At 43.7% G+C, this 144,179-nt stretch overlaps 1 protein-coding gene across 1 annotated transcript; it reads right to left on the bottom strand.

The window, feature by feature from the left end:
* Positions 1–42,673: 42,673 nt before the first annotated feature.
* Positions 42,674–135,550, bottom strand: PHF2 (PHD finger protein 2). Its single transcript, XM_075713526.1, has 22 exons — positions 135,438–135,550; positions 84,440–84,525; positions 79,268–79,382; positions 76,188–76,348; positions 73,738–73,879; positions 70,715–70,901; positions 69,967–70,129; positions 68,413–68,500; positions 67,701–67,807; positions 66,407–66,498; positions 64,973–65,062; positions 63,273–63,644; positions 62,211–62,330; positions 60,490–60,608; positions 59,661–59,839; positions 59,350–59,423; positions 57,442–57,599; positions 49,843–50,120; positions 47,998–48,093; positions 46,969–47,078; positions 45,496–45,757; positions 42,674–42,762 (listed from the first exon to the last, which is right to left on the bottom strand). Exons 1-22 carry the CDS (start codon positions 135,533–135,535, stop codon positions 42,674–42,676), a joined length of 3,186 nt encoding a protein of 1,061 aa, XP_075569641.1. The 5' UTR covers positions 135,536–135,550.
* Between the last annotated feature and the right edge of the window lie 8,629 nt (positions 135,551–144,179).

The following is a 144,179-nucleotide window of genomic DNA, read 5'->3' as shown; positions in this document are numbered from 1 at the left end:
TCCTAGCAGCGCACAAGCACACACCTGTCAAACTGTGACAGCACGGACTTCTCATGCCACATGTGCTGGAGAAAGACCTCACTCTCTAGGTTTTGTTATCCTTTATTTGCAATTTAAAAACTGAAAGGCCACCAAAGTTTTAATTACCTTGGACTCCGTCTTTTGAAAACCAGAATGCTACAATCTGTTAAATGTAAATATTGTCAGCTTTCTGTACTGCATTTTTTCTTTGAATTATTTTTTTGTTGCCAGAGTTGAACTTTTTTCCTCTCTCTAGCACAAAAAAACAGAGGTTGTGTATCTGGACTATATAGGATGGAGGTATAACAGCTAATGCTTCTAAAGAACTGCTGCTGCCCTGTTCCTGGTCCAATATAGTTGGTCAGTACTTCTGAAAGCACAAGTTTCAGCAAATCCTTAGCTGACAGCAGAGGTCTCAAAACCAGCACAGCCATTTTAAGACACATATTTCCCACTGAAAACAGACAACACTTCCTAAAAAGATAAAACTGAATCTTGCAGAATGTACTAAATTTGCTCTAATATCATGATTACCAGCTTTGTAGAGCACTGTTCTTCCTGAGACAGGGATATAGTTGCTGTAATGCAGTTAGTGAACAGCACATTTTTTTCCTGTTTAATGACAATAATGTAATGACAATAGTTGTAATTTAGTAACAGTAATGACAATAGTTTCTGTTTTAGGGCCTTGGGCCCAGTTCTGTACCTGTGCTCAAGCAGTGCTTAGTCCAGCAGTAAGCGTTTGTGGGCCTGAAGGCATAGGGTTACTCTCTAGGTAGGCATGCACTGAAGTGCTTGCGTGGGTCATGGCCAATGTGCCCAGCACCTTGAAGGACTGAGCTCTAAAGAGGTGTTAAAGTGCTTACTCTTCCCCTAAGCACTTTAATTTCAAAAACTAAGTCTTTTTACTAATCGTGGTGTTCAGCACAGCACTACTGCAGCCCCACGAGCATAACCATGCTGACCTTCTCCTACTGTCCTGTTCATCACCGAATTGCAGTAAAATCCTTTAGGTTATAGTTTTGTATAAATAAAGACAAAAGGCACTGCTTTGAAAAGTGCTTCTTTTGGGGGGAGGGAGAAGGAGGGTGGGAGGGTGGGTTAAGGACAGCCAAAAAGAGTGAAATGTTTTTAAGCCCTTCCAAACTGCTGCACACACTTTCACTCACATGGGTCCTTTGTGGGAGCAGAATCCCATTAGACTTCAGCACTTTGGAATAGTTGCTTTTCTGCAGGTCCCTGTAAAAAATAAACATCAGTCCTGTGTGTAATGTTAAAAGCTGGAAGTGGCGCCACTGTGCAGTGTGCTGACATTTTACTGCAACACCAAACCCCCTGTTAGGCTGGTAACTGCTGCACCTCTCCTGCACTTTTCATGACATACATAGAGAAAAGGAGAGGTGAGAGAGTTGCCACAGTTATCCCATCATGGGAGCTCATTATTCATCAGCTTATAATACTTCTCACTGTTATAAATGAGAACTAAAATCTCACTGAAATGCCCTGGCAGCTGTTTTTTTCCTCACTTCTGTTTAACAGCTGGAACAGTTTGGGCTGGTGGAGAAAATGGGGTCTCTTCATTTCAGTATTTTTCTGTGTTGGCCTTTCTTGCATCAATCTCTTCTTCTCTTTTGCAATTTGTGGTGTTGGGTTTTGTGCACTCCATTTTTCTTTCAGCTGTGTCCATCCTTCCCGTGGGATATGCAGCCCCTGCTCTGGGGTCTGCGATTCTGCTGGGGTGTGTGCTTTAGGCCAGCTTTTCTCTTCCCACTTCAAGGCAGACGATCAGCTGTTCCTCAAGCAAATGGAAACTAAATAAGGTATCTTTGGCCTCTGCTCTGGGGTGCTGTGCTACAGGTGTGCAGTATGTCAAGGTGTCATTGTGGATCCAGCAGGTTGAATATATGGAGCTGTAGAAATGCTGAAGAAATGCACACACCCTGGAAAAGGATTCGTGTCCTGTTTTCCAGTCTGATATTGTGCTTATAGGATCAGAAAGATGTATTTTTTTTAAAATTGTCTAGTTTAAAGTTTATGGTTAGTTGGGGTTTGTTGGGTTTTTTTGGACTCTCAAGCTGTAACATAACCTGCCTCTCCTTCCGTAACCTACCTAAACAGTGTGCAGCATCTTTGCCCTGTGGGCATGGCATCTGGGCTTTCATCAGGCTATTGCATTAATTAAGAGTTTTTCCCGCCTACAGAGTGTGTGGTCCTGAGTAAGCTGTGCTAGAGGCCTGGTGCATCCGAGTTTATTGATCAGTTAAAAGCTAATTATACAGTCAAAGGTTTTTCATTCTGAATGATAGCTGAGGCTGGTTTAACAGCTGACATTTTAGAGCTGCAGACTAAAACAAACTACTTCAAGCTGGCTTCAGGGGGGGACTGGTGAAGTATTGCCAAACCAGCACATTTCCCACCGACTTCAGCTAGGAATCTGAACTTCAGAGTAATTGCCTGAATGATGGGGAGAATAGCCAGAGCCAGGTTATTTGTGGGTGTAGCAGCAGTCTTACCTCCCAGCTGTATGTCCACTGGCTTAAATGTATTTGCTGTATATTAATGTGGGTGCTGGTTGGTGCCAGAAGTGAATGGTAGCGTGGGTTCTCCTCCCACAACTAAGAAGCAGAGCTGCAGTCCCAATGCATGTGCAGCACAGGGACCTGTCCCGGCACTCGGGAACTGCCTCAGCATCCACGTCTTGGCTGGCAGGAGGGGCTGTGCTCACAGGCTTCCCTTTGAGACCAAATTGGATATGACATGGGTCACAATCCGAGGTTGAACAGCAGTGGATGGTTAAATTTTGCTTGCTGTAGTTTAAGCTTTGCAGCAAATTGGCAGTAAAGAACAAACTTTATAGAATTCTTAAATACATGTGATTATGGCTCCAGTGCTATGCAAAATGATGAGGAAACCTAAGAGAGAGGGACATAAAACAAGGGATATGCCAAAGTGATTTTTCACACTTCTGTGATAATTCATTACATTGCAAACAGTGCGAGACCAGGCAGGCAGGACTGTCTGTTCCTGTTCAAAGTGCAAAAACACTTTATTATTTAGATCTCTAATTTTTTGTGTCATGAATTTCTTCATTCTAAAGAAGAAAATAACAACTTAGCATGTTATGAAAAGATATTAATTGTATAGTGCATAAACTAGATACATTAATGTATTGCAAGATGATTGCTATGCATTGGATTGGGGCTTTTGCATCTACTGTATAAACATTTAACTTGCAGTGTCATTGCTCACTTGCACTGTTTGGTCCTATGATGAGAAACGTTATGTTTTAGCAACAATACAGTAAGTTTTCTGCAAGAGCTGGCAATGTATCATTATTTTTTTCCTTTTCTTTTTTTTATATTTGAGGATTTTATAGGAGCCACCACTCAAAGAGTAGCCTGACTGTCCTTAATAATGATCTGTGTCATTATTGTGCCTTAACGTCACTGTGATACTATTTCCTACTGGTAGCTTGCAGCTTTGCCCCTCACATCTTGTATGGGGGCTCCTAAGCTTCACCTCCAGTTTAGTATGCTGTGTATGGTAAATAAGCACTAACAGATAACATCTTGAGTTATTTCCAACTTTGAACATTTTTCCAAGAAATACAAAGGTCAAGTGGAACGAAATTGTTTTTAAAAACAAACAGGCCAACAAAGAAAAGAATTAATTGCAGGTTTGAAATAACATAATGACGTCGGAAAATAGCAAACTGGATTTGTAACTTGAAATCTTATTTCAAATGATTTATGTTTGTCATATTTCTGCTTGTAAACAGAGATTAGAGAATAAACTTAATAAATCTCCCACTAAGGCATAGAAAAGCACATGTGCATTGCTAATGTTTTAAAGGTTCCAGTTAAAGCTCTAGATTTTGCTAACAAGCAGACACATTTTTTGTAATGAAAGACGAGTAGAAAATACTTTCCTGTGAATTAATGAGCTAATTTTTGGATTACACTCACAGCTGTTACTACATGGGCTGGCTTTGGTCATTATAATGTGTTCTGATAGTCCCCCTAGTAACAAGTAAAGCGGTCTCGCAAGCTAGGAACAGTTCAAAGCTTTTGATTACATGCCGGTCCTTGAAGCTCCCAGTCACCCACTCTCTAGGATGCATGCTCTCCATCTGTGAGAGCATCCACATGACAGAAGCTTGCGAGAAGGCCTGCTTGAGCAATGCTTTCAAGATGTCAGTAATCAGCTAACAGCAGACATTAAGAGCAACTATTACAGCCCTTGCCATCTAGGTTTGGGGATTTCTGTGTTCCTTCAGGCATGATCAAAGTTAATCTCAGTAATATAGAGCACAGCCTCTCCAAAAGAGATCCAGGCTTGTCATGTGTCACACTGTTTTCTCAAGCCAAAAATAAATATTTTTTTTCTTTCAACTTCTACGTTTCATCTGCTGAAGCATTTGAAATATAACATGTGCACCGAGCGGCTGTGCCGGTGAACCTAACCTTGCTGCCTTTGTGCAGGCAAGGCTTTAAATGGGAATTGTCTCCAAGAAAGGCCTGAAGCACTGACCTGTCATTACATTAACTTCACGAATGGTCAGAATTTGTCTTTCTGTCCCAAACTTTACTTCTATGAGCCCTCAGGTCCCCCTCATGCCTTGTGCCTTATACACTTTCCATTAACAGATGCCACATGTTAACAGCTTTAATAGAACTTACTAGGTTTAATGGGACCATGGTAGGGAAGTAGCAAGCAGAATGATGGATAGTTGCAATTCATCCATTAAGAAAGCTTACTTTAAAAGTCTTTGTCGGTGTTTTACCTGTGTTTAAAGCATCTCTAAAGTGATCAATTAGCCAATAACTTTTAAACAAAATCTAAACCTCAGAGCTGACTTGCAGCCTAACAGAAAGTATGAAAGATAAATGACTTTTGGAGCACCCCAGCATTTAAACTAATGTATGTGCGGAGGGTAATTGCATTAGCTTACAGGCTTTCATTTACATAAAAAGGAAAGCAGTGCTTGACATGTAACAAAGTTATGTGAGAAATAACCACAATCTGCTGTACTGCACACTAATAAAATTCCATTTGTTTAAAATGGTTTGTTCATGAGACGGTTATTTTCACAAACTGATAATATAAACAAAGAAAAATACTTCATGATTCGTTTTTTTTCTTGTTCACTCCAAATGCTGTGTATGCTGCAGTGCAATTTATAGTAAAATACTTTGGGCTTATACATTTCATAAATAAAATAAAGTGGCTAGTAATCTACCTTGCAACCAACTTTCTTCATTGAGAAATTATAGGGAAAAGATCTTGTTACTGTATTTGAATGTAAAGCACCGTACATTTTTTTTTGGAACCAAAGAACCGATTATCAAATTGAACTCTTTCTTTGTATTTCAGATTTTTAAAATGACATTTTTAAAACATTTGCCTGGATTCTTTCTGGTGTTTTTTCAAGGTATTGTCGGAGATGTATAAAAGTGCAATAATTCAGCTGCCTATTGTCCAGTGAACTTGAATAGTCATGAGCTACTCTCCTTACAAGCTGTAACCCAAGATGCAAAGCAAAACACATTCTCACTACTGCCGTAATACTATGCCCCATTGACAGTAGACAGGTTCTGTAAGAAAATTTTTTCAGGGAGGGTCCATGATCCCTGATCCTAGTTCATCTTTTCTGTTTTTTAGCTAAGTTGTTGTTTTTGGACAAACATGTATCCATGTTTCCATGCACTGAGGGCTTCTTGCATTCTGCAAGAGGAAAACCTGGTCTTAGTGAGAGGCAATGCTAGTGCAAATTTAGGCAATATATGATTTGGCCACTTTGAGGCAACAGTACCTTTAAGTAGAGCATCAAAACCAGAAATTACCTTAGCTTGCATTTCACTCATCCAATTCAACCTTCTCCTAAAATTTTGGGGACATTCAGAGGAAGAGTTTTGAACTGAGTCACATTCCAGTTACATGGTTTCAGTACACTGACAGCAAAAGCATTGGTGCATCAGAGTTTAAGAATAATTCTTCAGATTTCTTCTTGAAAATAATTTTTATCTCTTATTTATCTGAAAAGGTGCAATTGTTACTCTGGGTAAGAATGATTCTGTTATTTATATCACAGAATATGAGTAAGGGTTTATTTATATCCAGGCAGTTCCTTAAATGGGAAACAATGCACTGGTGTTCTAATGCATTATTAATATCAGTCTGCTGGATTTCTGTTCTTCTAGAGTATGAACCTATTGTCGAGAAACATCAGAATTTTGTATACATTTAAATATATACAGATTCGCAAAGTTTGAAATGATGATTTGTGCTCTTTGCAATATATTTACCTAGAAAGGTTTGGCTCAGACAGAGCATCTGGTTCTCAGTGTGTTCCTAGTTTTAAACTCAGTTTCAGTTTTGACATAAGAAGACCAAGTGACAGAAGGTCACATATTGAGCCTCTGACTCAGCTGGAATGGAGAACCAGGATCTTTCTGCCTGCCTGCCTTTTGCTCTATGTGCTGCAGAGCAGCTCTAGTGCCCGTAGAGGAGAATGTGCTTGTGCAGGTCACCCCATGGAGATCAGCAGGACAATTCATGTTGATAACAAGTCACCAGCAACAGTGATCCTGAATCAGAGATTAGCACTGCAACCCCAGGTGTCTTTTGGGGTGAAAAGTAGCAATAACTTCTCTGTTCATAGATTTTCTGTTTACAACCCAGATCCTAGCCAGTCTCAGGTGGGACATAGGTATGATATTTATTCCCCTTTTTATTATGAGAAGTGTAAAGATTCTGGTGGCTCCTGGTGGACAGACAGTACAGGAGCATATGAAGCAAGTGATGGAGACTTGGTGGTCTTTGTGATCTTCCTATATAGAAACAGCCATATATTAATGGTTAGAAAAAGCATTGGGAGCTTCTAGGGGGTTTGTAGAGTGAATTTCTGTGTGTGTATCTTTATGGGTATGGTGCAGGGAGAGGGAAGACTTGTTCACAGGTCTAGTCTGTTGTCTGTAGACTAGATCTGAAGAGCTGCCTATGTGGGTGTAAGAAAATCTAAGTTCAGGTGATTGAATTGAATATAGTAACTGCCTTTTTATTTCAGTTTTAAACAGGAGACCAGCATGCCGGGAACAGATCTTCAGCTCTGTAAGTGCAACTTCCCTTCACGTGAATGCAAATGTACAGATTTAAGCAAGTTTGGGCTCTGAGCTTATTTTTTAGCTACATTTCAGCTAGAAATTTGTATAGTAAAATCATACTACTTTCCCAAAGCAAGCCATATTGCTTCTATGTCATATCTGCAAACAATTAGTCAAAAATGGTACTTATTTGAACTGTAATCGTCTTAATCTTCCTGTGCTAGAAAATTCCTAAACTTTGAGCCAATATTGTGACAGTTAGTTTATTATTTGATAACACAGGCATTCTGTATAAGAACATTGCTCTGGATGTGGAGCGTCCTTTAATCAAGTGCAGGGCTGGAAACAGAAATCGTAGATGCATCAGTCTTGTAAGTGATAGGAAGTCATCAACACTGATTTGGTCCACGGAAAGCACATAGTCAATGTAAAGTGTCTCTTTTTTTCCTCTAGAAACTACCTAGAGTGCCCATACCAGTGCTCGGAGGAGCTTTCCCTTGCCCTGCCACTTCCTTTCTCCCCTTCTTTCCCTCTCTGAATGGGAGCAGATTTCCATAGTGCCTGATTAAGGTAAAGTTCACATTTGCTTCTAGAATTACTAGAAAGAGAGATTGTCCTTTAGGAAATACACACATGGATGTGACAGCTATGTGTTAAATTTTGGTGCAGATCATGAAGTAAATTTGACAGGACTCTAAAATAAAGGACAATCATTGGACCAATTATCTGCTTCTCCACTATTTTGTCTTCCCTAAAATTTGTTCTAACCTCCCAGGCACTGAGGAGTTTTAGGTAGATGCTGCTTCTTGACTATGGTACTGATGATGTTCATTTCTCAGCTAACAGCTTTGCTCTGCCTAAGGGTGTTAAACCTTGCAACACTGATGACCTGTTCTCCTGCAGAAAATGGGATCCTTGCATACCTCAGAGCCTGACCATCTGAGCCAAAAAATGGCTGCAGTGTGAATGAGGTCCAGCTTTTGCAGTCATTAACAGCTTTGTAAGCTGGTTGAAATTGTTGTAGGTTTGCTTTTCTTCTTTTAAAACAGTAGGTATTTCAAATTAATGCACAGTATTGTTGATGTAAATTCTACCAAGAGCATGTCAACACATGTAATACTGTCCTCTAATGATAGCTCATGGTGTCTGATATGCTTGACATTTATTTGGAATGGCTTCAACAAGACATCTCCAGGCTTTGCAGTGAGGTGTGCAGGAGGTGCGATGATGACTCTCAGCGAAGAAGAGGAAACCAAGACCTGAATGAATGCAGCATCACTTCTGCAGGACTCAGCTGTGACAATGCTACTGACAGATTCTCAGCTCAGGAGAATCTGTTGGAATGGATCCAGAAGAGGACCACAAAAATGATCCGAGGGCTGGAGCACCTCTCCTACGAGGACAGGCTGAGAGAGTTTGGGTTGTTCAGCCTGGAGAAGAGAAGGCTGCGGGGAGACCTTATTGTGGCCTTTCAGTACTTAAAGGGGGCCTATAGGAAAGATGGGGCCAATATTTTTAGCAAGGCCTGTTGTGACAGGACAAGGAGTAATGGTTTTAAACTAGAGGAGGATAGATTTAGACTGGATATAAGGAAGAAATTGTTTACAATGAGGGTGGTGAAGCACTGGAACAGGAGGCCCCATCCCTAGAAACGTTCAAGGTCAGGTTGGATGGGGCTCTGAGCAACCTGATGTAGTTAAAGCTGTCCCTGCTCACTGCAGGGGGGTGTGGGCTAGATGACCTCTAAAGGTCCCTTCCAACCCAAAGCATTCTACGATTCTATGATTCTATAATTCTTCTCACAGGGAACTTGAGGTGCTCTGACTGCTGTTTCTCAGCAGCCACTGAAGCCAGCAGCGATGCTGAGCATGTCCGTACTTTTGCTCTGTTCTTCCTTTTCATTTTGGCATGAGTTTCTCAGCTCTTTTTCCTTTTGGGTGGACACATCCAGCCATTTTTTTGCAGGGGGGATTGGCCTTGTGCCTGGGAGCTGTGCCGGATAGGACCACCCTGAGATGGTGTGGTCATATTTAGGGACCCTGGCTCATCACTGACGTAGGCAGGGGAAGGTGGCTTCTGGTTCATGATGTGTCTGAAATGGTCTTGAGCTTTGTCAGAAGTGCTCAGGCTGTGGCTGAACAGAGTCATGTGCTCAGCCAGCAAAGGTCTTCTGTGTGTGAGCTGGGTTTTGGTGGACCTATTCGGGGTGTAAAATGAAACATTTGCTGGGGTTTTTTGTTTTGGTCAAAGGCCTTAGGGTTAAAACAATTCAGTGAACATGTGCTAAGAGAAAAGAACCAGAAATTTAGTGTTAATCATCCTTTCTTGAAGCTTGGTATCAAATCTAGTACTGCAACCAATATAGCACACTGGAAATCCTTAAATGTTGGATACGAATGCTGACGGTCCAAATAGGCATCATCAGCCCTAAAGTTTGCAGACTTTGGGATGTGCACAGCATTTCTGCACATCCTGAGCTTGGTTAGCATGGAGAAGATGGGACCTGCACCTGGCGATTCCAAGTGGTGCAGTACTGTACTGACATGGAAATTGTTCATTTGCTTCCCAAGTCTGGAAATTCCTGCTGACAAATTAAGTTTTGGGATTGCATTGCGGGTTTAGGACATACCTCCACAGACACATTCTCTAATAATTGACAGCTAACACACAGTATTTTTACTCATTCAGAAACTGATATTCTGTTGCTTTCACAGCATTGTCTAAAAAAATTATCTGCTAAGATCCCTCGTAAATTTCTATAGCACATTTATGTTCCAAATCTGCATTTAATTTAGGTTTAATAAGACATTTATAGTATAGCATATTCACTAAATAATAAATTATTATTAAAACCTGTGGAGGATTAACAACTTCATAGCTCATACTGGAGATACCTACATCAGCTATTAACTTGCTTGTAGATATACCACCACTGCTGAGCTGGACTGAGACCCTTAAACCAACACCTTCCTCCCAAAAGAGGCACCCCACACCATGCACGTAATTTCCCTTTCTGCCCTGGACCAGAAGAGCCGATGTGATGGCCAACCTCCACTGAAGTAATGCGAGTTTTACCACTCAGTTGCAGAAAGCCAAGATTTCATCCCCCAGATTTCCTCATTTTTCAAGGCACATTGCAAGGTTGTCTTAGTTTTAAAGGAAACAGCCCAGACTAGTGCTATAATACTGATATGATTGTGATTGTTAATTGTTCAAGAAACATGTTCTGTGTTTTGTACCCCTGTAAGGTCTGGAGGATGGGCAGAGTAGGGCAGAAAAACGAGGGACTGTGTGGACCTCTGGATTGCAGCATGCACTCTGTGGTGAGAGCTTGCTGGGAAGCTTCAGCCACCTCTCCGGAGTTTACATATGACATTACATATATTTATAAATTAAGATAATACTGGAAATCTGTTAAATGATGTAGGATACACCTGTAGCTGTTTCAAACCAATGACCCATTCTGCTCTTTGTTTCTCCTCATGCTTGGTGAGCAACTGTTGGACTTGCTTTGTTTCTGCTGGAGAGTGCTCAAGGGTCTGGAATGGCCCTTGGTATATTAAGACAAGAAAAATTATTACAGGTAAATTATATGGATCTGCCATGTGAGGCATGGATACAGGGTCTTGTGTCCCTGTGGGCAAGCAGGACAAATACAAGGCAGTGCTGGTCTTCCCCAGGGAGGGTTGGGTGATGGGGAGGAGGACCAGGAGCACCCTGCCAACACATGGCCATGTTTCTCCTTGATAACAGGAGGATGCATGTGGCCTGGCCCTTCAGCAGGGGGGATTTAATAATTTTTATAGTCCTTAACTGAAATGTTTATGATACAGCCAGGCTGAGCTGGTTCTCCCAACTGAGAGTTAATGGGCACAACTGTAGGTTCAGCATCAAGGCTGTGGCTGGAATATGCACGTTTGGTGTTAAAACTGCATTGTTTAAGGGTTTGCATTGAAAAGTGAGAATATTTGCCTAAATTGGAGTACATTTCTTCAACCCACAAGTATTGTCTAATAGAAAAATGAAGCAGACAGTACTTTTTTGTCTATGTAATTTGCACACTGCTGCATCAGCTGCACTCCTGCTTTAACCAATCTGCAATACAATAGACAAAACATGAGAAGTATTAGACAAAATAACAGAGGGAAAACTTAAATTTCCTTGTCAAAATATCTGTTTATGCAAGCCTGACAACATCTCCTGGCATGTGGCATGAAAAATAGGGGTTATTTCTCTGGGCGCTGAAGAGGGGACACTGCGTCAGTCAATCAGATCTGTCTGGACACGCCGAACTCTGTTCCACAGCCCGATAACATCAGGTCATTTAATCCTGCAAAATACCTGCTAACAAGTCAGCAACAGGAAGCCGTTGAAGTGTAGACGAAAGAGCAATAGCATCATCTCACACTGTTCATAAAATAACAATACTTTTTTTTTTAACATGAGCTAGGCACTAAGTAGCATTTCCCTAGCCAAGTTGGAAGAGAAGCCTTTGTTTAACAACTGGAAAAAGTACTTAAATCACTCATAAAATATTACCCAGGTTTGACAAGTTTATCTAGTAGTACTGTTGATTTCCTCAACAATGGTGTTTCTGCAGTGAAAAAAGAGCATCTGATATAAGGGTGGATATATAATTTTTGAAAGCATTAATAGCAGTTTTATGTGATACTTTCATTCTGTCTGTCCTGAACTCTTAACCACATCTGTGTATTTTCTGAGTTACTAAAGCCTCTGTCGTGCCTGGGAGTGCAGGTTGTGCTGTTTAAGCCAGATACATATTTACAAGGTTGTAGCTTGGCTGGGATTAGCAACAGACCAGAGGGATGGGCTGTGCTTGAAGCCACGCACAGAGCAGGGCTGGGGGCGTGCAGGGAGTTTGGTGGGGACAGGGACCTGGGAGGGAAGGGGGTCACAGCCTTTGGGCAGGTACACTGAGTATCCCTGTGGGATATGCGACCAGACTGAGTGTCTTTGGCTCATCCATCCCCTCCACAAAGCTCCTCAAGTGTCTGCTACTTGTTAGGATCCAGGGAAGTTGGCACCATCTAATGAGCACCGCGTATGTTGCAAGCAGTGAGATTCGCCTCCTAGCTCAGCCATGGGCTCCTGCAATGAGCTTAGCTCAGCGCTTAGCTGTCTTGTCCTTTACCGATACATCTGTAAAACTGCACTTTATTTTTATGGTTTTATGAGGATATTGTGGTGTAAAGGATTGTGTTTGAAGCTAAAAATAACCAGAAGCCAAAAGCCAGGCAGTGCCGTACTGGAGCAGACTCAGCACATCTGTGTGCAGAAACCCCACAGCATTTGGTCCTTGCCCAACTGAATACTTAATTTAAATACTAAATAGGCAATTAAAATACTACTGTTGGCAGATACGTAACTACTAGTAACAAAGTGGGTACTGGAGAACAGAAAAGCCCGGGATGGATGGGTGATGACTCAGTGCTGCTGATGACCGGCTGAAGCAAAGCTGCTGTTGCATGGCTGCTGTGTGAAAGCCAAGCAGGCAGTGGGTTTTTGGTTCCCCTGCCTGCTTTGCAGCATTTTGTCTGCTGTGAATTATGGTTCAAAGTTACACCCATAAAGAAATTGTAAGCGTATTTTCATTTCAAACCATTGGAAATACCCTGATCAGCTGTAACTAAAGCCTGAGGTCCCTTCCCAGGGCAGTGAATGTGAGTAATTCAATAGATTCATCACAATGAGCTTGGGTGAGGAATTAATATTAAAGAAATTATTTTCATTATCTTTTCATTAGGATTTATTCAGACATTCAATTTTCATTACTGTCTGTGGTTTCTGAAATTTCATTCTTGGATTTTCTGTCAACTGTTCTTGAACCCCTGGACAGGGGAAGGAGGACTACGAGGAGGCCTGTTTAGTTTTTTCTTCCCCTTTAAAGAAAGAGAGAATTACCATTGTGTAATATGCCCCAACAAGGAAGTCTGGGGGCTCGGGACAAGCCGGTTCAGCCAGTTAACAACAGATTGCTTTCATTGCTTCAGCATGTCAGTGATTACTCTAATGCTGAGCTCTGGTGGGGGCTGGATGATGATGGCGAGTGCCTGAAAACTGGCCCCCAATTCATTATTCTCTGCAAGCACAAAGGTCAAGCGCCCACGCCCCGGTGATTGGGCACCTTATGCAAAGTGCATGTACTGGGAGGAGCCCCTGACATCTTTGATTTTTCCCACACACAAACTGTTGGTACAAGATGTAATCTGGGAATGAAAGGGCTGTGGACAGGATGATTGGGGACAGCTGCTCCCCAGAGGCCTCCAACGGCACTAAATACCCTCAACTTTCCATGGCCTCAGGACAGAATAGGTGTCAGGCTACAAAGAAGCACAGATGGAAGTGAATAGGATTAAGCAGTGCTGATTAACTATAAGTATTTTTTCAGTAAGGTAATGGCACTTAAAAAAAAGGGGGGGAGGTGGGGATAAAAGAAGGAGGATATGCCCTCACCAGCTTCTTCCATCCATCAGCTGAGGATGACCAAGGCTGCGCCTGCAATGGGTCACCCATGTCTGTGGGCTCATCCCCGCTGAACCATCGCTTGGGTTTGAAGAAAATGAGTCTTGAAGCAACCCTCCCTGCCCCGCCTCTGCCACTTTAATGATTAATAGAAGAAGACATGCTCCTTTATACAGATAAATCTCAAACCCACTTGACTTAGCAGCAATGACTCTAGTAGGTTTTGGATCAAGTCTATGCAGTGCAAGAGCATCTTCATTTTTTTCACTAAAGTGCATGGGCATTTTTTCATTTCTTCTGCAACAGAGGTGATTCCAGCAGATGTTCATTGCTTCTGTGCTAGCTCTTCTCTGGTGGTAAAGGCCATGTGTGGATAAATCCTGCTGACCTCTAAGTGGAAAGACTTTTTGTACATCACACAGGGTTTTCCCAATTTAATTTCTTTTATCAAATCTTAGCTATAATAAAGATGGATGAAGAATAAACATAGCTTTTGCTTGATTCTGTTCTGATGTAAATGGATGAGGTTCAATTTTTTTATAATTGGTTAATTTGACACTATAATAACAGCTCTTAAATCTGAGGAGACAGGTATGTTTGAAAGAACTGTGTGAAGAATCCATAATGTTGTGGTCAGAGATCTACGGAAGAGATTCCTGATGTGCAGAATAACTGAGCTGGTTTCTGATGTTTTGATTAATCTGTGTCACATAATGGACTTTGGCTCAGACCGACAGTTAATTTTAATTAACCTAGAATGCATGTTTTCTATTGGCATGTCAATGTCTCTCCCCTCAACAGCTTTCTCTGTGCTCATGAGAATGTAATGCTTTGGCTGGCAGCGGAATCTGATACTGAAGTGGTGATGCCTTATCTTGTTAAATTTCTATTGTTTATGTCAATTCTCCCCACCCCCTTAAATAACCAGTTAGATCAGGATCAGCCTACAGGTGGTTTAATTTTCCTCCCAGTTTACAAAGGCACCTGTACAGGGAGGTCTTGTGCTTTCACACCTGGAGTAACTGGGAGCAGTGAGAAGCTCCTGGATCAGGCTCCCACACTGCGGATCAGTTATATGCTAACCAGTTGCTTCTGCTGGTATCAAAACCTTCCTTGCACTTCACCGTATACTTACAGGTTGAATAAAAAAGGCTGAGCTAATCCAAAAGGGGAGGAATTTCCAACTCCATTAACTTTACTGTAACCTGAGAAAATTCTTTCCAGATTGTTTGTGGGCAAATTGCTCTTGCTAATGGCCAGAGTGGAGCTGGCAATATTACCTTTCCTATTGCTGCCAATCCCCAGCCTATTCACGTGTGGCCCTTGCTGTGTAGCCCTTATTCTTTCTAATCGCATGACAAAAAGGACCAGGTTTTTAACTGAGCAAATACAAGTTCATTTGTATCCTACAATTCCACTGCCAGTGATGTGGTGCTGGATCTGCTGGCTGTCTGTGAAGGATGACAGCGGTGTGAATCTCCAGCCTCTATTTCCCAACATGATATCCTAGCATGGGTGATGTTTCATTATTCTCATTACAGAGTAATATTATGGTTTTCAAATAAAATGCTTACACAGAAAATTAGTTGCTCCCTAGGGGATGTGAATGTATGATGAGAGAAACTTTCAAGAGGAGGAGAAGAATGCTGTTTTCATGCACTCAAGTGCTGCACTTGCGAGTGTGTAATAGTGGCTGGTTTGATTCTGCATTTGTACATGAAGCTGGAAAGAGAGCAGGGCTTTCACACTGAAACTGTTCATCTACCACAGAAACTTCGTTTCCTCCAAGTTCTGCTTTGTTAGGCGCTAGGAAGCAACAGTCTGCTCCTGTAATGCTGAAAAACAAGCACAGAAAATCTCTGTTGGCATAATTATCATCAAAGCCCTGGGTATCTGGCTTTGCTACATTCCAGCTGGAGGGAAGTAAAAATGGGGAGTTCTGTTTAACATACACATCATGAATGTAGCATGGAGGGAATGTGCCTGAACAGAAACTGGGAGAAAACCAGCTCACACACACGTCTTCTGAGGAGGCTGGGCAGTGGTTTCAGACTCAAAGTCAGTAACTTTGATCCCATTCCATAAATAAACATGACAAACTCAGCAAGGCATCAAGATTACAGACCAAAGACCATTGCGGATGTAGGGGTAGTTACTTTTAAAGTCATATAAATGTGGAGGCAGGACTTCCGTCACCATGTACACTGTTGTCGAAAGCAACATAGGATTTCCAAATGGTTGTGGTACCAAAGCCACAGGACAAATGCAAGACCCCCATAAAAATCTGGGACTAAAGTACATTCCCCACTGTGTAATGGAACAAATTCTGATTTCTGGTTAAGCCAGGATGAGTTTGCACTTTGTTTCTTTATACATTCATAAATTCAGTACAGGTGGAATCCCCAAATTACTATGCTGTTCCCCAGGAATTAGCAGCCACTCCACTAGGAAAAAAAAACCCAAAACATTTCAGTTGGATTAGATGATAAGTTTTCCATCTGGAATTGTGATTATGTTGTCTTTATTATAAGAGGCCCAATGATAAAGTTCCCCTTACTTGAGAAGAGAAAAAGGCCAGCAATTTCCGTATCTCTAACTCTCAAAGTATCTTTTACTTTGCCTCCTTATTGGAAATGCCATTCCCCCATCGAGCAGATGATTTTAATGTAGGCTGGATTTTGAAAGACAACAGTCCAATCACCGGATCCACACAGCATCTGGGTAGGAGTCAGAGCAAGTGGAGGACTAGAGCAGAGTAATTTAATAGGCTTAATAGCATGATTATTTTTATATCATGTTACATAATGCTTATTTATTTACAGACAATTTAAGATCATGAAGTCATATTTAATACAAAATCTGCTACTTCAGCTCTACAAAAATACATCTTTTATTTATATAGTTATATATGGTGGATACATGGATGACTTACTCCAGGGAAAGGAAACCTCCATGCCTAATTTGTGATATAGCATTCAACAGTTCATTAACATGTTTAATTTTGCAGTTTAGAAAACAAAATGTCCCTAATCAGACAGGTCAGGGACTGTTTGGAGCACAATATTGTAACAATCACAGTTATGTCTCTTGTGGATACTGTAAGATCAGTGGTTAAAGACACTTGAAACACATTGCTTAGCAGTGGATTTCAGTGAAATATCAGTTTATCTATCTACATGAACTCCCCAAATTTTGGCTTCCCTTTGCTGAAGGGGTAATGTAGCCAGATCAATATATCATGGAAATATAATTACCAAGTTTTGAACAAGTCTAAGGTATGAGTAAGCCTTCAGAAGTTTGAGGACTTTTCTATAGCATCTTCAAGCCTTTTAAAGCTGAAAGGTTTTCTTGAACAAGTATTTTTATAACATATTAGCAATTATGAAGGTAACAATCAGCATGAAGAACCTTTCTCACAACAATTTAATTAATTCGGCTGCATCCTTACTTTGGATGGAATTCTTAGATAAAGCTGGATTTAAAATAGTCTCCATAATCTGTTTTGATAATTCCACCTGCAAAAAAAAAAAAAAAATCTATTTGAATCACCAGCTCTGCCATGGCTGTGAGTATTTGCTAATTCTTTAGTCTTTTATAGACTATAGTGGAAAAGTGTTGCCCCCTCAACATCAAGTCCCAACCTTGCTTCTGCATGCTGTGCTGTGACTTTGCACACCCCATGGAGAAGATGGATAGTGTAAAGGAATTCACAAGTGGTACAATACAGAGTATTTCCATACCTTGTCCTCTTGGATTATGTCAGTGAGGAACAGGGAGGTTTGATTTAGTTCCTTCAGTAGCTTTAACTTCTACCTGCAAATGAACAGAAAGACTTGCTTGGAAGCAAGTGTTTATTAAAAGGAGCCTGAGTAACACCTATACACTCACAGTACTCAGCTTGGACAACTGCGGTACAATCTGATCCCCAAACTGCCATGCTGAAAACAAGAACTTGGATGGCATCTTCTTGTGCCTGTTCTGCCATTGAGGTGCAAGCAGAGATGGCTCTGAGGGCTGGCTTTGGCTGTGCTCACAGGACCACTGGTGCCTAAATTCATGGCGGGGAGAAATGTTATAAATGGCAATGCTTTATCCACTGTCAAATACTAGTACAGAAATGCTTAGTCCTTTCATTTGACAGAAAAATATCTTTCTTCTGCCAGCAGTTCCCTCTGCTCTGCATGGATTCATCCCAGCATCACTGAAACACTGGCAGTCAGCATATACACCCACATCGCATGCAGGTCAGGCAATTAGCTAGGCTAAAGGCAAAAGGTAAAACTTTCCAATTCTATACAATTCAGCACATTACATGTAGCATACATGGAGAAAATGGAGAAAAAAAACCCCAAACAAACAAACAAAAGGTTTATCTCTGCAGTCATCATGACCCAAGAAGTCCCCTATGGCGTCCCACCTTTGCACGTCGCAGCAATGAAATATGAGTTGACAAAGTCTCCTAAAGGTGAATCCAAACACATCAGCCATCAGAAATCTGGCATTATGTCTCAAAAAGGGCTTTTACTTTGCAGGTGGGTCCCACGCATTTCTCCGTAGGTCACAGTGGAGATTACATTTCAGGTCAGCAGCATAATGAGGAGTTGCTCTGCCAGGCGAAGGAATGCCATATGGCTTTTTTTCCCATTTGGAGCTGTCTTGGATTGTTGAGAGTTTGTGGGGTAAATGGGACTAAACGTGCAATTCAGTTCGTGAACAAATGCTAACAAAATTAGTTTTGTACCAAGCAATATTGTTTTTCTGCTGTTTTAACAGATTCTGACAGTTATTGTTTAGCATAGCTTGGCAGCATATAAAAAGATTTGGACCCCACTTAATTGTTTACCAGCATCTCCTTTTCTGTTTAATATAAGTAGAGGCAGCTTCCACATTTGTTCTGCCAAAGGAAGAAGGCATTGAAATAAGCCTGATGGGTAGGTTATCCTCCCAGATATTTCCAGGGAAATTAGTCATTCACATACTGGACATTCCTTGTCCTGTAAATATATTGCGATCAAAGGGCTACAAATCTGGAGCACAGGTGCTGCACGTTGCCGCTGTGGGAAGAACTACCTAAAGTTTGAAAGTGAAAAGAAACCAATCTGGGAAAAATCAGGGATGGGTTTTTGAGACTGCCTTGAGTTCAGCTGGTATATACCTGACAAAAATATTAACGTCCAAAAGACTTAAAAATTTAGACATCATTATTATTTTTTTCAAATTTTGTCAAAGCTTTTTTTGGGTGCTCTCTGTCTGTCTGTGAGTCTGTCTGCCTGTTTCCCTCACTTTCTCTTCTTGAGTGGGGGTTTGAGAGGTTGGCAAAGGGATAGACTCCAGATGTCAGGGAAAAAAAGAAGGAAAAAAAAAAAAAAAACCCAGAACTGATCCCAACAGAGAATGTTCTGAATCAATGGCCTCCATAGTCTAACAGCCCATGGACCCCAGCTCCATTTAACAAAGGCATTATCTGTGCCAGGAGTGATGCTGCCTCCTGACTGTATTTGTACTACAAGCTTATTCATATTCAGAGGAAGTGCCCTGGGTCGGTGCGTGTTCAGCTAGGTAACCCCAAGGTCAGGTTTAATTGCTCTAAAAGGTGGCACATGGCAATGAATGAGCTCTAATGATTTAGATAGTATCTATTTCACATCAAGAAGTTTCCACTCTGAACAGACCTAATCGAAAGTAATTTGAAAATTAGAGAAAATAAAAACCATGCCCACAATGACCTAAATACCTATTTCCTTGAATTTTATGCCCTAAATAACCTCATTCCTGGGAAGTTTAATTTTTCCCTTCTGCTAAATATACAATTGCCTGGGAGAAATGATTGGTCATAATCAAGCTTTTCAAAGCTGCAACTGTTAAAATATTATTGTTCTACTAAGAATTTTGGAGGGGAAAGCAGCCAGTGTAGAGGAAGGGAGAGAATATCCCCAGGCTGTCAGAGCAAATATCCATGGGAACTCTACTCAATGCAGTATTGCTTTCACATTTTTATATATGTGTATGTTTATATACTTATATATTATTTACATATTTATATATCTATGTATATATTTTTATATATGTATTTGTATATACATACACACACGAGGTGTGTGTTTATATATATATGTATGCAGTGTGGGGGGGTTATGTGTGTGTATATATATGTTTAGATATGAGACATTTAGTATCCTTAGTTTCATGTCCTGCTTTCACAAATAAATAATGATGTACCTTGTCAGAGAAAAGTGTGATCCTTTCTCAGCCTGACTTAAAGAGGAAGAGTGAAAAACCAAAAGAGAAGGCAACGTGCACATGCAGATGGTGCCGGTGCACTGGGTTGTGGCGTGATCAGGACTGGCACAATGTTTCTGTCAGAAGCAATGTTCTTGTGTCCACCAGGCTCTGAGCCATCACCTTCTCGCCATACATGTCTTATGCTTGTGCTTTACACTCCCTCCCCAGCCTCTGCACCCTTGCATCTTTAGGCAAAACACGGATTTTGCATGGACTATGTGGTCAGGAGAGGGCTATTCTATGTCCACAGCCAGATGGGAAATGTTTTCTGAAGACATAGAATCATAGAATCATTTAGGTTGGAAAAGACCTTTAAGATCATCCAGTCTAACCATTAACCTAACACTACCGAGTCCACCACTAAACCAATTAAGGGCAGAGTAACAAATTAATGTTTCCTGGCTTGGTGGCTGGATTATTTATAATGAAAGTAAAAACTAGGAATCATTAAGGTTGGAAAGGATCTCTAAGATCACCAGTCCAACCATGAACCCAACACCACCATGCCCACTAAACTATGTCCTCAAGTGCCACATCTACCCATTTTTTGAACTCTTCCAGGGATAGTGACTCCACCACCTCTCTGGGCAGCCTGTTCCAATGCTTGACTACCCTTTCCGTGAAGAAGTTTTTCCTAATATCCAACCTAAACCTCCCCTGGTGCAGCTTGAGCCCATTTCCTCTCATCTGATCGCTAACTACTAGGGAGAAGAGACCAACACCCACCTCACTACAACCTCCTTTCAGGTAGTTGTAGAGAGCAATAAGGCCTCCCCTCAGCCTCCTCTTCTCCAGGCTAAACAATCCCAGTTCCCTCAGCCACTCCTCATAAGGCCTGTTCTCTAGACCCTTCACCAGCCTTGTTGCCCTTCTCTGAACATGCTCCAGCACCTCAATGTCTTTCTTGTATTGAGGGGCCCAAAACTGGACATAGTATTCCAGGTATGGACTCACCAGCGCCGAGTACAGGGGAACAATCACCTCCCTGCTTCTGCTGGCCACACTATTCCTGATAAAAGCCAGGATGCTGTTGGCCTTCTTGGCCACCTGGGCACACTGCTGGCTCACGTTCAGCCGGCTGTATACCAACACCCCCAGGTCCTTTTCAGCCAGGCAGCTTTCCAGCCACTCTTCCCCAAGCCTGTAGCATTGCATGGGGTTGTTGTGACTGAAGTGCAGGACCCGACACTTGGCCTTGTTAAACCTCATCCAGTTGGCCTCAGCCCATAGGTCCAACCTGTCCAGATCCCTCTGCAGGGCCATCCTACCCTCGAGCAGAGCGACACTCCCACCCAGTTTGGTGTCGTCTGCAAACTTACTGAGGGCGCACTCAATCCCCTCATCCAGATCATTGATAAAGATATTAAACAAGGCTGGCCCCAAAACTGAGCCCTGGGGAACACCGCTTGTGAACTGGTTGCCAAGTGGACTTAACTCCATTCACCACAACTCTCTGAGCTCAGCCACCCGCCAATTTTTTACCCAGTGAAGAGTATGCCCTTCCAAGCCATGAGCCACCAGCTTCTTTAGGAGAATGCTGTGGGAGATGGTGTCAAAGGCTTTGCTAAAGTCCAGGTAAATGACATCCACAGCCTTTCCATCATCCACCAGGTGGGTCATCAGGTCATAGAAGGATATCAGGCTAGTCAAGCAGGACCTGCTTTTCATGAACCCATGCTGAAGACTTCACAGATGTGTTCTGGCAACCCTGACAGGTTAGCCATCTCTGATCCAGATATGTGCCAGCAGGGTCAGGACAGCTCCATTTTTTTGCTTGGTGCATTATTGCACATCAGATGCAAACCCATAGGGAGCAGAGGTTTTGCACTGTGTCTGTGCCCTGCATATACTCTATACATTTGGTCAGGCATTTCCAGATAAACGTGACGCGCTGATGTTCAACCAAGACATGTGGTCTGACACTTTTGGACTTTCTGTGCCAAGTAATTGTGTCATGTGTACATTTGTGCTGGGAAATCCCAGGCAGAAACATGTTAACCCTCTAGTCAGACATACAACCCTACACCCATAACCGAAGAAGTTGTGGGATTTGGTTTGCTAGCAATTAACATATTGAAGTATTTGTTTGGAAAAGCTAGTGATTTCTTTATGACCTTGAGCCATCAAAGACTAAGTACGCAATTAGATTTAGCTGCAGCAAGGCATTTAGAGTCAAGCATGTGTTTTAGTGCTTTGACAAATCAGAGCATAGCAGAAACAAATTCAAAAATAAAAAATATACAGAAAGTTGAGAGGAAAACCATTTCAGCTTGCAGTCATGCTATTTTTACAGGATACTCATGTTACACAGCTCTTTTGCTTGACAACGATATTGTGCACTCCAGTGATGTGATTGTCTGTATGTGGATAAAGCTAAATATGCTCTGCCATATTGCAACACTGGCAGAGTCCAACTAGCATTAACCCCCTGTTGTGTTCAGCCCAGAGCTATGTAATTCAGTGCAGGAGAAGCTGAAGGGCTTTGAAGAGGCAGAAACATGATCTTGTGTTACCTTCAGGTACAGTTGGAACTGTCTCTAGTTTAAATTTTAATATCAATTTCAGCAGAGGAAAATTATAACCATGAAGATGGTTATAACTGCATAACCATTATAATCACAAAGATGGTTATAACCATAAATGGCCTTAGGGGTACAATTAGTACCTTAGAACTTTCCTAAGAGGATTTCATGGCTATTCATCTACAAATTAATAGCACCTAGACTTTCAACAAGTTGTCCAGAAGGCCCAGCTGTGGGGAAGAAGGTGGTAATGGCTTATGTGCTAAAATAAAAAGACCTTGCAAGTCACCGTGGGGACACTGAAGATGAAGAAATGCTTACAGTGTTTTGGCTGGCTTCTGCAGGGAAGCAAAAGGGAAGTACACAGTGATTGACCCTATGCATACAAATGTGCTATGTGCACCACGGGAAACCAACACAATCCACTTATTTCAGTGGTAATTAATAATTTTCTTACAGTCTTTTGTCATGTTGAATTTCACACTAGTTGCTGTTTCTTCTCACCTGTGTAATGTCTTGGTGCTGTTGCTTATTTCTTTATGGCATTCCTAATGTAAAGTCTCTAAGGAAGCCCCTTCCTTCAGCTCATTCTGGGGTGGTGATGGTGTTGCAACCAGGGAACAGGTCAGGATCCAGTATGGCATGGCCACAGGCCTGGGGTAGCAGCAACCACTGAGGTCCAACCTTTTACAGCTCCCTCTTCTGTAGGGAAACAAGAAAAAATAACACAACCCCAATGGGTGAAAGACATTGTCTTTTCTTTACAGAAAGAAAGAGGAATTTAAGGGACAATTTAGGGGACAGAGAGGCAAATGCTCTTGTCTGACTGAAATTACACTCCTGTGCCTGGATGTCTGTCCTACAGCCAGTGGTCCTTAGGCGTGGAGGATGCTGCTGGTGTGTGCAGTGTGATCCTGTGACACAAAGCATGTTAAAATGCCACTTTCTTTCTTCCTCTGTTACCATCTAGGCATCTTGTTGCAAAACATGGACATTTTAAACTATAATTTGCCTTTGCTGAGCTATTGATCCTGATTGTGTCTGAGATTTGGGAGTTTCCCAAATACAATAAGTGTGTTTACATGCAGTAGTCAGAGAGGAAATTATATGTGAAAGCACTCAATAAGGAGATGGTATTTTGTTGCAATTATACATAAGCCTTGTGTTTACATGGGGTTTTTAAGGAGAATTCAAAGCATATCTCCTTTTTGTGATGCATCAACAAGCATATCAAATGATTGTTCAAAAAGCTTGTGCCTTTTGCAAAAATAGAAACCAAATGGCTGAGTAATTTCCAACAGAAAAAAACTTGCTATAGCAATTCCATGGTCTATTTAAAACTCCTTTATAAAACCTTTTAAATAATAAAACTCTACACTCCCAATTAAAAAAACCTATTGGTTCTGCTGGTTTCATGTTTCTAAACATTATACATTGTAGAGCCATTATATGAACTGCATATTTTTCCCCCTCCAAAGATTGCATGTTCCACTCTTTCTCTTCTGCAGTTGCTCCTCTGGGATGACCCTTTCCCTGATGGGGTTATGGTCCTATGGGGCACTCCATGCCCTATATCCTTGGCACTGCTCTGGAAGTGACTGATTGTCTTTGAAGTAATTTTCAAAGAGAAGGAAAGGAAAGGAAAGGAAAGGAAAGGAAAGGAAAGGAAAGGAAAGGAAAGGAAAGGAAAGGAAAGGAAAGGAAAGGAAAGGAAAGGAAAGGAAAGGAAAGGAAAGGAAAGGAAAGGAAAGGAAAGGAAAGGAAAGGAAAGGAAAGGAAAGAAAAGAAAAGAAAAGAAAAGAAAAGAAAAGAAAAGAAAAGAAAAGAAAAGAAAAGAAAAGAAAAGAAAAGAAAAGAAAAGAAAAGAAAAGAAAAGAAAAGAAAAGAAAAGAAAAGAAAAGAAAAGAAAAGAAAAGAAAAGAAAAGAAAAGAAAAGAAAAGAGGAGACAAGACATGAAGGTTGTAAACATTCAGCTAAGCAGGAAAGGTCTCTTTTGGGAAGGGGTGATTGCAAAATGGAGGCTGATGCCAAAGACATTCAGAGGACTTTTTTTTTTTTTTTGCTTTATATTTCTTTCATGGAGAAATACAAGCTTCCACAGCCATGGGGTTCCACAGCACTGCTGCAGTTTCCCCTGACTGTATCCCTCGCCTGTGTCTCCTGGCCAGCCTGAAACTGAAGCTTGTCTGTACAGCCCGAGCCAGGAGCGCTGAGCATGGGGCTGTTCCTGCCATACACATGCAGAAAGCATGGAGCACAGAGCATGTGTTTATCTGTAAGTGATGTAATGAATTAACACCTTTTAATTAAAACCTCCTTTGTCATATTAACTGTCTTTTTGGTGGCCACTACAAATTCGCTTTCGAGTGTCACACTTGAACCTCAGCTAGTCACAGGCTACAGTCAAAGGACGCGTCTAACCCCTGGGTTCATGTTACAGAGGCCCCTTGAAAACAATTCTCTTTTTCCCTAAGAGAAAGGTCTGGTAATTTAGCCTCAAATCAAAAAAGTTAAACACATTACAAACTAAACCCATGATCTTTGCACTCCCATTACAGCAGCAGGCCAGCTAACTTTGTGCATAAACAGGCAGATTGGCTAGTTCTCTTGTACTGTAAACAGGATACATTACGTTGTGCAGTGACATGGCACCTCTGCTTTTGCATCCGTCCAGTTCAGCAGGCTAGGATGTGGGGTCTGGAGGTGGCGGCATAGACTCCCTGAGAGTAAAGAGATGGGATCATACACAGTTACATGGGGTCAAGTTGATTGCCAGGTTTGTAGCAATGCATGCACAAGCTGGGGTTTGAAAACAGCTGTCCATCTGCGCAGCAGTGGATTTGCCCGTGCTCCCTCAGGTGTTTGTGCATCGCTGCTGAGCTCAGGAAGGACATCCATGCCTGGCATGTCCCCATGCCCAGGTGGCTGCTCTGCAATGGAGTGCTCTGCACGTTGCTCTGTCTGCTTCGCCTGGCCTGATGCATTGCTTACCCCTCTCAGGGCATCCTAGTAACTGAAACAGGGAGGTGAGCCACTAAGTCTGCTCCTGCTGGAGACCTGGATGTGGCCTGTGGGTAGCAGAGCATGTTGGACTGGAGCGGTTTTGTGGCAGAAAAGGTGATGAAAGCTTCTGCGGGCAACCCCCCAGCAGGACAGCCTGGGCCTGCGCTCCTGCCCCCACTTGCAGCTGCCAGAGTCTTGCCGGGCTCAGGGGATCTAAGCACCTTTGGAAAGTGCCCGTACCATACCCACCTGACCAGGGTGGGCAGTCCAGGACACACTTCCAGCCCTCTGAGCTTCACAAGCATTTTTCTTCCCTTCCAAGTGCTTTTCTAAAACTAACCTGAGTCCAGACATATGTACAAGCAATCAGCATTAGGCAGAAAACTGAGAGGAAATCTGAGGTGTGCTTACCTGTGTAGGCGCACATTTATTACAAAAGAATCAGTTTATATCTTCACCATGAAGATAGAAATCAGTTTATATCTTCACCAGATCTTGCACTGACAGCTGCTTCAATCAAATGAGGTCTCACTCTTACAGGTCTCGTGGCTTTCCCCTGTCATGATGTCTCCTAGTGACTTGGCACTGATTTCTACATGAACAGTGAAGATCCACAATACTCATTTGTCAGTCTCCAAATTTCCAGCCCTCTTTTTTTGACTTCACCTCTTTGCTTGGAGGTATCAGTGCTGCATGCGAGGAAGCTGAGCAAGGTACCATTCCATATACCCAGTGCTGGTTGTAGTAAATCAGAGGAAACTTTTGTGATTTAAATCTTCTGGCATGTTTCTATGTTTAATGCTGTTTAATGAAAGCTCCTTTTCTTATGTGCATGTGTACACACACATTTTTAGCCATATTTTTCCAATTAGTTTCATACAGCAGATCACATTCAAATGGGACTCTGAGTCTGGACTGATGGTAGCTAAAAGCACATGGATTTTTGCACGCACTTACGATATGCTAAAATCTTTCAGTTATTAACAAAGCCACATTGTTGATAATTTTCTTTTGCAAGGGAAGATCTGGTGGCCTGGCTGTTTAGATAAAGAGGAACTCCCATGTAGTCCCAGACTCAAAACCATAATATTTCCTTTGCTGTGTACTGGGTAAATTCTCCTGGACGGTGCAGTGGTCTGCCTCAAAATTAATGAATGCTAATACCTCTACCCCTACTTGACTGAGGCACAGCTGACAGTGCAAGCCAAGACCTGGAGTGCCCTTTCCAGAGGAGACACAGTGCCATCTACTACCTCATTTGAAACTCACAGCAAAGTGCAAGTCACCTGGATAGTCTCAGAGTGCCAGGTGTTTGGTAGGATGGAGCAGTGCTCTTGTTTCTGGAGTCACTCTAGCAACCCTGAGCTCTGGAGGAAGTACGTGATGGTGGTGGCTATCCGTATCTAAGCACCTGCAGAAGACAGCAAAGCAGCAACTCAGGGCGGCTGATGGAAGTAGCAGATAACTATCTGTGGGTGAAGACAACATGTCCTTTTCCAGATCCATTATTTTTCCTTTCCTCCCTTCCCTCTTTCCTTTTCCCCAGCAGATGCCCAAGTTGTGGAGCCTGTCTCCAGCTCAGTATAAGTTACAGACTACGTATTTGATTGTCCTTTTTTTAGCTGTCTCTACTCACTTTCATTCACTCAGTGTAGATGCACAGCAAATAGGAGACATACTGGGATGGGGCTGACAAGCATGACCTCATCCATCCTACCCCAACCTGTAGGCCAAGTGGCATTTGAATGCTGAGCGCCTGCTTTTCTTTGAACCTGAGATGAACAGAAATGTGCACGTGTTCAAAATAGCTGTGCATCTCAAAGGGCAAAACATTTTTCTGATTAGTTTCAGGTTCATAACTTACAAATTCAATCAGAGAAAGCATTTCTGCTTCTTAAAACCAGACTTTTCTGATCATCCTCTTCCTCCAGTCATGGTCATTTCCAAGCCACCAGGAGCACGCTGGCAAGTGCTGTTGCTGTGGAAGAAGGGGCTTAGAATGTACTTGGCAGTGTGGTCTCAAGAGGAACCTCATACCGATAGCTTCCACTTTTAATTTTTGTTACCTAAAATGGTCCCTACCCTGGCAGTCCTTAGAAATGTGTCAGCTTGCCCAGGGACAGCTACTAGTCCATGCTGGGGGGTGGCTGCACAGTGGAAAGGCACTTAAAAGCTCTCTCTGCCCACAGAAGCCCAGTTGAGCTGTGGTCTGGTGCCCAGGCAGTCAGCTGGGAGCCCCCTCGATTTTGGCTCAAGGACCATGCTGGGCACACCCCAGCCACCCTCCTGCTATACTTCATGGAGAAAATGACTGACGTGTGGTTTCTTGTACAGCAGATGCAAGGAGAACTCTTTTCTGCTGCGGTTTCCATACTTTGGTTGCAGCTGAGACACTCCTCATACCCTGGATCGCTGCAGAGTACTCTTCTGAGCAAGCATGAGCAGCTGGGGAGCCAGCACTAAGGCTGTGAAATAACAATGCCCACAGCAGCACTTGCAGCCCGCAGGTCCGCCAGTGCCGCTCAGCCTCACAAATTTGTCTTTCCCAACCTCCGATCCCCAAAAAAGTGCAAACACAATGTGTTCGTTTCACATCCCCCCCAAGTCCCCAAAACAGAGTGCCACATGCCAGGCTCAGGTTAATACCCCAGTTTTCATAGAATCATAGGCTGTTAGAGCTCCAGGAGCATCATTCTGACAGGGAAAGCAAGCTGCTTAGCCCACGCCATGTTTGTCTGCAAGGAAATGGGATGTTTATGTTTATTCAAATTGATACTGATGGATTACACTTTTGTTCCATTTAGCAGCTGTTTGGACCATTTTATACCACAAAAGGAGATTAAGATCCAAAGTACTGTAGGGCTGTGTTATGAATAACAGCCGTTCAATAGGAATAACAATGAATAAGAATTTGAAGTATGGCTTTTAGCTATTGTTATGTCTAAGGTTAGCTTGTTTTTCCTATATATAAATACCTATATAAATAAAATACATATATAAAAGGAACATACATAAGGGCAAAGAGAGGTCTTTCCAGATAAAAGCCCCCAGCTATTCTAGATTTCTCATCCTAGTCACTCATTATGGAAAATAATGTTTAAGAAGCAGTGTAGTGTGTCTTGTGAACCTGTAGGTAGATCTGAGCTTGGGAATTCCACCGTGGAGCCGTGCAGAAGGGCTGCAGCCAAATCGCACATGTGTCCATCAGCCACAAGCACAATGTCTCATAGCACATTTTTCAATAGCACATTTTTCAAAAGCACATTTTTCAAAGAGAAATGCCTCTTAAATACTGTGTCCTGCCACTCTGCCTTTGGTACACAGAATTAGCTGCTTGTTCATGGGATGCTGGTGATAACAGTGCTCTAAGAAACAGCACACCTTTAACTATCAGCAGCAATGACACTTCTCTCCATTGGAATCACTGCATAGACAGCAACTTTTTTCTGTCCCTGCTCACCTCTTAGGGCTGTACCCTGCCAGAAGCCCTGCATAGCCTGTGGGAGATGCTGCTGGGGCTTCTACTCTCCTTGCTCAGATATGGCACCTGAGCCAGGGTCTGCCTTGGGAAAGAGACCTGGGCCAAGGTTTATCTCACCCAGCAGAATGTGTAAATAGGGAACGATGCCTGTATTTGAGGCACAGAATGGACTATTTATTTATGCCTGTACAAATCTATACTGTGCAAACATAGCAGGATTAATGTGACTTCCCGGGACAGATGTGTGTGTATGAAGTGCCTCGTCTGGCCAAGCAGTTACTGACCATTTAGGGCCAGAGTGGAGAGAGTTTTCAGAAAGAAATCTCCCTTGACTTCTGCATGTAAATAAATTGCCACTGACAAGAAATAACTATAATAGAGTCTGGTTCCTTGTCATTGTTGGCTAGTGCAATGAAGAAGATAACAGTTGAAAATACAGTTTAAATGTGAGGCACTCTTTTATTTTGTACAAATACTCTAAAATTAGACCATATAGAGAACACTAAAACATATGACTATTACATTTTAAATGACTGGTTAAATCCAAAGAAAAAAATCCTGGGTTTTTATCCTGTCTGACAGGTGGCTTACTTCTGATCCCAGCTCTTAATCTTCGAAGTCATGTTTTCTTTCAAACTCAGTTATTCTGTTTTAAAAGGAGATTGGGTTATATAGGACAATGTATTATGAAGCATAGAGTGCACTGCTGGCAAAGAAAGTATTTTTTAAAAAAGAAATTCAGGATCAATTTGTTGACCTGGTGACACTGCAAGACATATCCATTTCAGAGGTTTGAGAGGTTGTGGTTGGATAATTTTTATATATTTGCAGTATTTAACATGCATGGAATTGTGCACAAGTAATGAGCTACAACGGGATCTGTTGGTAACATCCCAAACAAACCTCTTGCTGCTTTCTCTGCAGCAGCGTTCCTGGTAGCATGTCGCACACTGCAAGGACATTGCACTCCAAGTAAATGCGACTGCGAGTGCTGCTGAAGTGGGCTGGCCTGCAGCACATTAATGAATGAGGATGATGGTTGGGTGGGAATTTCCTGGAAAGCATCGTGCCGATCATATGGAGTGAAGTCCTGGGGTTCAGGCCAAAGCTCTGCTCCTTACACAGTCCCTTACCTGCCCATTTAGTATTGTATTTATTGTGTTCCTCCTTGCACGCACAGGGCATCTCAACCATCTGAAAGGGCTCTATATTGCCTGAGGTTTACAGGCCTTTCCCTTCTGGTGGCGGATGCATGCCATTTCATGGCAATGTAGGAATATGTGGCCTCCGCTTAACAGGGTTAATTAGCAATCAACAAGAAATTATTCTGATGAGATAGCTTTTGTGGGTTTCTTCCTCCTCAATGTGCAGTTATACTGAACCCCATCCCAGCCCCTTCTCCCCTCTCTTGCTGGAAAATGCTGCTGCAAAGGAGCACATGCTATAGAGGTACAACCAATGTACGTACCCTTTCAGGGGAGGTGCAGCAGTAGGAAAGTGATGTGGGTGGTGGTGTCATGTGGCAGTCCACCCCCAGCAGCAGCTCTGATGGCAGCAATTGCAGTGCCACACTCTGCCGTTACCAGGACAAAAAGCCCTGCCAAGAACAATTGGAAGCAGATGCTCTTAGGCTCATAGTCAGTCCTCCAAAACCCAAGGATACCATTTGCATACACAGAAAGAGGCATGGTAACATTGCCCTTGCTAACAGTTTACCAGCCTTTTATGTAGTGCAAGGTAAGCATGAATCAAAAAACCACTTGCTGCCCAAGTTTTACAGATTTATTTCTCCCCTTGCTCCTCATTTAGCAAACCAAAACTCAGGAAAATATTTCATGAGGCTCCTGCTGGGTAATGATTAAGTTCTTGTTGCTCTTGAATAAAAATGATAGACAGGGGAGGTCAGAAATAGCCTAAGAAGAGTACAGCTGTTTTGCCATCTAGTTTTGTGAGTTACAGGTTATCCAGCCTTGCCAAAGCAGAGGGATTGGGGGAGATTAACTGTGGTCTTTGTCAACAGTCATCTGGTTAATTAATGTTCCTTAATGTATTGCTGAGAGACTAGTGGAAGGTTTTGCAGGGAGCACTGTACAGATCTACAGTATCAATAGCATGCCTCAAACAGTGAGTTTCATTTGCCAGCAAACACAAAATCTGTAGAAACAAAGAATCTGCTCTTTTTAACTCTGGGCACCAAAATAACAAAGACGTCTGGTTTACTTGCTCATTTGCTTTTATTATAGGTGACTTAATATTCTGCACAACAAGGAACGTACTCAGAGGAACAAACCATATTTTCAGATATGGAAGAATTATTTGGAGAAATGTCATTCTCCGTCTCTCTGGTCTCCTCCAGGCTCATAACTCAATAGCTCTGGCCCACCAAAAGAACTGACGAAGGCACCCAACTCTTTGTCAGATCCTGCAGTGTGCCAACACCCTCCATTCCCAGTAATTTCCCTATATGTAACAGGATAATTTACCTTTGACGACCTGAAAACCTATGCTCTTCCTCACACACCCAGTCTTGCCCCATAACCAACCCAGCCTCTCACCTTGTGGTCCCATTCTGCAAATGACAACTCTGTGAATATCCTTTTGTTTGCTTCTCCTGGGCAATCTTTGCTTTATTTTTTTTTCTTTCTTGCAAGCTCCCTTCTGTACATGAAGTAACTTTCCTGTCACGGTCACGGGGTAGCTATGTCCTTCCCACCGAAAGGTCTGTTTTGATGTTCTCAAGAGAGGGTAGAATAGACTTTTGTGGACTTTTTAAAAATTATGTATTAAAACAGGCAGCACACCATCTATTACATGTGAGATTTATCAATGTGAGATTTTTAAGTGCTTGCTTTGTATCTCTCCCCCCTCCTTATACAGGGTAGAAAGTTAGCCACTGGGGGTGATGGCACCAGACCCTTACAATGCATGTGGGTGGTCTCCAGAGAGGTCTGGGTATTGTAGGAAGGCCTGTAACTAATAAGAACTTTTCTGTTGCAAGGAAGAATTAGGTCAGTGTGAGTCGCTATAGGTGGCATTAGCACTGTGGTACCAGCTGGGTAACTCCTGAGATTCTCCCCCTTCTGTGGGAAGATGTATGGTGAACCTAGCTGACCTCTGGAGAGCAAGAAGCTGGTGGCTGGTAACTTCCTTGATCCAAAGCCCATTGAGGTTGATGGAAAGCCCCAGCACTGTGACTCTGGCAATGTGGTGTCAATAGTTCACAATGATGAGAGTTTGGAGAGAACTTTGGGGAGTGCCCACTTGGCTTGAATGTGAAGGGTGACTCTGACAGTGAGCTTTTCCTGTCATTTCAATGGATTTAGACAGTTGGTGAGAAGGCAGCCCACACCACCACAGACACACAAGCAATCATCAGAAATATTCACCACAGCAGCATCTCCAGAAGACATATTTTATTACTTGTGTTCATATCATATCCTATGAAAAGTCGGTTTGGGGCTCTGACAATATGCAGGTACAGTAATTGTACTTTCTCTCCTTTTCACCTAGAGAGAGATGAGAAGGGTAACTTTTATCAACAGAAGAGCACTAAATGCAGAGCCAGGACAGCTCTAGAACATGAAGGGCACTTGGGCTGCACCAAGAGGACACTTTCACAGCTTTTTTCCCACTCGAAGTACACTTGGAAAGTGCACAGAAACTGGTCAGAAGGAGAACTCATCATGCTGTGTGCACTACTGCTAGTATGAAGGGTAGGTGTTCCTCCAGCGTGGCACAAACATGCAACACAGGATCCGATTGCCTGCAGGTCTGTGCTATCTAAACAGTTGAGATCTGTAGGAATCCAGCTAACCACATTGTTAGTCCTACCTGAAAAATACTCAGCAGGGCTCTGGAAGGAATAAAAGTGCAAAGTGATAATTGGGAGCTCAACGGAAATATGACTGCAATGGGGGGAGTAAGCCATGGTGTTTTAAGAAGCGTCAGACATGAGGACTGAGTCATCTTCATGAGAGAAACAACCACATAAACAGGCCCCATCTGATATTGTTTCCTCTTCGTATGCTACTGTACCCAGCTAAAACATACTGAAAACAAATAGTAGAGTTTCTTAACTGAAGTTAATTGCTTTGCCTGGATGTATTTAATTTCCTGTTCAATTTTAAGCACTGGACAAACAAACTCTATTTCCTTTTTTTTATAGCAAACATTCCTGTCAGTTCCTCAAATCATGGTTGCGACATTGTGCAGAAAATGGAGAATCACAATGTCCTTGGTGATTTACAGTGTTTTTTTTCCATTGCACATAGCTCAGAAGCTTATGAAAATCTGTGACTCTTAAGGTCACACATTACAAATCAGAGTTACTTTCTCTTTGGACATTTCTGGCTAGTGCAGGCTTTCACCAGTGCTGGAAGCTGGTGGCCTAAGCAGCAACCAGAACCTTCCTGAAACAGCCCTGGGATCAAGCAGAAGGTTGTAGATGAAGATTTAGAAAAACATTAATGAGCATCATGGATTAAATCTGCCTGGAAGTTACAGGAGCAAAAAGTCAATTTACAGTGGTTTTCAAATGGCTCTCTGATAGACAAGCTAGGATGAAAGTGACTGACAAGGAAACAGTGTCTTGGAGAAACTGAGGTGTGTAGCTAGAGAAAAAGAAAAGTTTCCTTTGTCTCAAGAGCAGAAAAGTCACCTAATGCAATGAAGGTTTAATCCCTGCAGATGGTCTAAAGCCACAGCATCTTTATTCTCTTCTCACTAGCATCTGTCAAAAAGTTGTCATCACTGCTTATGCCAAATGCCGGACAGGGAACAATTTGTGTAAAACCTGCTCAAGATAACAAGCTCGTTAATAGCTTACATTCTCTGTAAGCGGCCAAGGTACACTTAGCTATGACAGTTTTCTTTCAGTGGGCTGGGGAGCTGTTATCAGTTGTGACAGGGCAGAACGGGTGGAATGTGGGGAACAAAAGCCCCACACAAAGGGAGCACTTTAGGTCTGGAGTGTGTCTGGCTTCCTCTGGCTTCCTAGAGGCTACACAGTGACGGGCACATGGTGAGATTCTTTACTCTAATTAATATTTCATTCTCAGAGTGAGTTTCAAGTTATCCCTTGAGAGAAGTTAGAGGTTTGCACATACTGAGGCGAAGTAACGAGGCTGGTGAGCTTGAATTAAGAAAGTATGTTGAAAGGAGCTGTTACAGTCTTTAACCTTGGGCAAGGGACACATAAACCATACAGTATTAGTGTGCTTTTTTATTGTATAACTTGTTCTATGTCCTATTTCACAGTCCACTCCAATAAATTTATACATAAATGCTGCTAGGAAACATTCACCCTTTCTTCTCTTTCTACCTCCTCTGGACTGGTGCATCTGATATTCCATATTCTGCCAAGTTATTTGTTTTCCAAACTAACCCACCAAATATATCTTATGCCAGCAATAAAATAAAGTGTCTATGTGGCTGGAACTGCTGAGTTCAGCAAAGAAAGTGAAAAAAATGGCCAGTGGAGGAGAGTTTCTGCTGCCAGCAAGTGCAAGGAGTCTCGATAAAGCAGGCTGGTGGGTCATCCAGCCTTCACGGCGAAGAGCTGTGTGACACATGGGTGTAGGGCTGTACAGATATGGCACATTGGGCACTGCTGTAACACAATCACTTCAGTCATTACCAGTAAGATTATAACCACCTATGTAGCTACAGGATGAAACTGTGTCACTCATCATGGGCCTCATTTTTAGGGTTCTCTATCCAAGGGAATGGGAAAAAGAAAGGCTACCTACTGTCAAAACAGGCAGAAGCAATTCCTCTGCACTTCCCCAGCAAGCCACTGGCCAACCTGGGAATATCATCCAACTTTCAGCCCACCAGCCCAGGACAAGCTCATGCTGTCAGAGCTGGGCTGTACAGCAGCACGCTCCCACCCTTTGCCTCATGCTGGCGCTCACCGGAGCCTGCTTGAGGCTGGCCAAGGGGACATGCACCAGCTGTGGAGGGAAGTTCTCCACAGAGCTGAGCAAGACAGGGTGGTCCTGCAAGCCTAGGCTGGTTGGAGCCATCAGATGGTTACGGCACTGTATCAAAGCTGAGCTGCTCCATCCAGCGTTTTTCATTCTCTTTGCCATGGGTTATGGTTAGGCAGCAGTCTCTTAATCCAGCTGTAGTTCCTCAGAATACAGCTTGCTCGAGAGAGCAAAGTAATTACAGATCTCAGACTTGTAAACTGGAGGTACAGGAGGAAGAATGATGCCACTATGTGTTGAGTGGTTTACCTGGAGGTACAGGAGGAAGAATGATGCCACTATGTGTTGAGTGGTTTACCTATGAGCTTATTCAGGTGCAATTTGAAGAAAGCCCTCCCTGGCTGTGCACACAGAGAGAGAGGCACTTAATCCATCTAATGGCTCCCATGACATTGATATACCACCTCTTTCATTGCTGTGTTAAGGACCTCTCAAGCATTCTGCTCATGCATCACTGGATGACATTATGCTGGTCTGTTATGGCCACCGGCACACCTAGGTTAAAAGGAATGCTGTGGTGTCTCAGGGGAAACCAGTTAAATTATTATTGTCCATTAATCAAGGCAAAGCCCAGGCCCTGTACAGAATCCTTGTGTAAGGAGCTGTGCTTGCTTTATTTGCCCACTCTACCACAGTCGTGCACCTCACTTGCATGAAGTGTCTCACCTTCACGGCCTGCGTAGTGCTGCACATTTTGCTTTGAGCAAGACATTCCTACACAGCAGCATCTTGTTTGTTCAGCCTGCCAGCAAACAGTGGGGGGTATCAGTCTGCTGGGGCTGGAGGTACATCATGGTGCTACAGAAGAAAGAGAAAGGGCAGAGAAGAAAGGAAGGAAAGGAGTTTTGGGGGTCAGGGACTTCTCAGTAGGTCTGTGAGTACCACCACATTAAGGAGGGATCCAGCTCTGAGAAAGGGCCATTTGTTCCCCATCACAAATGCAGGGAAAATAAATCCTCTCTGACATAGATGGTCCTGTAGTGTAAAGTGGACCACTAATGAAGATGTGTGGGAGGGAATACACAAATGGCCTTGTGCTAAAAGTCCTCCAGTTATGTCAAAGAAACCAACACACAGACTTTGTGCTACCTTCCTGATTGAACCATCACCATAAAACAGACCCTGCACACTTGTGTGGTCCTTATGGAGGTCTGTGGCACAAGTGCAGAGTCTTTGTGAAGTGATGGCAGGTTCTGTGAGACCACAAAGCAATGTCTGCAAAAGAGCTGTGGTCACAGCAGAGGTCTGGCCCCTGGTGTGTCTACTGCCCTCTCCCAGCTAACAGCAAGAAATGAGGGATGAACACCATTACGGTACAGCATGAGGCTTGTGTGCAGGCTGGTGTGAGGAGCTGAACCAAAGATGCCTCAGTGACCTCAGGAAGAAAGGGTGCATCGTGTTTTCCTTGGCCTGCCAAAGAAATCTTTTTAAACAGTAAATGAAGGAGTAGTGTAAACACAAAGCCTTTTAAGACATGTGTCCTTGTCACTTAAGTGATTGCTAATTATTAATTTGATGGAGTTGAAGGTGAGAGGAAGACTCGTGGTCTGCACACGGTCTGCAAATGCCTACCAGTGTGCGAAGGGATGAGCTAAGGAGCTAGCTGAGCCCTGCCTGGCAGCTATAGGCTGTTATGTGCCTTTCTCCAAGAAGTGCACCATGGAGCTAAATGTTTAGTAAATACAGTTAGCTGGGGGAAAGAAGTATGTAAAGTTTGACAGAAGAGTGACCTAAAAATGGGACTCAAAGTACGTCTTCCCAGCAGACTGGAAACAGAAGGAAATTATAATTATTACACTTTCAAGAGAAGAGGAGAAGCAGACTTTCATGACGTATAGAGAACAACTTCAAAACTGTTTACACAAATGCTGTGAATTCTGCAGGGTGGGTACTACAAACCCATGTCAGATGTTAATGGAAAGAATGGCATTTGTAGTGCAAGATGGCACCGTGTCACTGTTTTAAGTAACAAACACACTCTCTGCAGTGCAATCAGAGTCTGCCCTGATCAGAGATGAAAGATGAACGCAGGGTCTATGAGATTAATGTGGGGCTGTGCCAAATGCCCATTTTTGAATGATTCTTGTCAGTTTAAAGACAGAAACAGTAGAAACCCAAATGTTGTTAGCAATCATGTACCAGGAGCAGCCAACAGCCTCTCTGCCTACACGTGTACAGAAATTACCTCCCTGGCAATGGCATCCTTTGTATATTGAGCAGTAGATTTATGAATTTCCAGTTGCCTGTCACTGTAAAAGTAAAATGTAAACTGCACTTGTCCCTCCTGCAGGTAGCTCCACACTGGCAAAAAAAAAGAATTAAGAAGTATTTCACCTGAGTCTGCAAAAGTGCCCAATACAGCACCCATTAAGCATAGTGAGACTACCTGAGGGTGTTAGATGTCCTCAGCCAACTTGGCAGGAGTAAACGTGGAACACTCTGTGGCCTCTTCAAACACCTGTGGGGAATGTAAAGTGTACCCTTGCTGCATGTGGAGCTGGGCAGGTGGAAGGCAGCAGGATCTCCGCACAGCTGATCTTGGAGCAGAGGTTTGGGGCAGCATTCGGCAAGTACAGTGGCAAGACAGAGGGGGGCTAGGACAGTCTGGGGCCTGCTAGAGGTATTGCATGTAGAGTGCAATTGTACAGGTTCTATTTTCAGTGTGAGATATTGTAAGAAAAAAAGAAGTTACTTTTTTGTCTCGCTGGCACCCAAACAGCTTTCACTCGTGCTTGCTTGGAGGCCTGCTGGAGAGCCCTGCTGAGGAGCTGGAGATTGGACCTGTACCAGGTGTCCTTTGTCTCTGATGTCAGCACGAGGCTGCTGTGTTCATGGGAAGCGCTGAGCCAGCAGCCAGCCAGAGGGTAAGTTGGGCTGGCCCCCCAATTTTCCTGTCTATGCTCTAGTTTTTGATATTACATTTGTGTAGGATAAGAACTTTGCAAATGCAGAGCCCTCTGGAGTTTTTCCAAGAAGGGGTGGAGGAGTTGCCTGGAAATGGTGTTAACTGCACAGGGTCAGCGGTCCATCTGTAGAGACAAAGACGCTATTACACTTCTACCAACCATGCATAGTGAGTGCCAGGATTGAGCTATGCACCCCGTCAGTTGGTGCATAAGCATATGACTGGATTTGAAGTGACTGGACAGAATCACAGAATGAGGAATGATTTATAATGAGCCACTGCATGTTCTTCCTAGGGAGAAGACTGAAAAAGCCAAATAAACTAGGAGGAGAATGGCAAGAAGCCCCTAGCAACCCAAGAGACCAGCAAGGCAGTCCTTTCTGAAATGTCATCATGGAATTACACAAGAAGCAGCATGTGAAGGATGTTTGCAGCACTGGCCTCAAACCTTACTTCTGGCTAAGGATAAGGAAGGGTAAGAAATGCTTTGGAAAGCAGAAAGACACTGTTCAAACTTCTGACAGCCATGCTGCATGTGTTGGAATCCACATTGTCCAGCAATTAAAGTTGCCCATCTTGCTGCCATTTGGAGGTGTGTCTGGCACCCAAGGCCAGGAGGCAGGACAGGCTGACCAGCATCCCTCAGCAGGAATGCACGAGGGCTGCATTGCCTGTGGACAGCCCTCGGCCTATGCTGCTGGAAAAGCTTTTGTGCTTGTAAATGCGGCCAGTTCGAGTTGTTGGTTAAGATGAAGCATTTGGGCTCTCCTGTCTGTGCTTTCTAAAGGCATCCAAAGGGGACTTTACGAAAGCTAGGATCCTCCCAGCTGAATCTCAGGGACATGGGCAGTCAGGTTCTGCCCTGCATTGTCCCATGCCAGCCCTGGGCTACTGCAAAGGGGAGCTGAAGCAGCAACTGTTACCTCTTGCCACTGGATGGGAGCTGCAGCTCTGTACCGATTTGCCAGTGCACGGTCTCCTTTGGGCTGTAGCACCTATGCTCTGTCATCACTTATTTCTGAGGGTGTTTTCTGCATGGACTGAACCAGAGCCTTGCAGTGGCCTCCTCGGGCTGCTGGTAGCTGTACACTGGAATGAGTCACAGGGCATCCTCAACTGCACTGCAATAAACCTGGTGAACAAAGGCTGTACGTGTCACCAAGCCTTAGGACGTGCTAGGCATTTTATTACAACAGGTCCTATTTTATGGGCTGTGGCCGTTTCCGAACTGTGAACTCCCCCAGCTGGTGAACGTCTGCTATTACCATCAGACACCTTACCTCCAGTCCAAAATGTCTCTGTGAGGACATATTGTAACACCAACCCGAAAAACTCACCAGTATTCGGGTATGTCTGGTCAGTCAGAAGCCGGAGGCGAAATCTGAGTGACGCGTATCTGCAGGACGATGTACTGATGTAGCCTACTGACACGAGCAGTGCAGTGGCACAACTGTCTCGTCTGTCATTTGTGAAGGGGAACAAGGTCAGCATGTGTTTACAGATTTGAATGCTTGGTGGGGCTTGTCTGTCTCAGGAAGTCTGAGTACTGTGGGATGCTGGATGGGAATGTGGAAAGAGCCAAACCCCCAGCAACTGCAGGCACAGCAGTTTCTCTATCAATGCTCTATCAATATCCATGAGGGAACATCACACTCAGACCGCTTCAAAGTGTGACTTCAGAGAACACAACCACAAAACCTGGTCCATGCCACACATTTCGGGCCACTTGCACATTATTTTGGGCCTTGTATGTAAGATGCTCTATACATAACAGATCACTGACCATCCCTGATGGAGCTTAAAACCTTATCTCTAACACATAAAAGCGTCAGGAACACTGCTGCATGGCATAAATGGGGAGGCAGCATGTTCGCCTGCTTAGCAGCACACACCCTCCATTGGTCTTAAAGCAGCTGGTCATGCTGCTGCAGTGATGCAAGGGCCCAAGCCAAGGTAGGAGTTTACAGCCAGCAAACATCATACTCCTGATCCACTCTGTGGTTCGTGCAGGCACCAACCTGTTCTAGCACTTGTTGGAGATGGAGGTTGCCAGGAGCCAAAACACCCTTCCAACAGGAAAATTAAACACTTCCCTTTTGGGCTCTAGGTGAGTTTCTCAGCAGCTCAGGAAGCCAATGCAAGATGCCTGCTGGGAATACACAGGCAGGAGTGGGAATGTGTGGGTGTGGGTATGCAGACAAGACACGTCCCTGCTGGTAGTGGTTTCCCCCATTCTTGGATGGAACCCCATAGTAAAGGTGGGAACTAGGTGGGATTGGGACCTCGCTTAGTGGAAAGCACCATCTATTGAAAGCACTACTGTTTTTGCCTGTGACTTTGTAAGTAGCTAAGGGCCAACGTTTGACCAAGTTCTCTGCTGGATGGCAGTGAGAGAGCACCAAACTGCTGCCTCTTTTGGTGTGTCCACCCAGGGCCTGGTCCCCTGTTCCCCACAGGAACATTCCCCGGGCCCCTGTATATACTTGCCATGCTGTCCATGGCCAAAAGATTACCCTTGGTTGAAAGTAATTTCTCAGCCTTCCTTCAGATCCCTCAGTCAAATGTGTTCTCAGAGCCTTCCCCTGGGAAACACTGTCTTCATCCACTAACCATGTGTCACCACTGCCTTCCTGGTTTGAAAGCTGACATCTAACTGGGAACACCAGACAACCACCTCTCCGGTGCACACATGGCCTTTGCATTTGCCTGTGGTTCATCACTGAGACCCAGGACAGACACATGGTGTAGATACTTTGGAGGCAAAGCCTCCCAAAAAGGAAGCAATCCCTCAACAGCACACCTGGCCTTCTGTCTTTCTTAAGGAAATACTTACAATAAAGCTTCACCAAAAGGCAACCTGACTGAAGAGATGTGGCCAGTGAAAAGATCCATATAATCCCATTGTGTCACTGTCATCTAGTAGCCAAATACAACATGATTGGGGTTTGAGGCCACATCATGCTTACCTCTAGGTAGAGGACTCTGCAATGCTAACTTCGAGCTTGCTGGGGCTGTCAGAAGGGGTAACAGATAACTGTGCAGGGCGTAGTTGGCTCATGTCACTGCCAGCATAGTGTGGCCAAGTGATAGGTAGCAGCCTAGGGGTGGGCGATGTGAATGGCCTTGTTTTAGGAAAGAGAGCTGCAGGAGCAACAGCAGTTGCACATGTCTATGGGTACCACGTTCAGCCTTTCTTGGGATAACCAAGGAGTATTTGGAAAATGGCCCCAGGGACAGGAGAGTCAATCTGGAGAAATGGCTCAAAGTAAATGGTGAGATATCTGATGTTTCAGTGAGTTGAAAGGGAGGGGAAAGCCTGTAGCACCTGGTGACCTCCAAGATGGAGGGAGGAAGCAGAGGGAAACGAGTGTGTTTGCTTGTCCAAGGGAGGTGGATGATGAGAGCAGTGCTAGATGGTGGGCAGACATGTCTGGGTGGACCATGGTATATCTTACCAGGACGTTCAAGGCCATGCCAAATTACCCAGGGTTTCTTGTGGTGCTACAGCAAGCAGAAGTCTTGGTAAGGGTTTTGGGTAGCAGATGGGGCACTGGCTTAGCACCCTGTGGTGTGCTTGTAAAGGGGCAGCGGAGACCCCACCTACCTGCTCCTGCTGAGGAGCAGGCTGAACAGGGCAGAGCGCCATGCCGGGCTGTCTGCCCTCCTCTACCTGCTGTAGGTCCCTGCCCGCTCCTCCCACCCACCCGGAGGGACTCCCACTGCTGGCTCTGCTCCCCCACCAAGCCCACGTACTGCCCCTCGCCGACCCCACAAAAAGGCCAGGCCCAGGTGGTTGCATACAAAACCTGAAATAGTTTACTTTGCTTTCTTTTTTTTTTCTTTTTGTCTTTTTTTAAACTTTGCTCTAGGTTTACTTAGATTTCGTGAACTCAATACAAGAGCATTTGATATGAATCGGTAAATAAAACACCGTCATAGATAGATAGCCACGATAAACTTTGTTAGAAATGTACATGTTGCGAAAAAATAATAATACTACTAATAATAATCATAATAAAAAAAGCCGGCGTGACGCCCAGGCCGGCGCGGCCCTCATGGCCCTCACCCAATGGCTGCGGGTGGCTCTGGTTCCCCGCGGGCGCCACACCCCGGTAATGTGTGTATATAAACAAAGCCCATAAGAAATGTACAAATATAAAAAGCTACAAACATTAATAAATTACATCGTCACAAAACACGGAAACACTCCACAAGGTGCTAGTAAAATAACTGTCTCCCTCCTCGTACAAGAAGTTACGCAAAGAGCTGGTACCGGCGGGCGGCGCCCTGGAGAGACTTTCCCCCTTATAAAAAACCGGTGGTGGTTATTCCAAAAGCTATGTACAAGCTACATTCTAGGAAAAGGATGCCTCGGGAAACGCAGCTACACAGGGCGACAGGGAGTTGCCTGAGAAACGCGCCCAACGCCTCACAGCCCAACGCCTCAGCCCAACGGCCCCCGCCCCGCCCCAACGGCCCCGGCCCGGCCCAACCCGGCCCCCCGGCTCCGGCCCGCTCCGCTCCCCGGCAGCGGCCTCACACTGCCGCCCCTCCCTGCCCGCTCGCCGGGCGGGAAGAGGCGCGGCTGGCGCGACGGCTGCCTGCCTCGCTGCTGCTGCGCCGGCGGCTCCGCCCGAGGGCCGGGCCGGGGCCGCGGCCGCGGCGGGAGGCGGGCACGCTCCTCCGCGGCCAAGATTAGTATTAACTTTTTGCGGCTAGTCACTCTCAGCACTCTGAGAAAGGACATCTATATTAAAAAATATTTATAGCAGGATTCTGTACACTCCGACCGCTGAAAGTTAAAGGGATTACTGTCGTGGTGGCAAAGAGTCAAGCGGCAGTGTCTCCGGGCGGGGCGCCGCCGAGCTGCCCGCCGGCCCCGCCGCTAGAGCAGCAGCTTCCCGTTCCGGTGGATCTTCAGGATCTTGCCGAGCCGCTGCTTGGCCGTGGCCATCCCCTTCTTCGTGCGCTTTCCTGGAAGGAGAGCGGGGGAGCGGGGTGAGGGCCCGCTCCCGCCCCACACCACCCCACAGAAACGACCCCTCCGGCCCCGGACCGGCCGCCTCCTTCCTCCGGAGCCCCTCCAGGCTGCCCCGCAGCCAGCCCTGCCCTCCTGCCCAGCACCTCCAAGGCCACCACCACCCCTCAAGCGTGGGGGCTCCCCCCCGACCATCGGACAGGGCTCGGCGGGGAGCACAGCCTCTGCCGAACCAGCACCATCGCGGCTGGGGCACTTTGCTTACCTGCACCCAGGGACACATCCCTTTGAGCACACCCCGATCAGAGGGCAGGCTCATCTCATCCCTTCTCTGCTGAGGCTCCTCCTGCCTCCACAGTGCCAGCCCTGCTGTCCCCTCACCTGGCCTGACACCTAGCCTGGCTCGCCGCTCATGGCTGACCTATTTGCCCACGAGGCAACAACAGTCACGCCAGCACTGTCCCCCTCCTCAGTGCCTCACGGGAGAGGCTGCACACGCACAGACAGCCCACAGCTCCTCACACCCGGCAGGCTGTTACAGTACCTGCCTTCACCATGAACCCACACACTGCCAAGGGATCTCTGGGCACCTCTTTGCCATCCTCTAAGGGAAACCTGCAGCACAGGGATGCTGAGCTCGTGTGCCACCATGAATCCTGGGCCAAGTGCTGCCCCGAGGACACCTGGTCCCTTGCCCACTGCACTGACACCAACCCATGTACCATTGCAGCTCCACATTTCTTCTTGTCCTCTCTTCCCCTAGCACTAGAGAAACCATCTGCATCCAGCCTTGCCAGAAGGACACTGAAAAGATGCACACACAGACACAGACACACACACACTTACTTCCTACAGATTCAGGCTAGCACCAAGGCACTACAACACACCCAAAGTGGACAGTGTTCCCTGTCCCCATACCAATGAGAGGACACCACAACCGCCACGGGCCCAGGCCCTTGCTCATGAGCTGTGCGGTTCAGTGAGGTCTGTGCTCCCTGTGTACTTGTCCTCAGGGACTGGTGCAGCTACCACAGCTGCTTGCTGCCCCACCGCTCACCAGCTACCACCTGAAGGTCAGAAACTCCCCTGGTTGCCAAGGCACCTGGGACTGCCAGGCACAACACAAACCCAAGCAGCCTTTTCTCTTCCCATCATGTCACCATTGGTGCACTCTTGTGCGATACCTGCAGAGACTCAGCTCCTCTCCCCTTTTCCCATCTGCATTAAGTGCCCCACCATGGCAGTGTGGGTGACACTTTCCATGGGTAGTTTCCTCATTTCTCATAATTTCTCATCCTTTTGCCTCACTCTTTAAGACTGAGAGACCTTCCCTGAGGAGGTCCTAGAGCTCCCTAATTCTGCTTCATCCCACCATCTCCTTCCACAGTCCCTTTATTCCCAGTGATGGGAATGGTACTCCCCAGGCTCAGGATTCTCCTATGTTCCATGCAGAGAGATGCCCTGAAGTCCCCTTGGTGCTGTCCCAAGACCCTGCACAGAAGGCCCTGAAAGTGCTCCACTCTCTGCAAGGTCAGCCACTCGCTTTCTTGGCACATGGCACCTTCCCTCCTTTGAGGACTGAGCTATACCACAGGCAAGGAGTGATCCATGTGCCTGGTCAGGCTCCCTTCACGATGCCCTGACTGGGCTACCCAGCCCACCAGCCAGACTGGGGTGCAGCTCCATTCAGCGCTCCTCCTCCCATCACATCTTCCACTGGCTTGGACCTGTTTCACTAATGCCACCATTTCACCACAAAGACACAATTCCAAGCAAATATGTTCATTCCACTCTGGTTCTGCAGACAGCCACAGGTATTACCAGCTCCTGGCAGGACCCTAGCACCTACCACAGGCTATGCACATCCTCCTGTATGGCCCATTCAAGCTGCTCTGATGTTTTACTGTTTGGTAGGACACTGTGCGCTACCTCTAATTTGCTCCATTCAAATATAGGGGAATGCAGGGAACATCTGCCATGTTGCCTCACTCTTTACATAAGGGCCTCTCTCAGTGGGATCACACACTTAATCTTCACACTACACGGTGCCTGTCCCACACACCTGCATCTGTCATGCTTTCTGAGCAAAGTTCAAGCAGAGACTAGGAGGTCCTAGCCCAGACTCCAGGACAGCCTCAGCTTTGTAACGCTTTCCCTACAGCAGACAACAAGCGACCTCTTCCTCTCTCTTGGCTTTGGTTGTGTAGCTGTGTTACTCCCAAGGTTTGATATTCCTCTGCTCCCTTGTGGCAATTCTCAAGACAGGTTTGCAGATTTGCACTGCTCTACACCTGCTGGGTACGATGTCCTCATGTACATGTCAGCGTACTGGTGTACAAACACCACCCAACCACAGCAGTGCCTGACCCAGCCCTGGGCAGAACAGCCTTCATGGATGCATCTTCCCCTGGACAAGGCTTCACCAGACAGGCTGTGATGTGACCATTGCAGGTGTTCCTCAGGAGCCTCAGGGCATGCTCAGGAGTGCTTCCTAGCATGGATGCCTCATACCCTGCAACAAACAGCCCAGCAGGAAAACACATATTTGGGCCCAGAGTGGCAGGACAGCCAAGGCCATGGGCCCTATCTCCAACCAGATCTGACCTGCCGAAGCAATTCTACATACCCATGACAGACACAACATGTGAAGGCCCTGCAAAAGGCATGGATTACATGACCAATTCACCCTTCCCCATTCCTACACCGTAACCCCAGGCGTTTCCTGGTACCTTTGGCGGAGGCATTGTTCTGCGAGGATGATGAGGGTCTCCTCTGTGTGAGGAAAACACCAGGTGCCATCGGCTGCGATCCCCTGTTAGGCTGGGCGACCCCAAAGGTGCTGGCCCCTGCGGTGTACTCGTGATCTGTGAGGCTGCTGGCATGTGACTCCAGCTTTGGCTCTGGCGAGCTGCCTTCCTGAGCCGGTTTGTTCGCGTTGTTGGTTGACAGCTTCTTTTTGGTATTTTTTTTCTTCTTGCCTTTTTGTTCCTCCTTTAAAATGACAAACATGAAGCTCAGATTAATCTCCAGAAGACCTTTAGCTATGGCAAGGGCCAGCGGTGTTGCTTAGGGTGCTGATACAACGAAAACCCACGAAGTTTGCCATGTACAAACTGCTCAAGGTCTGTTCCAATACCATCTCTCTCACAGCTCTCTCTGCTGCATGCACACGCTTGCCCTTCTTGCATCTATGTATGCGCTTTGTGCAGAGCCTCCTTGTTTGTTAACTCTGCAAATACTGCGGCGAGTGGGAGCCAGCCAGGACCAAAATGACCCTGCCTTGGGAGACCAGCGTGGTTTTGCATGAACAAACCTTTCGATGTTCCACAAAAACTGGCACCTCCTATCTTCAGGTATCTTCATACATTTTCACAATAGCATGGAGGATATTAAACATCCCACTGATTCACAGACTCTGATTCCTGCTAGGACACACACATTATCTCAAACTGTAACTGCATTTATACATACATACCATGAGAACTGTTGCCATCCTGTTTCCCTTGCCTACCTTCAATCCACTTCTTGATGAAACCCTGCTACCATTCTCAGAGCTCTTCTACTCAACTGTACGCATCACAGAAGCCCAATGGCACCAAAACCTGCATCTCCAGCAACTTGCCAAGGCATCTTGCCAACCTTGCTCCAGCAGACCTTGTCACCTTCATGCCTCATGGTGTCACATTTGTGGGGCCTATGTGCATTAGGCGCTTAGCATCTATCTGACCTCTTCAGAGACTGGACACTTATCAACACCCGAAGTGCCTCAATATTGTTGCTAAACTGACCCACAGTTACCCACGGTTCACCAAATCTTTGGAAGTAAATCCTTATGCACTACCAGCAGCCGATTTCCGCAGACAAGGCAATCACACCAGCCAAACTCTCAAACTCACATCAATATGCAGTTCATGCACACCCCTTTCAGGCAGCCTCCTTCTTTCTTAGCCTGGTAGTTATGCTCGCTCACTCAAACTTCTCTACACTTCCGATACATCATCTGCTCTGCAGCGTTGTCAGATACACTGCAACACTACTGGACTTTCATCCCATTTATTTCCCCTGAGACTGCTGAGCCTTGTGTCACTGGCATGAATAAACACTGTGGAGGACTGGCACTGCACTGTTATTTGGGTGTCACTCTGCTGCTGTGGGAGAGGGCTTTCATTTCCTGACAGCTACTACTTCTCAAGCAACCTCACCTGCTGTGACAACTTCGCGGCGGCAGCGGCAAGTCCAGTTTCAATGGAGGCGACTCTCGTGCCCTCTCGCACCGGTCTGTCCTGTCGACGCACCGAGGGGCCAACTCGTGCTACAAGGAAAGCAGATGCAGGTGAGATGTGCAGAATGTGCCCATGTGAGCAGCATAACCACACACTGGGCAGCGAGGCTTTGGCCTCCTGAGCATGGAGTGCCAGGGATGCCGCAGCCTCTGCCCTTCCTTCCCCAGGATGCATGTGAAGGCAGGAGGTGCTGACAGCCTCCAGGCACAGTGGCTTGGGGAGAAGCTGCCAGTAAAGATGTAACACAGCTGAGCAACTTCACTGGCAGCTGCAGCTACCTGAAGCCAAAGCCACAGGAGGTTTCTGCCTACACTACAGATATGAGTGACTCCAGCATGATTTCCAAATGGACAGTGTTCTCTGCCCCATCAGCTGGGGGTGGACATGCAGTGCCACAAGCTGATGAGACATAGGCTGCTTGTCACATATGCAGCAAGCCATGGAGATGCCTTGTTAGTGGGCCACCTCAAAGGGGTCTAAGGACCCCCTAGCCTGTTATTGCCTCTGGTGAGCTGCAACACCCTTCCAGATCACCAGCTTTGTCTGAACCTGGAGGAGACCATTCCCACACTCTCTCTCATTTCTCTTTACACAGTTGACACCTAAAAACCATGGCTACTCAGGTGTCTGGGGTTTCATTGTTACACCACTGCTAAGGTGGCTACCAATTGTTCCATCACCAAGAGTGTGAAGAAAAATAAACGAACAACCCACCCAGGAATGGCTTTTTCCTGCCAACTGATTGACAGAGAAAGGCTAACACTGCTTGGCATGAGTCCCAGTGCATGCTATCACCTCCCACTGCACTGGAAAGGATTAATCTTTTGCATGATAAAGAAATTGCTACTTGTGGTCTTACAATTTCCACACTCCTTGAAAAATGGCTGGCTTTTTAGGGACCTGCACAACCTAGCCTGAGCCTGCGCAGCACAGACCATACGGACTTACCTGTTGGACTATAAGGGGCATCATCTGAACTTTTCCTTTTCTTTGATCGGGATTTGAATACCGGATTATCTTCATCTGATTCAAGAGAAGGGTAAACTACAGAAGGAAACAAGGGCAATAGTTTCAGTGTAGGAAACAGCTCTACCCTACACAGAGGCCCACTTGCTCTGTACAGGTGCGGTGACTACAGACACCACATCTAGAATAGCAAGGTCCCCCAGAGGTACTACTGAATGGTGACACAGCTGCAACACTCAGGGGACTTTCTCCTGCTCTCATCCACACACTACACTTGGGAGCTGCTGTCATTAAACTGCAACAAGCTACTTTTAGGACACACAGTGAAACTTTTCAGACAGGAAAAAGCAGTCTTGTCTGTGGACCAGTAGCACAGCTAGAAGCGGCACAAATAGGTTTCCTTATCGCAAGTGAGACTGGTACTGAAGACACATCAGCCAACCGCTTCATTCAGCACCACACCCTCCTGGCCCGTATAACTCCTGCACAGTTAGGCAGAGAGAAATAAGACATAGCATGAGTATCCAAAAGATGAACGTGAACCATTCTACCAAAGGACCCTTCACAGGCCTCTGGGATAAACACCAACTTATCTGCCTAAATTTTGTCCCAGCCCTTACAATGAAGTTTCTGGTTTGTTTTTTTTTTTTCCCCACACGCATTTGATTTTCTTGCCAGTTGCCATTTGTTACATGGTACCGATTTTGGCATTACTGTGGCATTTGGCCATTGACACTAGAAGTCTGCTGATCAGATGTGGCACAAACAGCCTCTGGAAACCAAGCCTGCTCACAACACTCTCCATTCACTGGCAGCACAGACACATAAGGAACAAATCCACCCCTCAGTAGAGCAGAGCCTTGTTCATGTGTGGTGTATGTCTGTACGCCACACCCCTATCCAACAGCTTCATGGAGCTGCCCTTTCCCAAAGCACCTTCCAGCACTACCACACCATCCCTGTGCATGCAGTGCACTCTAAATGGCAGGGCAACCTTCTTCTGCAACATGTCACAGCATCTCCGTTTTGCCTTGGCATCTCTGTTAATAATGTGAAAACACACACTCCATTTTTCCAGTCATAACAGATGATTTCCAATGGCCATGCTTGCTGGGAAGACTTAAACACACAAATAGACTCTCCTGTTATGCAGCATAAACCTCCACCGTCTTCTTGCGCTCTTTGGAACTTAAGGCTTTCCAGTCCCTACCAGTCTTCACATGATTACTTTTCTTCATTTCCTCACTGTTTATATCCAAAAATGCTCCTGCAGATTATTATGGCAGAACCAATATAACTTCTGCAAACTGGCTTTGTGCCCATTTCTGCTTCAGATGCTTAAGTTCTCTTCCAACACTGAAAATACCATTGGATCCCTTTTCCAAGTACAAATTCAACTTCTCACTCATCTTAGCTAGATATTTTATTGCTATTGTGGAGATAAGGACATTTCTGCCATACGTACCAGTACCTGACACACATTTCTGGGTCAGTTTCCTGTTTCTTGGCTGACTGCTGCAGTTTCAGTGGACTTCCATGCCTCTTAAGATCTGCTCATTGTGACATGCCTCAAACACAGTCTACCCGGATGGCCATATCACCACTGGCTCTGTAATCAGTCTACCTATCATACAGTGTTTGCTTAATTTTGCCGTGCAGACCTCTTGTTATTTGCACTCCTCCTTTCCAAAATACCCAGTCAATTTCAATGTGACAGAAAGTGAGCAAGCCTATCATGAGAAACATTGGGTGTATTTGCAAACATGCACGAATATGTACATGCATACCCAGGCACACGCTCACTCAGACTGCTTTGTTTGTACTTACCGTAATCTGAATCTTTAAAACAGGCATCTAAGTGGTCCTGATCTTCATCGTAATCTTCAATGTCGATACTGTTCTTTGTGCTTTTCTTTAGTAACCGCTTGTTGGCATTTTTGTTACTGCCACCACCTGGTTTTTTAGAGTTTTGTGTGGAGATGGAGTTATTCTTCACCTGATTGGTACCCCATGACGTCTGGAGGCAGGACTCTGACGACTGGAGGTTTGCCATCGATAGCATGCCCTGGATTGCTTCTTGTGTGCTGGGTGAGGCAGGCGGCTGACTGTGGGGAAACATTGAGAAATACAAGAGCTATTAGTGATTCCAGAAAAACACAAACCCCTTACAAACAGTTGACTCCTTTCACTGCACAGTGTTTCTAGAAGAGATTTCCTGATTACTGCCCTTTGAGCATCTGGGCATGCCACAAGTGACACCAGTTATTTTTATGCTAACAGCAATATCACAGACAGCACATTAGATTTGAGCTTGTTGCCCCAGAAGCCAGGAAGCTATACACTGTGTGGCTGGGCATGTGATGGGCAGCTCCCTGGGGGCTGTTGTTGCTGGTGGGCAAGGACAGGGGTCAGGTAACTTTTCAAAGCCCCTAACGGCATTCCCAACAACTCAGTGTCTCTACTACCAACTCCGAGGGCTTATGGGTCAGCACTGGAAGGAGATGTCATGGTGGGCTTCTGCTACATACTGCCAAGCAAGTAGAGGAAAAATTTGAACAATTGGAAGGAAGCTTATGGTCACAGGCCACAGTTCACACTGGGGACTGTCACCACTCTGGGATCTGCTGAAAGAGCAACATGGTAGGGCACAAGCAATTCAAGAGATTTCTGCAGTGCATTGGGAGGGTTTTCTGATGTGGATGTGGGATGGATTGATTATAGAGATACAGATTGGATAAGTGGACTACAGGGTGGGTGGAAACCTTACTTTCATTGAACTTGCTTTTTGGTATTTTATTGCCAGTTGTCAACAGGCACGGCACATCTACTACAGAAAGAAATACATTCCTATAAACTAGGCTGAGGTCAAATGATGTGTAAATTCTGAGTGGCATGTATGCTTAGTGAGGTGGGAAAGCATGCTCCCCACAATACAGAAGAACATAGAAGAATGATAATCTCATCAGGGAACACCAGAACACATCATCAAATATTTCCAGAACTTTGGAGTTTGGGCAAATAGTGAAATGCAAAAAAACTTGCTGTGGTAATGATGTTTTTTACAATTACGCAATAGAAGCCATTAACATACAGCATTTCCCAAGTAAATTAGGAGTACCACATCGCTTTCTCTTGCTTGATCTTAATTTAATCCACTTTAAACCATTACAGGACTCCAGATAGAGTAATGTATGAGGCATAATGGGAGGTTCTGGGCACTAATTGCATTTACAAGTAATCCTGAAAATGAGTTAAGACTGGTGTTAGCAGCTAGCAACTCAACGAATAGAAGAACATAGAAAAACTTATTTAGGAAAAAGACATTTTAATCCCTTCATTATCATGCCAGATGTTTTAGCCTCCTCCCTGTCAAAGGCGTATTTTGCACCATCTATAAGAAATTAACATATTTCCTTTCAGTTTTTTCCCCCTGACTGTTTTTGCAAAGACCGGACTCTCAAAACACTGCAAACAGACCATCAAACACTGACCACTAAATAGGCAAATCAGAGAGGAACTCCCTTAAGCAACACAAGCTTCAACAAATAAATTGTGGAATACGATCAAAACCAGTGGTTCTAAGAGTCAAACCACAACCTGAATGTGTGGGTGAAATGTCTCAACAAGACAGAGCTGCACATGGGGCAAAGTGTTTCTCATTAGGGCATGCGCTTGCGTGTACTTTCATTAGATATATTTCAGCTTTCTAAGCCAAAACAAAATTCAAGAAGAATCAGGAAGCAATTTTTAAGCTCTGGAAGGCCATATCCCCTTTCTGTAGCTTCAGCAATGATATAAAAAAAAAAAAATTATGAAAGTAAAATATCTGTGAGTTACAACTATGACTTAAAAAACATTTAAAATCAGCCCAGGAGCAGGAGCAGAGCAGCCAGAGTGCTTCTGCCCCCATGCTCCTGTTCCAGCAGCCGGCTGGCAAGGGCCCCTTGAACACACAGCGAGATGGCACTTGGCGATAGCACAGACCCTGCCACTGCTCTGCAAATCCTGGCAGCCTTGCTTTCTTTTCCTCAAGATAAAAAATGATGTCGTGGATGAACAGAGAATAGGACACTTTACCAAACTGACTGGTAGCAGTTTGTTCCTTTTGCAGTGGGCTCCACTTCAGCATTTTGCATGGGATTTTAGTGTCTCCTTTTACTCTTGTAAAGACAAGGACACATGACTGAGAGATTAGTTTACTACAATAACTATTTGTTGCCTAGCAAGCATCTGGTGATTTTCAGCTCTGTATAGCGCAGGAACTGAAAGAGGTCCACACTGGAAACTGCCACCTTCCCCTGCAACACCCAGCACCGCGCAGTAAATCTTGGTGCAGCTGCTGCACGGCCTGCAGGCAAAAGAACCACACAGCGAAAAAGGCATGGCCAAAGCAGTACAGTGGCCACCTGAATGACCCGCAGGGCTGGGCCCTGAATGACGAGTCCAAGGTATGCCAGGCCCAGCTCTCACCCAGAGCCCACATTGAGCTGGTCCGGAGCTCAATGGACCAAGCTTGCACCACACTGAGCAGCCGGGAGTTGTGAGCCTGCTAACGAGCCATGTGCATTGCCATCACCAGCAACTGCCTTTCTGCTGCTGCTCCTGAGAGTTAAAACTCACAGCATGTTTTCACATTATTAACAGAGAGAAGCACCATAATAGAAGGGAAAATTTGCTGTTAAAACTCATCCCAAATAAAATCTCCTCCAGGGCTGACCAGCCTGCAGTCAGGACAGTGTGATAAGGAGCAGGGAAGGGCAGATCATCTCAGTGGGAACCTGAGGAAGGAGACATTGGTCTGTATGGCACAGATGGCTTTGCTCCCCACACACAGTGCTCTCTGCAACTATTTGTTTTGTTGGGTTCAAGCCTCGGGGCCTCAGTGTCCCAGAACAGCTTGCCCTTCAGGCTACATTTTGGGGCTTTCGCATTGCCTGTGTTACCTGCCTAGACTTGACAAGAGCATGCTTTCCCTGACAGCATGTTTCAGAGCAGGTGGCAATAGGCAAACAGCCGTGATCATGACAATACACAGAATTCAGCACAGACTAAGGTTTTACCTCCCTAGTTGAGGCTGGCCCCTGCATTGTCTGGACACAGGAATGATCCCAACACCCTGAAGCTAGGAGAGGATACCATGCAGGGAGACAGTGCCTCACTTTTCACAACCAATTCCACTACTGCCATCTCTCTCTGAGGGTTCAACATCTCTAGGCAGATCATCTCCTTCCTTTCATAAGCAATTACTGAGCCTTTCACCTATATCCTCATATTTAGAAACTGAATCTATTAATTTCAGCAGAATATTACTCAGTGAGGGGTGGCTTCTTCCCCATTCTCCATGCTGCCTACACAGACGGCTGGAGGCACTGAAGGGCAAGGCAGAGATGAGAGAGCTTATGCTCACTAATGTCTCACCTTGCCTCTGAATAATTATTGCCCAGTCTCATCTTAAGATTAGGGGAAAAATAGGTAAGGGCAAAGGAAAGTCACAGGAACCACTGAGCATTTTCTAAATGGAAATAAGTACTAACTTGAAACATTAACTATTTCATGGGGTTACAGAGAAGACAGAGCCCGACCTTGGTGGTGCATAGCAATAGGATGAAACACAGCAGTCATAAGCTCAGGGGAAATCCCAGCCTGACACAAGAAGAAAAGGTCCATACTGAGGGTGGCTGAGCAGCTCACACAGAGAGGCTGCAGAATCCCCATCCCTGAATATATTTAAAACTCACCAGGGAGCAAAGGAGATCCACATAGACCTACCTGCACTACTCCTATGTGGAGTATCCAGAACATATATACATATTTATAAATACATACATATGCCTACCCTTTATCTGCCTTATGAGTAGAGAAAGACGGGAATTGTTCCTGAGAGTCAGACACAACCACATTGGCATTATGTTGCGACAAGTATGTTTGCCTATCATGTTTCTTCCATTTTTATAAAAAACCCCACATTATGGCTGTTTAAAAAGCCGAGCATAATTATGAAATGAAACATAGTAATTTCATTTATGGGGAGCTTTTTTCAATCAAGATGCAACACACACTGCCAAAGCCTAATTTTTTATACGAGTCAAAATTGATATGACACATTCCCACTAAACTACCACACACAGTGTAGTAATTCATGCAGAGTTTAGTTATGTGACTGTGTTTGCAACTTCTATTTCAGAAACCACAAAGTCTACAAATCCACTGGGTACAGAGCCCAGGCTGAAGGGAGTTAAAATGAAAGGCCTGAGTCCTACTGAGTCCTCCATTACTGAGTGGCAGTTTTAACCCATTGCTGTCTGCAAAAGACACCTCCCAAGCAAAGAAGAGAATTTTTGAGGACCATTTCTTTAACCTGTTTTTTCCACTTATCCTGCATTTCTGCACATTGTAAACAGGCAGCGAACCATGTTATACATGGAGTGGTTAGTAGTGTAAACGTGGCCAAGGCAGATTTCTTTTAATTCTCACAATGGTTGATAAATTTTCTTATTTTATACCAAACTTCAAGCATGGGAGTCATATTACACTGGCAACTTTATTCCCAGAGTTAGATACACCTACCTACCTGCTGACATATCTAGACATATCTACCTGCCAAAATGTAAGTGTAAATTCGACATAAACACTAGTTCCATTATGAACCATAACACAGAATGGAAAAGGAATTCACAGGAACAGTCAAATAGACAAGTGCCAATGCGATTATTTCTTTTGAAGAGCAGGTGCAGAGTTGGGGCGAAATCTCAAGAGATCAGGAAAATCTAGAACCACTGACCCACCTGAGCTCAGACAACAAAAAGTATTCTATTTCCTGGGAGCTGCAGACACATCGGTACCTCTCCCCATACCCTCTGCAATCATAGGAGGGTTTTGATCAACCACTCCTTGCTAGGGGGAAGGCAGTAATGGAGGAAAAATAGGACTAAACTGAGATTAGATCTCTTCTCTAGAAATAGCAGCATTGTCAAGATATGGATAAGTAGTGACTGTGTTACTTGATTTTAAAATCATTGGCTTTTTCCACCCCCATTAGGAATGAAAAGAGAACTCTTACAGGAGACTCCGCATGCACACCTCTTCAACACGGGGATGAGGATCCCTGTCACTGTGCTGCAACAAATAATAAACTCTAAACGTTGATGCACAAAGGCAAGACTGTCTCTCACAGAGCTGCCTTATACTTCAAAACTGATGTACCCTGCATGAAGCCAGTCTATACGACATGCTTTAATCTCTTGCAACCATCTATGCTGTGAAAGAGACAACTGCCTAATAAATTGAGAAGGTTGAACCAGAAGATGTTTCTGGTTCAGCAACACTCCCTCCTTTAGATTTCTCTGTAGCTCTGTCACCACACTGCAACCTTAAAAAATTCCATCTTCTCTCTCAACATCAAAAAACCTTTTTTTTTTTAAACTCACTGATAAAATTTGCTTCTATGGTTTCCTTTGGTAACTTAATCCATATGTTCCCCTTTGACCATGAGGCATATCTTTTGGAATTCTCAGTTATGATATTCCCCTTTGACCATGAGGCATATCTTTTGGAAATCTCAGTTATGGGTTTTAACTTCCAATCTTTCCCAGGTTTAGATAATATCTTCCTCTCTGAGAGGACCTTCTCATTCCACTTTAACAGGTCCTTTCAAATTTACAACCTGCACTGTTCCTGGGTCACACGCACCCAACACCCAGCAAGGGCACAGCACAGGTGAGGAGGACAGCACCAGTCTGTCTTTGTCCAGTCTGTTCTCAACTTTCAGACCACTCCTACAGCTATTTCTACTTCCTCCACAGGTTCTATGGCTTTGTATAACCAAGGCAGACCTAGAGAAAGCAGGGAGGAAAAAGATGCTGTTGGGGTACCCCAGCAACCACTGAATGTGGTATGTGGCTTTACTACTGAAAGCAGATTTTTTTGCTGCTTTGCATGTATAAAATGGTGCAACACACCTCTTGCTTCCATGCAACATCTGCTATATGAATCATGAGTAGGATAGTTGCTGCTTCAAGCAGCCAGCCTGGAGAACCAACATGTCCTGCCTGCCTGGTGAAGGTGGTTTTCAAATGAAGGCAGAGTGGAAATGGAACCGGCTTATTAAAATGCCAAACAAGAATAGCCTTACTGCACATTTCACATCATTTCCCACACCACCACCTAGCCTGTCATTCTCACCTTTCAGAGGATAATTTCTTTGTTTGCACACAGGCGTATTTAGAGGCTAGAAATTTGTGCCAGCAATTTACTAACAGCCCACAGCTTCCAAAAGTACCAAGGCTGTGGCCCCTGTGGGGCAGTGGAAAGTGCTTAGGTGAATATCTCTGGTTTTCTACAGATGGGGGACAAATCATTCAGTTAAGACTGCAGCAGCAAAGATCTACTTAATCAGCAGACTACTATGGAGCACAGGGCATAAGACCTAGCAGTTCATGTCTGCAGTGCCATTCCGTGCACGGAAGCCACAAACTCAGTTGACATTCCCAAAACCCCTTCCTGGGGATTTGTTGCTAAGGTTTGAGTTAAGCAAGAGATTTCCATATGTGAAGAGTCCCACTAGCTTCTTTTGAAATGACACACATGCTTCTATTACCTAATTATCAGTAGTTTAAGATCAGACTTGGCCTGTAAAGAGTAGAGGTAGTGAACCCATACCCTTCTTTTGAGATACGCCCGAACAAAACCCTTGTTCCAGACATTTCTGAACTGCAGTATTTGAGTCTAGAAACCATATTTTCCAATTTTGCATTTCTTTTCTCTGCTAACTGTTTGGATTACTGAAAGATCTAGTGCTGTACCTTATTAACCATATTCCAAAACATCCAGTGTCCACCTACAGTGGTCCCATATGAAACACAAGTAAGCCCAGGCAAGCACTTCCATTTTAGGCACAGAAGTACCCATGAAAGAGTTTGGTTTTTTCCAAGCCATGTGTTTTGGTAGGGAGAAGCATGATGACCAGGGATGCAAGGGAGGGTAGATGGTTTCCTATCTTCTTCTTTCAAACATTAGACATTTGGGGAACTGTGCGGCACCTTACAATGCCTTATGGAAGGAATGATGGTCACTTAATTTATTACATTATTACTACATTAAAAAACATTATTCATGCCCTCACGCTGCATTCACTGAGCTGTCTCTTCCTTTTGAATGATTCATCTGTTATAGTATTATTGCTGAAATGGATGTTCAGCATTTACAGATGTAAAATGCCTCTACTTGTTTAAATTATACCACCAAAATCTTTCCCACACACTTTCCCTCCTCTCCCTCCAGATCACATAATAAAGGAAGCGTTTGCTTACTGCAGAAAAATAAGTTACTGAGCTACAAATTTCATTCTCTCTCTCACTCACACACACAACACCACAAACAAGCAATTTTTGTTTATAGGTAAGAGGAAAAACATCCTTTGGTGCGTACCTGTTGGTGTTATACTCTAAACCCCCAACTTCCTTGCTTGCCTGCAAAAGATCAAGAATTCCTGCTGAACTTCCACTCTCTTTCTTTACTTTGGAATTGCGTCCTGGCTTTACCTCTGTGTCAATGTGAAGCAAATCTTCATCTGACGAATCATCGCTCTGCAAAAACAAGGAAAAAGCTCAAAAAAGCAGAAACTCGCTGAGTTGGTCAACAAGAACAGCACAACAATTTCTGCAGCCTGCTGCTCCTCCAAAGACACAGGGCTAGCACTCGTAATTTTCTTTCATTAAAGAAAAAAAACCGAAGCAAACCCAGGTACACAGTAAAAATCAGTTTCCTTGAAGCCTGTAGACATGGTAGGTTTTTCTTTCCCCTTCCAATCCTGGAGAACCAGCTTTGAGATCTGATGCTGTGCGTGGGATCAAACAGCGGTGTTTCCAGGTGCTGTGTTGGCTTCTCAGCCCCTGCTCCTGTTCTTGAGACCATGACCCATGTAGCAAAGAAGTGAATGTGTGGCCATATCTCTGTCAGCCCAGATACATATCAGGGCACAGGTCTGTGTCTTGCAAAACTATTAACATAGCCAGTTCAGACACAGGGACAGACCCACTTCTGCCATCTCTGCTGCTAGAGAAGAGGAAGATCTGACAGAGGAATGGGGTAGACACATATAAACAGTGGCATCTGAGGCCACTGAAGGAAGCTACCTGCATTGAACTTTCTGGGGCTAGTATCTCTATGCACTGTAGACAGTATAATAGAAAAACTTTTTTCCCCATTCCTGCCCTGCTTTCAGGCCTTTAAAGTCCCAGCCTTTATTGCTTAGACTGCCAATCATTGTACTTTCCAGGAACTGGCCTCCCTCCTTAAGCTTCTGCACAGTGAGACACCAGCATGTTTTTCCCTGTTCTCTGTGCACCAGTCTCCAGACGTCAACTACTGACTCAGGCAAGGAGGTCTGCACTTGCTCTTGAATATCCCTGAGCCAAACCAGGATGAAAAGGATTCCTTAGTTCTTAGGGCCAAACATTTCAGTTGCCTACAGTTCTGTGTTAACAAGCTATTTTGCTTTTTCTGACTTACTCAGACATTACCATATGAATTTTTACTAACCAGAGTTGGGCAAAACATTTAATTTTAATGTCATTTAATATCATTTCCAGCATTGAGCTTCAATGCTAACACAGAGCAAACTTACGCCTGTGCTGTTCAGGTTCCTGAAGGTAAGCTATCAACAGGCACACTGACACTGCCTCAAGTTAGGGACTTGCTGAAGTATCATGCTGAGTCACAGGCATTCTAGATGTAAGCCCATAATGGGCAGAGGGATACTCTGCTAGATAGCAAACAAAACCTTTAATTGCTACATAATAGGTATTAAGGGATTCTAGTAATGTGGAACACCAAATGACAGGAGTTCAATTGTATTAGCATTACTCTGAGTTTCATCTGTCAAACATGAACACAGAAATTTAACGACCAGTGTTCAAAGCACGTGGAAATGGGAAGACAGACACAGGCTGGGAGCACAGCTTGTGGCAGACCCCTGTGCCTGTCAGCAATGTAACATAAAGCTAGGTACAACAGAAAACTCCTTCTGACCCTTCCCATTCCATCTTATGGCTTGCTCCTGTTCTTGTGTTGTGATACAACTGTCACAGTCCCCACACATGCTTCCCATCAGGCCTGATCATGTACAAGCAGTTCAAGCCATAGTACCAAATTATGCTTAGTCCTGGCAATGTCTGAATGCTACCTATTCTGGGCAGACTGTGACTGCAGAATGAAGGAGAGGATGTGACAACAGCCTGTAAGAAGGCTTTGCTACTGCCATTATGGTACTGCCCCACATACTGTTAGAGACATACAGTGGGTGCTAGCCTGTGATGGGTACAGTAATAACCATACCTTGTATGATACCGACTCCACCTTCGGCTTCTTAACAGGAGTGTGCTGCAGAGTGTCTTTTTTATCTGATAAAACTGAATTTAAAAAAAAAAAAGAAAAACAAAGTCATGGTTCTTTTCCCTTCAAAAGACAGCACTCCTAAGCCATAACTTCTAAAGCAATTAAAATCTGAATTCAAATCAAATATCCGACTGACAGTTAAGACATGGCTTTCTTTATTATAAATCACATAGATTTTAAAGATTAATTTTGGACAATCAACACATAAGACTTTGTTGTGCAGATACAGACAAAATAGGAGACATTCTTACAGGGCAGTTCTCTTTTTGTAGTGTTTTTCTTCCTTCTGATTGGAAACTCATCAATTTTTAGTTCACCATCATCTGACACATATTCATATTCATCTCGTACAGGTTTTGCTTTATCTTCTTTAAAATTCTGCAGTGACCCAAACACAGTAGTATTCAGCTGGGTTTTGACTCCTTTTGAACTGAAAAAAAAATTACAAATCAGTAACAATACTCTGATTGGAAAACATTTTGCGAATTGACAGAGAGGAAGACAATGAGTATCCTTATGTAGAAATCTCAGTCAATTTGAATACTTTCAGAGGTGCCACAGCAATTCAAATCATTTTACAAACACATTTCTGTACCTACAATTTATATTCAAAATATGATGCCAACTAGAGTAGCCTTGGCTGGCTTCAAATAAACACTATATTATTTAAAGCTGTCTCAAGGTATATCATGACATGCACAATGCACATGCAGCATGGAATTTTGGTATGCAGAGTTCATTTAACAGTTTCTTAAAAATGTACCCTGAGAAGGATCCGCACAAAAACCACTTAATATAACTCAGCTAGTATAAACCTGAAGTGCCAAAACATGAGACACTGCCTGAATACTGAAGACACTATTCTCAAGCAAACTACCAGCCTCAAAGATAGGTTGCTGCTGTTATGGCCAACTATGCTGGGTTCTACATAAAATCAAGTTCTACAGCAAAGAACTTTTTGCATAAGTGTATTTTCTACATTGACCAGAAAGTGGATTTTTCATAAAAAAACTTAAATAATGACAAGACTTTTTAAACTGCTTTTTTAAATTGATGTGTATTGTCATATTTCTTACTTACCCAAGCAACTTCTTATTAGAGAAAGAGAACGTAAATTTGTTGTCCTTATTTCCTGATAAAGGTGTCTTTTCTGATTTGTGTTCCTCTTCCATTTTTAGAAGTGAATCAGGTTTACTGTTCTGAAAGGCAAAAGACCCAAAACAAAACAATAAAATTAGTTGAATAAGTTGTTGATATTTCAGATTCCTAGGTAACCTCAGAGAATCCATTGACCTATATGCAGAGAAAAGCATGTTCCCCTGAATGTGGTAAGTAATACAGGATTATAATCTTCCTTAGACTACACGGGTTTCAGTTCAGGGACTTGTCCCCATTCAAGAAGCACTTCAGCACCAGTTTAAGCAATGCCCACCACAAACACAATGCCAAATTTAAACATTGCTTTCTTAAATTAGGACAGACGGATGTCATACATTTTGTGAATCAGGGCACAGGCTAAGCATGCTGCTCATCAGCGTCGTGCCTGTGTGGCTAAGGACAGAACCTAGCACAGTGCCTGTAACCTCACAAATATGGCTGCATTTTATTCCAAAGCTCCACTGGCTTCTTTCACACCTTCAGAAGAGATTGGATTATGAATTTAATAATTTAATATCAAAGTTGTTCAGTGCAAATGAAGCCTTTGATTATTTTTTAAGCATTGCCTTAATACTTTCCTAAGCTGTACTGGCTGCAGAATTAATTGGTACGTATTGATGTAACCACATTAACCATGACTTTTTTAACACAAAAAAATTAGATGTCTCTAATGTTAATGATTCATGATTCTTAGTAGTTTCCCCACGTGAAAAAGCATGTATTTTTGTTTTGTTTTGGGGAATTTTTTTGCACTTTTGTCATTAGAATTTCACAAAGCAGGCAAAATTCAGACAGCTATTTCTGTGAGAAAGCCTAGTGTCACCTTGTTTTAAATGGTACCTGGAGAAAAAATGTATTATTCTATGAATGAATTTTACTCATTTACTACATTAGCCTTCCAGGAAGGCAAGCTTTTAATTCATGTGGCATAATTCAGATTTCATTAACCCTAATTCTATGCCATCAAGGAGGTTGTAGTGAGGTGGGTCTCTTCTCCCAAGTAGTTAGCGATAGGACGAGAGGAAATGGGCTCAAGCTGCACCAGGGGAGGTTTAGGTTGGAAATTAGGAAAAATTTCTTCACGGAAAGGGTGGTCAAGCATTGGAACAGGCTGCCCAGAGAGGTGGTGGAGTCACCATCCCTGGAAGTGTTCAAAAAACGGGTAGATGTGGCACTTGGGGACATGGTTTAGTCTAGTCTACCCTTGATTGGTTTCGTGTGGACTTGGTAGTGTAGGTTAATGGTTGGACTGGATGATCTTAAAGGTCTTTTCCAACCTAAACAATTCTATGATTCTATCATTAGTTACTGATTTCTCTGGAACTACTCCAGACTTAAAGTAGTACGACTATGTTAAAGTGAGAATCACAAAAGAGATCAGCACTGAAAAATCTCACTATTAACAGTGTTCCCACTGGCTTCAGCAAGGATGAAGATGGACAGTTTGCCATATGCTTTTGAAGAATCTTGCCTCCCTCCTTTATCAGTGATTACTTGATTATTTTCTGCTCAAAATTTTTTCTTTGGGAACTGAAAATTGGTGCCTTGTACTCTCTGCTTAGGTAGACCTATGAAAATTTCTCCACCCTTGACTTTATCACTATGTGGCAGAATCAGCAGCAGAATTTAACAGGAGACATTACCTTATATTTCCATTTGGCTTCTGTTTTGCTTTTGTTTTGCTCTCGAACTTCAAATTTCTCCACCTCATTCTGCTTATTAGCAGTTTCCTTATTGGGAACACTTAAAACATTCTTTGCAGCCTGGGGAAAAAGTCAGCGTGTACTCTTAATGAGGATGGAGTGCTGGCATGTTACAGAAACACATTTTTTATCTGGAATACAACATGATATATTTTTGAAAACTCCTCTTCTGATTCATTGTTTTTGAACCCAAATATGAGATACAATCAAACATTGCTGCTTCAGAAAATGCAGAAGACTAGCTGCATTTCTCCTTGATATACCAACATACAAGATCACTGTAAAAACATACTAATCTCCCTGCCTATTGCTCTGTGGACAGGTTTCGCAAACTGCGTACAAACTACTAGGAAATTCAGAAGCATTTTAGAAAAGACTTATGGATACTTCTTAACAAACAGTATATAATACATTACTCCCTCAGTGCCTCAATGAAATTCTGGCCCCTACTGAAGTCAGCAACAAAATTCATGTCGAATTAAAGGACATCAGAATGAAACTTGTCCTACATGGGCAAAAATGGAAGCAAACTATTGCTTTATCTTCATTCACTCTAGAGCAAAATCTCATGCAAATAAGATGCTTTAGAAATTCGTTCCTTCATCTTCGATAACTAATTACGGAAATGCACACAAGACTGCTAATAACACTTGAAATAAGAATATAATAGTTCAAGGGGCAAAGAAAAAGCCATTAAAAATGTCTTTTAATTTTCATCTTGCTTCAGTTTGGGCAGGGAACTGGGAGCAGTTTGCCAGACTTGGCTTGAATCAATAGGTTTCCTGGAGGCTCCATACCAAATGAATAACCAAGCAAACAGTCAAATCAAATCGAACAGCCAGGTAAAAAAAGGGTGATAAGCTAGCATTTACAAAACTTTCATTCATGTCGTGGAGACAGGCTTTTACACTGTGTTGCTTAAATTATTTCTTTCATGAGACTAAGGAGTGATTTTATCCCTATTATGGCAAGAGAACAGGGAGAGGTTAAAATATGACCCACCTTCCCCTTCTTTGGCGTCTCGATCTTTGTCAAAGCCTCCTTTGTGTGTGCCTCCAGCAGGTCAAGATTTGGGATGGCTGGCGGTGAACTCTCTTTTGCCTTCTTCCCTTTCTTTTTTCCTTCTCCCTTAACTTTTGGTGTTTTGGGAGGCTTAGGGGGTTTGGGTGGCTTGGGAGGTTTGGGGGGTTTGGATGGCTTGAGTTGTTTGGGGGTTTTCACAGTTTTGGGAGTCTTTTTTTTAGGGAGCTTTTCTACAGATGGGGGCGGAGGTGTCACTTGGATGGGTGATGGTGCCTCCTCCTTCTCCACAGGACAGATCTCCTCGGCATTTGTGTTGGCACTCGTGTCTGCTTTGCTGGCTTTCGAAGCACTCTGTAGTTTAGCACAAAATGGGAAGGCATTCAGACCCACCTGTCTCATGTTAGATATTCCCCTGCACCCTCCCTTCCTTGGGGAAACAAACCCCAAAGATCTCCCCTTCAATAAAGGGGTAACTGCATTCAGAGGTCAGGCTGGCCAGGGAATGAAGACCACATCACATGCCACAGTAACACGCTGCTCAGCACTAATTCCTGCCCCCATGTTGCTCAAGCACAAGTTTGGCCTGGAGAAAGTCCAGTAGCTTCATAAGGAATGTAACTCTCACCAGATTATATCATCAGGTATGACTGTTAAATGGACAGCCCATACAAACAAATGTATAAAATGAATGGTCTTTTGTTTAAAATGCTAATCAGCTTGAGCACAAACCATTTCCATTTAATTCAGATGTGATAAATGTAGCAGAATCATGTTTCATACCCTCAGGAAAAATAAGCAGTAAAATAGCTACCCAATTAAAATTAACACTGTGTGACTAATTAAAAAGAAATTATTTTCTGCTTAACTTGCCATTCTGACAATCAGAAAACTTACATACAGCATCAAAGAGGATAAAAGGACAAGACAGATTTCAATTTTGAGGTCTTTGGATATAGTTAGAAAGGGGTGGAATGTAACACAATGTCTCCTTAAAACAACTGAACTAGCTATTGTCACCTTGCACTGTCACACATCTCCACTAAATGGAATATGATACCAGACTTAATGGATGATACCTCCATGCAACCTCCCTTTCTTGTTTTTTGGGGGTTGGGGTATTTTGCAGGGTGGGAGGGCATAATTATTGTCGCATTTGCTATAGTAACTCTGCCTAGAAGCCAGTCAAGAGCAAGGCTTCCTATTGGGACAATGTACAGAATAATAGTCCCAACCCAAGCTCAGATAATGTCATAGACAAGACCGATGAACATAAGGAAAAGGAGATATACATAGGTAGCATGATCACGGGGAAATGGCAACAGTGCTCTTTGAGTTCTATCATATTTTTGGGTAGGGAATAGGTAAAGTGAAAGAGAAAATATGGATGGAGAGCCAGGACTGTGGCCAGTCCACCTAGGAGAAGGTGGAGGAGGAAGGATGTAGGACAGGCAGACACAGCATAAAGCCAAGTAGCAAAAGCAAAAGCAAACAGAAGCCCAGAATATGTGGTGAGTCAGCCACAGACAAGAGTCCTGAGCAGTCCCCCTACTGCAAAACCTCACATGAATGCTTTTAATTGAGGGGGGAAAAAAAGATTCATTTATTTCAAGTCATTCATTTTATAGCCTAGATTATTAAAAGACCCACAATATGGTTAATATTATGAAAAGAGCACAAACCTCACTTAATCTTATTTCTTTGGCAAGGTCCTTGATAAGTTGTGCTGGTTTGAAGTTTTCTGGTAGTTCATCTTCATGTTCTGCTAAAGCCTAAAACAGAACAAAGCCAGACTGCTGTTTCTGTGCATGTTTTTTTTCAAAAATATTTTAAAAAACCCTCATTAAGTGACATATCAATATTTTACCTATGTACTGAAATCAATACTGACTGCATCAGTAGTCCAAATAAGGAAAAATATACTTTTTTCCCCTTCTGGATGTTATTGTAAATAGTTGTCGTGAGTCAATAGTCAATAGTCTTTTTCAGATATTATTGCATTTTCACAACTATAACATCACTTTGCTCACCCCCTTATATGAGATTCTGTAAGAAACTCCTTTTCTCCATCTACAAGGAGAGATTGTCTTAGGCTGGCGTCTTCAATGAGTGTAATAGGCATATACCTTGTCAGCATAGTGGTTTGGGAGCTCCCTGACAGGACTAACAACATTTGCATTCACACATCATGTTATAATATTCAAAGTTCAACTCTACCTAAATGCCAACATGGTCTCACTTCCTTTGACTCACTACTTCTCATCTGCATGGCAAGTGGAAAAATAAACAGGTGACGTAGAAGAGAGCTTCCACGCCAGTCAGTCCTTCTACAGGAAACCAGGGAGCAATTCTGAATTCAGGCTCAAGCACTGGCTTTTTGCAGTAGGGAGCAGCCAAGTCCCTGACTACATTTAAATCTGGGACAGCCACCTAACTGACCTAACTGTGTATGCAACATTATGTACTCAGCTGCTCATCCCTTCTTAAAATGTCTGAAAATCCTAAAGCTGCTAGTTCCCCTGTTCAGGTTTTATGATTGAATGGCCTGTCTCCTGCAGCAACACATGCAAGAATAACACTTCTGAAATGACTGCAGCAGGACATTCAGGCTGCAAATCCCTTTAAGCCTTCTCTCCAACCAGTATGTATTTCCTGGCTCAATTAATGTGTTGATTTGCAGGAACTGGGCACCTTGCGCACACAAAAATGCAGGCATTGTTCTAGGCCTCGCTCACATACACCACCTCTGCTTAATTGATTTTGCACATAATGGTTGGACTGGATGGTCTTAAAGGTCTTTTCCAACCTAAACTATTCTATGATTCTATGAAAATGCTCAGAGTCAGGGAGAACATTCGTTCAGTATCTTTTTGGCTGTATGCAGAATTGACTTTTTTAAAACTCTGGCGGTACCTTTTTTTCTGCTGACTCCTTGTGTGGCATTATGAAATTCCAGCTATCACCCTCCTTCCTCATTCTCCCAGTCCCTTCTCTCCGGGATTTTAGAATTAGCTACTTTGCTATGGATATGTTATTTGTTCTAGCATTTGCTCTGTTCTTCCGGTCACTGACAAACCTGAGGAACATACAATATTAAAACAGGCTGCTTCTCCTACCTGTTTTTTAGTCCATGACCTGAAAGCACCATTGAGAATTTTTGCTCCTTGGAGTAAATGAGCAGGAGGTTGTTGCCCAGCTTTATGCAAACCTAAGTAGAGGAAAAAAACAATGCCATTCAAACACTGCTAGCTAAAGTTGTTTTACATAAAAGTCTTTAATCTGAAAAAGTTTAACTGTGGAAGTTAACTCTTTGAAAGTTGGTCACCACACATGAATCCCTATTATAACTTCATGGTAGTAAGGAGTATATTTACTGTGTCATAAATCCAACTCAGCCTTCCTACACTGTGCTCCTGTAAGTTATGTCTACACTGGCAATCCTTCTGGTTCCTTTCTTGGTCCCATACTCAAGCTAGCTTCCATGTTCATACATCCTAGGCTGTGGGAATAAAAAGGTACCATCAGTGGTTCTTTTATTCTGACTGAAAAAGCAAGTACCAATATGTGGAAACAAAGGTTATATTGGGTAAAGCATTTCACTTCTGCATGAGTACAAGCTTGCCTAAACTTTTTCCCTCATTCCAGTTTTTGTTCAGAGTTGGTCACAAGGGGGCCCCCTTCCAGGCGACACTCAGAGGGACCCCTCACCTTGCTTATTAATTAGACACATTTTTCTCATTATGAAAGGATCTGGTGGGTGTGTCTAGACACACTCTCTAATAAGAGAAATAGAGGCAAAGAGCAAGGTGAGACCGAATCTGTAAAGTACATACATGCACGGATGTTTGGATCAACTCTGAAGGAATCTGACTGGAAAGACTTTGAATTACACAGAAAACTTTGGTTTAATTCTCAGTGCTCCTATTGGCCACATCTCTGATGTTCCTATGGCCCCGTGTATGTAAGACCTGCCCACATACTTCAACCAATGTCAGCAGAATGATGGGAGAAGGATGTGCTACACTATGCCTTAGGCAGACGGAGCGTGTAGTTTATTAGGTTAAAACAGGGAATGAATCCATACTTGACAGGCAGCTAAAAACTAAACAAAATGTTACAACATTGCCCCTGAGGCAACTTAAATACATTTTATAAAGAAGATGAAACCTTAGGCATAGGTAAGAGGGACAGTTAAGGTCCTTCCTAGAGTGAGATGGCAGGACATTAAGGGGAGAGCTGGACCAGACCAGCATGTTCTGATGGTATGTTAAAAGTAGTTTTCAAATACTAACAAGACTCATTTTGGCCACCTGTCCATCTTATACATGACACATCAGCAGAAATTAAGAGTAACTGTTTTCAGGTCCCCAAACCTAAGTGATGAAGGCAGGCAAAGAAATGCAGTTTTACCTTTGAATGTCTCCAGTAGATGCTTTCCCATATACCAACATGCAGTTTCGAAGTTTGGAAACTGGGTCAGACTGACAATTTTCAATCGTCTTTCTACTTCATATGCCCTGCAATACAAAGCCACATGAACTTAAAGCATAGCAGGTCACAAGTATGTTGCACAGTGACAAGCACTGCTCATAAATGCCCAAGGTTCATTTTGCAGTGCTTCATTTCTTTATGCTTCTACCACATATTCTGGCATCAGACCAAAAGCAAAACATAAAACTAACACTAGCAAGAAACCGTGCAATACAGATGTAAGATAGTTTCATTGCATATTTGTCCAGCATCGGTAAAGAACTACTTGTATTGCCTTACACTGGGCAAAGAACCCAGCTGAGCAGGTGGGGGCTTATCCAGAAGGCAAATGGCATGTTCTAGGGTAAAACTCCTGACAGTTTCTAACAGTTCTTTCTTCAGGACTTGGACACATCAATCCAAGCACCTCACATACCCTTCCATGCGCTATGCAATAGGTGTAAAGACAGCTTGGAATAACTCAGCATGGGAGAACACGGTTGAAGGGGACAAACACGGGTGCACTTTCCAAAATTGCCCAATAGAGCTACATCAACATTACTGCAAATGTAGGCTAATTAATAGGAGAGAGGATGGCCGATTTATTAAAAACTGAGCCTCTACCTAACTTTAGATTTTAAAGACAGATTACCTCATCTGCATTTCAACACTTAGACTATGTAGAAAATGTCCTGCAAATGCCAGGCAGTCTACAGGTGTTAGAGTTGCATAAATCCAACCTAAAAGAGAAAGAGTCGCAAGGATAAAAACTTGAATGACACTAACAAAGACTTTATTCGCAACATTATGTTTATACTTCACTTAGAAACTTTCTTCCTAGGTACCAATACAGCTCTTCATTCCAAGTCAGCACCAGAACTGCATACGCTTAGAACAAAAGTTGCATCTGGCCCCTTATTTGTTTTGCACGATAAAGGCCCAGCCCAGGAAGTTGCTACGCACCTTTGACACCCAGTCCCAGGACTACCGTCAATGGTGGCAGACAGTGAAAGGGGCCATACTGCTCACACTGACATTCCTTTCTTGTTCGTGTGAAAAGCAGCAGCAGCTACATAATGGTAGCTGCTTTCACATCACCATAAAAATCTGTGACAGCTCCTGACATTGACTTTATTGTAGTGCCATGAACAGGTGTTTTCCAAACACTTATTTTCATACAAAAATCTACTTAAATTAGTGAATCTTTATAAATTGCTCCGTGTTTATTCCACCATCTGTTCCACATATGGTCATGAGAGAAATACCTACTTTCCACTTTTTACAGTCAAAGTAAAATTCAAGTGTGTAAACATTTTGTGCAAGAATACACTCACACACAGAAAAATGGCACTACTGGCTGCTGCCTCCAAAACACAACTACCAGTGCTGTTATTTACTCACGCCACCTGGAAGCCTCAACCCAGATTATGGATCAAATGGGCAGTGCATCGTTTAAAGGCACATAGAGGGAGAGAAAATCCCTGTCCCAAAAAGATTACAGTTTCAATAGGTAACAGGGAGTGCTGGAAACAGCAATGCAAATGAGGACATAATTGTTGATGGTGAGAGGAAGGTGAGGGACAGGGGGAGGAGGAGAACTGCATTCATTGAAAACTCTACACTATCTGCTGATCAACTCCCTATCCTTATGACGATCCTCTCAGGAACTGAGAAAAACAGATCCACCATCCCTAACCTGCAACGAAAGTCCACGTCTATCAAGTAACCCATAAAAATCTGTGACACCCAGGTCTTCAGCCTCATGTGAAACCATAAATGCACACTCACACTCATGCAGGCACCTATATAGTTCCTTGGTGTCACAGGGAATCAATGACCTTGAAAAGGATATTGTGGGGAGTCGTGGTCAGCAAGTAATTCAACGTGAATTCTCTGTTAGATGGCAAAAAGCACCTATGTCATGGTTGGATATAGAGAGAGAACTCATGAGTAACTGCAACCCATCTAGACCAAGAGTGGAACACTCTACCTACTAGTTGTATTTCTAAAAGGGTGCTAAAATATTTACAGAAAGCAGTAGAAGTTCTGATTTTTTGGGGGAAGTATATGAAATTATACTTCTACTGAGAATTAGACTTCATACTTGTCGAGAAAGTGGTCAAATCACATTCCTTTAACATGTTGGACATGCTATTTCAGCAGCTCTAAAATGAGCAGAAAACCCCACCTGCAACAGCCCGCTCACCTGATGGAATGAAGAGTGTCTGTCCTTGTTTCACTGTGCATTTGTAACATTTATCTACTTGGTCTGCAAAAAACATCTCACTGTGGTTTGCTGCTGATTGCCAGCGTTCATAAAGAGAAATATTTGCAGAGGCTGGTTTGATGAGATAAAATATCTTTTCTCCCTGAATTAGAAAATAGAAAATTAGCAACAAGCAGCCAAACCAAGCACTGCTGCACTAGCACAGATTCATGCACACACATGCACGCGCACATGAATATTTATCTGAAGAAACATATAGCATTACATATTTTAACACTGTTGAAATAAAATTTACTCATCAGCTTTGTACAGAATGGCTGAAATAATTAAATCACTAGCTGACCACATTTGCTCAGATTTGTGGGACTGATGTTGCAAAAAATTTACAGTGCCAGATTCCATTATCCTGCAAAAGCAGGACATAGTATCTTTCAGGTCTTAGGCGACGTATGTGCAGAAGGCACTAAACAAATATTAAAATCCAAATATAGTGAAAACACACAGACAACTTCCACACTCCAAGTGGCTTCCTCGCTCAGCAGACTCTGGCACTGCTGAGAGCGTACCGACTTAGAGCTGTTAAGGCTCTGCCTATTTCTTTACGGAGACAACAGGACCATGGGGACAAAAAAACTCGAGACCTGAATTTTTGACAGAATTTTAGGATGGTGTTTGCATGTAAAATTTAGTTCGTTACTAGATACACTGCAAAAACATGACACCTCACCTTCAGCACATGGTACCATGCAGAAGCTCCTCCCGAATCTATGTGGAAATCTGTGTAGCTGTCCTTCACGCAGATCAGGCAGTACTTGGTAACTTTTGGTTTAGCCAGAAGAGCATCATCAGGCCAATAGTTTTCCACCCAGGACAACTTCTTAACTATATCTGGAGGCTCTACAAAACTGGACATCCTTTACAGAGAGAATTGAAAACAAACATGCTTCTTTTTAAAAAAGAGCACAAGGACCCTGATACAACAAAAAGTGGAGTGTGACTCTAATACTTGCATGGCAATCTGAAGCAGCTCCTTACATGTCAGTGGAGCTGCTCTTCATTCAGAAAAATTGTGAAAACTGTTTACAGACAGAGATTTAAGGCTTTTTAAGTATGATGACTTAGCAACAATCCTTTCATTTCTTTCAGTAGCAGTATTTATGATCAAGTATATGCTGTTTGTATTTTTCCAGTCCCTGCCTCTTGCTATGTAGGCTCAGTTATCAATAGCACTGTTATCACAGCCACTTTTCCAGCCCCCTTCAGAAGAGAAAGTGAAATGTGTGCTCTCTTACATAAATGGTCTGGCAAATCTTAAAAATTTGCAAGTTAAGCTTAGTATTAAAAATCCTATTAACAATAACACTAATACTGAAGCACTCTAAGTAAGTCTTGATCTGATGCTGCAAATAACAGTGATCTTTTTATTTGGACTGACTAAATTATATTAAAAGCTCAGAAGAAGGAAGAAGTCTAATTTGGGTTGATAATGTGAATATATTTAAAATAAAACATATATAATATTTATTTATACAATTTATACAAATGATATTTATTTGCATTGAGCATATATTCATATTGTATATATTTATTTACACAATTTATATATTATGTTTATATTAAATATATAATATATACTATAAATCACAGCTAAGACGATGTAGTGGTATGATAAACAGGTATTAAAAGTGTTTCACCCCAGAATGTGCTAAATTTTATATTTAAATAGTCCAAAATTTAGACTAATATTTGCAGGGGGTGGAGGTTCACTGTTGGACACTCTAAAATATCACGTCAGTAAGAGTATCTGCTCTGCACTTCAAACTAAAATTAAATGCTCCCATGTGTCACTTATGCTCACTGTCAAACACTGATAACAATAGCTCCATTTAAAATGGCAGAGAAAGAAGGAGCAGTGCATTCAATTAAAGTGTCACTGTCTATGTTAAGAAATAAAATATTTGCTAGTTAATGTCTAAATTAGCAGCATATGAGTGACAGCTCCAGCAGTCCTTCAGAACAAAAGACCTCCCATTATTCTAGGATAATGGCAGAAAGCTAAAAAAAATCTCAACTGAAGATACTGGTAATCTTTGAAGCCTGTAATTACTAGAGATGCTTTCTGTAGAAATGGGTGTGCACTACTAAAAGACTAACTCCAGGGCTAAAGGTAATGGGTTTAAAAAAAAGAGCTTGTAATTATTCATCAGCCTTCTTTTTTAAGGCTACTTGAAGTCTTCTTGCTAAAATGGAACGCTCCCCAAAAACCCCATTCTTTATGTTGACACTCCTCATCTTCTGTGTAGCGTTTGTATATAGAAGAATCTTTTCTTTTGCTGACACTTCCCTTCTAGAAGTACTAGCTACCCAGAATGACTACAAGAACTGTAAAAATGATCTGCACAGTTGCATGAAGTTCAATACATTATAGAAGCATCTGACTACTTCTGGAATAAAAGCACAGCTCAGGTGATGAATACAGCTATATAAAGCACAAGGCAATAACTTGAACTCTTAGGCATTTATATCAGCTAATTATCCTATATATAAAACATATAATATAAAACATGAGGAGAATAGCAGGCTTCCTGTCATTGAGGATTGGTGATATTCACACAGCCAGCACCATTACCTCTGGCTCACTGCAGCACTAAAGCAACTCAGCCTCAAATTCTGAGCTAATCTGTACCGTCACACCCCCCAACTTTCTGTTGAGAAGTCAGCATCACTGTAGTTCTGAACTGCTGTCATACAGATTACAGGCTAACTTGCAAAAGCACTGAAACTAAAACTAAAACACATGGATAGGATTACAAAATTGTAATAATTTCAAACTTACTTTCATTCAAGGACATCCAGTGACATGTTATGCTATGCCTAGAGCCACACCTCATCTATTTACTTACTCTCCACTACTTCAAATGGAAGATTTCAGTAAGCAATATATGATGCACTCAAACCAGTGTTATACAAGTAGGATGCTCACTGCTGTAGAACGCATTTTAAAAAAGAATGCTCTGAGATGACCATGGTCATGACCATGATCACCTTAAGCTGGAAGAAGGTCTGTTGTTGTCTTAGGTCCATCAGGATTCCCATCTCACCAGAAAAATAACACAGAATATTAAACAATAAGACTCCTTAATGTCCATGTTTTCTCATGAACCCACACACAGTTTTATCATACCTCTGTGGTCATCTTTGTCCTTCTTTCTTTGGTCTTACCAGTATTTGTCAGGCTGTATCTAATTACCTAAGATCATACTAGGAACATACTACGTTATCATTCACTACTAGGACAGGACAGACACTTTGGTCCTGGAGCATCAAGTTATGTTCCAGTTCTATGTCACTAGTATCTAGTTGCAATGAATTAACTATACCTATACTACTAGAGTTAAAATAAAACTGAAAGGTGCCAGAATGTTCTGTTCTCATATGTGAATGCTGATGGCACATGAATGCTGATGATATGCAGATGTGAATTACCATGACAAATGGTGGCCCATTTAGTCCAGTATGTACTATTCTCCTTATACAGCAAATAGCACTTTCATTTCTGTGCTTTGCCTGAACTGGCTGCATATGGACAATGCAGTGGGGAGTCAGAGCAACAGGAAGCCGCTACCCCATGGTTAAAGCAGTACGTCCTAAAGAGGGAAGTAGCAGAGAAGGCAGAGGCTGTCCAAACTCCCCCAGCTGAACCCCGCCATGTATCCAGACCCTGTGTGATGCAGCAGGCTGGACTCTTACCTTGTGTCCGAGAACTCCAGGTTGGTCACATTGAGGACCCTTTTCCTGTTTGTACTGTAGTAGTAATCCACAAATTCCTTGAGCTTCATTTTGCAGTCTTTCTGTTTGGTGACATCAGTGACATCAACACTCCTCTCTGGTCCTACAAATTAATTCAATAAAAAAAAGAGATTGAAGGGCAGCCTGACTTGCCCCATTTTGTATGCTTGGGGGCGAGTTAACATTTTGAGAAACATCTCAATCTTCTGATTTTCTGATCTTCTTAGCCTTTGTATCTTCCTTGTTGTTTATGCATGTATACACATATACATATATGTAAAAAAAAGTGTATATACATAAAACGTATATGCATAAAATGGCACTTCTGTATTCATGCCCCTGACATAATTATTTCTGTAGTTTTTATCTTTAAAGGATTAATGTTATTTTGAATCTATTAATTTCATTATGGATTTTACGTGCGTGGTGAAAATTATATGCAAATACCTGCATATCCACAGAATAAGCCCTACTCACTATACTGTAAAAGTCTTGTGATTGTAGACAGAGTGTAATATTGTACAGGATATCTTGTCAAACTGATTTTCCAAAATTGTAAGTTCTCTTATGCTCTATTTTAAATTTTTATTATTTATTAAAGCTTATGAAATCCATAACTGAGGAGTTTTGCAGGAAAATTCCCATTTTTTAACATGATACTTCAGGTATGCCACAAAAAAATTGACTTTTTGTTACTTTACCCAAAATTACACCTATCAGAAATCCATCCCCTCTGTATTAGAGTACAGAGAGTAAGCTGTTAGTACTTATACATTTCCTCTGACAGACCCTGTTGGATACAAATCTCCAGTGTTAACAGTAACAGTATTAGTCAATTAGTGGAATTTAAGACTGGGCACACCAGAGAACACATGGAGAAAGTCAGAGCTTTATAAAGAGTGTCCATTTCTAAGCACACTCTCTTATCCTTTCTGCAAGAAAAAGCATCTCTGCAGTCTTTCTTCCCTTCAGTTTTAATTGGCCTTATTTTTCCTCTCCCAGCATTTCATTCATAGCTTTTTTTCACATTAGGAGAGGGAAAAAAAAAAATCAATTTATTTTTTCATGAAATGCCAGAACAGTAATGATGTATTTGGCAGTCTTGGTTGTGATGTTTTGTCCTCTGCCACTTACTTTAGATTGTTTCTAAAAGATATTCTAGGTCCTATGTGATAAACTACAAAACAGCGAGATAAATCCCTGCCTGGGAAATCCCGTTCACATGAACTAACCCCATGGAGGTTAAACCAGCCCGTATTTGTTCCATTCACTTTCAGATCTAGTGCCAGCTCCAGATTAAACAACCCATGTTGTTCCCGCCACCTTTTCACTAACTGTTTTGTTGGTAGAGTGGATTATTTCAGCTAGAGGCTGAGAGAAAGCCAGCAGATGCAAAAAAGGCACCTAGGTCATACAAGAAAATCTAAGTGTAGCAGGTGGGCAAGGAAAATATGTTTCCTGTAGAAGCAACAGGATAGAGAGAACAATAAAATCAGGGGTCTTGAATTCTCCTTTATTCATAGTTATCTCACTGCACACAATCACTGAAAAAGCAATAGACAGTCAAGAACACCAGTGGTTGGTAATAGCACCCTCCAGTTTGGGGAACAGGTCAACGGCCTGGTAAAGAAAGTGCAGGAGGAGGAGGTGGTTAGCAGACTGTATAAGGAGATAAAGGGACCACGAAAAACAGACAGATACACTGGAGCTGGACTCATGGCTCCAAAATGATGGCGCCTTGCCAGAAGACTGGAAGGAGGGTGAATCAGACAGAAAAGCACACAGAGGAGGGACAGAGCAAGAGAGGACAAGAGCCAAGATCACACATGCTAAATCAAGAAGGATGCAGAGACAAGACAAGCAACTTCAGAGCACTTCCATGGCTCCCGAGCAAGGTATGTCTTCCAAGGTGGGATGACATGATGTGACTTGTGAGAAGATGTAGTACAATACCCTGCTCAGGTTAGAGACAGGAGGATGCTAAAATGAATCCAAATGACTACCAGCAATGCAAATAGCTCTCACTGACAGCAGTGTTAAAAAATGTACTGCTTTTGCAGAGTGGGAGTCTCAGTCTAGTAATTCCTTCAATACAAAGTGAGATGGCAGTAATCAATTAAGAAACAATTTTTTGATACTACTATGACTGTTTCTTTTAATAAGGTGCTATGGAGTACAATGCAGTCTGGCTCGGGCTCACTGTAAGATACACAAGTTGGTACAAGAACCAAGAGAGAATTAATTGCTAGTTACAAGCTACCACTATGTAACAAATACTGAAGTCAGCATAGCTCAAGACAGACAATATTTTACAATATATTTTACATTTTTTATACAAATAATACATATATTTTTTTAAAAAGCAGCTGAGCTCCAAACAGCACAATGCCACCTGCTTGCCAGATACCCACCGACGTAGTTTTCAACATCGCTGACATAGAAGGTGGATGCGGGTACAGACAAACCCAGGCCATCCTTCTTTGGAACAAGGATGGGCTCTGCAAAGCCATTTTCTTCCAAATACTCTGTTGTTAGTTGGCTGCCTGGTACTTTCATGACTATATCTTCAGCACTGAAAAAGTAAACACAGATTCAATGGTGAGGTGCTTCCACACAGAGTTTGGCATCTTCTGCATTTCACTACTGAAAGTTATGAATAAGCAATTATATGCAAATTAGCTGCATAAGACAAAATCCAAAGAGCCATTTATTGCAAAGCATGCAGGGCACACTAAAATCATCCGGAATCAATTCACTCAAGCCTCATGCACCAACTGCTGGAAACTCCTAAAATAACAGCTTATGGAGAAAAACCTTTTTCCTCAACTATAGGGATCTGTCGAGTTACCACCCATCAATGTTAAAAAAATGTTAAATGTTCTACTCTAAAGAAGGCAAGATTTAAAACGTTACATAATCTCAAATAAATTGTCCAGGAAATACTTTGCAAATCATTTTTAAGTAGTCAAATAAATTGCTCAGGAAATATTCGGCAAATCATTTTCAAGTTGCTGTGAGGGCGTCAAAGGGACTAAGGAAAGGGCAGCTTCATCAGACGACCAGCTATGTGCACCAACAACTCTGAAGGGGAATTCAAGTCCAATTTCTAGATCTTTTCAAGAGCAAACCACTTTGAATTTGGAGTGAAAAGTGTCTGTATATGAACACCCATCAGTCCCAAAAGCGCCCTGCCACCATGTGTAGTTTGTCAGCTGGGCTCCAGAAACCGTCTGGCAGGCCAGGGTCACGGCTGCAGGTGGGGGAACAGCAAAACTTTGAGTGTTCACCCCAAAAAGCGCTACCTCCCCGAGCGGGTAAGGCTAATACATGACTGCCCTCTCCTGCAGCAGTTCTGAACTACAGCTCACGTCTTCATACGGCACCAAAAACCAGCTGGAAAGGGGATGTGACTGTGAGCACCACCATGGCGGCCGGCACACTCGGGCCTCACTGCCTTCACTGCCCCATGAAGCCCAACCTGTGGCAGAGCCCCCAACACCCTTTAACTGTGGGGGCTCCCCCACATGCTTTGCTGCGGGGGCTCCTCCTTCGATCCCGCCACGCAGGGCGAACCCCTCGCCCGGACCCTGCTCAGGCCGCCCTGGCAGGGATATGCTAGGCAGGAGGTTTGAACCCCAGGGAGAACAAGATGGCTGGACACAAAGAGGGATAAGCTGTAGAAACCCAGCCTATTTCTGAGTCACCCCAGCTACAGTGCATCAGCAATGGCTAATCAGGAGGCAAGTTTAATTCATAATTAATTAAAAGGAGTGTTCCTCATTTATGTGAGCACTGGTACCTTACGCCAGCAATGTGCAAAGAACAAGGAGCAAGAAGCAGACCATGATTTACCACTAAACCTCTGCACTTAACTTTACAGTGCCCATATACATCTCGCATACTTGTTTTTTCAAGTCTGATTTGCTTCTATATGTGCCACAAAAACTTACACATAGTCTTAAAGAGAGATGAGTACCAGAGCATCTAGTAATGATTGTGCCAAAATGGAGAGTCTGGCACCTACACTGAAGTACCTGAACCATCAATTTAATTATTATTACTACTCTAATGCTATTTTGGTATTAAACATTCAGGAGCGGAATGACATGAATTATATTTTTTACCTTTTTGCTCTCTTCACTGTTCCTTTTGATCCGAGCCTCACCAAGGGACTAACCATGGGTTATAATTTACTGTCGTGTGCTGTGAATCAGCAATGATGTTTCTGTCTCTGAACCGAGACCCTCTTTTTCTGTTCATCACATTCTGACTGACGAATGTTGGGTTTTGTTCTGTGAACATCTGCAGATTTCTTTCATTTTCTTCGGAAGAAAAAATTTCTCAACAAGACTTTGTTTTACTAACGGTGCAAGTGTAGATGTCAGGGGCCTCAATCTTGGAGGCACTCCTTTTGGCTACAGACCCTTCTTTCTCAGAAACTTTAATGTGGCAGCAGGGTTTTCTTACGTGCACATTTATGTGAGAAACCAAAAGAATGAGGGACAGTACTTTTTTTACAACTTGAGAGAGACTCATGAGATCTTGCACATGTGAGTGCAATCTCAGAGTCCATCCAAGGTTACTGAAATCATTCTGCCTAGGCCTTAAACCTTTTTTCAGAAATTAGCTTTGCAACCTGTCAAATTGCTCTGTATACAAAAAAAACGCCAAAAGGCTAACATAAAAATCTAGGAGGCCCAAATAAAAATAGCTGAGCAAGTAAAAATACTTGGTCCTGAGTTCAGTGAAACACATCTGTAACTGCTGCAAACACTTTGCAGAGGTATTTTCAGCCTTTCCTTAACCAGCCTAAGACCAGTATCTGAAATTAAATGTGAAATTAAATTCTCCATAAAAAGGAAGAAGTTTTGTGTTTACCAAGTACACTTTACCAGTCTCCAAGGATTCTTCTAAAATAATCAGTCTTTAATAATTAAGGATTTATTTGGCTAAGGCCTACATTAAAGAACCAGAAGAAAATCACCACTCTTACAAATGGCTGTGAAGCAGCCTAATAAAGTGTGGAACATGTCACCTAACAATTAGCACTATTCATTACACTAAATAAGAGAGCCTTTGTCACTGTAGCAACTGAGGATGTCATTGTTCTTCTTTTCAAGATGGAGACAGAATTCAGCAAAACCATTAGTATTTTTGAGAACTGGATAATTCTATGCAATAAATTGGTTGGTTTCTTATGCAAGTGAATGTTGAAGGGGCCAAACACATTCTTGTTCTTGTCTTCGCAAATACTAGCTTCTATGGAAACCCACAGGAACTGGGCTCAGTCAAGAGTAGATTTTAATACGGCTGCACAAATATGAAAAAGGGAAGAGCCTGGGACATCTGCAATAAAACAGCACTCATTTAAACTTCATTGCTCTGTACTATATAATGCTTTCAGCAGGGATCATCATCAGCTTTGTAGGAAACCGACTGCATATGCTTTAACCTCAACAGCCCTGTCCATGCATGCTGCTGAACAACCTACCTTGGAAAAGTACGACTTCGAAGTTCCTTTATAAAGACTTGGCTCCCGTTCTGTACAGGTTTGACCTCTGTCGTCTGTCCAGTATCGTGTTTATGCCAATTTCTTTTCTTTTTCACTGAAAAAGAATGATTTGGACAGTACCGTATGTTAAGTAGAAGACAAGACATCTGAAGGAAGGACAAATCTTCATTTCATTTCTTACGTGAGCAGACGGAACCCGCACTATGCTGCACTGCAAATTTTAATATTGCTCTCAATTCACCATTAGACAATTATACTGTAGCCTGAAGATCTATTACATACTGAACAGTGTTCATTTTGTAACATAAGGGCAACCAGACGGATAATTACTGAGCTGCACAGCTACCACAGGCTTTATGCAAACACAGGCTCTGGACGTTTTGTACTTGCCAGACTACACATTTAATCCTTATCATAAAACTCTTAGAAAGCCACTTTTCTGCCTTCTTAATATGCAGTATAGACGTTTATGAATAAATTTGTCATGAATTACGTTAGTCTAAAGGTCTGTCCAGCAGTGGCAGATTCGATATCAATTTTTGATGGGCTTTGAATTATGCCCTGCACACAGCATGCACATAAAAGGAAAAGGAAAAGAAAAAAAAAAGATGCAAGGGCACCACAAATGCAATTTTTAGAACTCCTCTTATTCCTAGGTTTTGAAAGGTGAGCCAGGCTTAGGCCTTAAGTTGATGGCAGCAGACTGAAGGGCCCTCAACTGTGCTCCCAGTGGGTGAGAGATATAGGCAAATTAATCATGGAAGAAGGGTCAGCTGGAATAAGCACAAAGAAGTCAGTCAAATGTCAATGTAGTTCTGCCTTGCCTCTTTGACAGCCAGATAGTGCAGAGCAAGAAAAACTGGTCCAGCTTTTTCTCTTAGTCAGCACTCTCTCTCTCAGCTGTTCCTACTTCCACAGTCTGTCTGGACGTGCTTATTTTGGTAGTAAATTGTTTTTGTCCCAAGTGCATATTCATACCATTTCAAGCCTCCATTAGTAGAATTTTCGTATGTCACAACTTTCTTTTATTTTTCACTCCTGTTTTATATCATGAAACTCAGTATTTTACCCCCAAATCAAGATCTCAGGCTTTTATTACTGTTCAAAATAGCTAGGGAAGGAACCAGACTCCTCAGTAACCATGCATGGAGGGCACTCTTTCCTCACTCTTTGCACATGCACACACACACGCACACACACACAGATCCACATACTTTTTCATTAAGAAAGGAATCTGGAGGCCACAGCTATAAGACATGAGGTTCGGAAAAAGCTAACTTTGTTTTCCCAACCACAACCCTGTAAGATATCTCCCAATGAATCCATCCCAGGTTTTGCACAAAGCATCTTGGTTTTATTAGATCCATGCAGCTCTCCAGCCTAGCTGGATATATTCATTAAAGCTGCTAGTTCTTTATCTTAATGACTCTCAGGCTTAGTGTATTAATTCAATGCTCCTGGTAACAAAGGAAACAAGACCTACATGAATGCCAAACCTTCCTCCTCTCCTTCCCTTTCCAACAACTGCCTCCTCCCCCTCGCAGCAGATCCGAACCAACACTGGGACTCTTCACACAAGTCCCAGTGAAACAGGTGTCACTTGCTACAGTGAAAATGAAAGAGCTTATCATATTAGTGTGTCCTTTTATTACACTTCAGATAGCATGGAGCATTGAGAAATAAAAGCGGTAAATCAGTGCTGAATTAAGAAATTCACTGCAACTCTTCAAAAAGCACCAGGGAGCTATTTCCCTCAGCACTGACCACCGACAAACATCCACTTCTCACATCCACCTCTCATGCAGGGGCAACAAAGATGCCTCTGCCGCCAGAACGGTTCCCAGGAGGTGCTATCTCCTGGACAGCAGCAAGCCAGCTGCTGTAGTCCATTATACTACATCAAACAATCAACATTTGGCCCGTTTTCAGCCATTCTCTTTATGTTTCGTCTTTACCATGAACACCACAGTAAGGATTAAAGGCCCATTAACATGTGCAGCAAATACTAGCTTTGGCCGGAAAGGCCACTTTTTCTTAAATGATTACAGATTTCTTTTTCTACAGAACTTTCCGATCCAAATCTGACTGTTGGAAAGTATAACCTGCTCCTTCTACAGAAAACCCTCCAGAGGAAAAAGGGAATGTATTTTTGTGAAAACTGTATCTCAAAACAAATAATTCTCGACTTCAAAGGTATACTTACATTATTTCAAGTGTATTTATGAAGAAGGGATACCTAGAAGCACCCTGTTAGTTCTCTATTGATTTATATTACAGGTTGTAACTACTTAAAAACAGTTTCAGCCTGACTTTGGTTTGCTTGCATTTATGTAACTTCACTGATTCCAAAGAATTTCTCCTGATTTTCACCGCTGCAAATGAGACAGCAATCAAACCGAACATTTCAGATCATGTTATGAAAATGAGTCAAGTCCGCCTAAACAAAGCACTTTACATTTTATTTAAATGATGTCAGAGAATTTTGTGTGAATGTGTATATTTTTTTTCCCAAAGAGGAGTCCCTACAAATTTCATTAAACCAAAATGGCTTAAAATGTCATATGACAGGAAGCAATCTTCTGAAATAGTAGCCACTAAGCCACATTGGTAAAGTGGAAAAATGTAAGAACAGGAAAATTATTTTTAAGTTTGACATCTGGAAAACATATATTGTGGAACGTGTGCTCCAGAAATACACATATATTTTTAAATCCAGACGAGTTGCATAACAGACAATTGGTGTCTGTGTTTCCCTTTGCTAATCTTGCAATAATTAAATCCTACCAGTGAACTCCTGGCTCTGGAACAACACTGACTCATTTATTTCAAAACTGATACTGCTAGATAACTAGTTTAAACATATATTGTAACAGTTAATAAACAAATGAAAGTGATCATCTCACAGAAGTCCCAGCAGAGCACAAGTGCTGTGCAGCAGGACGCCCTGCATACAAATGCCTGACAATGAATGCATTAAGCCAAGCTGTTCCTGCCTTCATTTAATCAGTCTTTTAACTTCCCTGGCCTATTGCACTCCGCAAGGAGGGGCTACAGGATAGCAGCCTCATTTTTCAACAGGAACCACGATTCTGTGAGTTAATGGTGAAAACAGCTATGCAGCTGGAAAACCTGTGATCTGGCATTTCACCAAAACTCAAGGTAAGGTTATCAATAACTAATGTTTAAGTGTTCCCAAAATTTTTACACTTGACTACTTTGATGATTGGTCTCGTATGTCATTAAATTTTCTGCAGTGCATTTGAAGGTAGAAAATAAAGTTGTATTGCCATACTGCAGAATTATATAATGTTCTGTATTCCTACCTCACTAATAACCTCATACATTGATAAGACTAGAACATGCAACAGCGCTCCAGAAACACTTTCTGCTGTGCTGCACGATGCAGACTGAGGGACCTACTGCCAAGTCAGATTTTTATTTGGATAAGAAGAATTAGAAAGCCAAAAACCTTCTCAAAGCATCAGAAGATTGCTGTCAATTCAACTCTCCTCATCTTAACTGGTATATTAAACTTGTAATCTTTTTATCAAAACTGGCATTTCTTGATTTCTAGGATTATCCACCACAGTTTTTATAGAATTTATATTTAATTCCTGATTATAGACTTCTGTTGATTCTGATTTTTTTCCCCTTGCACTGAGAAGTAGGTGCCTTTCATCATCTTAATTCAAAGCAAAGTAAAAGAAATCAAAGCACCAGACACATCTCAATGTTATACAAAAATCACAGTGGCTAGAAATCCTCTGCTGCTGCTTCTATACTGGGTCAATAACAGCCTGGGAGTCTCTGCAGTCATTACCCCCGTTTTCAACACAACCCATTCTAATACCAAATTGTTCACTTGAAGATGATTTGTGGTTATTTGTTTGACCAATTTCCAGTGCGTTCGTCAGAAATCTTCCAACAAAACATTAGAAAGGCTGACTGTTTTAAATCAAAACATTTTGTAGGGACATATTTATTTCGTTAAGTCTTTCAGAACAAGCCTCCCAAGGGGTTTTTTGCCAGCTTGCCCAATTTGTGGGTGCCCTGTTTGGGCCAAAGTTGTTGGCAGACCATCTGGGAGACAGGAACAGCTGCAGGTCATTCAGGTTTCCAGTTCACACTTGATTTTGAAAAACTCCAAGCGGAAAAATGATTCCCATTTTTGCCCTACAAATGAACACTTCAGACTCCTCTCCTTCCCCCCCTAGAAATTTTTTAAACTTTAACTTTTAAGGCAGTGCAGAAATTGCTTGCTTTTAACATTACTGAACTTTAACACAACAGAAGTCAGTTTCCAGTGACCCCTTATTTTGCACTAAAAAAGGAACATTATGATTCGTTCAGCTCCTGGGAGATGAGCACAGGGCTCTTCCTCTGTGTGTTGCTGCAAGGTTGCAAAGCAGCAAGAACCTCTGCATCGTTGTTGCTTATTTACAATAAATGGCTTTCAAGTAAAGCATTTCATCTTTTACAGGGATTGGTTTCTTTTCTTTTTTTTCCCTGCATTGTATAATAGAAAGAATTTGTGAATTAATCCAACCAAAGAAAACACAACCTACAGTTCTTTCCCAGACAAAACTCCCACTGAGATCAACTGTCACTTTTACTAAGGAGAACTTTTTCCTGTGAAAGAACTGCAAGAATTGGCACCCTCAGTGCATCCTACAATTCAGACTGCCACTGAAATCACTACAGTTTTATATCCAGGCCAAGCATAACATACTGTTTCTTACTTTTCTCATCCAAAGACAAAAAAAAACATGTAGTTTCCAAAACTCACCTTATTAGAACTAGCTGTCTCTGTATGACTTTTCTAGCCCACAGTACTAACTTCACAATTCTTAATTCCGTGCGAGGAAGGAAGCATCATTTTCATCACGAGGACTGGGGACCGAAGCTGTCCAGGTAAGGTGCCTTGCATTAGCTCATACACACTGCCTGAGGCCAGGCAGGGAGCTGCATCCAAACCTCCACAATCCAACTTTCTCCCCCTAACATCTTTTTTCACCTCATGGTTGGAATTCTAACATTCATGACATGATATTTAGGTGTGTCTTTTTGTAATGAAAAAAGAAAAAAGCTTCTTTTGTTTAAACATACAGAATCTGCTATGTATTGGAGGACCAGTTGTGCAAGTATACTTACAAGTAGACTTCCCGTGGGTTTTCTCACAATTTGGACAATGATAGATGTCGATGTCTGGTGCCTCTTCTTCTTCAACACCCACACAGCTGGAATATAGGAAGGCAAATATTACATTAGCTTGAGTCCAGTTGTAAACATGCAAACACGCAATTAAAAATGAAAAAAACCCAAACCCCAATAAGCTGTGCATTTACTATGCAGTTATGCTGACTGCTAACAGCTATATCAAAGCAAAGCCTAGGTGCTTTTTACACTAGTACAGTCAGACTGGATTTTTTGCAGCCTACATTGCTGATGCGGAAGGGTGTCAGTCAGAAGCCCACTACCAGCTCACTGTGGACCCCCATTAAAATGTGGCAGAGACTCCTGAAGAACTTTTTTTCCTAGGGAGACCATTTTGTATCTACATAGAGTTCTCCGAACACCATCCCACATAAACCTAATTAACAGAACACATCTTCTTTACGAAGCATGTACGGACAGCTGCTAGGTACCAGAGTAATCTTGGCAAGACGTACCATATGCAAGACTTCTATAGGCTCCATCTCTATTACAATATACGAAGATGAGGAAGAAAGGAAGATGCATAGCTCACAGCACTTCTAGCTGCCAAGAAGATGGGTTGTATCATGACAGCTGCTTAGAACACCCACCAAGATTATTTTGGATGGCACAACATATGCAACAATACAGTGCAGCCTGCAGGCATGCCGTGTGAATGCAATCCAATTGCAGAACACAGGGCTGGGGAAAAACAAAACTAAACTGCAAAGGAATGAAGCACCCAGGATAAGAAGTTATTGCACAGTTGAAGCACCGAGCAGCCAGCCAAATAATCAAACTCCAGAATGGCACTGTTCCTTCTGACTGTGGGAAAGCCAAACAGGATTCTGCTCCTGCTTTCTCAGTCTGAAGTGGCCCAGGCTGCAAGGTGCATTTGCAACACAGAAATAAGAGTTTCAGCTGGGTGCTGTGAGATAGAGCCCTCGTGTCATGGCTCCATGACAGCTCAACTAGGCAAGAGGATCCACCAGAGGCAACAAAGGTAGCTTCACCTTAACGACCTGCACAAACAAGGCCAGATCATACTGCAATAAGGGCACTCTTGGAGTATCTCTACTTCACAGCCTGAAATGCCTTCTCAGTGCTCTTCAGTTAGCAGAAAACATCAATTCGTCTCTTCTGCCAGAGAAGGGGTTTGGGCACGTGTCACAGCAATGCCATCTCCATGCATGTGGCAGTGTTCAGCCTCCTTGCATCCCGCTGGCAGTGCAAAGTGGCAATTAGTGCAGGAAGATGAATTCAGAGTTTTGAGCTGCTGGTTCTGACCCATAGGAAGCAGAGGAGAGGATGTTTGCTCCTCTCACACAGGCAAGGCAACAGGGTGGGTCAGTTCTGTCAAGCAACTTAGAAAATCTCTCAAACCATTCTCACTGTGTTCAAGCTCTTTAGGACAATACCACAGTGTCCAAAATTACAAACAAGTTAAATATTTAGAGAAATTAATGTAAGTTGGATACACTGGTAATTACTAAATGCGATGGTCTAGATGCAACCAACTCCTGGTTGCTGGAAGGTGCATGGATAAAGGAAGGACAACGTATGATTATGCATGCCCACCTCTTCTATGCTTTTTTAAGCCTTCCAAGTCACCGCTGCTGTGAACCTGGCTCCACGGAGCTCAGAGCTCGTTTGATGACTGTGGTGGGGGGTGTGCACGTGTGTACATGCACACGACGTATGTGAGCACACAGGCAAACACATGTATGCTTGGGGCATAACCAAGGAGGATTAACTGTTAAAATACACTATGACCCTCTCTGTTTACAAAGGTGGGTTTGAAACCACTTTTGAATCCAAGGCACACAGTGATGTGTAACTGTAGGCGTCGTGATCACAAACCACAGATCTACCTGCTTTTAGAAAAAAAGCATCAACAAAACCCATACTGAGTCTGCAACCAAGCTGGAAAAAGCCAAACTAGCTAAGATATGGAAACAAATCTTTTCTATGACTGTTGTAAATGTTTTGCCAAAATAAGATTCTGCCAGAAACCTTAGTGGATATTTTCATCCTGCTGAAGCTGCCGGTGTGCGTATGGGACCCAGCTCCCTCCAAACCCAGGAGTACAGGGTGAGAGAAGCTTTGTAACCAAAGCCAGAGAAACTCTCATTTTTGTGAGTTCAGCCTGTGAACAGGCTGGCAAATAGGACATCAGTTCTGAATTGTATAAAAGCAACTGAAGATTTGGCTGATTTTTTTTAATTAAAGTTACTTGAAAAAATAGAAAAAATATTGTGTCTCCCTGGGCAGACAGCACGGAAAACTGAAGAGTAAGTTTGCAGACAGGAAAAATCATCACAACAATCCAGTCCTCAGAGCTGAGTACGTACAGGCAGTAAAATACCAGATTAAGCAGTAGAAAATTTAAACAAACCCTGGCAGATTAGAGCAAGCATAAGAGAATGCAGAGGATTCCTCTACCCATAAATCTGCAACAGCTGCTTATGCCACTGGATTCAGCTTGTTAAGCTTAGTAAAGGTATGAATTAGGCTCCATACAAGAGCTTGGTAAGTCTATATTTAGCTAAACTAAGGAGATGAGACCCTTGGGTGCTGCATGGATTGCTATGGCAGGAGGTATGAAAAGCTGCTGCACTGGGCGAAGGCTTTAGTGTGGTGGGAGCTATTGTTCTGAGAGCAAGTAAAAATATTCAACTAGAACAAAATGGAAAAGTAAAAATAACTGACCTCAAACACAAACGGTCCTCTAAAGGATGCAGTCAACTTTTCCAACTACAACATGGCTTTTGAATAAGGTTTGGCCATTTACAGCTACACATAGGCAGAAGCTGCTATCCTCACCGTATGCAAAACTGCAAGTACAAACTTTCCAAGTGATCACCCTACTGAAATATCTCAGGTGATCTTTAACCAAAGTATGAGCCAGCTCCAGTTTGTACCGCTTTTCTCAATGAAAAGAGCCAGATATTTCCACCAGCAGAACTGTTTGTGGGTTTCCATGTCAATATATGCATAAAAAATTGAACATCCATAGTTAAAGACAAGCTGACAGAGACAATCCCTCAAGAATGTTCCTGCCAGAAGAAGGATGAGGATTTCTTGCCAGGTGTATTGGTTTTATCTGGCAAGGTTTTGGTAGCAGGCAGTCCATCAGCTCTGCAGCAGTGACCTACCCTTGAGTTGGTCTCCAGAGCATTTACACCTGTGAATGAGAACCTGGAGGCGATTGCCAGACTTGGCAGAAGTCAGCACAGAGTCCTGAAGCGGTCTCCCGCCTAATTTACAAATGTTTTTTTTCTCAGAGTGGTTAATTAACGGTAAAATAGAATCAAAGCATTTCTCCAGCTCAAGAAAACCAAGCCATCTATAGCAGCTGAACAGTGCTGTCTTTCCCCTCAACCCTCCAAATTCAAGCACAAATGCTGCTTTGTGTTTTGCATCTATTTTTATTTCATGAGAATGCTCCACTTCGGCCCCTCCAGTTTCTTTTTTCAGCCCCATTTGCCTGAGAGAAACACAAACACAAAAAAGACTCAAGCCAAGCATGTGAACCCTTACAACGATCAAACAAGTTCGGAGTCAGACAGTGCAGGATCACAGGCGGTGTGCTTGGGAGCAGCCTCCAGCAACGGGCCCTGCTGCAGCCAGCCCCACATTAATCTGTCAATATGAGCCCTGGATGTGTTACCATCAGCAGAGAAGAACTGGAAAAAGCTCTCAGTAGCACTTTGTGTGATTATTCAGGTCCTCCAGTGAGATAAAAATGGACATAAGAGGTTCAGCAAAGGAACCGCAAGGTAGTTCATAAGGCAGAGCTTGCAAAAGGACACGCAGGGAGCAGAGGGCCAAATGGTAGGAGGCAAAGCTTGGAAGCAGCCTTTTGAACAACAGCAGGAGCAGATTTATTTGCTTCATTTGTACCAGCAGTCCAAGAATCTGTATCACAAAGCCCATAGACGCCCCAAAACAGTGTGCTGACATCCCAGCAAAATCCCACTCTGCTGCAAGAACTCACAAATCAAGTAGCGCATTTACATCTGTGAAAGAAATTGCTAAACACATCCTCCTGTTTGCACAGCAAGGGTACCTCATGGACACTGGTGATTTCATACTCAGAGGTGTGTGCAGGTATAAAGTGGGTGTCCTCTAATGAAGTATTTAGGCATGTCCCTGAATGTCTGTAAATTATCTCCAGCTGCTGCTTTTTAACTCTGTGACAATTAAGGCATTTGGCAGGACCAAACACGTACTTCTTGGGGAAAGCATCAGGTTCCCAAAGCAAATTAGGAGAAAACTTTTACTTGGTGAAGGATAAGGAAGCAAGGAAAGAAAACTCTCCCCAGACATCCTGCAAAGCCTCGCGTTCACTGTCCCATCAGTGTCAACGTATGAGAGGCTGCAACTGTAACGTGCCAGCTGGGAACCGGGGATGCAGCCAGTGCGGAGGGTGAGGATGCGGGATGCAGGAGCACCAGCCCCGTGGCAGCACCAGCACACACCACTCTACCATCGTGCTCCACCTATAGAAAACTTGTTCCACCTTTTTGCCCAAATGCAGTAAAGATGGCATAACAGATTTTATTGTGCATCCAAGAATATCTTGTTGGAACTATTTAAAACAACTTAATGGTCCATTTTTAAATGCTACTTAAGTCACTTAACTCAGGTTGCGGCAGTGTAGTAAAAATAATTTGATAATGAGGTTAAAAGTTAAACATTATTTCTGATGCATTTGAATTTTACCAAAACATTTATAGGAAAAAAAATACCATAATGAAAAGTAAAGCCTTTGCTATTGCAGCTGTTTAAGCTGACATATCACACGTTTTACAGTGACTTAAATGAGAATTAGCACAAACAGAAGCATTTGCAGTCAGAGGCTACAAATTACATTTTATTAGAAACTCTGCACTTTGCCACTTTAAAATGAAACGCTTCTGTGTTCACAATGAAGAGATGTTCAGATTTCAGTATTCTGACAAAGTTAACAAGAATTTTTTTATGCAGGCAACAATAATAAAAGGTGCGTAAATCAGAACCGGTTTTATAGCATGAATGTTTACAAGGACCCTGATTTGTCATCTTCAGTGAGCTGACATTTTAAGTCATTTTAGGAGAAAAATTAACCCACATAGTATCCATTCTATCAAAACCCTTGTAATCTCCATCATCAACCAGAAGACAAGTATAGAAAAATATAAAAAAATAAAACAACCAAACAAAAGGCTATCTGATGAGAAAGAAAATAAAATCTAGTAATACATAAATAGAGCAGGAGGAAAAATAAAAATCTTAACTTCTGAAAAAAAACAAAGCCATATATTTTATCCTTTCCCGAGAAGCACTCTTCAAACATAGCACAAACATGAAATATAAGGTCTTCAGACAGAGAACTGGGTTTGTAAGAAAGCCTGCAAGCCAGCACAGATGGGAATGATGGTGGCTCCTCAGGATGCTCAGCACCTGCATGCTCCAGGGGTATGATGCTGCATCCTTTGCTCTTTGCTGAACGGCCATGGACCACACTGACTTCAGATGGGAAGGGGCACCTTCACTCCCACTTCACCCCCTTAACTATAGGTCCCAATTTCTGGAGTGGGGAAAAGCCCACCTTTCCCGATGTTACACACTTTATCGACCGAGAAGGTCAGTACAGTTGCACCTTTTTGCAGATGAGGAATTTGTCATGGGTGGGATTGGAGGGGTTTGCTCAGGTTACCAGCAGGCCAACAGCACAGTCCAACACATGGCACAGATCTTCAGAGCTCACTGACCAGTACAGCAATGCCTGCCACATCCATGGTCAAATATATTGTTCAGAATTTGTAACTAGCAAATGAATCACTGGACTAGTTGTTATATTCTGTGTATTTAACTTAAAATCTGTTTTCAACCTTTACCACTTCACCAGAAGCATGCTGAAGGCTTATGGAATTTTAACACTGGTAAAAAATGACAGTTCAACTCTTATTTCACACAACTGTGTACCTGCTTCTCCTTCTCTCCCTGAATCAGTCCAAATCCAAGTAACTTTTATTCCCAGCCACAAACCTGGGATACCAGCATCACATTAAGTGTTGGAAAGTGGTGATCGATTTCGCACTCCCTTCTCTCAGAAGCTGGAGGTAAGTGTCATTGGTCCATAAGCCAGGAGAGCTGAGGGTTGTGCTGATGGGCCCATCTTCCAGCACGCTCAGGGTCTGGCAGGGGTACAGGCAGCAAGGGTGCTCAGGGCCAGCTGCTGGCTCTCAAGCAGCAAGCGGCTGCTCCACCCCAGCACATGAGGATAAAACATCAAAGCCACAAGTGGGGCAGCTATCACAGTGCAGAAGAGGCATTCACGGCATTCTTATAGGTAACAAAGGTCATAATTAGTAATTAACCTGAGCTCATCCCTATCCCTTAACAACTGGTATAATTTCTTGATGTGTCATTTATGACACTGTTCCTTAACAACAAGGTGTCATTTGTAAGGAAGATACTCATCCAGTTTCAGAAGCCTCCACCACCTGAGAAAAAGTATAGGTACTGCGGGAAAATCAGGACTTCCCAGCAGCAAAGACACTCACGCTTCACATTTTGATGCTGGGCCAATGTTAAGTGACAGCAGTTTCTTGTGTCCACATCACAGCAACCAGAAATGCAACAGCCAACACTGTGGATGCAAGAGATTTTAAGAAAAGACAAGGAAACGGAACGAAAGAAGCCATTCCAAGAGCACTGAAACAAGCTCTTCCTCGGATTTAAGTGTGCTGTTCTTCTGGTGGCTGTTATGGGGTGAACTCTGACCATGGCTCTTCCATGTATGCTTTCTGGTGTCTAAGGAGCAGACAAGCCTGTTCCTAAGCAGAAGGATTTGTCTCAACTAATCAGCCACATATTTTCACAAAACATACAGGAATTTTTGAGACATCAAGCCTGCTGTTGGATATGGTTGACGCTAAACATCAAGTTCAAAAGTAATTTGGGAGAACAGAAAGACACGTGTATCCGTGACACTTCAGGAGGAGACCCAAGAGCAAGCAATGGTAGGAGAAAACCTATGTGCGGTGGCTTGAGCACATGTGCAAGTGTCCAATACATGGGACTTGTTGAATTAGGGCCTAAATGAGAGATAACCCTAGCTATACCGGATAGCTAGTATTTCACATCACCTTACATATGCTCATCCTCAGTGCATTAGAAACATAGATTTAGAGGGAAAGACCTCCTTTCAAAACAGAACTGTGTCTGTGCGGTTGCCTTTAGGAGCACAGCAGCTTCAGCAACACACAAACATAAAGGCAAGGGAAATCTGCACTATTCATGGGGTTGTTATGACTGCCCTTAATCTCAACCAAATTATGTAACTTCTTTGACTCAATTTTTCCACCTTTAATGCAGTAAGATTAATACCTGCCTGATAGTCTCGAAGGCTGCTGTAGTATAATTAACAAACATTTGCTTGGTGCTTTGAAGATGACAATGTCTGTGCAAGTGCCGGGCTGTGCTACCTACACGCAGAGCTTTTGCTTTAGAGGTTTGTCTCTACTGCCTGTAAATTCTCCTGTGGGAATTTACAAACTCATATTTTCCTTGTGCCATTATCCTTTCCTGGGCTTCACAACTCCACACATTTTCATGGTTACTTTTTAAAACTAAAATTTACATTCAGATTTCCACAGTTCTGGGCCCAACACTGGGGCTTGTTTAAAGCAAACACAATGTGTATTTGAAACAGGAAGAATTAGCCTCCTCCAGGTTACAAAAATCTTGAAGGGGTTTCTTTTCTGTTCTACACAATTTTGACCCTGTTCCTTCAATCTGAAGAGGTTGGAGGAAAAATCAGGAGAAGGTGCAGGCACTATAGCCAGCAGAGACTGACCCTTGGTGATTTCGTACTGTCTACAGGATACTAACTACAGACACAAAGCCTTAGACTGCATCTTAGTGGGGAAATGGCTGCACAACTATTGCCACCAGGCTACAAAGAATTACATACAGCGTATACCAGGAATACTGTGCTAACACAGGACACATACTCAAGTAACTCAAGCACCACCCGCGCTTCTGAATAGTTGCCATACCCATAAAAGCCACAAAATCATTCAAGTACTTGGGGGCTGGAAGCATGACATTAAAAGTTTTATTCCAGCAAACAGGCACAACACTATCAGTCCTGCAGCTTCTTCCTGGCTGTGTGCTGTTAAAAGCAGGTGCAGGGGATAAGGGCAGTGCAATACACTACAGCGCCCCAGACCAGGAGGGCATGGGAGGGGGCACGAGCCCTGGCCAGCCCCAGGTGCCCAGGTGGGATGAGAAGTCAGCACCAAGCACCCCAGAGCAGCCCCGAACCAGCCTTTCCCAAGACACATGTCCAAGCTCCAATTAAGAAAAGGGCATGAACAGGACCACTGCTGAAATCAGGAAGGACTGCAGGTGATGCTCTCCTTACTCTTGAGATATGCTTCTCCTTTGATGTGAAAAGCCTGGTCCCACCACCCCTTCCAGCACCCAGAGAGAGTGATGTGCTGTGTCAGGGGCACAGGGTGGGATGTATCTTCATTCTACCTTATTTATTATTTGGGAATTCTTTGGGGCATGGGGGTGTTGCCTGCTCTTTTTGATATTTGCAATTGTGCTGGAAGTTAATCACTTGCTTATAAAGTAGGTGCTTTTTCCTTTTAAAAAGAGGAACAGAGTAAATCTGTTCGTTACAGTCCAGTTGAGAAATGCAAACAGGATTGAGCTGCTCTCTCTGCTTCTTCATCACTGCACTTCAGCCAGTTGTATGAGTTTTGCTGTCCTGAAAAAACTTTGCTCTTTGGTTGACTGGACCACATTTTGCATTTTTTTTTCAAACTTGTTTGCAGTTGTGGTATGCAACAGAGAATTAGCCCCTTGGGATAAAGCATGAATTATTTGACCTCTATAAAACTATTTGTAAAAGTGAGTGAAATCGGGACCTCCCTGAAAAACAAATGTTACAGCCAACTAAGCCAGCTGTAGAATACTTTTTTAATTGCAAATGGCTGAGGGACTTCACTGTTGTTACTGGCCAGTGCAGGTGCTTGGCACCTCCTTGATTAAGAGATAAAAATCTGCCCTATTTCTGGTGTGAATACCCTATCTCTGCTGTATACAGGCATTCAAGTGTACGTTCCACCTACATGTTTATCACAGCCATATCTGCAAAGGTCTCAACATAAATCTCTCAAACCCCAATGATGTGAAATGATCGCCTGCTTGGAATAGGGGCTTGCTGCTCTTGCTGAAAGTGGCAACCCACACCGAGCTCTCTGGAAAGCAAAAATCACAGGGAGAGTTTTAGAAACACGGATTGAACATTTTTCAGAAGGTACACCCCAAATTGCAAGGAAAGCTGAACTAAAAGTAAGCATAGAAACAAAATGCAGACACTGAGAACCTAAATTACATTCAGAGAATTACAGATTTTATGTAATTAACAATATCCAGATTGTTCAAGCCTGAGTCATAAAACAAGTTTAAAAATACCAGAAACAAATCATATTTAGCAGCTGAGGCTACTATTATAGGATATGTTTCCCTAAGGTATAATAGTTTTGTTTCTATTACACTGAACACTATTAATGATAATCCGTCCTCAGTTGCTATTTTTGTGAGCAGGTTAGTTGTGGAAAAAGACATCCTGTTTTTTGAAAGCGGTATATCCGATACACTCGCTGAAGTCCCCGTGATTCCTGTAATCTCAAGACATTACAAAGGAAACAGAAGTTTAAATCACTCTGCAGAGAATTACTATTTTTACATGGTTGCATTGCTGCTATTCATAGGCATAAAATGCTAAACTACTCCAGTGGCTTAGATGCATAAAAACCATTTTCAGCCTCTACCTACACTCACAATACCATAAAGGAGATTGTTCTAAGTTAATGGTAAGAAGGTCAGTCCTTAAAATACATTGCACACTACACCACTACTTCACTTTAGGAAGGAACGTGTTAGAAGAAAAATTGTAATTTTTCACCCCAAAAGCAGCAGTAAAAAACTATATGAAAAAAAAAAAGGATAAGGTTTTTTTGTCTTGAAGCAAGGAGCTGAGTAAAGCTGAAGAAAGGGGTGTGATTTTTAAAAGCATCCCTGAAGCCACTTGGAAGCCCAGGTCTAATTTTCATTAGTGGTATTCACACTCAGAAGCCTCTGAGCTGTATGTTAGTTACCACATATTCTTATTAGGAATGAACTGCATGAAGCGTTTGATACTTACTATATCGCCAGTCCCAGTTACGCAGAGAGACAGTGAGCTCCACTATCCAGCCATCTGACCACAACTCTCCATCCCTCGGTCTCACTCCCAGCCCCTTTCAGAGTTCCTTGTAAAGCAGCACAGGTTTGGCTGCATTTTTCTTTCCTTCAGTTGTGCAGTTGTATTTCAACTATGAGCCAGATTCTGGATGCTGTTCTAGTCTTTCTGGGATGCTCTTGGGGCACAAAGGATATAAAAATTGCCCTAACTGCTCAGCTGGGAATTACTCCAGCACAAGGCAATGCCTGGGTGCCACAGAACCTGTGGTGCCTGCATTACCTAATTTCCTATCAGGTAACAACAGTGCTCCAAAACTTATCAAACAAAAGACTAATTTAATTTTCCTTTCTTAAAAAACATACAGTTCTCCCAGTTGGAGTAATGCAGAGAACCATGATCTTCACATATTTAAGACAGAGAAAGAGGACTGGAGCCCTGGTGAGCTGTTACAAAACCATCTCTTTATCTCTCTTAATATCATGATTAGCTAATGTAATTACTTAAAACTGGTTTCCCAACCTTTGCTGGTCTGTGGAGTCCTATATCTCTTCCCGATGTCCTCTGTAGAGCAAATATAAGCCTACTGACATCAGGCTTATTTTTCTTAGATCAAAAGTCTGTTAAAAATGGACAATGATTTCAAGGGGTCCTTGGAACATGCTGAATTAGAAGACTCTCTTTTCTGACACCTGGAACAACTCAAAAAGATATGAAACAATCTAGATTTTGGCCAGACAATCTTATGAGAAAGCAGGAGCAACTCAAAAGCTATTTTAATGTAGAAGAGCCATCAGTGATTGCAGCCATACCGGCACATTTGTTAAGGCACAAGCACAGCTACACAAGATGTTGGTGCCTGATCCCAACAGTGTCAATACACCCTCAACTACTCAGTCTGGATATACACAGCAGTGCTAACATGACCCTGTTGTAGAATAAAATTTACCTGTCCAAATGAATTCTTAGTAATTGTCAACAACCTGCCCCATTTACTTGACAACAACTTGATGGTTGTCAACAACTCGATGGTATTACAACTTGACAAGGTAATACCATCTTCTCCCTTAACAACCTATCCAGATCACTGTACTAGTTTTATTGCAAAGTGTTTTCCTGGGGCACCCAAGATTGTTTCCTTATTGCAGCAGCTGTCTGGGATTTGAACACAAGTCAACATGCAGTCCACACCTTCCTTTTGGCCTAGCTATTTCTCCTTTGCATGCCAAATTCTTCCTTGTTGCAAGAGCCAGCCAACATCACTCTTCTCACAGAGTTATCAAGAAAACCTCCAGTAAGAGCTGAGAGAGTATTTTACAAACATCAGCTTGCATAAGAATTCAGTTTTCCTGGTTCTATATTTAACCCCCTGCCATGCTTAGGAACCACAAATCTTTACATGACGTGTTTAGTATCAGGGAAACTCACAGAAAAAGCAGATTCTAGATTTATGTTTGAGACTATCTCCAGAAAAGGCATTTTTAACTTGTAAACTAGAGGTTTTGCACGACCTGAATCTAAGACATTTGCCTACACCTAGGACTTATACTTGTGCAATCATGATACACACACGCACATAGAGACATTATGACCTGCAGAGTGTCTTCGTGCTGCAGTTACCAGGTGAAGTCACGTGGAGGTCTTCCTGACCTCCTCCGTGGACACTGGATTTCAAGACAAGAGTTTCAACTACTGCTTCTCTGCAGAGGCTGGAATCAAAGGACTCTCTCGGGTCTGTTTACAGGGTGCCACGGAGCTTGTTCAAATGCTAGAACAATACAGCTCCATTAGCAAACGCTCTGCCCAGGCTCATATAACCTCCTCCACCAGACCCATCACACTGGGGGGTGTTGCATCCAGGGGCAAACTCTGCCCTAATATTCACGCTCTTGGGGAGGTGGAGCAGTCAAGTCATTGTCACTGCACCGTTGAAGCAAGGGTGGAAGAAGGGGGGAAACCGCAGCCCGCTTATCTCTTCAGTAAAACTGCACCTGGCACTTCTGCAGCTGCACCACTTGTGGTACCCAAGCTAGCACAAGAGCCTGGCACCGTGCTCAGTCCTGGTGCTTTGGCAGCACTGCCCTGCAAGCCATAATTAGCTCAGCTAGCCTCGTGCATGCTCAGACCTGCAATTCTATTCCCTCCAGGAGCAATGACAAACTGTAACCTCCTGAAAGCAAGTACTGTCTATTTTAAATAAACCTTCCTCCAAACTGACTGTAAGCCTACCTTTCTCCTAACTGTTCCTACCCTCAAGTAGTCTCTCCAAGAAGCTTTCTCCCTGTGTAACTTGAAAGCCACTGCCGTTCCACTCTTAAGAAGGTGTTTCAATGGGTTTAAAGTTCTTTTGATCTCTAAGTCCTTGGCTGGCAAAACATGGCCTGAGAGAAGAGAAGGATCCTTTGGGCAAACAGCCTGCCTCTTATTTTTCAAGGGTGCACTGGGGCATGCCAGGGTGTCCTGGGTTACTCTTCCACAGCCTTCTCTGAAGCTGAATTAGTACAGCTGTTGAAAAATTCTGATAACCCAGTAACTTCTCACTTATTTCATACAATTAATTATTAAAAATAATTATTAATAAATCAATGCAGATCCACTTCTCATCTGTCACAGTTTGGTCAAACCAACCAGGATACGTTTAACTTTTAATATTGAACACGTTTGACATAACTGTTCAAAATCCACTAGTCTGTGAAGTTATTCTGGAAAGTAAGGAGCTCAAAGAATCACTAGGTATTCACTGAAAAGGTTAAGCTCAGCTTTTGCAGTCCTGACAATAACAAAGGATATGACTCCATTGCAAGTGAGAGTGGGTACCAAACCAACCTAGGACCCCGCACATCTACACAGGGCTCTAGGTTGTGGTGAAGCCTGTGCTACTTGCTACTCACATTGGTACTCAAATTGACCAACCTAAAACTACTGCTGGTGAGCTTACATACGCTTCAGCCTGGTTGTAGTGCAGATGGACTGAAGCCACTCCTGAGGGTCCGTGCTCAGAAAAGCTTGTACTCTTGAAGACACAGGTAAATTTCTAGATTTCCAAAGGCTAAACCCATTTCCTTTCCCATAGTACACAAGAACCCCAGTATTTCATCAGGAAAATAACAGTTTTTAAAAGATAGATGTTTATTAAATTGCAGGCAACAATATAAACACTGTGGATGCCCCTCCAGGGAAACAACAATCTTTATCATTAGCAGCATGCAAAGCCATCTATGGAACATAAAGCTCAATGTCCTGTAGCAGGTTCTCCATGCTCATTTCAACATGCTGCAGATCACTAATTACTGCTTTAATTTTCAAAACATTCCCTTAAAAAAGGCAAGAAATTCACCAAGGAAATGGTGGTGGTCTTTGTTTAGGTGTGCATGCCAATAAATCATTTTGCTGCGCAGCCCGTGCTGGCTCTGAAGCTCCAACTCAGTCTGGATTCAGGTAACTTCTTCAATGCAACTGGCTTTGATATTAGGAATGGGTGGCAAGGAACTGAGTCACAACCTTGGCTGTCATCCCCTGCCACTGAATACCTGAGCAGTTCCTTTGTTTTGCACTCCATGAGAAGCTAAGAGGCAGAGACACAATTCTGCTTTTCTGAAGCAATAATAAATAGGTCATGCGACAAGCAGAGATGTAATCTCGCTCTCACTCTTGCTTTAAGCAAAACATTTAAATTTACAAAATAAAAGCAGTACCAAAGAGACAGGGAGCCCATGTAGAAGACAAAATATTAACACAAACATCTTTACTGCGCATTTCCTGATCCAGAAACATAAATGGCGATTCATATGAAGAATTTGAGACGTGCATTTCCTATTGTGCTGTTTTCTAGAGGCTGACACTAGTGTCATGGTACCATAGAAACAATACATTTCCAATTACCAAAAAGGTGTTGTTAAAATGCCTTGCAAAATATAAATTCATACAAAAATTTTAATCATCTGAGCCAACTTCTGCTCTTAGAGTCTCTTCTATGCATGTGGGAGCTGAATTTGGATCTGCTTATGTCTTATTAATAGAAAGAAACCTAAATATGAATAATGAAATAAAGAAGGGGAAAACACCTGTATTGAGACAAGTTAAAACCACGCCAGTAATCCTAAGGTTGTTTTTCAAATATACACAAATCTACCCCAGGTCTTCTCATGACTGGACGTTTTATTCTGTGTCAAATACCTTTTTCCTGGGTTTCAGAGGAAGTTCGATCTTACAGTCCCTTTTGTTATATTAATATTCAAACCAACTTTTCCCCTCAGTTTAGCTTCTGATTAAGTTATATCTTTTTTTATTATTATTTATTCACTACAAGGCATTTTAGTTTCCAGAATAAAATTCTGTAAAATTGGATCCTCTGACATCAATAGTGGAACTTGTCGAATTTATCACCTATCCTCTCAGAATTAAAAAAAACCCAAACCAAAAAAACCCCACTTCTGTACCTATGCACCACCGGAGACAGAGATATGTCCATACGTGTATAAACCTACAAAGACAAGACACAAAGAACATTTTCATGTAGCCACAATGTTGACCCTAAATAGAATCCATTAAGTCCACCAGAGAATTACTATTGATTTTATCTGGGAGATGATCAGAGGCTACCGTATTTGAAAGGAACCTAAGAGTCTAAGATTATACATGTAGATGACAGATATTAAACTGTTCGCTGTGACCCACTGAGGGACAGGACTACTCACATTCACCCCAACATGCACTAGACTGCACCACTGACAAGACTTGGAGGCAGAAGATACAAGATCAATGTATTAGCCTCTCATTTTTAGTCAGTAAGATTGTAAATAGCAACACGGAGCGCTCATAGCTTAGCATTAATGCTAGCTGCAGTCTGCAGGTAGAGATTCACACAGCAGAAGTGGCAGATGGATGAGATCTAAGAATAAAGCATCAGATACATCAGTTATTGATAAACTCAGTCCCTGAGTCAAACAGTCCTTCAGCATGCACTCATCACTGATTTCAAACAGAAGCTGAAATACAGTTCTGTAAGAAAACTTTGCACAATCTGGGCCTTCAATTACAGCATTTTTCTACTGAGAAGCACTTGTACGAGGCATCACTCTCCAAGCGGCAATGCTTACATATTTGTTTAAAGCCCAGCTGTGCTCCCCCACCCCTTAAATAACTGTACAGCAGGATTTGGATAAGGACGATGAAAGTTCTCCTTGCACTCAGTAAGAAGGGGCTAAATATTGCAGATCACCATCATATTTAGGGAGAGAAATGAGTTTGCAGCACAGTTAATTCAACCAAGCTGGACTAGACAGAAAGCTTAGCCCCTGTGGTGTCAACCACACCCCACTGAAGTCCATACGATGAGTTGGCTGTGATGACTACCACACCCTAAGCCTCCTGTAAGAGGATGATTTGTGAGGGTCGCATGGGTCTGTATAGGTCTACGCTACCCCTTTGTTAACATAACGTACCCTTAGGTCTCTTTGGCTTGTAAATAACTGTCATTGCCATTACTTGAATTCCTATAACTTCACTGAAACACAGTTCAGGATAACAAAGTTTTTGAAGGAGTGGACCATTCACCTTCCATGAGTGTCAAAATCAATGCCCACAGAGAAAATCTGACAGCTAGTGTTTCTTAAAATCAAGCAGTTCTGATATCAGCATGCAATTAAATGATAAAAGCAGAGATGTGCATCATCAGCACTTTTCCACATCCACCAAGAAAACGATGATGTCTTCCTTCAGTCCTTATTTTTGGGCCCTGATGAACTACTGTGGTAATTTCTGGAGCTGATTAGAGGAAGTCTGGTCTTGATCCAGACAACCCAGACCAAAACAAAGCCAAGGGTCCACCTGCAAAACTGGAATCTTAGACTGGAAGTTCCTCAAAGCAAGCACTGCTTCAGCAAGGGCGGTGCCTGTGGGCAGGTCCCTGCCAGTCACCTGCCAGGCAGGCAATGGCTGCTTGCAGCATGGCACCGGTCCTTTCCAAATGGCATGTGCTAAGGGCCCCTGAGTCAATTACAGAAATGTATGCCTGGTGATTTGGTGCTTTGCCTTGTTATAAATAATAAGATTACATTTTCTTCACAGATCTTTTGATTTTTTTCCTTTGGGAGACTTGCGGGGTTTAATGGCATTAATTCCTATTTGCCAACCTTGTCCGTATAAGTGAAGATGTTCATTAAATTAATGTTAAGTGATGAGCACTATAATTAGGACACATTTAAAATGCAGTGTGTCTAAATCAAAGACTATCCAAGATGTTCTCTTTTTTATTAAGATACAATTTGAAGGAGGCTTACTGTGTAGTTAAAAATGAATTATATTTTCCAACAACCTCTTCTCACTAAGGCAATGTACAGACCAAGGAAACACACCGCAGACTGGTTCCTTCCAGTTGACATTTTTTCATACATTTTGGGGTATGATGATTAACTATTATGTTAATACTGAGTTTACTGCATAATTTTTTGCCATCAATAGCAGGAAAGAAAGGAAAACAAACATGAAATACTGGGCTGCATACAACTAATACAGTTGTGATTTTGGGAAGCAAAATGTAATGTCACAATTTTGATGATGCCCAGGTTACAGCACTTGTAGTTTATTTTATTTCATTAGGAAGAGAGTCTCATTGAAGACACATTAGTCAGACACACCACCCTTGAGGAGGTATCAGCTAATGTAGATGTAAGTACACCGGAGATGTTACAACTTCAAGCCAAGGGCCAATTCATTCCTAGAGCATCTTTTGTGTTGTCCTGTGAAGATACCTCAGCAGTCCACCAAGCCATCTGTGTTTGCCATTTTAGGCCAGACCATCCGCAGTTGCAGCCTAGTCGAGTTTTAGACTTTGAATACAAAAGTTGCTCAGTGGGGCTGAGTCATGCAGAAAATCTGTGGCATACCTAAGAAGCAAGTCCAACTCTCCAAATTCCTATTGCTGAAATACAACACTCTTACAAGAACAGACCAACCACAAATAAATTTAGGCTGAAAAGAAGGTTTCTAAATAGGGGGTGGGGGTAAAAAGTGCCAGATGAGACTCTTTTCCCCCTTGTTATTTTATATCAAATCAAAATTCTATTTCATCTCACTGTCATATAACTTAAGATAATTAAAGGCTTAGAGATTGACCCTGATGTGTAGTCACACAATTCCAACTGACTGCAACATCTGTCATCTGGGAGACATCAAAGGCAACACCTTGAAGAGGTCACCTTTACAAGAGACAACACGGGGAGAACAGCTTATGCAATTTTTTGCACAGCAACGTATTCCCATCTATATCCAAAATTCATCACCTTTCCCATGATAATTGGATAATCAGAGCCTGATTCTGTTCTCAGCCACACCAGGCTGCCATGTAGGACCATGCTAACGGAAATGAAGAGACTCATCCAAATACAGCTAGTATTAGAATTTAGATCTTACTATTTCACAGTTTCTTTCCCAAATCCGTGCCCTTATGAAGTTTGTCCTTGAGTTTCTTTGCTTGACTGTTGCCCTCTCGCCTTGTCTTCTGGCAGTGCCAGCCTGGGTCAAACCCTCCACCCTCTGCCACACGCAGTACTTGCACTTGGCGAAGGACATCTGTGGAGATAACCTGTTACCATGCCAAGGATTCACTGCTGAAAACAGGGCTCTGCCAAATGCAGCCTGTTTGGCGAAGAAGCTGCTTGGCCCTGTGTGATTACAGCTGTTCTCATTCTTGTTCTGTGCCTTCTCCTCACTGAATTTCCCAAAAGCAGCTGGGAAATAAGCCAAGAGGGGAGGAACCAGAGACAGAGGCAGAGAAAGAGGCAGAGAAAGGAGGAACAAAACAAAACTCAAGGAAAAAACTGCAAAGCTAGAGCAAACTAAAAACAAAAGGGCAAGAAGTACATTTAACAAATAACACACAAATAACCCTCCTCTCAAAATCATCCTCTTATTTTTGAATTTATTCCCTGTGTAACTTGACTGCAAGAAGTAGCACTGGTCCACAAAAGAATCTGGCCATACACAGTAATAAAACTTTTATTTTTCTCCAGGCTGTGTGGACATAAGGAAATTGCAGGGAGCCTAGAAGTGCTCATCACGACCTGGTAGCTCGGAAAGGTTACAAAGCCCAATGCTCTGGCTGGCAGACTGTACCATTACACAAGCGTTCAAAAGCACCGCATTGTATCCGAGGTATGCAACAAAAGATGTTGATGAGGGCAACAAAGCTCCCCACTTTAAGGTGTAAGCTGATAGCTTGCAGGTGTGAAAAAAGAACTGGTATGCACACATGTTTTTTCTCTGTTGCTTGCTTTCTCTCTCCTGCTCCTTTCACCAGTTACCTTCTGTTCTTTACATACAGTTTTCCATTTCATCTTCAACTGATGTGCCAGGTGTTAGCTAATGACTGCAAAACAGACAGCAGCCAAGGCACTGGTCTGATTCAGCGTGACAGCATCTAAGTTCCTCTGTTATAAAATATGAAGGAAATAAAATATTCAAAATATATACCTGAACAGACCATTTTTGGCATGCTGCAGAAGAATTCAAAAGTAAATCAACACAAGCGGGCTGCACGCCTCCTATCCCCCTTTGCACACACACTCCAGCAATACCCAGGTGCAGGGGATGGTCCTTTCCCCAAAACTCATCTCTCCATCCTGCTGGCACTCAGCTCTGCGACCAACACAGCACTCCGTCCACATAGGGACCTATGTAGGTCTCTTGACCCAGTAGTCAAGAGACAGATGCAGTAACCTCAATAACAGCAACATGACAAGGATCAGTAAGGAAAATCTGAACCAAGTTTTAAATAAGCAAAAGTGGCCTGATCCAAACTCCATTAGATCAGCAGGAATTTTTCACTACAATAAATAGGTTGGTATTACCTAAAGTTTTAGGTAACGGGCCCACATATCAGCAACAGAATGAAAATGAATGCCTAACGTGATTGCTCTTCATAAATGTTCTCAGATGCAACTTTTCACATCTTTTAAAATTTATGTTAAGCAATACAGAGGAATATAGCATGAAAACCTCACACATACTTGTACCTCTAATAGTGAAAAAAGGCTGAAATCTCTGCAAATGTATTTGTTCTCTCAGTGGGCTTTTCTGTGTGTTAAAGACAGAAATGGTAGTGAAATATAACCTTTATTAATCAAACTTGGATTCACAATCACTAAATCAGCTTCCAAAACCATAACACAAGGATGGGTCTTCTCCTCTTAAATTTGTCCCTTCCAGTCCTGATCAAGATCTTAGAGAAGTCACCAAGCACTGTAAAGACCTAGGATTAAAGCAGTAAGAAACTTGATTACCGTGTGTATCTCTGCAACGTATTTCAGTTTGTTCAGGTTGAAGAGCTTAATGTTTGCCCACAAGCACCCCATGGGATAGAAATGTTCTCCCAGTCTGGAATCTCTGAAAGCACCAAAGTGTTTCTGTTGATTTCTGCAGGCACCAAGTTGTGTCTCCTGTGTCAACACAAATAAAATTTTTTCTCACACAAATTTTTTTCTCAATAGGCACAGCCTACTTGTTTACAGACATGATGGCACACACTGTTTGAATCTCGGTCTCGTCATCTCTACATATATAAAACCAAAGCATTTTTGCCTTTGTCTCCTACACATTGACCAAGTGGTTCTTGTTGGCAGCAGTGATGCATATACTCTTCCAGGAAACACAGAAAGAGGAAGAGAACACTGTGGAAGAGAAAAACAGTCTCATCCGCAACAAAATGACCAGGTACCCTGGAGATCTACATTAACGTGCGTAAGTCTTTTTCATAAAATGACGTTAACATCTTATATTTTGGTTCTATCTTACAGATGATAGGCAATGTCGAGGAGAGACTTTCTTCTAGTCTCAAACACCACTTAAGACAACAGACCTCAACTTCACTTGAAGACTAGATGCATGACTGCAAGAAGTAAATGTATTTGTAGGGTCTCATAAAGCTCTTCTCACATTTCAGTAGAGATTCCTCATTTGTGTGCTATAATTATCAGAAAACATGGACCTTTGCAATGCAAGACTTTAAACTACATCCTGCTATGCATGTTGAGTCTGAGCAGAAACAACTCAGCTCCCAAGAATGACAGAGCAGAAAGGAGCACGGGAAGACACTCAAGAAAATACTTTTGAGAGAGTAAATATGCTTGAAGTAGAGCATTTTGCCCTGGAATCTGAAGAGCATTTCTGCTGTGTACAGAGAAGGAGAGACTGGGTCTATTTCAAGGACAGGGGATTTTATGCAATGGCAGCCATTTTAAATTATAGTTAAACTCTTCCACTTTGTCCTAAGGAAAGATGCAGCTTCACTCTCTTTAACAAAGTATCTAGTTTTGGTGGTTGTTACCAGTTTACTACACAGACTAGCCTGAGGTTCACCTTATGGGCACAATGCCTTCAAACCTGTCATCCTCACAGGATACTCCTAATGAAAGCCTCTTGTCAGCAGAATAACTCCTCACACTAAATTTCTTGATGGCTGAGATCTAAAAACCAAATGGGGTAAATACTGAAGTCTTCCCCCTGAAATCACTGAGAGCTTTACATGAGTAAAGAGCACTTGCAAGCTGAGTACTGGTCCTGCGACTCAGTTTGGATTTAAACTCTGTCATTTTAGTGGCAATAAATCAAAAAGTGGACTCACGCATAAAATTGTCCTTTACCCTTCCTCCCTCAGGCTCCCAGCTCGCTACCAGGCTATGTAGGCAACTCTCCAGATACCTACAAATCCCCTGGCTATCTCCACACACACTTCAAAACTTCTGTATGAAATTAGGTGCTGGGTTGATCAAAACAAGTCATTATTTATCAGCTGCAAATAATCAAGTGATGAAATGCATTCACTAACAGATCCTGAGAGTCAAGTGCAACAGTGAACAAAAAATAATAGCAATGTACTCATTTTCATGTACACGTTGGAAACCATAGGCTAAATTCTGCCCAGTGCAGAAGCGGGTAGGAAAAGGGGGAAACACACATCCTCGCTTTACTGCATGATGAACAAAATTCCATCGTATTACTGTCTCAGCACTTCTTCCTCACTCAAGGTGCCTCTGCTATTTACCACTGCTACACAAAAAGCTCCAGGATGCAGCCCATATGAAAGCTACTGTCAAAATAGTCTCGTGCTACAGCCACGTAACAAAACAAGCATAAACTGTTCTCCACAACAAAGTACTGCGATTTAGCTTTCATTTGCTTTCATTAATATGACACCTTCTGCATGAGTACAGGTCTGTCCTGGTTTTGGCTGGGGTAGGGTTAATTTTCTTCCTAGTAGCTGGCGTAGTGCTGCGTTTTGGATTTAGTAGGAGAAGAATGCTGATAACACACTGATGGTTTAGTTGTCGCTAAGTACTGCTTATGCTAGTCAAGGACTTTTCAGCTTCCCATGCTCTGCCAGGTGCACAAGAAACTGGGAGGGGGCACAGCCAGAATAGTTGATCCAAACTGACCAAAGGGCTATTCCACACCATATGACGTCATGCTCAGTATATAAACTGGAGGGGGTTGGCCAGGGGCCAGCGATCGCTGCTTGGGAACTGGCTGGGTATCGGTTGGCGGGCAGTGAGCAATTGCATTGTGCATCACTTGCTTTGTGTATTATTATTACTCTTATTATTATATTGTTATTATTACTACTACTATTTTACTTTATTTTGTTTCAATTATTAAACTGTTCTTATCTCAACCCAGCAGTTTTTCTCACTCTTACTCCTCCGATTCTCTCCCTCATCCCATCGGGGTAGGGGGAGCGAGTGAGCGGCTGCGTGGTGCTTAGTTGCTGGCTGGGGCTAAACCATGACATGAAGTTACACTGGTACACAATCTTCCGGATTAAACATCTACATGGGATGTCCATTAAATCTAAGTTTTAGTACTTCAGTTACTGAGGCCACATAAATACTTTAAAATAAAACAACTGATGACTGTCATAGCTGCTCTGCCCTCTGAAGAAACCATTCAAAAGGCTCAGGAAACACTTCTTCCTCACCGAGACTACAGCACTATCTTCACAAGCATTTGTGTACAAATATGATCCCAGAAAAGGGACCACTTTACGTTGCCAACCCCATCACCAAACCAGACGCTCTTTAAATGAGCAAACAAATGCTCATTTCTCCAGCAGCCACCATGTACTGTGATAGGCAGAGAAAACTACTATTTTAGGAAGGCAGAGTTTGACATATTCCTTCTAATCACCCATCCACCGCATCAAGGATCTCATCATTCTGCATATCACATACAAAGTCATACATACCGCAAGAGCACACTGGAGATGTGTGACATACATATACAACTAAACTACAGGTAAATGCAAATAAACATGTTACAAATAAACTAAACAGCAACAAAGCCCCAGGCAACGTCATTACTTTGTACAACAATAACCACTTGTACCAAGATACGCATAAATACAATTTTGAGTACTGCATGTGTTTGATTTCCTTTAATTGTGATGTCCATTTCATAGAATCATAGAACCATAGAATGCTTTGGGTTGGAAGGGACCTTTAGAGGTCATCTAGCCCAAACCCCCTGCAGTGAGCAGGGACAGCTTTAACTAGATCAGGTTGCTCAGAGCCCTGTCCAACCTGACCTTGAATGTTTCTAGGGATGGGGCCTCCATTACCTCTCTGGGCAACCCGTTCCAGTGCTTCATCACCCTCGTTGTAAAAAATTTCTTCCTTACATCCAGTCTAAATCTACCCTCCTGAAGTTTAAAACCATTACTCCTTATCCTGTCACAACAGGCCTTGCTAAAAAGATTGTCCCCATCCTTCGATGGCTTGTCCCCATAGACTTTGATGGCTATGACATAGCCGCCATCACAAAACCATGGTGGGACGACTCTCATGACTGGAGTGCTGCACTGGATGGCTATAAGCTCTTCAGAAGGGATAGGCAGGGAAGGAGAGGCGGTGGGGTGGCTCTGTATGTTAGGGAGTGTTTTGACTGTATAGCTCGACAGTGGTGATGATAAGGTCGAGTGCTTATGAGTAGGGATGAGGGGGAAGGCCAACAAGGCAGATGTCCTGTTGGGAGTCTGCTATAGACCACCCAACCAGGATGTAGAGATAGATGAAGCATTCTACAAGCGGCTGGCAGAAGTCTTGCAATCATAGAATCATAGAATCATAGAATTGTTTAGGTTGGAAAAGACCTTTAAGATCATCCAGTCCAACCATTAACCTACACTACCAAGTCCACACTAAACCAATCAAGGGTAGACTAGACTAAACCATGTCCCCAAGTGCCACATCTACCCGTTTTTTGAACACTTCCAGGGATGGTGACTCCACCACCTCTCTGGGCAGCCTGTTCCAATGCTTGACCACCCTTTCTGTAAAGACATTTTTCCTAATTTCCAACCTAAACCTCCCCTGGTGCAGCTTAAGCCCATTTCCTCTCGTCCTATCGCTAACGACTTGGGAGAAGAGACCAACACCCACCTCACTACAACCTCCTTTCAGGTAGTTGTAGAGAGCGATAAGGTCTCCCCTCAGCCTCCTCTTCTCCAGGCTAAACAACCCCAGTTCCCTCAGCCGCTCCTCATAAGGCCTGTGCTCCAGACCCTTCACCAGCTTTGTTGCCCTTTTCTGAACACGCTCCAGCACCTCAATGTCTTTCTTGTATTGAGGGGCACAAAACGGGACACTATTCCAGGTGCATCCTCACCAGTGCTGAGGTCAGGGGGACAATCACCTCCCTGCTCCTGCTGGCCACACTATTCCTGATACAAGCCAGGATGCTGTTGGCCTTCTTGGCCACCTGGGCACACTGCTGGCTCATGTTCAGCCGGCTGTCAGCCAACACCCCCAGGTCCTTTTCTGCCAGGCAGCTTTCCAGCCACTCTTCCCCATGCCTGTAGCGTTGCATGGGGTTGTTGTGACCCAAGTGCAGGACCCGGCACTTGGCCTTTTTGAACCTCATACAGTTGGCCTCGGTCCATCGGTCCAGCCTGTCTGGGCTGCATCAAAAGATGGCTTTCTGGGCTGCAAGCACACATTGCCGGCTCATGTCCGGCTTTTCATCCACGAGTACCCCCAAGTCCCTCTCAGCAGGGCTGTTCTCAATCCCTTCATCCCCCAGCCTGTATTGATAGTGGGGGTTGCCCCGTCCCAGATACAGGACCTTGCACTTGGCCTTGTTGAACCTCATGAGGTTCACACAGGCCCACCTCTCCAGCTTGTCCGGGTCCCTTTGGGTGACATCTCATCCTTTTGCCATGTCAACTGCACCACTCAGCTTGGTGTCGTCTGCAAACTTGCTGAGGGTGCACTCAAACCCACTATGTCATTGATGAAAATACTAAACAGCACTGGTCCCGGTACAGGCCCCTGAGGGACACCACTTGTCACTGGTCTCCATTTGGACATCGAGCCATTGACTGCTACCCTCTGGATGCAACCGTCAGCCGATTCATTATTCACTGAACAGTCCACCCATTGAATCCATATCGCCCCAATTTAGAGCGAAGGATGTTGTGGGGGACTGTGCCAAAGGCTTTACAGGAGTCCAGACAGATAACATCCATTGCTTTTCCCTTGTCCACTGATGCAGTCACTCCTTCACAGAAAGCCACTAGGTTAGTCAGGTAGGACTTGCCCTTGGTGAAGCCGTGCTGGCTGTCTCAGGGAAAAAAGGAGAGTCCTCCACCTTTGACAGAAGGGGCAGGCAACTCAGGAATAGGGATCTTGTTGGGTCATGCAGGGAGGAAATTAGAAAAGCAAAAGCCCAGCTAGAACTCAATCTGGCCACTGTTGTAAAAGATAATAAAAAAAGGTTTTACAAGTACATTAACAACAAAAAGAGAGCCAAGGAGGATCTCCATCCTTTGCTGGATGTGGGGGAAACATTGTCACTAAGGATGAGGAAAAGGCTGAGGTACTTAACACCTTCTTTGCCTCAGTCTTTAATAGCCAGACCAATTATCCCCAGGCTTTTCAGCCCCCTCAGCTGGACAGGGACAGGGAGCAGAACGGAGCCCCCATAGTCCAGGAGGAAGCACTTAATGACCTGCTACGCCATCGGGACGCTCACAAGTCTATGGGGCCAGATAAGATCCACCCAACAGTACTGAGAGCGCTGGCAGAGCAGCTTGCCAAGCCACTTTCCATCATCGATCAGCAGTCCTGGTTAACAGGGGAGGTCCCTGATGACTGGAGGCTTGCCAACGGCACGCCCATCTACAAGAAGGGCCAAGGAGGACCCGGGGAACTACAGGCCTGTCAGTCTGACCTCAGTGCTGGGGAAGATTATGAAGCGATTCATATTGAGTGCGCTCCACAGGCATGTGCAGGTCAACCAGGGGATCGGGCCCAGCCAGCATGGGTTCATGAAAGGCAGGTCCTGCCTGACCAACCTGATCTCCTTTTATGACCTGGTGACCCGCCTGGTGGAGGAAGGGAAGGCTGTGGATGTCATCTACCTGGAATTCAGTAAAGCCTTTGACACAGTCTCCCATAGCATTCCCCTAAGGAAGCTGGCAGCTCATGGCTTGGAAGGGCGTAGTCTTCACTGGGTAAAAAACTGGTTGGGTGGCCGAGCCCAGAGACTTGTCGTGAATGGAGTTAAGTCCAGTTGGCGGCCGGTCACGAGCGGTGTTCCCCAGGGCTCAGTACTGGGCCAGTTCTGTTTAATATCTTTATCAACGATCTGGATGAGGGGATTGAGTGAGCCCTCAGTAAGTTCGCAGATGACACCAAACTGGGCGGGAGCATCGATCTGCTCGAGGGTAGGATGGCCCTGCAAAGGGACCTGGACAGGCTGGACTGATGGACCGAGGCCAACTGTATGAGGTTTAACAAGGCCAAGTGCCGGGTCCTGCACTTTGGTCCCAACAACATCATGCAACACTACAGGCCTGGGGAGGAGTGGCTGGAAAGCTGCCTGGCAGAAAAGGACCTGGGGGTGTTGGTTGACAGCCAGCTGAACATGAGCCAGCAGTGTGCCCAGGTGGCCAAGAAGGCCAACAGCATCCTGGCTTTTATCAGGAATAGTGTGGCCAGCAGGAGCAGGGAGGTGATTGTCCCCCTGACCTCGGCACTGGTGAGGATGCACCTGGAATACTGTGTCCCGTTTTGTGCCCCTCAATACAAGAAAGACATTGAGGTGCTGTGGGCTGAGGAAATGGGCTTACGCTGCGCCAGGGGAGGTTTAGATTGGATATTAGGAAAAATTTCTTCACAGAAAGGGTAGTCAAGTATTGGAACAGGCTGCCCAGAGAGGTGGCAGAGTCAACCATCCCTGGAAGTGTTCAAAAAACTGGTAGACGTGGCACTTTGGGACATGGTTTAGTGCGCATGGTGGTGTTGGGATTGATGTTTGGAATGATGATCTTAGAGGTCCTTTCCAATCTTAATGATTCCTAGTTTTTACTTTCATTATAAATAATCCAGCCACCAAGCCAGGAAACATGAAATTGCTACTCTACCCTTAACTGGTTTAGTGGTGGACTTGGTAATGTTAGGTTAACGGTTGGACTGGATGATCTTAAAGGTCTTTTCCAAGCTAAACGATTCTATGATTCTATGAATCACCTCCCTGTCCTCCATGTGGTTTAGCATAGCTTCTAGGAAGATCTGCTCCATGATCTTCCCAGGCACAGAGGTGAGTCAGTAGTTCCCAGGGTCTTCCTTTCTTCCCTTTCTAGAAATGGGCACCACATTCCCCTTCCTCCAGTCACCAGGGACTTCACCTGACTGCCATGACTTTTCAAATATTATGAAGAGAGGCTTGGTAACTACATCAGCCAGTTCCCTCAGGACTCTGGGATGCATCTCATCTGGTCCCACAGACTTGTGTACATTCAGGTTCCTCAGGTGGTCTTGAACGTGATCTTCCCTTACAGTGGGAGGGGCTTTACCCCCCTGCTCCCCATCTTGCGGTCCATCGACTCAGAAGGGGTGAGGAGAGAGGTTGCTGGTGAAGACTGAGGCAAAGAAGTTGTTGAGTACCTCTGCCTTCTCCTTGTCTGTTGATACCAGGTCGCCATTCTTGTTCATTGGGGGGGGGGGGTTAGCTTTCTTTAACCTTCTTTTTGTGTTTGAGCTACCTGCAGAAGCCCTTCTTGTTATTCCTTACATCCCTTGCCAAATTCAGCTCCAGTTGCGCCTTGGCCTTCCTGACCCCCTCCCTACACAACCAGGCAGCTTGCCTGTACTCTTTCCAGGACACTCATCCCTCCTTCCCCTGCCTGTGCAGTTCCCCCTTGCTCTTTAGTTTGACCAGCGTGTCTCGACTCAGCCATGCTGGTCTCTTCCCTTCCTTGCCTGATTTCTTACACTTGGGGACTGAGAGCTCTTGTGCTCTATGGAAGGTGTCCTTAAAGATCTGCCAGCTCTGTTCTGTTCCCCTGTCCCTGAGGACCGTTTCCCAGGGTGTCCTTCTGACTAACTCCTTGAAGAGCTGGAAGTTTGCTTTTCTAAAATGTAGGGTCCTGACTCTACTCCTCGCTTTTCCCATGTCCGTCAGGAGTGTGAACTCCACCAACGCGTGATCACTGCCCAGGCTGCCTCCAATCTTGACGTCACTGATGAGCTCACTTGCACTGGTGACCATCAGGTCCAATATTGCACCCCATCGGGTAGGGGTGTCTATTACCTGGCTTACGAATTTATCCTCAATGCATTCTAGGAATCTCCTGGATTGCCTACAGCTTGCTGTGTTGCTTTTCCAGCAAATGTCGGGGTGGTTGAAGTCCCCCAGTAGGACGAGAGTCTGCAAGCACGAAGCCTCCTGAAACTGGAGGAAGAACGCTTCGTCAGTAGGCTCCCCTTGATCAGGTGGCCTGTAGTAGACACCACCACAAGGTTCCCCCTGTTGCCTCTGTCTCTGATTCTCACCCATAAGCTTTCGACCTGCTCGTGGCTATTCTTCAGGGACAACTCTTCACACTGTATTGATTTCTTTATGTAGAGGGCAATGCCTCCGCCCCTCCTTCCTCGCCTGTCCCTTCTGAACAGCCTGTAGCCATTGATATCCACATTCCAGTCATGGGATCTGTCCCACCAAGTTTCAGTTATGGCAATCAGGTTATAGCTTTCTAGCAGCACAGTAGCTTCCAACTCCTCCCGTTTGTTCCCCATGCTGTGTGCATTCGTGTAGAGGCATTTCATCTGGGCTGTTGGCCGTGTCACCTTCTTAGTGGAACATCCCTTGTTTCCCTTGAGGTGTTTCACAGAGGTTTCCTTGTTGGCTCCTACTACCTCAGGAGCCCCCAGCTCATCTCTGCAAGACTTCGACTGTGCTTCAGTGTCCCCAGCACGCCTCTGCGCAACAGGTTGAGGGCTCATAGTAGCACCCTGTCCCTCTAACCATTGTGTACCATCCCACAGCTTGTCACAGGCAAGCCTGATATGTTCCCCCTCCCCCTTCACATCTAGTTTAAAGCCCTGTCAATGAGCCCCGCAAGCTCCTGAGCAAAGACCCTCTTTCCCCTTTGAGAAAGGTGGCTCCCATTTGACACCAGCAAGCCTGGTGCCGTGTAGGCCATCCCATTGTCAAAAAACCCAAAGTTGTGATGGTGGCACCAGCCACAGAGCCATGTATTAAGAGACTGGGTCCGCCTGTTCCTTCCAATGCCACCGTCCACAACTGGAAGGAGGGAGGAAACAATAACCTGTGCCCCAGATTCCCTCACTAACCATCCCAAGGCCCTGAAGTCTCTTTTATTCACCCTTGGGCTACGTACTGCAACTTCATCACCACCCACGTGAAAGAGCAGTAGTGGGTAGTAGTCTGAGGGCCGCACTGGGCTGGGAAGTCTCCTAGTGATACCTCTGACCTGGGCTCCTGGGAGGCAGCAGACTTCCCTATGAGGAGGGACTGCCCGGCCTATTGGACCCTCCGTTCCCCTCCGAAGGGAGTCTCCTAGAACTATGACCCGTCTTTTCTTTCTTGTGGAGGTGGTAGTAATATGGGGGGTATGTCTTTCTGGTCTTGGTGACTCCTCTGGTGTAGATGGATCGACACCCACATCATCCACTGACTGGTCCTCCACATCTAGAGCCTCATACCTATTGTGCAGAGGCACCTGGGGAGTCGTGGCAGGCAAGGAAAGGGTTTGCTTGCTGCCCCGATTGTGGACTTGTTTCCACTCGCTGCTTCTCTTTAAGACCCTGCCTACGTCCTGGTGGTGGAAGGATACTGGATCCCTTTGATCACAGACTTTTTCTAGTGGCTGTCCCTGTTCAGGTTTCTGGGAGGTCAGAGCATGGTTCCACCAGTCAATCTCTTGCTCAGACTCCGTGATGCTCTGTAGCCTATCTACTTCCTCTCTTAGCTCTGCCACCAGGCTGAGTAGATAGTCCACCTGAGCACACCATACACAGCTGTTCCCTGTATATATCTATATAACTTATTTTTAAATCTGAGGTAACTTATAACTGTAATTTGCATAGGCATTGTTATGCTAATATCTCACTAAAAACACACATCAACATTTGGTTGGTTTCTCATTTTCATTCACAGTACCACTCCTATGTATTATTTTTATATATACTAAATATATATTTATAAACACACAGCAGTCCTGATAGTACATTGACATGATTACCTTTCCATGCTCTATTTTGCATGGCAAACAATCTGAGCCAACTGTAATGCTCACAGGGGAAATTCCAGCAATGAACCGATGGTATACGAAGAAGGGAAGAAAGAAAGGGAATGATTTTCACTGTCATATTTATAAAAAACTTACTATATTAAAACCATCAATGATACAATTTAAGAATGATAAATTAAAAGAACCCCCCAAACCATTCTTGACTATTTCTGATGTTGAGTTGCGTAACAGGCTCTTGTATCTTTACTTCATTAGCTTTCAGCACTTCAAATACATTTTTCAAAAGATTACCACCAAATTTCAAATTATCTAATTACAGCTTTATCATGTTTTATTCCTATTTCAAGACGGTAAATTGGCTTTATATGCATACGTGTACATCCATGCTGCACTCTGAGTGTCTTTCCTGTGCAGTTCTCTGCAACTCTGGCCTACTCACCTCAACAGTAATTAACCAGTATGACAATATGGGATCCTTCTGCCCACACAATGCTCTGCATTGTCTCATTGCTGAAGACAGCCATCATGGAGATGGCACACCTTCTCCTTTGATACAGCAGATAGGATACATATCTCAGTATGATAGATACCATACATGATAGAGGGAAAAAAAGCAAACCTGCACATTTAGAAAGAAAAACACAGTAGTAACACTTGTACTGTCCAGAGGCATAAACAACATAGGTTTCCTAGGATCAGGCATTCAGACTACTCATTGGGCTGGCATAAAATGTAGTGTCCCTTATGTCCGTGGACTGATAATGATTTACTCCACCTGGTAATTCAATCCTGAATGTACACACTTCACTGGCTAACTGGTACTACTGGTCTCCCTCCTGGTCTGCAAAGGGATCAATTTCACTTTTACAAGCTGTATGACATAATAGGTTGATGATAATGGATCAGTGAATGGGGCTTGATCCTGGGGACCCTCTCCTCCCTCTTGACTTCAGCAGAACCTCTATTTACTGCAACAGGTCCCAAGGCACCACTGCTGAGCAGATTCCTTCTGTGTACTGCATTGTTTGGGGTTTATCACTATTCATCAGCAATTTTAGAGCACATACCTACGCACCATATCAACATGCGTTACACTAAGTTGTTCAATACAGCTTTCACAACAGCATGTCATCCAAAGACATCATGCCTTGCAGAAACCAGTAGCCCATTAAGCACTGTAGCCATTCAAGCTCTCAGGGATTTGATAAGTGCTTCCTAGAAAATGAATTTGCTATAAATAAATATTACATTTTACAAAATTGTTCTTCTAAGCTGTATTTTGGGATGAAGTCCTAGAGCCTGACTCAGCAAACACACAGCATTACTCTCATGACACAGACGTGAACTGGAGCTTACTCATGTGATAAACACGGCTTGATTGCAGACGTGACTGCAGCGATTGTGATTTCAATTTCCCAAGGAGGGAAGAGAGGCTCATGCACATTTTAACCTAGGAAGACATGTGGTGGGATTTACAAAACTGTTTAGCACGTGATGGTCTAACAAAAGCCAAAAGGAATTGCTGGTCTCGTGGCTGCTCATACAGAAGCAGGGCAATACCGAACACTTGTGAAAGTCATGCATATTGTGTAAAGCTGAAGTTCAAACAAAATTCCAGAGTAACACACAAATACTCTGCAAGGTAAGTTTACCTAAACTGACATGTAAGCTAAACCAAAGAAACAGCAGGAAGCAGATAAGGGTTTTCAGCGTTCTGGGCAAGACACTTGACAGACTCAAACCTCCTCTGAATACACGGAAGAAAGAATCCATAAACTCAGTAAGTATCAGAAATCGATTTAACCAGGCATTTCAAATGGAACCATGTTCCCACCTCCTTTTCTGGGCAACACGTGGCACCCTGCCCAGGACAGCAAACACAGCCCTGGGCAGCAGCAGACTTGCCTAGCAGCCAAGACCACTACTCCCAGCACTGGCTGCTACCAACACTTCCCTAGCTACACCTTTAACATTTCCCTATTGAAAAAAAAAACAAAACAAACCACCAACTTTAATTCAGCTGAAATGGTTAAACCAAACAGTATCTCAATGAAGCTCTAAGCAACTCTTAAAATGGAAACTTCCTAATCCTCATTGCCCAGTGTGCCAATTTACTCCTATGTCTTTTTTTTTTTTTAATCTCTTTGTTTGCTACCTTTTTGACATAGCTGCAAAAGCCTGTCTTGGCCAGCCAGAATAGATACAATCTTGTAATACTTTCTGTAGCCTCAGTGGAAAGCAAAAGAGAAGCTTCAAAAGTGGCTATGAGATTGCATTGATGGGCCACAATGGTCTTGTTCCATCTTGGGCACAGTGATCACAAAATTATAGTTTTCGATTCTTGGACAAGTAAGGAGGGGAGTCAGCAGAATGGCTACCCTGGACTTCCGGAGGGCAGACTTTGGCCTGTTTAGGAGACTGGTTGACAGAGTCCCTTGGGAGGCAGTCCTGACGGGCAAAGGAGTCCAGGAAGGCTGGACATTCGTTCTTCAAGAAGGAAGTCTTAAAGGCACACGAGCAGGCCATCCCCATGTGCCAAAAGACGAGCCAGCGGGGAAGAAGTCCAGCCTGGCTGAACAGAGAGCTTTGGCTGGTACTCAGGAAAAAAGAGGAGAGTTTATGACCTTTGGAAAAAGGGGCAGGAAACTCAGGAGGACTACAAGAATGTCATGAGGCTATGCAGGGAGAAAATTAGAAGGGCCAAAGCCCAACTAGAACTTAATCTGGCTACTGCAGTAAAAGACAATAAAAAATGTTTCTATAAATACATTAACATAAAAAGAAGGGCTAAGGAGAATCTCCATCCTTTATTGGATGCAGGGGGAAACATACTGACAAAGGATGAGGAAAAGGCTGAGGTACCTAATGCCTTCTTTGCCTCAGTCTTCAACAGTAAGACCAGTTGTTCTTGGGGTACCCAGCCCCCTGAGCTGGAAGACAGGGATGGGAAGCAGAATGAAGCGCCCATAATCCAAGAGGAAATGGTTAGTGACCTGCTACACCACTTAGACACTCACAAGTCTATGGGGTCAGATGGGATCCACCCAACCGTACTGAGGGAGCCCAGAGAAGTGCCCGCCAAGCCACAAGCCACTTTCAATCCTTTATCAGCAGTCCTGGCTAACCGGAGAGGTCCCAGTTGACTGGAGATTAGCAGATGTGACGCCCATCTACAAGAAGGGCCAGAAGGAGGATCCAGGGAACTACAGGCCTGTCAGTCTGACCTTCGTGCCGGGGAAGGTCATGAAGCAGATCACCTTGAGTGCCATCACATGGCACATACAGGACAACCAGGTGAACAGGCCCAGTCAGCATGAGTTCATGAAAGGCAGGTCCTGCTTGACCAACCTGATCTCCTTTTGTGACAAGGTGACCCACTTAGTGGATGAGGGAAAGGCTGTAGCTGTTGTCTACCTAGACTTTAGTAAGGCCTTTGACATCGTCTCCCACAGCATTCTGCTGTAGAAACTGGCTGCTCATGGCTTGGACAGGTGTACTGTTCGCTGGGTAAAAAACTGGCTGGATGGCTGGGCCCAAAGGGTCATGGTGAATGGACTTAAATCCAGTTGGTGACCGAGATCACAAGCGGTGTTCCCCAGGGTTCAGTACTGGGCCAGTTCTGTTTAATATCTTTATTAATGCTCTGGGTGAGGGGATCGCGTGCACACTCAAGTTTGCAGATGACACCAAACTGGGTGGGAGTGTTGACAGGAAGGCTCTAGAGAGGGATCTGGACAGGCTGGATCAAAGGGACGAGGCCAACTGTATGAGGTTCAAAAAGGCCAGGTACCAGGTCCTGCACTTTGGTCCCAACAACCCCATGCAACGCTACAGGCATGGGGAAGAGTGGCTGGAAAGCTGCCTGGCAGAAAAGGACCTGGGGGTGTTGGCTGACAGCCGGCTGAACATGAGCCAGCAGTGTGCCCAGGTGGCCAAGGAGGCCAACAGCATCCTGGCTTTTATCAGGAATAGTGTGGCCAGCAGGAGCAGGGAGGTGATTGTCCCCCTGTCCTCGGCACTGGTGAGGATGCACCTGGAATACTGTGTCCCGTTTTGTGCCCCTCAATACAAGAAAGACATTGAGGTGCTGGAGCGTGTCCAGAGAAGGGCAACAAGGCTGGTGAAGGGTCTAGAGCACAAGTCCTGTGAGCAGCAGCTGAGAGAACTGGGGTTGTTCAGCATGGAGAAAAGGAGGCTGAGGGGAGACCTTATTGCTCCCCACAACTACCTGAAAGGAGGTTCTAGCGAGGTGGGTGTTGGTCTTTTCTCCCAAGTAACAAGCGATAGGACAAGAGGAAATGTCCTCAAGTTGCACCAGGGGAGATTTAGATTGGGTATTAGGAAAAATTTCTTCACGGAAAGGGTTGTCAAGCATTGGAACAGGCTGCCCAGGGAAGTGGTTGAGTCACCATCCCAGAGGTATTTAAAAGACATGTAGATGTGGCATTGAGCATATGGTTTAGTGGTGGACTGCACAGTGTTAGGTTAACAATTGGACTGGATGATCTTAAAGGTCTTTTCCAACCTAAACAATTCTATGATTCTATTCTGGCAGTCAAACTGGATGCATTTAACATGAAGTTTTCTTCTCTCTCCTTATCAAATCTTTTATGTGGGTTTATGTCATTTAAAAGCACAAGAGGTTTAGAAGTTTAAAAACTAAATTTGAAACCAAATATAAGCAATAATATTCAAAGTAACCTGTCTAAAACTGATTTCCTTAAGTTTCATATGATTCCATTATTAGTGAATAATAATGGAGCCATTAGTTTTTTTCCAACAGGAAACACATGTCACAGTCTCCTGTAATTTTTGGTCTATTTTGAAATTACTCCAAATGTGTTAGGAACCACTAACTTCACATTTTTGCAACTAATTTAGTCCAAACTGACATGGGAATCCCTAAATATTTCTTACTAACACATTATTTTTGAACTGCAGAGGAGCAGTAACAGCAACCTAAAATACACAGCAACATTCAGCATCATTAGTAACTGAACGTGCTCTTGAGATTGGACATTGTTATGGGTGTAATATTATGCTCTTGTAAATTGCTATTTGCTTCAGCTGATTCAGATGTCTGCAAATCGACAAACACTTACTGCACACAATTTATGAAGCAGATTTCCATTTAACAAAGAACTGTAAAAAAATGTAATCACGTTACATTTTGAGATGTGGATTAAATGTCTCCACAAACACAGTGAATGGCTTTGATGGTTCATACACCTAGAGCCTCTGGGTCTTCCAGACTACAATACTTAGCACATGGTACTGAGATTTGGCTATGCTTCTGTAAAGTCTTACATGAAGTATTGTTTTCATTCTGATACATATTCCTAAGCACAGTTAACATTATATTTAACATTATGCTTTAAAATTATAATTTTAAAATTATAATTTAAAAATTATGTCGCACATATCAAGACAGTACATTTACTGGAACTCATATATAGAAAGAGTAGGAAGATGCAAACTGTTACCAATGGCACTTATTTCCAAAGGTACTTAAGTTATTATATGGGAAGTAGTAAATTTTCTCTTTGTCTCCAGACAGTTTTTATGCCTCTTTGCAAACATGACATAAAGTGTTTATATTGTTTCCCTGCTTGTGGCTTATTAAGACAAAATTAGAGTTCAGCCTTGCTCTCCTTGAAGTGAAAACCTTACCTGAAGAGTGAACGCTTCCAGTCCACACAGGCTGGCTTTCCCCTAAGATACTCCATCATTCCTTAAGTGACTGTGAAATTTTCTGTGAAATTTCTGTCCCCTTGAAGACCTGTGGCATGAGCAAGACCTGGGACAGAACCTGCTGCTCTTGCAGGCATTTTGACATGGACTTTGGTGGGAAGGCAGTGGGCCAGGGCAGCTGAACCTCCCCTGCAGCAAGCCCTGCCAGACGTGGTTTGCATTTAAAGCAAACAGTTCTGCTTGGAGCAGAATTTCAGAGCTCCGAGAATGCAAAGAAACACAAAATTCAGAAAGAACAAAGAAAAAGCAGCAGCAGCCAGCACGTTTAGACTGTGACCGTCAGCACTCAGATGGGCTCTGAAAACATAGTGTGTTCCCGCTCACTGCTAAATTCAGTTTAAGCACTGTTCAGAAACACCTCCTTGAAGCCTACTTTTCTTCCTAACACCATTCACCAACTCTCTCACCATGAAAATGCAGAAAAAATATTCTGAATAGCATCTGCAGCAAGTACTTAGCATCTGTGAAAAACTCCCTTCTACCAAAGCACAAAATGACGACTCTGCTTGTTCTGCCTCCTAAAAAAAACACAAGCAAACAAAAAAACCCAACCAACCAAAAAAAAATTGTCAGCCCCTCCCTGAGGAAAGCCTCCCAGGAAAAAGCATAGGCCTGACATTTCTTTAACATAATGGGTAAAAACATCTCTGATTACAACTGGTATGTTGAATTGATCATTTCCTACTGTCTTTTATTTTGGAAGAATAAGGGAACAATTCCAACTACTCCTTATTCCAGCCCTCTGAGTATTTTTCAAATAGTACTGAAGTAATTTAATTTCAGCAATGACTTAATTTCAGCATTTTTAAAACGGAAAAATCTAGCTGTATTATAAAAGGTGATATAAATGGTATATAGCACTTAAGTAGTTGGAGAGTTGGTAAGCAGCCTGGTAGCTATCTTGCAGATGAACTATACACACAGTGTAACAGCTCGCTTTATCTCTTCAGGCTGCTTGTTCTGCTGCACTCCCCCTCCTGCCCTCTAAATCACAGGCACTCACCCCTGCTCAGTGCAGTGCCAGTAGTGGACCCCGGATGGGCGGTGAGAACATCTTACACCCCAGGACCACTTCAGGGCACTTTCAGAGAAGCACACACAGCTACAATGTCCCAGTGCTCAGGCTGTCCTTGACTGGTGTGGGCAGCTGATGTGAGTTAAAAGCAGCCCTAATTTCTAAGTGGGACCAGAGCACTCTGCCAGTAACAAACTCCATGCAGGACTGAGCTTTACACCATTTCCTCAAAGCTGTGCTGCACATTTTAACTCATGGCTTCTCTGGATGTCTACCATAACCACCCTGTGGACACCAATTTTCTTACCTACCTCCGACAAGATACAGCTTACAAACATCAAAAGTGAACCTGAAACACAAACATCTACTTTATAGTAATACCCACAGTATCCAACAAGGACAATGAACCGCATTAAGCTTGAAAATAAAAAGAATAAAATCACATCACCTGAGAACCAGCTCACTTATTTTTTTCTCAGTTACAGTGAGCAGTGAACATGGAGGAGGAAAACACAGCTGATCACAACCAAACCTTTAAGTTACATAAAAAGTAAAATCAGGTAACTTTTGCTGAGAAAAAATGAAACCCCAAGTGAAATCCAAAAAACCTCCAGAAGAGCAAGCAAATGACATTACCCGCATTTCTGATAGCAGCATTCCAGAAACCACAACTTGTACACAGATTTGTTGATTCAAATAGCATGTATAACAAGAGCTAAATATTCTGACACACACTCAGAAAAATCACAGTGGATTGTCACTTATCTGCTATGCCATATCACTGCCAAGCTGCAAAGGAGCGCAGTATGTTCAAGACACACATTCTGCCATAAAGAAATAATTTTCTTAAGATACCAAATAACAGAGGAAGACTCCACAGAATTACAAATTTGCTGGGCTTCTACCAAATAGAAATACTGCAAGAGGTCATTGATGCATACTTGCTGCACAGTGTTAAGTCAGTGCCAGGCAGAATGGGAGCTAAGTGGATGCTTGTAATACTGAATTCAGATTTGGAGGCAACTCAAGTGGTCAGCCAGCCATCAGGATGGGAAATCCAGCAAAGCCAGACCACAGCACATCTACCAGACCTTCCTGGTCTTCCAGAAGAACTTTCACCCCCTTCCTCTTCCAGAGATAAACTATTAATTTTCTTCATTATGTTACATATTACATTTAAAATATTAATGTATTAATTAATATGCATGCATGAGGGACTTAAACTAAACCCAACCACAGAGAGGTTAACTGATTTGACAAAAACTTGGGAGGAAAGGAGGAGCAAAGCCAGTAATGAAACCCTGCAGTCCCATCTCTGTCCTCTGCATTGATCTCTGTGTTTAACCAGCATGTCTGAAAATATAGATGTCAAGTATTTAACACAGAGTTCTGACTATAGTAATTTACACAGCATCTTTAAGTTCAGAGTATCTTTACATTCTGCAATTCTATGAAACACACAGAGACAGTTGTAGCAAATCAGTGTAGGGCTGCATCATACTGTGCGTTTCAACCAGAATACCAGGTGTGCTGCAACAGCAGATGAAAATGCTGAAGAACCAAGGAAAGCAGAAATGCATGCATAACTTTTCCCCAAAATAAATTTTTAGGCTATTGCATTGAACAGAACTTAGTATTACAAAATCCAGTCTGGTCAAATCACCACAAAGCACTCTAATGACTGCATGTGACCACACCACCAGCCTCCTTCTCACCACAGAGGATACCTGCTCAACAGCACAACTCCTTCTAGCATGACGCTGGGTAATTGGTTCAATACTCACTCCAAAGGCAGCATGTTATTTACTGAATCCTCATTAGTAGTTTTACCAACACTGTGGGCCTCTTATCTGAGTACTGCTCAGCTTTCATTACTTCGTCCCCAGGATCTCTGAAGATGATAGCTATACGTGCTGTGGAAGGAATGGGCACGTTTCGATGAATACAGGGATGTCATTAGTAATCTAGGATTGCTTGAAGATGTGGGAGTAAAACTGCAGGGGACTATGAATAATACCGCAGGGTGAAATGCAGCTGTGGATGAAAAAATGTTACTATTTCTGATTCTGTTTACAAAGCGTAAACTGGAAGACAAAGTCAGTGCAGAAGGCATAGTGTGTCAGGACACACAGTCTGTTCTGAATGAATAAACAAGGCTCTAAAGAAGTTAAATACATTATTTCTCTTAATTCTTTGCAAACCTAGAGAATTGCTTACACAGCACTCTTAAAATATAAGCAAGTATTTCAGAGACAGTTCACCGTCACTGTTCCAGAGTGCCGTTTGCAAGGCTTGGGAAGGATTATTCTCCTATAGGATTGTTTAATGCCCTGCTGTATTTTGAAGTTTTATACATCAGACCAGACTGAGTAGAGAACATGAAACCTTGTAGCAGTAACAGTAAATAATTTTCCCTGACTACCACAATATTTTACACCTGAAAAGCGCAGACAGTTGGGTATGGCTTTAGAGTCATGATACCTAGTCAGACTGACTGAGAAACACGAAGGTTTCCTGCAGAACTGATGATGAACTTTACACACAGCCAACAACTGCTGAGAGGTATTGGGCTGTAACACTGCTACAATGACACCACGGTTGTGACTAAATCCAACACAAGCCCACGCTGTCAAGTGATTTCACTTTTCTTAAATACTCATACTTTGACTTATCAGTGCTAGTTCACCAGATTGGAGAGGCTTTTTCTTTCTATGAACTAAGAGCACAGCCTTCTGCTATTATTCATGAGCTAATTCAAAAGGTAGAAAACCAATTTCAGAACAGAGTTGCTTAAAAAATAACCAGTACACCCTTATTTAGCTTCTTTGTAAGTTTAATGCAGATAACAAACATTTGCTGGTTATGCCTGATAAGTTGCTGCAAATACAGACAAAGCAAAAGGGAAAAATTATTGCTGAGTAGAAGCTATGTGAAAAAACGTTCACTGAAATATGGTAAAAAATTAAAAGGTCTCTGTACAGAGCTAGAAAATTAAGCCTATTTCTTCGACCGTAGAAGAAATGTTCAACTACTTTCTCAGCAGAACTCGAATGAACAATTATATCATCTCACAATTAAAGATGATGGCTTTTAGCAGAAGGACATCGAAATGTTGATGGAAAAATCTGACTGAGAAAGAGGGCTCTTCAACTCAACTTTCAACTCAACTAACAAAATAGTAAGCTGTAACACCTGGAAACTGAAAATAAGAAAACTTAGACTGGAAATATACGTGACTTTTCCAATAATGAAACAATAAACCATTGGGACAACTCACTAGTGGATTTGTTGACTTTTCCTCAAGAGTAGATGTACTTTCATTTGGCTGATGTGTTTGTTCTGATGCAAAAACATTGGCTGATGTAAGAGTTCAGAATACTGTCAAGCACCATTTTGGCATTAAAATCTGTAAATTCATAGGATCTTCTCAGAACAAGCCTGAGTGTTCCGAGACCTCCTCAACCATCTAAGCAAAACTAAGCTCACCCATTTTAGGACAGAAGTCCCACGTTCAGCTGTAAGGAAACGACATCTTCATCCATCTCAGATGTTCTCTAACACGCTCTACCATTTTTATAGCTTTCAATACTAAAGCTTAACTTAGAGGCCTTGTCTCTAGACCAGAAATCAGTCAAGTCTTTAGAATGATTAATCCCTAGTCAGCAACTAAATGTAGAGTACAAGCTTCAGTGTTTCATACACAATGGGCAGGGATGAGCAAGCACAGACTGCTGAGAAGTTTCCCATGGACTTCTTTTCCAGCTAGATTACACACAGTGGGAAAGCAGCCTTAGGTTATTTGATCATCTTGTGGGTCTTGCTGCTTTTGATGGTACTTCTGAGACTTTGATTTCTGAAGTGATTTCTGAAGTGACCATGGAAAAAATACTTAACAGCCCTACAAGCTCACCATTCTTCGCTCAATTAATATTCATTCAGGTATCCAGCAGGATTCCTCACCACGACAGCATTCCTTAATTCCACAATAAATATTCCTGGGATAGGAGTTCATATGTTATACCTATAGCAGTCTGTAAGGAGCTAGATGTTCAAGTGGTCCTGCTCCCAATTAATTCCAGCCAATAAACTGCATGTTTTAGCTAAAAAAATTAAAAGTACACTAGATACACTCTATTTTTACATTCCTTAGCAACTGCTGCAATTGTATTTAAGAGTATTTAGTGATCACGAATGGAGAGAAAGAAAATCACAAATGGATAGCACGGTGATCCAGGAGACACTCTCCTTGTTCAGACACGGGGCAAACAGCAACAGAAGTCTAAGCCCTTGCACTTCCCTGTCCTGCCCCAATACGGAGACTTTGGTGAGATGTTCAACAGAAGGGATTAAATATTGCTTATATTTTGGCTATGGGGATTGTATCCCTGAATAATGATCACTGGCTGTTTCACGTGCTCCCATGTTATTCTGCGTTCATCCAAAACCATAATGAAAACCATTTGCAGTCTTTGTTGTATCTGGCATCAGAAGGCAGAGGGTTGTGCAGTGCCCAGCGCTAGGCATGTACAATGAGATACTGTTCTGCACTGTAGCAGTAACAATACAGATCCGAGCTGAAAGAGTAAATCACAACCACATGGCTCACATTTAATGAGTGTATTTTTATACACATGAACAATCACAAATGCATACTATAATCATTTGTACTCCATGTCCAAATCCCACAAAAACCAAAGATATTATCTGGTCAACCAGATCACTCTGCTGTCCACGCATAGTGCAGACATGGTGTCATTGTGCCAAAGGTTTTTTTTTTAAATAATGGGTATGTATTAAGTAGGGGGGTTTAAAATCATTACAATCTGGCCATATCAAATCCAGCTTTTCCAGACCAATGCATGGCACACGTGACATAGGAACAGTGTTCCTGCCAATTTTCACATTTCCATCACCTTCCATTGAGATGTTAACACCAAAAAAGGAGGTTTAACAAAAAATCACAACTAGTGACTCCTAGCAGAAATATCTCACTTTTTTTTCACTTGTTACATCCTTTCAGTCTGCCAGATGAAAACTTCAAGAAAAAATGCTCTCCCTGAGAGTAAATGTACCGTTTTTTTGTTAAGAGAGGAAAACGCAATGAAATCCATAAGCAATTCAATAAAAACGTAAAGGCAATCATAACTCCAACTGCTCTCACATGGTTCAAGTTTATCAGATTAACAACTGCAAATATGAAACTTAAAAATATTTTTGTTTTTACAATTCTGAATTTTTTTTCCCTGTCAAAATATACTGTTGCTTAACTTTCTGCTTGTCTCAACTACTTGCTAAAACTAACGGATAAAATACTAAAAATTCCTGAATATCCCATTGGAAGCACACAAACACCATAGTGAAACTCAAGCATCCTCACATCTGCTCAGGTCTGTAAGTGCATTACTAAGCCATAGCCTTATCTGGAGAAGTAGCACCCATTGTTTTTTGGGGATGTGCCTAGGAGGAAGCAAAGAGAACTCCTCCTCTGTAGACTGCTGGATGGGTATCCTTCACACGTTGTCAGCCTCTTCCAGCAGCTCCACCCAAGGGCCAGGAGAGCTCAACAAGGAGGGGTCTGCGCTCTCCAAGACTAGGAGAAAACCATCTCTCAGTGCCCTGGATGCACCCCAGGCTGGGATCCCAGCTCTGGTGAGCACCAAGCACCGGAGCAAAGCAGGAGATGTTGCAGTCTGACCACACCACGCCCTCAGCAAGCATGATCACAGGGACAACACTGTCCCTTGGAGTGTTCTTCAAAAGGGATTGAGCTACTCAGTCATTACATGGATTGAGGGACAAACCCCTCAGGAACGAGTCCACATGAAAGACTTTTTGAAATTTGCTAAAAACCTTGTTATTGCCAATATATTCTCCAGGAAAGGTATTTAGACATAACAAACACCTAGGTAACATCCTAAAATAGATTGTGCATAATGCCCTAAAATAGATTGTGCACAGTCTTACCATTTTCAAATAAAAATCTGGAAAGGAATTACTATTCATATCACTCAGCAAGTGTAAGATTTTCTAATACACACCCACATTACAGTCTTCCAAGCCACAGATAAGATGCATAAAATGGTTACTATGAAAAATCCAGTTGATTTCAAGGAGTTAGCTCACCTATATCACAAACAAGCCTCTAGCACCACTACAGTGCACCTTTATGTGATACTTTTAATGTCACAAACCATATTTAATAAAATGTTTTGAGGAACTGTAAAATATTTTAGATATACAAATTTCTGATGAACAGGAAAAGCCATTACAACTAGAAAGCTGCTGCCATTTACCTGATGGAGTTTTGTTCATCGGAATAATACTCTAATAAGAATGTAACACTAGTAGTGGGATTTCATATCTGCTGTGACCCAGCATTCAAATATATTTTTGAAGTGTAATAAAATTTTGCTAATAAAGCTGTAAGCAAAAAAGATAATTTGTTTTTGACAGTGAAAGGATGTTCTGTTCATGCTGGACAAAAGGCTGGTGGCCTCAGCAGACCGCTCATGCACAGCATGGGGCTTGTTGCAGCCTCTGCACATGCCCACCGTGCAATCCAAAAGTGTAACCCAAATTCACAATGGCAGACCAAAGCTAACTTTAAACTTGGGGCAGTTGCATAGCTCCAGGCACCAAGTATTTACTGAGAGTCCTTGTGCAATTGTACAAACTGTCCCTCGGTTGAAGCCCACACTTGCATTATTAGAGGCTGCCATATAGGAGACAGCTATCCAGGCTAGAAAAAGACCCTTAGGTTTTGGTGTAGATATACTACCCTACTACTATAAAATGTATCGATCAGAAAGAAGAAAATATATTAAGGTAATATTAAAGATGATGGGGTTTAGAAAGCCTTATAGTGATTCTAGAACACTTTTTCTCTTCACCAGTTTTCCCCCATATGTAGTTACACTGCTTTGATCATTTTTTTCAAGACATTTTTAACCATTTCCTTTATTATATAGCTATTTAGCAATAAGGAAAAAGCAGTGGATAACCAAGCCCCCACTTTGCTTGCAGAACTGATTCTTTGTTGCCTGAAAAATGACATTGTTTCAACTTTTCTGATTAAAACCCAGCACTTGCTAAGGGTGCAGTCCCACTACTACTGAACTTAACAGGTGCCTGCAGAACTGCTTACTAAAGACAGTCAAGCTAAAGGTTCGGGCTGCTGAAGAGCACTTGTTAATCCATACTCGTTTTCAAATGCTTCTTTTTTAATTAAACATGAATTGTGCTTAATATCCAGAACATTTTATCCTTGCAGAGGTAAATCCTGAATTATTTCAGAGGTAAAACCCTCTGAAATTAAACAAATCTTTACATAGAGTTCCCTTCTGTGATCTATACTTACTCTCAGGTACCAGTGTACCAGACAACGTACTTGTAGGCCAGCTCTTCCCATGTTACTGTCCACACTTAGTATTACTTACACTTGGACTTTCTAAAGCATACTTTAATTTGGAGAATAATTCCATGATTTCTGAGCTGACACATCAAAACCTTGATGTTCAGATCAGCTAAGTGCTCATGATACCTCAACTCCTATTTGCATAAACCGGACTAATCCGTTCTTTTCACAACTAGACTCAATGTCTCAGTTAAACACTTTTTCAAACTGAAACCTCAGGGTTTTCTAACGAGCAAGTTTCAATACAAGACTCCCAGGCATTGTAAACCTAGAGGTGTCTAATAGTGACACTCTAACTGATCAGAAGAGAAACATCCGTTCTGCTTCAGTCAGCTTTGCAGACCTAGATGCTGCATGGACATCCACAGAAAACCTGTCCACTACTTAGGCAGTGATCCAGAAAATGACAGAAGTCTCAGAAATGGGGAAGCTGATGCACTTTTTGCATGCATATCTAAACATGGAGCCTATCCTACAGTTTAGCAATAGAGTGCTGTGCCAAGTGTTTTTCCTGGGGATGTCAGGATTACAATACCACTGTGGAAAAGTTAAGGGTGAACCTCAATTTCCATGCAAACTTCTTTTTTTGAGTAAGAATTCAACCTTTTTAATTTACACCACATACAAGTTTTCAACCCTCTAGCATATTTTCTCTGCAAGATAAAACTTTGCTTTTGGAATCTACCACGCAAATTGAGACTATACTTTTAACAAGTAGTTGCAAAGTATTCTTGCAGCTGTGATTGATACTGCAACGGCCCAAGAGACTCTCTGAAGTCAACTGAAAGTTTTAATGGCATACTGAAACTCTGACACATTTTCCATTCTAAATCTCAGGCTCTTTCTCAGAGCACAAATGGATGTGAGATGGTAAGACGAGAAGTTTATTTAGCCATGCCAAAGGACCAAGAACACAACACTGACTAGCAACATGGGAAACAGACTCGCTTTACCACCTGGCCAGACTCCGGATGCTCTGAAGTTGATGTTAATCATCACTGTGGGACCACACAATAGTACAAGGCAACAAACCCAGCATCAGTAGTGGGATGAGTGTGCCACGTGTTTCTACCTCTATGCAGCCATGGACATTTTAAAAGAATTTAAAAAAAGGTGCAAAACAGATATGAAATGGAAAAGCTTAAGTTCTCTGAACAGCTTTCAACTTACAGAATAAATAATGCTATGCTAGTGAAAGAAAGATTAAAATGACAGCAATTTCAACCTGAAGACAAGAAGGATTTTAACTGTTTTATCTTAAGTCCAAAACTTCTTCATGTTCCATACTAACAATTTGCATTTTTTAAAAAAAGTAGGTGTTTTGGTTTGTTTGGGTTGTCTTCCTCCTAAGGCACACAATTCCTACTAAAGTGCCCATGTGGACACTTTAACACGGATAAGCAGCATGCTTTATGGACTCTATAAAATCATTCTAAACAACCTGGTTTTCTTTTTTTTTTTCTGGAATAGAGCATCCATAAGGGAAAGCATTCCAGTACAGGTATTAGCATGGCTTATTCACAATAGCTGCTCTGGTCAATCTCCCAGTATAACTGAGGCTGTAATGTTGACTAACTCTTCAGGAAAACTTGAAATAATCTTAAATACGTAGTTACTGGAAAAACTTACATATCTCATTCCTATCTGAACTCTGCACACTAAAGCAAATCATTCTGTGCACGGTGCAATTAACCTTAGTCATTCCCTCTGCTGTGATAATACTAAGGCAAACAGCACTGTACTTTTAAGATAATCTCCATCTTAAAATTTTACCCAGATTTCCAAATTTGGTCACAGCTAGTGATAAGCCTATGTAAAAGAGAGGAACTAGATGCTGCCATGCAAAACTAGACCTATTTTAAAAAGGGACAATGCTGAACGCTCCAGTAGGAGAATAAAAACTTCCCATTCACAGGGGTTTTAGTTTTGCAATATAACAGACAAGTGCATTTCTTAATCCAGCTTGAGTTCATTCTGTACATTGAGGCACCTTGATTAACACCCATCATAATTTTATGTTGCTATGACAACTGCATGAACTACTTGTACACAACCAAACCTTTTATAATTTTACTAACTTATTTACTTCAGCTATGCCTGGGGCAGTAAGTTTCAAAATTTAAATATACATGGGGTATAAAAATAAATACAAAAATACTTGTTATTTTATTTAGCAAGTGATTGTATGATCCCATCCTACAACACCAGGTGCATGTTATAAGAACTGGTAACAAAATATCGGCTGCAGAGAACATAAATAATTTACCTTCCTTCACCTACAGCTGTAATAAATAACCCAGTACAGATTTCTGGTTGAACAAGCTTGTACAAAAGGACTTGACTTGCCTTGCCTTCAATATAAGGTTCGGTAACACTCCCATAATAGATGAGATACTTAGAGACCTGTTGTTAAATATGACTTCTTCTAACCCTCAGCGGTTTACATTCACAACCTGTCAGCAAACCTACCCTAGCTGCCTTCAAGTGCAGCAAAGGTGCTTAGGAACAGAGGGTGCCCCTGAAGCAGGCAGCTCCTGCTTCACACACACAACTTCATAGATCATGACCAACATCATCACCTAGAAGCAGAGGAGAAGGCAGTGCTCTTCACACAGCACAGGTGTAACACGCTTCGGTCAAACTGCTCTACCAAGCCAGTGAACCATCTTGTCCCACATCATCTAAAGCAAGCCTGCACAGCACATGGCACAGAAAACATCTCCTTCAGCCTGCAGCACTGCCTGCACAAAGCCATTGGTCTTGCCAGACCTACAGCTGATGCAGCAGAGCACCAAGGCTGGCTATTTACAGGAAAGCAAAGGACTAGAAGCAACTGAGGTATGTGGGACTTCATTAGACCGAACATCTACATCAAAGAACCTATGGCCTTCACAAACAGAGGAGTCAAACAACCCCACTGTCTGCTTTTGCGTTATTTTCCTTTTGCCTATAAAATCATCTCCATCCTCTCCAGACAGAGCTTGAGGCTGCTTGTCTCGAGCTGCTCAGGCAAACGGAAAGCACAGATATGACTGAAACTTAATCTAACAAGAAGTCACAAACAGCATTCTGTGAACATACCGGTGGCTCCATAGCTCAACACACTTCATAAACAGTGTCCAGAGGTCTCCGATGATGGGTGACATACAGGAGTCATAACAGAAGGGCTTAGAAAGCTTTCAAAATGAAAGGAACAGAGCTAACGATTACAAATTCTTAACTCTTTCTTCCCACAGATCAGCAACACCACACAGGCAAGATTACCAAAGGCTACCGACCTACAAAATCAATGTGGATGCCTAATCTTTGTTTATCAAAAGAAACCTATCAGGCATATGTATCAATTCAGCCATATGGTCTAAGGCAGCAACTTGACCGTGTGCAGGCCTAAGACCACAATGATGACAGGCACCCAGGCACGAGCAGCGAGCACTCTGATATGCCACCTTCCCCACCACGCAGGAGCTCAGATCCAGCAGTGAGGGAAGACCTGGACATTTCTCAGGATTAAGTAATGATTTCTACAGAAAGATCTAATGGCTTCACAAAAGAAATCCTCCCTGAAAAAGATAATAAAAACAATCAGTGAAACCTAAAAGCCCTGGAAAGCCCCAAATCCATCCCTCTGTACGGGATACTTGTATTGGGGAGCGACACAGAGCAGTGATTTCCAAACTGTACTCAATGGTATGTCAGCAAACTGCCGATTACTCGGTGGTGGTCTGGAGAGCACTCATCCGACATGTGCTGATGGCTCCATTTCCCTGTTTCCAACTTCTAAATTGCATGAAGTAAGTTTAACATGTGTTTGATATTTTTATAATATGAATTTACCATTGGAACTGCTGAAGTTGCCACAGAGATGTTACCCAACCTCAGATGCAAGGGCGACTATGACTGCCATGTGAATAAAGCCATGAAAAACATTTCTTTAAATATTTGGAAACTACCCTCCGAAAGAAAGCATGAAAACACCTGATCTGCTTCTACAAAACCAAAACAGAACTGACACTTTTTTTCCTGAAATGCACACTGTATGTCATGTTAAAAAGAGACGTAAGTATGATTAAACGATTAAAAAACCGGGCAAGCCTCCTTAACAGTATGCAGCTTTGCACACTTGCTTATTTTTGGCTGCAGTACAGTTAACACTACGAGTGCTTCCAGTGTCCAGGAGAGAGACAGGACAATTTTATACAACTAAATCCTGATTTTTATCTTTCTTTGTTGAATAATTATTTGTTCATATATTACCAAGAAAAGCAAACAGGGACATATATAAGCTGTTTTCTACTAAATCACTCAACATACTTCTCCAATACAATTATCTTAAGTTTTGACGTGGTGAGAAGCCTCCACCTTCTCAGGTTTTTTTACTTTAAAATCCATCTCTGGATGCTACCATGAACTAAGCAAAAAAGGTACAACACCCCTGTGACAGAGTTACAATTCGACTCTGCCCCTTTATACCACAAAATGAAATACCTTTCTTTGTGTGTGCGCAAGATATTGCCTCTGAGCTGTTCACGTAACAATCATTTTCTTGATCAGTTACAACTAATCACCTTTCATCAGTTTTAATCAAAACTTTTAATCACCATACACAGGCAGCTTAACTCCTTTTGCTGTTTAGCTTTTCACAAATCCACTCTATCACTACTTCACATGAAAATCTTAATTTTTTTTCACGTTCTTAAGTTTACCAAGTTTCAAGTGCCCAACACTTGAAGTTTCTCTCCTGCCTCTAAATCAGCCTCACCTTGTCATCTGTGCCTAAGTCTTAACACGGGCAAGTGGGCATCCTTTAAGCCTCATGTCCAGAACCACACATGTAGAGCACCCCACCATCAACTCTGGCACTGGAAGTATTTATTTCAGTATTTTGCTTCATGTTTCTACACAGGTTTTTAAATCAATTGCAGAACATCATCCCTAATGTCACAGCAAAGTTTAACAGTTTTTTGTGCGCACGGGTAGTTTTGGGAAAGGTCTGCAGTTGACCCAGGGCCTACTCGGGCATCTGTGAACTGCAGCGGCAGCAGGCAGTGCCTCTTGCCTTCACCTCCTCCTCCACCAACTATTTTGAGGCAATTATCGGAGCTGGTTAATTCAGTTTAACCTTACTGAATACCTGTCACAAAAAGCGCTCACCCAGGTGATCTACCGGATTTTAATTTAACTTTTTACACTTTTATCATTCATGGAGAATTGCTGCAAAGCCGGTAACGCTCCACCATCCTCCTCTGGAACACCCGATGCAAAGAAAACCTGCCCGCATGGCTGCCCTCCTCTTCCACCTTCCCCTCCATCACGGTGACCCTCTGGTACCAGCGTCCGGAGAGTCCCGGCCAGGCGAGTGTCTCGCAGGTGCGGTACACGTCTAAGCCGTTTACTCTTTGAACCTCCTCTGGCCGACAGCCCCTCAAAAGACCCCCGCTTCTCCAGCATCTCCCATTCACGGTTTGAAGGCAGCCGCCGCCGTGCCGCTCGGGACGCAGCACCTTCCCTTTTGCCCCCGCCGCTGCTCTCCCGGGACCCGCAGGCTGCCCGCAGGACGGTGCTGAAGCGACTTCACGGGTAATCGGTGAATTTTAATGTTCTCGGCTTTCCAGTCACCAACTTCCCCGTTTCTCACAGGGGAGGAAAATAATAATACATGCTCCTGAAGTTGCGCCGGGCCGCCTTAACTCCAGAGCGGCCACCCTCCCATTGTCTGCCGCACCGGCGCTCCGTGAGGACGGTTTGGGGAGAAATGAGCCGAAAAGAGGAGTCCTCCGCCCCGGCCCGCCCTGCTCAGTCTCCCCCTCCCCCGCCGCCGCCGCCTCCCCCCGCTTTCCCCCGCCCGGCGGGGGCCGCCGCCGCCGCTACGGCAGGCCCCGGCCCCGGGCGCTTCGGCGGCGGCGACAGGGCTGGCCCGGGAGCGGCGGCGGTGGTCGGGGGCAGCCGCCCCCGCTGCGCGAGCCGCCGGGGAGGCGCCCAGCGCCCACCGTCAGGCGCGGCGGGGCAGCGGAGGTCCCCGCCGGCCGCCTCCCCGGGGGGCGGGGGTGCCCTGCCCGGGCTCAGGGGCGGGCTCTGGGCGAGCGGGGTCTTCCTCGCCCGGCCCTCCCCGCCTCAGGGCAGGCGCTCTCCCGCCCCGCCCGGCTCCCGGCGCGGAGGGGCTTCCCCTCGCCCGCCGCCCTCCGCCAGGGCGGGCGCGGAGCTGGGCCCCGCCGCGCTCCCCTCAGCCCTCGGCCCGCCCCGCCAAGGGTTAAGCCGCAAGTCTGGCGCGGCGATGGTAGCCCTGTCAGCCGGGAAACACCCCGGCTGCCCCCCGCCCCGCTCCTCCCCGCTCCCGCCGCCCCGGGGAGCCGCGGGGGACTGGGGAGGGAGGGTGCCCGGAATCCCCCCCGGCCAGGAGGCCGGCCTGGCCCGCCGCGCCAGGCGCCGGAGCCCGCTGACAGGGCGGCGGAGCCCCGTCTTCCGCCGCCGCGGCCCCCCGCTACCCCTGCCCACCCCGGTCCCCGGGCGTGCTGCGGCCGGGCCCCCCGCCACCCCGGGCCCCGTCTCCGTGAGGGAAGCGGTGTGGAGCCGAGGGGAGGGCGGCGCGGGACACGCAACATCCCGGCCGTAAGAGCCCGCCGCCGCGCCGCGCTGCCATCGCCCAGCCGGCCGGCGGGAACGATCCCCTCCCCGAGGAAAGCACAATGGCCCCCCCACCCCGGTGACACCGGAGCCCCGGGGATGGGGGGGGAGCTTTGTGCGGGGAATCCAGCAAAATTTACAAAACAAAACACACACAAAACAAATACAGCGGGGAGAGAGCGAGCGAGAGACGGGGGCAGAGTGGCTCCTCCTCCTCCTCCTCTCCAAAAAGGCCTGTTGGAAAACTGCACACGGCGGCGGCTCCGGCAGCGCCTCTCCCCGCGCTGCCCGGCGGAGAAAAGGCGACGAAAGGCGGCGGGACCGCGGCGAAAGGGGGGGAAAGGCCCGATATCTTTGTGTTACCTGCCGTGAAACCAGTCCTTGCAGGCATCGCACTCGATCATGAAGCGGGTTACGTCGTAGGGCAGCCTACAGATGCAATAGACGGGCACCGTCGCCATGTTAGCTCCCTTCAAAACAAGGCTGGACGCCCGGAGGAGCGGAGCGAGCGGGGCTGGCGGCGGCTCCTGCTGCGGGGTCGCTCCGGCTGCTGCTCCTGCCGAAACGCCAGCGAATTTGCAATGTCGAGGAGACAGGGTGGGGGAGAAAGGAGAAAAGGGGGGGGGGGGGGAAGGGGGGGGGAAGAAAGGAAAAAAAATCAGATAATGCAATTACGGCTCCTCAAGGGCGGGCGAGCAATGTCAGAAAAATAATAAAGGGCTTCCCAAAGTTTGGCTGCATGGTTCCTCCGGCTCTGCGAGCGCCGACCGGACTGGGGCTTTTTTGTTGTTGTTGTTGTTGTTAAATGATTATTATTCAAAATGTTTGGCGAAATGCATTCTATTGCGTGCCCCCTGGTGACAGTACAGTACCGAGGCTTTTCATAAACACTCCGAAATGTAGCCCTTTCCTTGTAATGTCCTTACGTCAGCTTGCAACATTGCAATATTTCCTCTGCCGGGGCTGGGGCTGGGGCCGGGGCGGGCGGCGGCGGGGCTCGGCGGAGCGGCCGGCGGGGAGGGTGAGCGCTGCCGGCGGGGGACTTTTGGAGTAGGGAGGTGGGTTTTTTTACTCACTGCCAGGAGGGACTTTTTTAAAAAAACCCGGGCGCGGCTCTGGTCCCCCCCCTGCCCCGGGGGGGGCTCTGGCAGCGGGGTGGGCGGTGGGAACGATGCGGGGGGTACCCCGCCGCCGGTGCGCGGGGGTTAGCGCTGCTCGCACTCACCCCTCCGCGCAAATATAGCGTGGGGTGCTGCTAAATGTGTGGCTGCAAGACCGAAGCACAAAAGCCCTCTCTTAATGACAAGCCATCACGGAGCAGGCACGCTTAAAAGTACCTGTAAGTATCACGCTGCCCTACCAGCAGAATAACGCCCTGATGGTCTGGTGTCAGGTGGTAATGGCGGGTAAGGGCCTATAAATATGCACGATTGTTGATTTACATTAATTGAAAGAAAAAACGAAAAAAATTACCACCTTTTTAGTTGGTGGAATTCTATTACTGCTTTTGAAGTTACCAACCTCTGCCCGTGGCAGCCCTTTCACCGTTGCAAGTAGGGCTGCTACCCCAATAAGATGAAAAAAAATACCTTGTGTCTGTGAAGCACTGAGTCGAAGCGGGAGGGTGCTGGATATGTGCTGTGAGGGGCCACTTAGACACATAACGTCTGTGTAGTCCAAGACTGCACGTACCCACAGACACCAGCTTCCTCTCAGACGGAGACAGGTCAGTGGCAGCGGCAAGGGCGAAAGAGGAACCCTCGAGTTTGAACTGAGATTGAGGATGCAGAACCTCTCTCCCCCTCAACTGTGAAGAGCTGTTAGGGTGGTTAAAACAATTGTCCTGTGGGACATTTTGGTGGGATTTGTGTCCCAAGAGTGTTCGATAGCCACTGGCCTGCTTCCCTGAGAAGGGCGAGAGCTTCCTACAAAGTTCACAAAGGGAGTCCCAGCTGAGATGTGATTTTAATTCCAGTTACGATGGATTGTCTTGAAGTCTTGGATACATCTCATTTGAGAGGGGGAAAAAATTCTATTTATCTTAGAGCAAAAAGAGAACATGGACGTTTCTCTGCCTTTTTTCATCAGTCTGCAAAAATCCTTAGAAATCACCTGTGGAGGACAAGGGAAATTCAAGGGGCCAAATAACTTGAATTCCAGGTTTTTCTACAGAGATATCCATTGTTGGTATAGGCAGAACCTGCCTAGGACAACTGAAAAGGGACTGTCAAAATTATTTGCCTTGCTCACTGAATTTACGTGCCACAGAAATGACTTCCAGCCAGTGTTCGTGCAGAGCTACCTTTGAACTAGTGTCAGAAATGGCATGCTCTGGTCCACCGTGGATGTTTATGAGAGTGAAATTAAATTTCTGACATAGCTCAAGGTGTGGTAATGTGGGGGGAAAGAATATAGGTCTGCATTTTAAATTGTGACTCAGTTGTTTTGAATGAGATGTTTGAATGTCTCAAGACAAAGGGGCGTATTTTCTTCATCGTGCTGAGCAGCATAAGTATCTGCCCTCTAAAAATCAGACCTCTTTTAAGTTTAAATTGATCTATCATGATTTTAATTGCTTGGAGCTTCAACCAGAAAGTAGAAGAGCAAGTCCAGGGAGTAAAGCAGGATGAGGAGGAAAGACTTGGGAACCATCACAAGTGTTACACACACTTTACAGAGTCTGTTCACTGCTCATCAATGCCAAGTGCATCTACCAGCACCTCTTTGCTCTGCAGGACAGGTTTGAACAGAGTATTCAGCGATTTGGATGTCCTTTGGTATGGGACAGTCACACAGAAATTGGGCTTCTTGCCTCTGCACATCCAAAATGCATGCTGGAGTGCTTTCTTCCTTTTGTAAAACCAGTATTTTAATTTTTAAGGAGTACAGAAGCACTTGCAAGCATAGCGCTCATCACACCATCTTCTGTGCTTGTCTCCCTCTCCCAGTTGTTTTATGGGCTTTGCTCACACCAAGCCCGTATGATCTGTGAAAAATTATATCCTCGTTGCCTTCCTTGAGGTCCCATGAGCATCTCCATGAAAACAGCCTTATTTCCAAAGCATTGCCCGAAATTTGAGTGTCAGCATGTCTCCACTGCAGCCGCTGGTGAGCTAAACCCTCTTAACGCTGCAGGGATTTTGGTGACCACAACAAAGGTAGCTGGGACATACAAGGGTGTAGCCGTAGCCAGACACTCCTCTGCAAATGGGGCTGGAGCAGTTTAAGGCTCCTCAGCTGCCCCATGCTGCTCCTCGGGTCATGGTTATATCCAGCAGCAGAGCTGTGCTCACAGTGTCAGTATTTTCATTCCTTTCCTCTGCAAAGTCAGTCGGAGTATCTTAAGTTGTGCTGGAGGCTGCTAGAGCTGACATTGCCGATATTGCATGGAAACAAATTATAGGAGACTCGGTGGCTCTGTTCTGGCAACTTGGACATCTTACTAATCGTTTTGCCAGGGATTAGCAGATAAAGGAACTAATTGGTGAGGTTGTCTCATTGTCCTGACTTTTCCATGAGTATTTCGATCTAGAAGCCACACAAGGAGGGTGGTTGGCTGCTCTCAGGCAGGGAGGAGTGAGTGGTGGAGCTATGCTGAGATGCCTGTGCAAAACATAATTTGATCATTGAGCTAACTTTTTTGAAATTTTGAAGTGAGTTTTTAATACATACTTTTAAACCAATCAGAAAAAAATGTCAGGAGCATAGGCCCAAACAGATACCCAGAAAATACCTGCATGGTGGTCGCAGACCCTGCGGGCAGTAAGCAGTTGGACATTCACATGGCTGACATGGCACTAGGAGTCCAGGGGCTACATCACGCAAAGAGATCTGCTGCTATCTTGGAGCTAATGGGAGAGGATGGGATTTTTCAGGAGTATTTAAATGACCCAGGAGGAGAAGTCTCACCAACAGTGACATCCTGAAGTGGGCACTTCAGAAGAGCCTCCATGTGCTCCTTTAGTTTGACCAGTGATGGCTCACAGTGCTGAGTTCTCTGGTCCCACCTCTGGTGTGGTGCTCGGAAAGGGCTCAGGCTTGGTCAGCAGCACAGAGGGAAGGATTGCTATCATTTTTTGAGCTTCCCGGTTTTTCTTACCATTTTGTAGTGGTGTTCTTACAGATTTCCTCTGCAGTGGTATATACAGGGTCCTTCTATTTCATGATGCCCTGTAGCTTTAGACACATTGTCCCCATAGTTCTCCATGCTACTGTAGAGAAGTAAACCAAGTTACCTTTTTTCCTCTTGACCATATCTATTCTTTAAGTAAATGTTTGCAAAGAAGCTATCTATGAAACCAGCCTTGAAAGAACAGGGATCACTGAGCTGCAGCAAGAGAGGGGTCAGCAGATGACAGCTTACATCCCTTCCAGTTTTCCCCTCTGATGCCAGGTTTCCGTATTGCAGTAATTGGTTTGATCTCACACCACACTGTACTGTCCTGTTTTGGCCCTATTTCAGTTGGCATAAACGGTCAAGCAGCACCCATCAGCCCATGGCTGTCCAACGGGGAACTCTACAGTAAATACACAAAAGGGGTAGGTAAAATGCTGTAACAAAATACCTAAATAAACCCAAACCCCAAACCAGGAGGAATAATGAGATGTGCAGTTTGAAGCAAGGCATTCGAGGGTGTAAACAGAATTTTTAATTTAAAAGGGTTAAAGTCATAAAAGGAGACTGGCTTAAAAGGGCCTTTCATGCAACAAATTAGTTTAAAGACCCAGTTAAAGAATTTATTTTGTATTCATAACTCTTAATGCTGTTTGCATTTATCAGTCCACACAATGCACCTTCTCACTTAAACATTTCTCTCTTGCCTGATATTTTGGCACACAATCTAATATCACACACCATCTCAACATGGAGAAGTTACCTCATTGGGTGTCAGTGTCATACCAACATTAATCTTGTATTTATTGTGCATCACCAGAATCTGTACAGAGTACGCAGATGAAATCTGAACTTTGACCATCTTATCAGGTGTCAATAAAAATTTATCAGTTTCTCTTATACGATTTTAAATTTTCAGATATTTTATTTTATTTTATTTTTTAGGGAAAGCAATTGTAATAACTCAGAAAATTCACAGTAGCCCCACCAGTACCGCCGTGCCATAGCCTCAGGGGCATGTGTGGAGAGGAGGCATGGGAAGAGGCGAAGGGCAGGATCCTGTCTTGGGAAGCAGCTGGCAGCACAGTGGAAAGCAGCGTCAGTAACTCTACATGGGCACCAGTTCTCCTTGGTGGATATCAGGCAGGATAACTGTTCGAGGTAAGGAAGCGGGCCAGAAGTCCTCCTTTCTGCTAGTGGACTCATAGTTTCCTCATGGTACATCTTTGTCATGTTTCTATATTTATTTGGGGGAAAAGAGGACCAAGAACAACATGTCTGCGCTCCTTCATGTTATGGCACTGGAAAAACCAGTTCCTCATAGTGTGCAGATGAGCCAACAGATGCACCTTACTCCTAGTTCACTGCAGCTGAGCAAGCAATTGAAGGAAGAGTGCAAATGGGTCCGAGTCTAAAACATTGATGTTGCATTTAATATTGAAAACGTTTAATGTGTTACTTGTTCCACAGCTGTGTGGGCAATTAAACAGCCCTGTATTAAATCCTTAGGAGGCCTTGCAGCATCTCCCAGACCATGCCCTGCCACCATTTGGGTCAGCAGCGTCGGCAGGTGCTTTCCGAAGGAAGTCCTGGCTGAGCAAAGCCAGTCTGCTTTACTGCCCAGTGCTGCCTCACGCATGATATTGCCAAGACGTGGCAACCAAAGCCTCCTACAATTTAATGCACACTAAGTACAGAAATATTTCTGAAGCATTTTTTGCCTGTATTTTACAGCAGGGTGTAAAGCAGTGAAATGACTGTCACATTTTGCCAAGCTCAGTGACAGAAGCAAATGCTTATTTCAGCAGCAGAAATATTTCCATTAAGTATGGTCCTGAAGTTCGATGCCCATGTGGCAGGACGTCTCATGCCAGCTATGTCTTTTCACTCACAATTGATGTTATGTGTGCAGTTCTTCATTTAATGTAACCTTCAGGAGAATAACTTAATAATAATAAAAAAGACCCAAGGAGCACCCCACGCCCTCCGTGCTGGGTGCCAGGGGAAAAAGCAAAACCTCCATACGCCTCCTGGCTGCACCCAGGGAGTTAAAAGGGCAGGAACTTCATCTGGAAGAGCGAAAATAAGGTAGAACTGGGATGGCAGGAGGTTTGCACAATGATGAAGCAAGCAGCAAGGAGCAGAAGACATGGGCTAGCACAGGTGGTGGGAGCTGGGGCACGCCTGGGAGCTGGCAGCCCAGTTCAGCCCCTGGAGAGGCCATGGCCACCTTCAGCTTTGGGGTGCGCCGCACTGCTTGCCCCAGGGTGCCCCATGGCTTGGCTGGGACTGGTCCCAGTTTACATCGTGGCCTGTGGTTAGGGAGCACTGAGCAGTTCAATAGGACTACCGTTATTTTTGGGGGTCATCCCTGTGGGACCATCACTGCACCGGGCTGGTGTGGAGAGAGTTCTGCGGACACCCCCAGGCCTGCTGGTGGGGTGCACCCCCCGCTATCCTTGACCTACATCAGACCTAATAACTTGGGTTGGGTGGCATCAGGTGGGAACTACTCACACCCTGAGAATTGCTTGTAATCACAGAAACCAGCACCTGTGTGACACCCACGGCTGCAGCACTTGGAGCCTTTCAGAGCCTTTCATTATTGAATCAGTTCTGCTTCGTACAAGGTGCTCCTGGGCTAGAGTTTGCATACGTGCTCCAAGAGTTATGCTGTTTCCCAGGATGGGTATTATACTATCCTCATCATTTGCTCAGTATCTGAGTTTCATACACACTAGAAGATCCCCAGTGCTTAGGAAGTGTTTTGATAGAGGTTGTGGAAAAAAAAAAAGAAAAATGTGTACGTGTTCCCCTCTCCTGACTCCATCCAGTCTCCCTCCCCATCACCACCAGCTCCTCCCCATGAAGCATGATCACATTAGGCTCGGCAGCCCTCTTCAGGCTCTACAAGCAAATGTAATGTCTTAAGCACCGTATTCACATTCATTCACATTAAAAAAAAAAAAAACAACAAGACATGATATTCCAGCACACCCCTCTGATGCCATGCCCAGTTACTGCCTTTTTCTTAAGTCCTGGTTAAACTCTTCTGTTTTCTATAGCAACGGCCAATTTAGGCAGTTCACAGCAGCTGTAAATCCATATTAGCAGGTACAATAACTCCCCTGGCAAACCATTAATAACCTCTGCCACCAGTGTGACCGAGCTCGCAGGGCTGCAGCATTCCCCCAGGCAGCAGGAGCTGCCAGAGGGCAGGGGGAGCTGCCACCTATGTAGAGGTGGCAGCAGCACCAACAAGGAGACCTCCCTCAAAACTAATCTGCTGGGGGAGAGCAGCAGCAATCCACTCTGCTCCTTCCCTGCAAAGGCCTCACTTCATCTGCTGCACGGTACGCCTGCACACCCCAACCATGCCTGAGCACCCCACAACCATACCTGAGCCCCCCAGGAACAGGGGCCTGAATACACCAGCGCCAGTGCAAAGTTAAAACCGGAGCAAAGTCCCCAGGCAGCACTGCAGATAAAAAGAATCAAAAGGCAGAAAGAAAGGAAAAATAGGTTAATATTTATTAAAATGTATTTTAAACCCCTTTCTCTTATGGTTGGTTCTTGGAGTGAGGCCAGCCAGACTGTTCATCACTGCCATTGTAAGACCAGGAGTCATCGACCAGGCACAAGGGCTGAGATGCACCAAGTAGAAAAACTATTAAAAGAGATTCAGTTGCAATCTCTGGAAATCAGTACTCGGTTGCCACATTTTGTGGGAAAAAGTCATGTTCTGGGGGGGGGCGGAAATACCAGGCTCCTTTGGGGCTCACTCCACAGCGCTGGGCACAGGAGCATTGTTGCTGGCTTGGCTGCTACGGCTCTCCCCAGCCTACACAGACTGCCAACCCAGGCTACAGCTTTCAAAAAATGCTATTTAAAAGAGGATTTTGGCCACAGTTACTCAAGTAATGTGGCCACTGTGGAGCCTCATGCAAAATGTTTTTTATAAACAGTTAAACCATTTGTAAACAAGGTTTCATAACTTGGCAGTTGGACTTGATTTTTGTTCTTTTTCACCCAGAGCATGCTGCCGTGCTGGGAGCTGCCTTCTGTCTCCATCTCTTAAACGGCGTAGTCTAAGTGGGACCATAATCATTTGCTAGTCTGAAACTTCATAAAAGAAGATGATATGCATGAGCCCATCACTGTTGTCAGTCAAATTCACATTTATTTCACCTCTCCCTGCTGTGTTTTATTAGGGATCAGGAAGCTCATTTTTTATGAAGCCAAAGAAGCCAGAAGTTTACCAAGTAAAAGAGTTTCAAACTGTTGCTAAGTTTTCTCTTTCAATTTGCTGAGAGCCTGTTATAAAACAGAAGACAGTATAAATAAAGCAGAATTAGATGTTAGACAAACATGACTGACAGGGAGACACAAAGCAAAAGAACATTTGCATTGATAAGGTTTACTAGAAATGACACTTGGGAACACTCTTCTTGGAGTTTTGCAGGGAAGGTGCTGCCTGGCCTGAAGCAAGTGGCAAAATATGCCGCTGACCGAAGACCCCCCTGAGACACAACCTCGATGCATCCTCTGAAAAGGCAGATGAAAACCAAGTGTGATCTGCCTAACTCCAGCCCAGCAGCAGTGAGCGAGCTTGCTCAGCCCAACCCATGGGCCAGGGTTTCTGCCCTTGCCCTCATCCCCTCCGGGAGGCTCCAGGCACCTGTGGGTGCTGCGCCTCTGGGAAGGCACCCCTGGGAGCCATCTGTCTTCAATGCCACCACCAGCAACTGCTCAACATCCTGCCGGCTGGCCCTCTCCTCCCAATCCATCCCATCCCATCCCATCCCATCCACGCAGTGGCAGTCGCACAGGTCCTTGTTCTTCTCCCTGCCCCTTTCCCTCAGTTAGTTCTTCACCTGCATCCTTCATCCTTTGCACTCACCAGCTGCACCCAGCAGTCATTTAATACATCAGATAGCAGATCACTAAGTGTTATGTTTTATTACAAATACTGTAACAGAACCACTATGAAT

This window comes from Pelecanus crispus, chromosome 7 (assembly GCF_030463565.1).
Source record: "Pelecanus crispus isolate bPelCri1 chromosome 7, bPelCri1.pri, whole genome shotgun sequence".
NCBI classification, from domain to species: Eukaryota; Metazoa; Chordata; class Aves; order Pelecaniformes; family Pelecanidae; genus Pelecanus; species Pelecanus crispus.
Note: the sequence above shows the minus strand (reverse complement) of the source record. Positions and strands in the feature narration are given on the sequence as shown.

Bases quoted from the DNA above. Each gene is read 5' to 3' on its own strand.
- PHF2 (XM_075713526.1), bottom strand. From the start codon at position 135,535: ATGGCGACGGTGCCCGTCTATTGCATCTGTAGGCTGCCCTACGACGTA. The intron at 76,349-79,267 runs GTAGGTTGTTCA...TTACTTTTTCAG, and splicing joins CGAAGTCGTACTTTTCCAAG to TGCTGAAGATATAGTCATGA. The intron at 45,758-46,968 runs GTGAGGTTGCTT...GTCATTTTAAAG, and splicing joins CCGCGAAGTTGTCACAGCAG to GAGGAACAAAAAGGCAAGAA.